A 144,179-nucleotide genomic window follows, 5' to 3' on the forward strand; every position below is an offset into this window, starting at 1 on the left:
GTATAAAAATGTAGACAAGGACCTTTAAGTTAATTACAATACAATTTATATAATTAACATGTCAAAAAATTAAAAAGACATTTCAAAATGCATTATGAAAATCAAACAATGATGAATATTATCACAGAATTATTTACTTGTTTCCAAGAGAAACAGCATGTAGAGTTCCTTGAAGGAAGTTTCACTGAATTGCATTTTAATTAAATCAGGAATGGAGTTCCACAATAAGGCGCCAGAATAAGAAAGACTTGATTTGTAAAGGTCAATTCTAGGGGTTGGGGTAATTAATTTGTTTAGTTTTCTTGAATTATTCAGTTTGAAATTTGAGGCAATGAATGTAGGTGCATTCCCTGACATAATTCTATGCATCATTGCACCTTTGTTATAGGTAAATCTTAATTTGATAGGAAGAATCTTTAATTTTTTATAATCAGACGTAGAGAGAGATGCATTTTTTAAAAGAATTAATTTAACAGCTCGTCTATGTAAAGAGCACAAGTGTTTCAAAGTGTTTGCACTTGCAGAGTCCCACACTGTGGACGCATAATCAATAGTTGATTGAATATATGCCTGAAAAAACAGTTTCCGTGTGCGTAGGTCTAGAAAGTGTTTAATTTTTGATAACTGATATATTTTTTTAGAAGTATTTTTACAAAGTGTATCTAAATGTTTTGACCAAGACAGATTATTATCAATGGTTATTCCCAAGACTTTATGGTTATCAACTTCAGTTACATCTTGATTTTGTATTTGTAGTTTAGGAAATTTTGATGATAGATTTTGTCGTTTTTGTCTAGTGGTTAGAAGCATGCATTTAGTTTTATTTGGGTTTTGAGAGAGAGAGAGAGAGAGAGAGAGAGAGAGAGAGAGAGAGAGAGAGAGAGAGAGAGAGAGAGAGAGAGAGAGAGAGAGAGAGAGAGAGAATTTGCACAAACACACAGTGACACACCCACACAACCACACACACACACACACACACACACACACACACACCAACAGACAGACAGACAGACAGTCAGTCACACTATCACTGTCTGTATCAGACCCACCCAGCAAAATATGCAGAAAGGACATGAGTATATTCACACAGATTATGATATCCTTCTAGAGAGAGAGAGAACGAACGAACCAACGAACGAACGAACTAACGAACGAACGGACGAGAGAGAAAGTGGCAGACAGCTGGAGGCAGACGGAGAAAGTGACAGACAGAGAAAATGGCCGACAGCTGAGACAGACAGAGTCTGCCCTTATGCGATTTTTGTTAAGCAAGAAGTACTTTGGACTGCATCTTTAACACACTGCCAAAAAAAAAGCACCAACGTTTTATAAATCCATCGCGCACATGCCCGCCCCTCACTTCAAACAGCTTGTTATCAGTGCGAGGGGATCTTCAAATCGACACGCGTTGCCTTTTAGGCGAGGCTTCATTACTTTTCTCAAATCTTTCCTCTTTTGGAGGGCTTTCCGTATCAGTCGTGTGTGGGTGTGTGCTTATGTCTGTGTCTTTGTAAGCAATAATTTTCCTCAGGCAACGAAAGGTTTCCGGCTGGAGGTCGTTTGAAGTTTTTGAATATTCGCACTAGAGTTAAACTCAATGTTCGATAACGTTGTAAGATGCTGAGGTCATAGTTTGGAAATTTATTAGAAGGATCCTTGAAGCAAGGTACTTAAAATTATTTTCTCGTGTCATTTTTCATTCTATTGTTTTGAGGTGAATTAGTGTTTTCTTAAACTGAGATCGTGGTTTTAAGTTCATCAGAAGGATCTTTGCAGATAGAGAGATAGAGATCTTTGCAGCGAACTACTTAGTACTTTCTAAAAATAAATTGTTTACCATGTCAATCTTTTCTGAAGTTTTTATTGTGGAGTAAAAGTGATCTTATTTCAAAGTGAATTTGATTTCCCAGTGATAAAGATTAATTTGTTCTTCACTTAGTGAACAATTCTGGGTGAGACTCAGCGAGTTGATATTCCGCTACATTTATTCTTGAGGTGTACCCGAGAACCAAATGATCTGACGAAAAATGTCAAACGCGCGGATGACGTCAAATGGAAAACAACTGACCGGTAGGTCCAGTAAATTTGTCAAAATCAAGTAGCTTTTTGGACAGTTTGCGAAACAAAATCAGCTTAGACAGAACTGCAATATCATAATGTTGGTAATGTTGAACCGCATTTTTGTGTCGACTTTTGACTTTTCCTCTGTGACTTCTTACCTTGATATTCCATTATGTGTTCCATGCATAGAGCAGAATATCATAATTATGTACAAACCACATTTGTGTGTCGTATTTTCCTCTGTGACGTCTTTCCTTGATATTTCATTCTGTGTTCTGTGTTCCATGCATAGAGCAGAATGGCGGGTTGCTCGGGATCAACTAAACGATGAACGACACGAAGAAGAAGAGGATCAAATAAACTGCATGGTACTCAGTCTGTAAGGTAAGAAACTGTTGAACCTCATACCGTATGTTTCTCAATGCTGCTTATATGTTACGAACACGCGAACTGTAATGTTACAAGGCTTTTGCAAATGTGCTCCCATGTCGTCTGCCAGCGCCAGGGGCCAGTTTCAAAAGATAGCAGTGAACCGACTGACAGCGACTGCCCAGTCGATCGACTGTGGTTGATCGCCGGGTCACCGAAAAGCGCGTTTCATGAGCGAATCACCGTCACCCGCGGACAACCACAGTCGACCGACTGAACAGTTATCCGAATGGCCAAGTCGAAGGCTAAATTTAGCAACATTACCACTTCCGTTTGCTCATTCGCACGTGGAAATGGCCGATTTTGAAGAAAAAACTAGTCTCGGCCCGCTCAAAATAACAATGATCTACCGAGACTTTCAGTAATTCCTTCGCGTGACGTCTAACCCTCTTACGCCATAATGTGACGTCTTCAAGACATAATCCTGACTTGTCTCCTGGATTACTGCGTCATGATAGATACATTTCGAAGAACAATCACAAGGTTTGGCTCACAATCCAAAAAAGTGTGAGCATTCTGCCATTGACTGTGCGGATAATTACATTTATTTTCGGTTTACCGCAGTAAGCCGAACACAGTGTTGGGCATTTAGGAACCTACGCTAACATGATGGCGCGAGCTTCCATTCAAATTTAGCTTAGGCAACCGAAGGTTCGATGACGTCATCCAATAGTCACATCACAGAAGGAAATGTACAAAGGCTGAACGTATAGTAGCCCATTTTAGCTCGACTTATTAGACAGATAGGCTTGAGGAGAATGATAATAACAAAGTTATTACCAGAGTGCAGACCTCAATGATCGTAAGAACGCACAATTTATTGTTTCCTGATGGTTATAACCGGAAGTATCTTTCGATAATGGGGCAGACAACTCCCGTAAACTCTTCTTTGTTGTTGTTAGTTTAATGGCAGCGTAGAGACTTACCATTTTGCTCTTCGGCCATGCCATATGCTGCTCTTCAGACAAATCTGCTTCAGTTGTTTGTCTCCATCTAAATAACTATGCCACTTGAATTTAGCGGAGAAACATTTCATTTTGGCTAAGTGACGGCAGGCTGACGTCCGCTCGATAGCTGCATGTAAACGTAAGTAACAGCTGTTCGTCAGCCATGAAACTAACGACAATAGAAGGGAAGTAAGCCTCGAAGAGTTTACGGGAGTTGTCTGCCCCATTATCGAAAGCAGCTTCCGGTTATAACCATCAGAAAACAATAAATTGTGCGTTCTCACGATCATTGAGGTCTGCACTCTGGTAATAACTTTGTTATTATCATTCTCCTCAAGCCTATTATATCTGTCTAATAAGTCGAGCTAAAATGGGCTACGTTCAGCCTTTGTACATTTCCTTCTGTGATGTGACTATTGGATGACGTCATCGAACCTTCGTTGCCTAAGCTAAATTTGAATGGAAGCTCGCGCCATCATGTTAGCGTAGGTTCCTAAATGAGTGTTGGGGGGAGAGCATCACCGTGTTTGGCCGACTTCCGGTGAGACGACCCGCAGTCGGCCGACTGAAATTTTGTTCGTGAAACCCGATAACGTCGGATTACTGTGGTTTTCTCGGACAACTGCAGTTGGTCGACTGTGTTTCTGGCTTATGACACTGGTCCCTTGTCACACGAAATCGCTTGAGAATGTGCCAGTGTAATCTCATGTTGTGCTTTAAAATTTCTCTGTTGCAAGTGCTGGCACAAAAAACTCTGCCCGTCTGTATCTTTATCCCTAACAGCACCTCTCCCATTCCCCCTCTCTCAAGATTCCAGGCATGGGAATTCCAAAATAGAAAAAACTCTGAAAATAGGCCGAGGTCCAGGGGCCGTGAAGGCCCCGGCAGGGTAGAGGGGCAGAGCCCCGTTGGGAGGAAAACGAATTTTAGCATTATAGACCAATATTTTGATGGTTCTCGTGTAAGCAAATAATGGATTCAAGTAAAGAGATGCTCCTAGACCACATGAAACCCTGGTCAGATCTATGGTGGTGACCAATAATCATTTACACGAGAAAGTACTTTTTTTAAACGCAAGATTGCAATTATGTGTGCTTTCATACTTATTACAGCCTTTGCATTATTTGTAATTGTACCAGTCATGCCTTCTGACGTTCAGATTTGGCTAGCACAAGCAAGGTAAGCCAGGACTAAGCCCATACAATCCTGTGAGAACTTTGCCGTATTAAAGATGTACGGTTCTTGTTGATGTCTCCAATTTCAGAAGCACACTCAAACGCTGCACCAAAGATGGAACCTGATCATTTCGTCCCACGGATAAAAAAAGGTTAGACCCACACCTGCCTGAAGTCGCAGGAACCCCGGCAAATTATGTCTTCCATGCCAGAACCAGCGGAGGCTGTTTCGCAACCAGAACAGACCGAGCAAAGCCTCACTTCTGCACAGCCGGAAGTGGCATCAGGTGGCGCATGGGCGGAAGTGAATGCGGAACCCGATACCGAAAACTTCGCCGGCGCAGACCCGGAAAGCTGGCCAGAGGCTGCACCGGACTGGAACGAGGCCAAGTCGGAATGGGACGAAGCCTGGCCGGTGCACGTGTACTTTTTCGCCTCGGCGTACCTGGTCGTGTCTGTGGTGGCGGGGTACTTCGTGCTGATCTCCCTCGCCCAGCGGGGAGGATCTCGGACTTCTATGAACAAGACCACCATAGGTCTCAACGCTATGATCATCACCTTCGCCGCCACTCGAGCCTTGGTGCTATTCATCGACCCTTACTTCTCAGACGGTGTGTTCCCCTTTGTCGTCGCCCGTCTTCTTTGGTCTCTGGGAATCCCCGGTTTTACCGCCTCCTTCAGTATCATGCTGCTCATCCTTCTCGACACCACCAAGCTGTCCCTAGCGCCACCGCGGTTCCAGAAGGTCGGAACCATAGGAGTTATCTGGCTCGTGCACGTCGTGGTGGTGGCGACGACGGATTTGTTGATGATGTACGTTGATGAGGGCGACGTGCTACCGCTGCTGGTGATTTGCCAGATGCTCTTCGTGCTGTATGGGGCGCTGGTGTCTCTTGGATACGGATACGTCGGCGTCAAGATGAGAGGCAACCTGAAAGCGTCCTCACAAGGGCACCACGAAGGTGAGTTTGGTTGGCTGGATTGTGTAAGTGTTGAACATATTGAGTACATGCTTTTCACGTGCTTGTTGGCTGGATTGGGTTAGTGTTGAAAATATTGAGTACATGCTTTTCACGTGCTTGTTGGCTGGATTGGGTAAGCGTTGAAAAGATCGAGTAGCCTACATGCTTTTCACGTGCTTGTTGGCTAGATTGGGTAAGCGTTGAAAAGATCGATTACATGCTTTTCACGTGCTGGTTGGCTGGATTGGGTTAGTGTTGAACAGATTGAGTGCACGCTTTTCACGTGCTGGTTGGCTGGATTGGGTTAGTGTTGAAAAGATCGATTACATGCTTTCCAAGTGCTAAAATTGTGTTTGGTTGGCCGGATTGTGTTAGCGTTGAACAGATTGAGTACATGCTTTTCACGTGCTGGTTGGCTGGATTGGGTTAGTGTTGAAAAGATCGATTACATGCTTTCCAAGTGCTAAAATTGAGTTTGGTTGGCTGGATTGTGTTAGCGTTGAAAAGATTGTGTACGTATGCTTTTTAAGTGTTGAAATTGAGTTTGGTAGGCTGGGTTGTGTAAGTGTTGTAAAGATTGACACTCGTTGCTTTTTCAAATATTGAAAAGCTCGCTTTCGTTCGCATTTCAATGCATTTCAATATCTAAAAATCCAACTCCAATCTGATATGACACAGCAAGCCATGCAGTATTCTCAATTTCAAGTGCTGAAATTGAGTTTGGTTGGCTGAATTGCGTTAGTGTTAAAAAGATTGTGTACATGCCTTTCAAATGCTGGATGCTTTTCATTCACGCATACTTCAAAGGTTTATGGTTCTGTTAAAGGAATGGGAGGGGTTGGGAGAGGCAGGTGTCATTTAAAGGGCCTGACGGGGTGATATAGCTGCACGGCAGTCCTTCATTCCTGTGGTGAACTGTCTCCTAGAGTGATGACTTGCTGGGGCCCATCCATTCTTTGACACTGAACATCCAGTTCTTTCTCCGCCCACACCAGCTACGACTTTTATGCAAAGGGAAAGTTGAACAACACAGGTTAAAGTTTTTCTTTTAAGGCGGGGAAAAGAAACTCATGTGTAAATTTCAGTGTCTCGTTGACCTTCCGTTTTCAGGGAAGAGTGTCCATAAAGCGTTAAGATATATATATGTCCAAAATGAAATTCTGGCTCTTTTTCCCGGCCATATCTCAGTTTCTTTTGTAAAAGCTAATTTTGTATCTGTTACATTTTCTTCTCCCCCCTGCATGTTTCTATGTCTCAGGGACAGAAAAGAGGGTAATATTTCAATTAAGATAGACGTAAAATACCTCTAAAATGACTGCTTAAGTTACTGCTGAACAGTGTTCTGCATGAAAGTCTGCATGAAATATATTGTTTATTCGAACCCAAAGCGGCTGAAAGCCCTGAAACACGGAAGTAGGAAGTAGAACAGATTTTTCGGCCAGGACTGCATTAAAGTCTGCATGAAATATATTGTTTATTCCTGCCCAAAGTGGTTAAAAGCCCTGACACACGGAAGTAGGAACTAGAACAGATTTTTCGGCCCGGAGCTGGAGGAAAAGTGTCTTATCTGTCACACAATCCAGGTCACCTGAAAATAATTATGGAGGAAAACAATATTTCGCGAATAATGTTTACAGGAAAACTGGGGAGGAAAACTGTATGCACGGGTGTTACAAAAATGAAACGAGGTAAAACATGACAGTTAGTATGTTGGGCACAGAGACACTAAGTGTTTACACAGTTTGGGGGTTTCCTGTTGAAATGCGTGCGGCTTTAATAAAGGAGTTTTGAACTATAAAGACAAGTACTGATTTTGTAATGAGATGCAATTGCTTCCTCACAAGGTGTCCATCTAAGCACTCACGTATACAAACGGACTGTTAGACACTGCAGAGAGAGAGAGAGAGAGAGAGAGAGAGAGAGAGAGAGAGAGAGAGAGAGAGAGAGAGAGAGAGAGAGAGAGAGAGAGAGAGAGAGAGAGAGAGAATTGAAACTGATCTTTATTGCAAAAGGATAAAGGTTTCAGGAAAGCCTAATCTTCCATTCTGTCCTTTCTACAATGTATCGCTTCAAATACATGTATGTATAGGCTACAACCCTTGTTGCGTGTTTGAAGTGTGATTGCAAATATTTGGGAACATCGTCATTTAGATTTAACTCAGAATAAACAACTCTGAAACAGCGAGAGAGAGAGAGAGAGAGAGAGAGAGAGAGAGAGAGAGAGAGAGAGAGAGAGAGAGAGAGAGAGAGAGAGAGAGAGAGAGAGAGAGAGAGAGAGAGAGAGAGAGAGAGAGAGGGGGGCATCTTGCACCTTGTATAGATAGACAGACAGAGACAGGCAAAGAGAAAGACAAAGAATTCTTATTTTGTCGCATACATGACATTATTCCATTTCTTGCACAAAGGAAATTATTCAATTTCTTTCCTAAAGAAACGTTGGTCACGCATGTTTTAATTCGATTAGTTCCCCCCAACAAAAACTAAAGCAACAACAACAGCACTTGTGAGTTCAAGTTTTCTTCGTTGGCCTTTTTGCTTTTCTTTCATTAACTGCCGCCTATTTACATGCGTATTTACGGCCGTTCAAGTTGGCTTCACGTTTTTGCATCCACCAAAGTAAATCTCAACATTATTTCCATTATTTCGTTTTGGAAATGAAATTGCCGACAAAGGCGCAAAGACACAAAATGCGACTGAAGAAGATTGATCTTGTATTGCTGAAATAAGGTTTTGATCTTTATTAAATGATTGCCCTGAGGCTTAAGCTTACTTCATTACACTGCTGCCGATGTAACACGAGAAAATTACTCCCACGAAATTTTTACTCCGGAGTAAAAAATTCGTACGAAAATGTTACTCCCTTTACAAAAAAAGCTCTCCCCCATAACACGAGAAAATTACTCCCCACGACAGGTGAGTTCCGAGTAAACATTTCGTACACAAATGTTACTCCCCTGACGAATAAAAAACGAATAAATTACTTCACCCTAAACACGAGCAATTTAACTTCCCATGCCAGGTGTACGAAATTTATACCCCCTTGTCCCCTGTTAGTCTTGGTTGTGGAAGGGGTGGAGGGAGGGTAGCGCGACATTCCTTTGCGCGAGATCACACTGGAAGTAAAAACAAGTCGCGTAAGGCGAAAATACAACATTTAGTCAAGCTGTCGAACTCACAGAATGAAACTGAACGCAATGCAATTTTTCAGCAAGACCGTATACTCGTAGCATCGTCAGTCCACCGCTCGTGGCAAAGGCAGTGAAATTGACAAGACGAGCGGGGTAGTAGTTGCGCTGAGAAGGATAGCACGCTTTTCTGTACCTCTCTTCGTTTTAACTTTCTGAGCGTGTTTTTAATCCAAACATATCATATCTATATGTTTTTGGAATCAGGAACCGACAAGGAATAAGATGAAAGTGTTTTTAAATTGATTTCGAAAATTTGATTTTGATCATAATTTTTATATTTTTAATTTTCAGAGCTTGTTTTTAATCCAAATATAACATATTTATATGTTTTTGGAATTAGAAAATAATGAAGAATAAGATGAACGTAAATTTGGATCGTTTTATCAAAAAAACTATTTTTTTTTTTTACAATTTTCAGATTTTTAATGACCAAAGTCATTAATTAATTTTTAAGCCACCAAGCTGAAATGCAATACCGAAGTCCGGCCTTTGTCGAAGATTGCCTGGCCAAAATTTCAATCTATTTGATTGAAAAATGAGGGTGTGACAGTGCCGCCTCAACTTTTACAAAAAGCCGGATATGACGTCATCAAAGGTATTTATCGAAAAAAGAAAAAAACCGTCCGGGGATATCATTCCCAGGAACTCTCATATAAAATTTCATAAAGATCGGTCCAGTAGTTTGGTCTGAATCGCTCTACACACACACACGCACAGACACACAGACACAGACACACAGACACAGACACAGACACACACACACACACACACACACACACACACACACACACACACACCACGACCCTCGTCTCGATTCCCCCTCTATGTTAAAACATTTAGTCAAAACTTGACTAAATGTAAAAATGGGGAGTAAAAATTTCGTGGAGGGAGTAATTTTTTCGTGCCTTGGGGAGTTCTTTTCTCGTACGAAAAATTTACTCGGAGTAAGAATTTCGTACGAAATTTTTTACGTCAGTCTGAAAGACAAACCCGTCCTTTCCTTCGTCTGTTAACCTTTCTTTGACATTTTTTCAAAACTCTTTGAAACTGTCACGGAAACGGAATTCCAAATTTGGCATCGCAGACAAACGATCAACAATATTTACTTGTTGGAATTATTTTTCTGTCCCATTGTATGCTACGTTGTCCTGAACAATCACGTCATTTTAGCTGCACGGACTAGTTTACAAACAGAAAATAAAGATGGATAAAAGTGAACAATTGTGTGCACAAAGAAACATATTGATCCTTTACAATCTAGGGTGAAATGAAAAGCGAGTGTCCGCGGAATGAAAATTGAAGAGCAGACTCTAAACTATTGTTGCATGAAATGTTCGTTCACATTACACGAAAAATAAACACTGTTCTGTACTCAAGCAATTTCGTGTTACAGCAGAATATTAAGATGGCGTTGATCCGGTTGTTCGTGTTCTAAGTATTCGACCATGACTAGAAATCAAGCATGGTAAATACTTTTGAATAACAAGGCTGATAACGCTGCATCAAGTTACCCGTAGTGTTAGGTGTAGTTGTGGACGAGCTGCACGCGCAGAGCTCCAGCCAGTCATGACAGTGTAGAGTTTCACTTTAGTAGCAATGCGAATCTTGTAATGCTCACATGGCCGATGTGCCGCTCACCCTTTTGTGTTTGTGATCATGTGCCCGGTTTGGGATAACAAGGTAAAAATTGAAACTGTTTTAAGATGATTGATTTAATACAACGAACATTTGCAGGGACCGAAGAATATCCCAACCAACCAACCAACCAACCACCCACCCAACCAAAATAAAACAAACACCGCAAACCAAACAACAAACAGACAGACAGACAGACGGACAGGCGGACGAACGGACGGGCAGGCAGAAACAGAGACAGACAGAAAGACAGACAGTCGGACAGAGCGATCGATCAACCAAACAACCACCCAAACAAACAACAAACAAGTGTCTGTGTGAACAATAACACCCCATTAATACGGAACATTCACACAGTATCGGGATCAGTAGAGAACACAGTCAACGAACCCAAAGAATGGTCGATGAATCCATTCATTTCACGGTGATGAGTCTGCAGACCACTGAACCCATTGAGTGTTTGATCTTTGCACCCAGTAACATGTTCCAGCCAAATCAGTTGCTTAATGATTATGAACATTAAAAGCTTGTGGTGATCCACCTGAAAGTCACGCTGTCCCTTGGCACACATATTAACTTGAAGACAAAGACACGCGTGCACACTCACGCTGAGAGAGAGAGAGAGAGAGAGAGAGAGAGAGAGAGAGAGAGAGAGAGAGAGAGAGAGAGAGAGAGAGAGAGAGAGAGAGAGAGAGAGAGAGAGAGAGATTCGTTTTCTAATAAATACTATTAAACACGTTTTCCTTTGACACGTTGTTAGTGCCAATTGACTTCAAAGACGATTTGTGTATGTACCCATTGAAAAGGCTTTGATTTTTAACTCTTATGGCTCAAAAAGCAAGTGTGAGGGAATTCCGCCCAGACCGCTAGGCTTGTTCTGCTATACAACTGCTTGAATTACTGACTTATGAAAGGAATACTATTGATCTGACCCTTTTTGTTTTGTTTTTATGGTGTGTGTGTGGTTTTTTTTTTTTTTTTTTTGGGGGGGGGGGGGGGGGGGGGTTCTAGCGAATTTGACGAATCTAAAGGATCTGGGGAATCCACTGTACCTTATAATTAGAAACATAAACGAGTACTTACGTAGGAAGTCGAAGTTTGTGTAGAATTCCACGATGCAGTTTACCGGAACGGAGGAATATACGAGATACGCGCATGCGTGGACGGTCATAATTTAAAGTACAGGTCTACCAAGACCTGTCAAATTTATCTTGAGAATACCCAATATCATGGTATTCCTAAAGATAAAATAATTTGTTACAACTGATAACATAAACCAATACATGTAATCATAGTAATGTTTCAAACAGATGACAATATCGTCATCTTCCGAAGTCAAGCAAGGGAGGGAACTAATAAGGGAGGGCGTATATTCCTCCGTTCCGGTAAACTGCATCGTGGAATTCTACACAAACTTCGACTTCCTACGTAAGTACTCGTTTATGTTTCTAATTCCACTTCACGCAGTTTCCCGAAAACTGCGTCATATACGAGACTTTAAAGTCGGTTGAACAAATTCCAATCACACCGATTCATCACAAAGCAACACATTGGTAATACGAGAAGTAATCATGGAACATTTATTCACCTTCGGAACTCAATATTTCGTCAATCTTTGCATTTTCGCTGTGTAAATGATTTGCTAATATAGCAACTTAGAAGCATACAGTTTCAAATAATACCCAGATCCTTCACTGACCAAGTGCTTCATTTGAAAAGATTTGAACTTAATAAAGCAGTACACAATTGATGAAAAACTTTTCATCACATTCGTCCATTAAAAAGTGTTCAGTCCTGCAGAGTCCACAGGCCCTGCATCTGGTCTTCATGGTAAAACCAGTTTGACATAATTCAACTTTCAAAAAAGATTCCTTCTTTCAATAATGTCACTCATACAACACAGAAAGATTCCTTCTTTCAATGATGTCACAAAAAACAGCACCAGATATCTTGACATCCTTAAACGTGCTTAAAAAATCACCGGAAAAAACAGCATGTATCCATTCCACATTCCAGTTATTTCTTTGGTGCATAGTAATTCAATATAGAATTAGTTACTGATGATTTACATTTGCTTTCCTGAGGTTTATTGTAAAACTTATGGAAAGTGGATGCTTTAGACCAACCGGCCGTCTTCAAAATGTCTTCCAAAGAAACTCCAGATACAAGCATGGCAGATGAAGCAGCTCCCCTAAAACTATGGGAACCAAAGTTCTGAATTCCAGCACAACTTAACACTGTTTTCATCCATCTGGAAATTGAGTCTTTAGATGCTGGTCCATGAGGCCGTTGAAAACACAGTATGAGCTGATCAGAAGTCCTCAATTCAACAGTCCTAGAGATATACTCCTCCAGGCATTTCACAACACATAGTTTTTCATCAGAATACTTCAAAAGCTGTAACGCTGACTGATGATAACCAGGTCTCGTACTCTTTAACTTGTCAACAATATATATGGTACAACCTTTATCATGTATCTGTACACAGCTCAATTTTAACGCATGAATGGTTTGCAGTCTCTGTGCTGAAGAAAGTAACAGCAAAGCACACAACTTAATTGTCAGATTTTTCAATGTTAGCGCAGAGTTTTCTTCTTGGTCTCTGAAGTAAGATAACAAAATAGAGACATCCCAAGTCAGCTGATAACGTGGCATTGGAGTTCTTAACTCAAACACACCTTTAAGAAAACGAACAACAGCAGGATGTGAACCAATTGTTTTTTCATTCCTAGTCTGCACAACCGATGACAATGCACTTCTGGCAGTGTTAATAGCACTATAGCTTAGGCCTAGCTTGTACAGTTCTGTCAAAAATTCCAACACTTCAGTCACAGGCGCAAGAACGGGATTATAACCCCGTCTAGAACAGAAAGTGATCCACTTGCCGAGGTAAGATGCATACTGTTGTTTTGTTGACTGTCTCCATGAGGCGAACATGATTTCAAGAGTCTCTCCTTGAACACCCTGTTTTTCCAAGGCTGTCCGGATAAGCTGCATGCCATCAGCTGAAGTTGCCTGTGGAGTGGGTGGAGCGTGTTGCTGTGGGGCAGTTGAAGTAGTCGGGTCCGCTTCGGAAGAAGAACTGGTTCTCTGGTCAGCATCCTCATCATGAGTGGATACCAAGGTGCGGTTGGCCACAGCGGTGCGATCAACAGCCCATCTGCCTGATCCCTCTGCCATTTGCACAGGACTTTGTGCAACAGGCTGAAAGGAGGAAAAGCATATATTAGCCACTTTCCCCAGTTAACAGTGAAGGCATCTACAGCCCATGACTCTGGGTCAGGTCCCCATGAAATGAATGGTTTAATCTGGTAATTAAGGCGTGACGCAAACAGGTCAATTTCTGGGAAAAATAGTTTGCGAGTGATCAATTCAAAAACACCACTGTCCAGTTTCCATTCTGTCCTGTCATTAACATTTCGAGATTCTGCATCAGCCTCTTCATTATCTCTCCCAGGAATGTGACTGACAGTCAGCCATATGCTTCTTTGCTTAGCCCAGAGCCAAATGTTCTTGGCGACAGTGTTGCACTCTGCAGAATGAGAACCACCCATCTTTTTCAGGTAAGCGACAGCACAAGAATTATCAGATAGTACTTTAACATGCTTTCCAATCAGCAGACTCTGAAAACTCTTCAAAGCGTATTCTACTGCTAGTAGCTCAAGCACATTGATATGGAATTTTTGTTCCAGTTTTGACCACCTTCCGCCAGTCTTCAATGACTGACATACAGCTCCCCAGCCAACTGATGATGACGCATCAGTTTTTATCTCTAATTCAGGGTCTGTTTTCTGTAAAGGAAAAAAGCTGTTTTCCACATTATCAATCCACCAATGCAGTTCTTTTTCTGCTTCTGTCGAGATGCATGTAAAGGCTTCAAAATTTCCTTTATTTCTCTTCAGTGCTGAGGATTTATTTTCCTCCAGCTGTCTGTAAAACAGGGGACCCCATATTACTGCTGGAAAAGATGCCACAATTTGACCAATAACTTGAGCCAACTGTCTGATAGTTGTTTTCTTTTTAGTTATCAGATCTGCACACGCATTCTTTATTTTCAATGCTTTTTCAGATGACAGGGTAACTGACATATTTTCTGAGTCTAACAAGAAACCCAGATACTTCAATTTTCTGCAAGGGATCAAAACAGATTTTGTTTCATGGATGACAAAACCCAATGACTCAAACAGAGATACTGTTTTCTGAACATTTAGTTCACATTCTTCAAACGTATCACCTTGCAAAAAACAATCGTCAATGAATGACGCAGACAAAAAACCCTGTGATCTAAGGCTTGCATACACTGGCTTCAACAGTTTTGTGAAATAGCGAGGACAATTACACAGGCCATTGGCAAAGCAGGTATACTGAAAAAGTTGACCTCTCCATCTGAATTTGAGGTACTTTCTAAATTCTGATCTAATGGATACAGAATAATAAGCGTGACGCAGATCCACAGACGCCATAAAACAACCAGGTGTTATCATATCTGTTGCAGAAGTCAAACTTTCCATTTTGAAATGCTCATATGCAACCGATTCATTAAATCGCTTTAGATTCAGTATCAGTCTGAACGAACCATCTGGTTTCCTGACAAGAAAGATAGGAGAAATAACTTGGTGTTTTTCATTTACACTCTTTTCAATGACACCAAGATCAAGTAGCTTTAGAATTTCTGCATCCATGACTTTCTGCTGATTGCCTTGGACCTGATTTGAACTTGCAGAAATGTTTGACAACTGATCATAGTCAGTAATGGGTATTTCAGCACCCTGAACCATACCAAGTATGAATTCATCTGATGTAATTTTTTGCCATTCTTCAAGATATTCTGTCAATCTACCTGCTTTGAAATGTAGTGGTCTGTGTATTCCTTCACTCGGTGTACAATCATCACTTACCTTACTTTGTGGCTTTAATCTTGAGATCTTCTCAGAAAGTTGCGGCCCCTGCCTCGCTGGTAGCCTCGTGTCCTGCCTCTTTGCGGGTAGTACATAGCACTCCTGGCTCTGCCCCTCCCCCGAGGGTAGTACTGGCTGTCCCAGTTTTTTGCATGTGGAAAAAACTCTCTTCCTTTCACCGACTGGGTGAAATTTTGCCCAAGTTTAGACGTTGAGTCAATAGTCGCACACACATTTTTCAAGTCATCCCCGAAAAGCTTGTCGGTGACAGGAATTTCTGTCGATAACAGTTTTCTGTATTTTCTGTTAACTTGAGGAGCCGTGACAATCTGGGCTCTCCTGTCCACACTTATATCGCTACTGGCCTTCAACACCAATCCTATAGCGTCCATCAGGTCCTTAACCCGAGACTTGGCCACAGCATCTTTATCAGCCAGACACGTATCCGTCACACTCGCAAGTGCACATACAGCTCTCAGAAGTGTTTTCTGAATTGACTGTGCCCGTAGATCCTTGGACTTCGCAGAGTGGTCCATAATGTCCCAGATTTCAGAGTTAACACGTGGGACCATGATTTTGCAATTTTCCGGGCGCCTGTGTTTTGCGATTTTTTCTTTTAACTTTTCGTCACTCATTTTCCCTTTGAACATTGTGAGAATAACCTCACCGAGGTCTGTGTTAATTTTTGGGCCCACATCTTCTTCATTTTCATACTCTTGTGCAATGTCTTTCAAATCGAGATCATCGTTCTTACTCGTGTCGAGTGTGTTTTGATTCAGGTTTACAAGGCGATTTACCCTTTCATCCAAATCCAAGTCTTCGCTGTTCTTGAATCTTTTCTGAGTAAGCACCTGCTCTCCTTCATCATCATAGTCCGTTACTTCACCCTCTTCAGAGTCGGATTTATATCTAGCCTTTCGTGACATGTCCGTGTCGGAAGCACGTTTTGAACTTGATGGTTTTGCCCTCTTCGCTTCTGACGTGTCGTCAGGTTTCTTTGCGGTTTCAAAAAACCTGGTTAATTCGGCTAAAATACGCTCGTTTTGACGTTTCATAGCATCAAAATCAGACACAGGCATTGTCACTGTTTTTGTCACTGACGTGTCGTCCAGTAATGTTATTTCTGTTTCTTGATCCACATCACTAGATGCATCATGAAGTTCATCTTCGCCATGTGGCCGTTTTTTCCCCCGATCACGAAGCCGGTCAGAGTCAGACATATTGGCCTCAAAAGTATATGAAAACTATAACAAATACTCCAGACTTACTTGAAAGAACACACAATCAACTCTCAGCGCCAAAGAGAAACACAATAGCTTGCGATGAACTAAAACAAGTTCGGATTTACGTCGATTTTGTCAGAGCAAAAATCGACACACGTTCGACCGCCATTGAACGCGCGTGATATGACCGTCCACGCATGCGCGTATCTCGTATATGACGCAGTTTTCGGGAAACTGCGTGAAGTGGAATCTGGACGTACACGGCGCGATTTGCTCGGAAACACACGTGTATGGTAATTAATCCAATCAAAGTGGGGGAATGTGCTTCAGGGCGGTGCATCTTTCCGGTGTCGGAAACAAAAAGTAGTCAAAAGCGCCTCCTGGCGGCAAGACGACGGCCCTCATAGACGCGGCCGCCTAGTTAGACGAACAGCGTGCACAAACAAGGGAAGTAACTAAGTGGAAATTACTCAGCTTGATTTGAATACCTTTACGATGATTACGAATGGCTTGCGAATACTGAAGAATATGCATTCCTTGCGAATATTAGTGTAAGAGTAGCTTTACAGAACCAAATAACAAACAGAAAAGAAGAAAAAAACAGGAATACGTATCTTTGATCAGGAACAACCCATATCTATTCGGAAAGTTCATATCGGGATCAGCAGGGAAGATAATAGACGGATCCAAGGAAGAGTCGATGAGAGAGAGAGAGAGAGAGAGAGAGAGAGAGAGAGAGAGAGAGAGAGAGAGAGAGAGAGAGAGAGAGAGAGAGAGAGAGAGAGAGAGAGAGAGAGAGAGAGAGAGTAATTCGTTTTCCATTTAATACTATTATTATTAAACATTACTTCCTGTTGTCATTTGTTACTGACTTCGGACTTCAGAGACGAATTTGTATGCATACAGCTTTAACAATTTAACTCAGGAACCATGAGAGAATCCATTCCAGGCCAATAAACTTGCTTTGCTTGTTAGTTTGCTTGAATCGCTAGCAGATTAATTATATCACTAACTCAATGCGTCCCTGCCTGCCTACTAACTTACTAAACCATTCATTCAATCTATCTTAAGTTAGACATCTTTGATCTTCAACTAGCAAACCAACCAGTTAACACAAGAAAGAACTGTTCAGCCAACAAGCAACCAGCTTACTAGCAAACTCTCAAAACACAGCCATTGAACACGCCAAGTGAATAAACATCGCTTTTTTTCAAGTTCCCCAAATACAAATTTCGCCGTACTTTTTGTTTGAAGAGAACTCATTTTGATGCACTCTTCCATTTTCTATTCGATTCTGTGGTACTAATATGGAACTGCGTCGCCCATTACACTGGGTGCTTAAAAAGAAAAACACAACAGAAATGGCCGAATCGATAGATATCGATTCCACATTTTAAGGTAGGGCCTACATTCCTCATCGTTTTTTTGTTTTTTTTTGTTTTTTATCGCATCATAACCAATGTCCCTAATAGGCGCTAGTTTCCTGTGAGGACGTTAAGAATAAAGTTACCTTCCTTCCTTATCGTGTACGGCGTCTTAAATCTTCCAAGGATTTTGCTTGGGATGAGAGCATTTCTCCACTTTGACACTTAGACAAAATCACCAGGCTAGCTACTTTGTACGCAGAGTGGCCTATTTTTTAAATATTTTTATTATTATTATTGTTTTGTCATTGATTTCGCTAACAAAATAAATAATAAAAGTAAAATATCCCAATCAGCACAGAAAACAGACAGATTGTTGATTTTTGGTGTGTCCTCATGGGCGGATGCGAATTATCACATTATCCTAGACTTAGAGACGGCGAACATGTCCCCCCACACGAAAAGGGTGGTACCTTTAAAGCTCATTAACACAAAAGCGTAAAACTAATCGACCGTATCCGTGCCACACCCTCCGCAGAGTTATGTTATGACGTGGTTGTCACAGGCCATTGATTTTTGCTGAAAATGGTAACAAAATTAAGAACATTTGTTTTATCCTAATTTTCCCCCACTTTATTCTTTGTAATTGTCATCAGTGGATGTCGGTGCTGTGGAAAAACAACAACAAAAACCAACCAACTAAACGAAGAGACAGACAGACAGACAGACAGACAGACAAAAGAAAACTCAATCAATCAATCAATGACGCTTATATCGCGCATATTCCGTGGGTACAGTTCTAGGCGCTCTGCAGTGATGCCGTGTGAGATGAAATTTTATACGGCCAGTAGATTGCAGCCATTTCGGCGCATATTTACCTTTCACGGCCTATTATTCCAAGTCACACGGGTATAGGTAGACAATTATTAACTGTGCCTAAGCAATTTTGCCAGGAAAGACCCTTTTGTCAATCGTGGGATCTTTAACGTGCACACCCAATGTAGTGTACACGGGGGGAGGGTTCGGACACCGAAGAGAGTCTGCACACAAAGTTGACTCTGAAATAAATTTCCGCCGAACCTGGGATCGAACTCGCGCTGACAGCGGCCAACTGAATACAAATCCAGCGCGCTACCAACTGAGCTATATCCCCGCCCCCGCTATAAACTCACCCAAAACGTGATCTCTCTATCTAACCAGCTCTCTCTCTCTCTCTGTGTCTTACTCATCTCTCTCTTTCTATATGTATATCTCTGTCTCTCTTTTTCTCTGTCGCTGTCTCGCTGTCATTGTCTCTCTCTCTCTCTCTCTCTCTCTCTCTCTCTCTCTCTCTCTCTAGCTCTCTCTTTCTCTCATTTTTGTTTTCTTAGGTACAAGTACAGTATCTTCTGCTCATTTGTTTCCGTTATCGTGCTTCGTGTGAAATGATAATCACACACATTTCTGTCCACAGCTCATCCATTCTTTCTAGCAATAGCAGATTAATGCTGCACAACTCTGGCGCACTGTTCTCTGATATATTCTCTTATCTCCCTTGGTAAACTCAATGTCGCAGACGACCAAGACAAGAAGCTCCGTCGTCTGGTGGTAATGACCTTCCTGTCCAGCCTGGTGGCCATCAGTGTGTCCGTCATCAACGTCTACATGCTCTTCAGCCAGTTCGGAGCTTACGCCGACGTCAAGTTCGTCCAGCCCTGGCCCTACTGGGGGGTCCACACGTGTCTACGGTGAGTAGGTAGCGAGGTCCAGGTCTGAGGTGCACGAAGCGTACCTGGGCTGAGATGCACGAGAAAGCTATATCAACCGGATGGGAGCCAGCCGCGGTGTAGGATAGGTTGATATTGAGATTTGATGTGATTTCAACCAATCAGACCCCGCGGTTTGTTCTCACCCGTTTGGGTGGCACCCGCTTTCGCTTCGTGCACCTCAGCCCCGGGTACCACCCAAGTAGGTGGGGTCTCTCTCTGTGTTATCGTATTTGATTACATAAGCAGCGTATAAGTAATGATTATTATCGTTTGTCTCGTATTTTATATGTTAACCAATTACTGCCTTCCATAACAAATTGTTACATTTACTTGAATTTACATGTGGCATGTCTTAGACTTGATGCTCTCTTCCTATGCGCTGCCGTCCTTGTCTCTCCTTGTGGTTGTTAGTACTTTCTTCCCCCTCCCTTTTCTTTTTTTCTCTTCTGTAGATTCTTTTGTTCCTATTTAGTTCCCCATCCCCATTCTTTCAATTTGTTCTTCTGGTTTATTGTTGTTATGTCCACCATTACGAAAATGTGTGTAATGTAGTATTTTTCTGGTCACGTGATATAAGCATTTGCTTGAGTGCGTGTCCTAGCTGTGTGTTTCGAACTGTTCATGCAAAGAAATTCTGAATAAAATGTTGTTTAAACCAAGTAGGTGGGGTCAAGCTGTTGGCTTTGATTGGTTGAAATCACAACCGATCCGATCCCGCGGCTGCGTACCTCCCATTTGGGTGGCACCCAGTTTCGCTTCATGCACCTCAGCCTCGGCTACCACCCAAGTAGGTGGGGTCAAGCTGTTGGCTTTGATTGGTTGAAATCACAACCGATCCGATCCCGCGGCTGCGTACCTCCCATTTGGGTGGCACCCAGTTTCGCTTCATGCACCTCAGCCCAGGGGTCGCGCTGACTTTGAGTGATTTGATGTGTGCAAGCTGACGCAAAAGAAGACCTATATAGGGCAGAAATATGGCTTAAATGCGTATGGCACCTGAAAAAAGAAGCAATATTCACCTGAACAAAATGCATTTGTGATGCAGAATTGTGCAGTAAGCGTGACCCCTGAGGGCACTTGCAGTGAGCGTGACCCCCGAGGGCTCTTAATTGTTCCTAAAGTTGTTTCCATTCGTCAACAATCTAGAGCTATTTGGTTGAGTAAGCTATCTACTAATGACGTCATGTAGGAAAACGTGTCAGTGTCAAATTGAATTCCAAACCTTTTTTTTCCCGTCAGAGTTTTCAATGATCTAGGCTACATGTGATTACTTGTGATTACGATCGGATTGACACCTTAGCTTCACGCCGCCTTCTTTCTACCCTTTTCGTTGTTACATTTAGTCAATATTGATTAATTGATGGGTAGACTCAAAGAAACAGTTTCTCTGCTATAAACCATATTCTTAAAGTTTTCCACAAACTGACCTCGATTAAAACTGAATGGAATTTACAAGATTGAAAACATGTACAATACGTACATAACACATGACATTGAACACTGACACTCTTTCAATTTCTCCCCAAGGTTCCTGGAAGTGTCAGCCTGCAGCCTCGTTCTGATGCTCTTCTTCCGGTCAGGCAAGGGAGGTTACCGCGAAAGTTTCTGCGATCGGTGTCGTTGGTGGAGAAGAAAAAGTTTTGTACATCCAAGCAGTGAGTCGGAGAAAGCAGTGGAACCACCGTACACCACTACGGTCGCTGGACTTACGTGGAAGCAACGCAAAGAAGCAGAAACACGCGACACAACGCCACAGTGAACGAGAATGCGACTAAATCGAAGGCTCCAATAACAGGGTTGGACACTTGTCGCATTTTTGCGACACAAAGCCACAGTGAACGAGAATATGCGACTTAATCGAAGCCGGAAGGCTCCAATAACAGGTTTGGACACTTGTCTCATTTTTGTGACACAATGCAGCAGTGAAAGAGTATGCGACTTGACTGAAGGCACCAATAACAGGGTTGTACACTTGTCGCATTTTTGCGACACAGCAGGTGGATTTTGTGACAAACTAAGACAGCACATTTGTTGACAGGCTGCCAGAAATATCATGATAGTGCTAGCGCTACTTTGCCTGCCGTGCGACACTCTATTCGCGACATTGCAACTGGAAGCGGATTTTGTGACAAGCTGGGACAAAGTGCGCGAGACCATGCTAATAGCTGCAACAGTAACCGCGCGCGCACAATACACAACAAGAGTTGCAATGTGGAAAGATATACTAATTCTGCTTGTCTTTCAGGAGAGACTCGTTCGAAGGACGATTTAGTTCTTTTCCTTTAGATTCTGCTAAAATGTCCGACATGTATGTAAATTATTGACATTTATTCATTTCTGAAGACATGCAAGAATCTCAGAAGAAGCCTTCTTTCAATACACAGCAGCAGCTATAGGGAGCAACAACACTACCGTCATTTTAAGCTGGACAGGGTTGCGTCCGTTTCTCAAAATGTTTTAACATAGAGGGGGAATCGAGACGAGGGTCGTGGTGTATGTGTGCGTGTGTGTGTGTAGAGCGATTCAGACCAAAGTACTGGACCGATCTTTATGAAATTTTACATGAGAGTTCCTGGGAATGATATCCCCGGTCTTTTTTCTCTTTTTTTCGAAAAATACCTTTGATGACGTCATATCCGGCTTTTTGTAAAAGTTGAGGCGGCACTGTCACACCCTCATTTTTCAATCAAATTGATTGAAATTTTTGCCAAGCAATCTTCGACGAAGGCCGGACTTCGGTATTTCATTTCAGCTTGGTGGCTTAAAAATTAATTAATGTCTTTGGTCATTCAAAATCTGAAAATTGTAAAAAAAAATTTTTTTTATAAAACGATCCAAATTTACGTTCATCTTATTCTTCATCATTTTCTGATTCCAAAAACATATAAATATGTTATATTTAGATTAAAAACAAGCTCTGAAAATTAAAAATATAAAAATTATGATCAAAATTAAATTTTCGAAATCAATTTAAAAACTTTCATCTTATTCCTTGTCGGTTCCTGATTCCAAAAACATATAGATATGATATGTTTGGATTAAAAACACGCTCAGAAAGTTAAAACGAAGAGAGGTACAGAAAAGCGTGCTAACCTTCTCAGCGCAACTACTACCCCGCTCTTCTTGTCAATTTCACTGCCTTTGCCACGAGCGGTGGACTGACGATGCTACGAGTATACGGTCTTGCTGAAAAATTGCATTGCGTTCAGTTTCATTCTGTGAGTTCGACAGCTTGACTAAATGTTGTATTTTCGCCTTACGCGACTTGTTTATTAAATGTCTTGAAAGGCTTACTACATTTATTTGGTTTTCATCGGTATATATTGTAACAGATGAGACAGCATAAGCGTTCGCCCAGATTTAAAAAGGATGCTAATGGAATCTGTTGCCACTTTGCGTTACTTCCGTCCAGCAGCCTCATAATCCATGAAATTAGAAATGATGTTTGTACATCTTTGACATTAATCATTTTCAGACCTCCAAGATTTGTCTCTTGGCACATTACTTTTCTATTAACTTTTTCATAAGCTCTTTTGTTTGAATATTTTTTCTTCCAGACAAATCGGAATAGAGATGAATTTAGTCTTGATGAAAAGTATAGGACTGAGGACAGCAGTGGAAAAAGTGGCCACATGGCAGGTACCTAACCTATTGCTTAGTGTCTGCAGTGCAAAAGACAGATAATCTGATGGTAGATTTGCAAATGAAACGTGTTTCTAATTTATAACTTCTAGCATTGTCTCTGGTTGCTACCAGATTTAGCTAAACTGTTTTGGAACATTTCTGATTTAGATAAGCTACCTGAGTGGTTATTCTTAGTTACATTTTGCTTTAATAAAAGATAAGTTAAAGCAACCTCTGTCTTCGGTGTCTTAATTGTATGCTCCTCTGCCTGTGCTATATATCCTTTTCCTTCCACCCGACCTTCCCACATGTATAAGAGGGAGAGAGAGAGAGAGAGAGAGAGAGAGAGAGAGAGAGAGAGAGAGAGAGAGAGTGGGTGGGTGGGTGTGTGTTTGTGCGTAAGTGTATGTGTGTGTATGTGTGTTTGTTTGTAAAGGTGTGTATGTCCGTCTGTCTATATGTGCGTATGGGGGTGTGTTTTGTGTGTATGAAGTGTGTGTGAGAGAGTGAGTGAGTGAGTGTGTACGTGTGTAGCTTGGGGTATGTGTGTGAGTGTGTGTGTGTGTTTGAGAGAGAGAGAGAGAGGTTTGTCTTTCGCTGGGGTATGCAGTGCCTTGGCGTTGCACATCTACTTAATTTTTTCTGTCTTCCAAGCTTTATATTAAGCTAATAAAATGAGTAAAAAAGTTTTTTTTCTTTCTGAATTCACCTGTTACATCACTATGTTGCATGTTCTATTTTGCTTCCCTATTTCTGTTCTTAAGTTTTGATCATCTGACTACCTTGCTTGTCTATTTGGAAGATAATATGCACTCTTTTCTGAAAAATGAGTAGGGGGTGGGGGTAGTAAAAGCATCACAGATCAAAATTTTGCGCGACAAGAGGTATATTTCTTTTAAAATTGGCAAAGAGGGATAACTCAACTTGTTATTTAACACTATTTCTGAACACTGTAACCACTTTAACACTTTTAATTTATGTTTGACTGTGTTCCATGCTTCAAATTGGGCTTCAAAAATGAAAACATAAGGGTTTTTTTCTCCAAATTCACCTATAAAATCACTATGTTTGATGTTCTATTTTGCTTCCCTATTTCTCTTCTTCAGTTTGTGATCATCCGATTGTTTTTTTGTTTACATATTCACAATACAATGTCACAAATTCTTCAGTAGGGTTTGCGTGAAAAATTCTCATACCTATGCTCAAACTTCAGTCGTTATCTCAAAATTTTGCGCGACAAGCTCTATTCATTTTGTTTTTTTCCTGATAAACAAAACACTGAACTAACATAAAAACAAACCTTTAAAACTGCCTAACCACTTTGAAATATGGCCTTAGGTGTATACTCCAGCCTTAACAAAACTCGCATAAGGGCAGACTCTGTCTGCCTCCAGCTGTCTGCCACTTTCTCTCCCGTCCGTTCGTTCGTTAGTTCGTTCGTTCGTTCGTTCTCTCTCTCTCTAGAAGGATATCATAATCTGTGTGAATATACTCATGTCCTTTCTGCATATTTTGCTGGGTGGGTCTGATACAGACAGTGATAGTGTGACTGACTGTCTGTCTGTCTGTCTGTTGGTGTGTGTGTGTGTGTGTGTGTGTGTGGTTGTGTGGGTGTGTCACTGTGTGTTTGTGCGAATTCTCTCTTGACTCTCTCTCTCTCTCTCTCTCTCTCTCTCTCTCTCTCTCTCTCTCTCTCTCTCTCTCTCTCTCTCTCTCTCTCTCTCTCTCTCTCTCTCTCTCTCTCTCTCTCAAATAAAACTAAATGCATGCTTCTAACCACTAGACAAAAACGACAAAATCTATCATCAAAATTTCCTAAACTACAAATACAAAATCAAGATGTAACTGAAGTTGATAACCATAAAGTCTTGGGAATAACCATTGATAATAATCTGTCTTTGTCAAAACATTTAGATACACTTTGTAAAAATACTTCTAAAAAAATATATCAGTTATCAAAAATTAAACACTTTCTAGACCTACGCACACGGAAACTGTTTTTTTCAGGCATATATTCAATCAACTATTGATTATGCGTCCACAGTGTGGGACTCTGCAAGTGCAAACACTTTGAAACACTTGTGCTCTTTACATAGACGAGCTGTTAAATTAATTCTTTTAAAAAATGCATCTCTCTCTACGTCTGATTATAAAAAATTAAAGATTCTTCCTATCAAATTAAGATTTACCTATAACAAAGGTGGAATGATGCATAGAATGATGTCAGGGAATGCACCTACATTCATTGCCTCAAATTTCAAACAGAATAATTCAAGAAAACTAAACAAATTAATTACCCCAACCCCTAGAATTGACCTTTACAAATCAAGTCTTTCTTATTCTGGCGCCTTATTGTGGAACTCCATTCCTGATTTAATTAAAATGCAATTCAGTGAAACTTCCTTCAAGGAACTCTACATGCTGGTTCTCTTGGAAACAAGTAAATAATTCTGTGATAATATTACATCATTGTTTGATTTTCATAATGCATTTTGAAATGTCTTTTTTATTTTTTTGACATGTTAATTATATAAATTGTATTGTAATTAACTTAACTTCTATTTCTTCTTGTTATTAATCGAGTTACCCTCAGTGGGCGAAGGCCGGATGAAAAAAAGCATGTATACATTGCTTATTCTGTTACCATCGATAAATAAATTCAGTTCAAAGTTCTCTCTCTCTCTCTCTCTCTCTCTCTCTCTCTCTCTCTCTCTCTCTCTCTCTCTCTCTCTCTCTCTCTCTGTCTCTCTCTCTCAGAATATTTAAGTGTGTCTGACGTTTTGTCTGATGGTCTTGGTCAGTGCGTGTGTGTTGTTTTGCGTTGATAGATATCTATTTTATCTATTGCAAAAGTAAGAAGCAGGATCTTTTCCGTTCGGTCAGAAACGGTCGGGCGCAGCCGAATGTGTGAAATTTCCTTTTTGTGAGGATTGCACCTTTAAAATGCACATTACTCGATTTTCTTTTTAATTTGTTACCTGTGTTGGTGCACCTAACCTCACAAACAGGAAACTACAGACCATAATGCAACCCTTACGAATCTCGACAGATAATAAAGGGTCGTATAACATCATTCAGTCAGAAACGTCACTCATGAACTGTCCATAATGATAACGCCGGTTTTTTCTCCACACAGATTCGATGGCAGTTCCCTCAAAAGCGTATAACCTTACATAGAAATCAATGTTACCTTTTTCGACAGCATGTTATAGCGACTTCAATAACCATAGATACTTGGCAAAGAAATAACAGATGCCTTGCCAAACAATAATAACTGGGAATTTGCCAGATTAAAAAGGATGGTTTTATTTTAGAAGGTGATACTGCTAACGCCGATATTTATATATAACCTCAGTGAAATCAATAGGTTTTCAACGATTTTTTGTTCTTTCAATTAGTGTAATGCGATTATTATGTCCTGACATTAACGCTGCAAATTATTTTTAGATGAATTTGCTTTTTCTGCAAACCATTTCGGCAGAGGGATAAAAAAAATACGTATATATTGTAACGAAAGCGGATTGCTCTCTTTGATTGTTGTGATGTGTGAAATAAATGTTAGTGATGATGATCAATAAAAGAAAACACATAGAGGTTACACGCCGAGTCTCAGTGATTATCAAAAATAATGGTCGAAGTTAGCGGATCATGAAAAATGCGAGCTTTAGCGAGCTTTTTCATGACCGCGAACTGAGACCATTATTTTTTATAATCACTGAGACGAGGTGTGTAACCTCTTTATTCCTCCTTTCTTCAGTTATTCAAAGAAAAGAGGAGTTTTTTTGCGAAAGTTTGATCGAATCCTATTCTCTCAACCAGTCAACCTGCGCAGGCGATCGATTAATGCGCGGTTGTATAGTTCCGTGCAAATTATTCCATTCTGTTAACACTTCTTGTCAGTTTTCCTATTTTGGGCTAAAATCAAGTACACAGATATGCTGTTATTCTGCCGTGGCGGCAAAGGCAGATATTGTGTGTTCTGTATATGTTTTAGTATCGCTTAGGATAATGTTTTTTCGTCAAATGGGACTAGCAGACGAACTTTTGCACCCGTGTTCCAACGTTAAAAACTGTATGAAGTTCAGTTTTCTGGGGAAAATAGTGTATGAAACCCCTTTATGTTGTTTAAATTGATGAGATGTGTGCATTTGGTTGCGTGTGATCTGTTTATTAAATGAAATATTGTTGAAAACTGACCGTCGGATTGCAGTCTGTTGTCGAAGGAACTGAGTGAAAAGAAGGGGAACTACTCTTGTCGCTAGACAAAGTATGAGTTACTTGCCTTGGGAAATTGCTTGTGATGAACGGCCGCTTGACGACACGGCAGATGAGATTCAGAAAACAACCGAACTCATGGATTTTATATGGAGATTCATGTGTTCAGGCCTGTAGTTGTTAATTTAAATGCGGTATGTTTGTATTGTTTGCTCCAGAGATGTATACTTCGTACATTAGAGCGTTCGGAACTTTTCAGTCGCAAAAAGTAGTACCGAAACAGAACAACCTCTCAACCCATTGCACTATCGAGGATTCAGGCTGTTGCTGGGTCGTTATTTGTTTGGTTGCTGGGTCATTATCGAAAAATAACTACCCCTACAAGTTTACAGAGGTAAAGAAGCAGAGGGGGGAATAAAAATTGTTGCAGGTTTCAAGACTCAGATTTAATTATCTGATTATCTCATGGCAATACTGCCAATAGTCATTCAAACACTCAGTTTAGAATGACAAATTTATATATATCTGGTAATGTACTAGTAATCCATTAACATCAAAACATCACTGGAACATCCAAACGATTAGAAGACTCTTCCAACCATCCTTTACATTAGACTGCTCTCAAAATCTTCTTGTTCCCATTAGACAACTTCGATTATTCCTCTTCTTCCATAACTTGTTCCAAATCCCCTTTTTCCCGTTAGACTGCTTCAGTTACTCCTCTTCGGTAACTTGCTCCAAATCCCCTTTTCCCGTTTGACCGCTCCAGTTACTCCTCCTCGGTAACTTGCTCCAAATCCCCTTTTCCCGTTAAACCGCTCCAGTTACTCCTCCTCGGTAACTTGCTCCAAATCCCCTTTTCCCGTTAGACCACTTTAGTTACTTCTCTTCGGTATCTTGCTCCAAATCCCCTTTTTCCTGTTAGTCTGCTCCGTACCCAGAAGAAGACGTAGTCAAAGACCATAAGCATAAAACAAACCAACTCCGCTAACTGTTTCGCCAACACGTTATGTATGACCCGGCCATTCTGCCTGTCCGTTCAATTCTAATTTAAAAAGAAACTAGAAACTGTACCAATCAAAACATCCTATGAACAACTTACATCAGAACAAAAAGAACTATGTGTAGTCGTATTTGCCTTTGAACACAGTCACGTCGTATTGTGGAAGCTGTGATTTTGATACATCCTTCACACTTACGACTAAACTGTGTACACAGAGTTGTTTACTTTAACTTGACAGACAAAATATCATTACTACTATCATTTCAACGCGTTCTTGGATACGAACCCGAAAACACTCATAAAAACATGGATTTTGCGGCCCGCAAAGAGCACACAAGGTTAGATGTTTGGGAGGAGAAGCCAGTTTGACCTTGACCTGACCTTCTTTTGAAATGATTACTTATATTTACCTATATCATTATTACTATCATGTGAAACCATTCTCGATGATAAACCCGAAAACATCCTTCAAAAACATGGATTTCGTGGCCTTTCAAAGATCACACAAGGTTGGATATGGTCGTGACAAAAGGTAAGCTGGACATGACCTACTTTTGAAACGCTACCTTGTATTTTCTTATATCATTATTACCTATTATTCTATCAAAGCATTCTTCAAAATAAATCCGAAAACATACTCGGAAAAAAAAGAGCCTACAAAGAGCGAATACGGCTGGATGTTCGGGAGAAAAGGTAAGCTTGACCTTGACCTGACCTAGTTTTGAAACGGTGACTTATACGTTCCTAGATCTTTTTTATATTATAGCGGTAACATAGAGCTATCAAAACAACTTCACAAAGCAAATCTTGCAATTATTCTCTGGTTCCTATGGTTATAGTCGTAGGATAGCTGGATTATTGTTGCAAGGTAAGACTTACTAAATAGTACAGACAAAACCATGACAGTGCATGTTTTGAATCTGAGGAAAAAATCGTGATCATTTTGACTTTGAGAACAGATTTATTCCGTTTCCTTATATCTGCATGTTCAAGTAAATGGTGGACAGTTTTTTTCGGGCAGAGTAAACTTAACTTGAGACTCTACTGCAAGTCTTGAAATTCACATAAATCGAACCACGAACAAAGACATCCAAACATTACAGGCACTTTAGATCAACTCATTTCACTAGAGGTGACTGCCTAGCACTGTGTTTGACATCCGTGTCTGCTGAAATAAAAAGAAATTAAAACAAAACGGATTAACAGCAGGTGACACGTTATCAGAGTGGGAGACACTAGATCTGTCTCTGTACTTACCGGGATACGGCTGCAAGATCGACTCTGCGCTTTCGACAGCTCTTCCTCGCGTGGACATTGGAAAAACGCTGTGCAGATCAAATTGTAGGAAATCTCCCTTTGGTATCTTCTTTATTTACTTTTCTGGAGCTTAGAAACCGAACAACATGAAATCGTCTTCCCCGGCGAATCGGCGAATGCAGAGGTGAGAACTGGACCACAATCCTTCGCGCGACCCCTGACCTGGTCTTGACACCTGACCTGCCGTCTACATACCACACACGACACAAACCAGTCAACTGCTTGTACCCCTTCAAAACCCCCCACCACCCGTTTTCTTTGGATACACGCTTTAACTACACACATGCCGACACAATGTTGATCATTGCTTCAATAATTTGAAGATGGTGCTTGAAATATAACCACGTGAAATAAGTATTTCGGTGTTTAGCCAAAAATGTTAAAGTTTCTACCACAGACATACACTGTACATACATACGCACGCACGCACGCACAGACAGACAAAGTTTAGCATCGCATAGGCTACACTTACGTGAGCCAAAAAAATGTTAAAGTTTCTACCACAGACATACATACATAGCCTACATACGCACGCACGCACGCACAGACAGACAAAGTTTAGCATCGCATAGGCTACACTTACGTGAGCCAAAAAAACCGGGGTGGGCGTTTACTAGGTAGTGACCCCTCTGCACAACTTTTGGCCAAAAGTGGGGGGTGGGCGTTTTCTAGATACTGGGCGTTTGCTAGGGATTTTACGGTAATATCTTTTTCAAGTTCATTACTTTATTATTGTACCATTGCTTGGACAATTCGGGTTGGAAGCTGGCAGCAACAGAGTCGTGCTACCCAAGTCAAGTGCAGTGTGCCTGTTTAGGTGTATTAATCCATTTGCACGCACTTCTGGCAGAACGACCGAGGTCGTTTACGTGCCACATGGATACCATCTCCAAATCTGCACATAAAGTTGACAGGTGTCCGCCCTGCCCCGGATTCGAACCCGAGACCCGCGACTCAGTCACAAGTCCTGTGCTCTAACTGAGCTAACGTGCCGCCGTTATAGAGAACTAACTCTATTCAGACAAGCGTCAGTTTTGAACCGTCATTTCGTCCAGTTTTAAAAACAAGAGTGAAAATCCTTTTTTTTTTCAGTAGTGAATTCATACCATACAGTATCAGTTACAAAACGAAGAAAAATCGTTTCAGATCGCTGATGTTCCTCCATTGACGTTATCCCTTTAAAGGCACGGTACTTCCCGGGAAAACGGTTTAGTGGACTCCGTCGCGATATAACCTTCGTGGTTGAAAACGACGTTAAACACCAAATAAAGTAAAAGAAAAGTTTAGTGGACTATGTCAGAACTTGCCAGGCTTTAACGTGAAATAAGAATATCACTCCACTGAAACACATACCAAAAGATCAACAAGCTTTCTACTTAGAGAGAGAATATCTTTCAATTTTTATTTTTTTTTTACAGATTTCCACTCGTGTCCGTTAAAGGCACAGTGCAGCTCACAGCCTTCGTTTTGCGTTTTTGTTGCAGCTGAGTGCATTTACAGTTCAAAAATCTTCCTATGGTAGTAAAACAAACCTAAAACTACCCAACGACGACATCTGTGAAGCTCGACAGTTTCTTGGTCACGCGAGTGCATAAATTAACCTAGTTATCATAGTGGTGTTTGGTCGGAGTTCGATTCAACTGAGTGATTGCGGCCTCCATTTTGTTTTACACAAACTCATGATGATGTCTGACATAGTTTGCTATAGTGACGTGTCTTTTTGTGCATGATGTGATCTACCTGATCTAAATTTAGATCCAAAAATAGGTCAAGACCAGCCTGGACAGAGTCCGAAATTAATTCGAAAAAAAATCGCAGTTCTTGACTCTTTGGGTGCAAGTCAATGAAACTTGGTAGTTCTTCAAACGGATAGCTGCCTGAGGTATGACTAAAAGCCCCAGGGGCTCCGTGCACCTGGATTTGACAAGTTCAGTACCTTTAAAATAAAGTCATACAAAAATCCCAAATGTGCACAGAGACTTCCCAGGCTGTTGATTTGTGTTATGCGTCCAAGTGGAGGGAGATTTAGAATTTTCTCTCCTGAGTTAGAATCTTGTGATGAATCAATTTGTCACTAAGGCCCCCCCCCCCCCCATAAAAAAGAAAAAAAGAATAGTCTGTTTACGGTAACATAGGCCCCAAAAATAGGGTCGGTAGGTCGGGAATTTTTTTTCCCCCCAAAAAATATTGTTAAGTTATTTTGCCAAAAAACAGATTTTTTTAAATTTTATTTTATTTCCCCCTCCCCCCCCCCCCCCCCCCCCCCAAATGCCAAAAAAAAGTCTAGGGTCGCACGAAAAAATAGGGTCGGTCGGTAATTCATCAAAGAATTCCCACAATGCACAGAGAGTACCCAGGCTGTTCATTGTTGGTAAGTGACCAGGTGGAAGGATAGTCTGATCCCATGTAAAAAGCCGGCCAGGCCAGATCTAACATAGTTCGTCGCATTGTTTAGATCTACACGTGAAGAAGTCTTCTTTTCAATATTACCCGTACTGTTGTGATATGGGTCTTGTTGTGTTGTCAATGCATGTGTCACTGTTAAAGTCTTGTTTTAAGTAGTGTTTATGCAGGTCTAATTAGTTTACATGTATCATTAGTGATTTCTTCTTAAATCATTCTTGATATGTTGACGGAGATCGATTTTCTGGTGAAATGTACGGCAGTGAAGTGCGGAGTTGTTTGATCTTTATTCACGTAGGGGTTCAGATTGTTTAGTTGGCTAACGTGCATGGATAATTAATGATTTTATGTGAAAACTTACAACTTTTCGAGTGACAGGAATCAATTAATTTCTGACCAGCCAACACACACACACGTACACACACACACACACACACCAAACAACCAAGAAGTTAACTCGACGCCACCCCCACCCCCCACACACATACATCTAATATCATGACAGAATAAGACAGACAATTCCTCATTATGATAAACGTTTCCAACACAAACACACTAAGTGACTAACGAATCCATTATTACTCAATTTCTTGCATTTGTTTTCGAGCGGACCTGATGACGTCTTCACTGACATGTGGCGTTGGATCTGGGGATAATCAAGAGTTCTTAACGAAAGAAGACAAGAAAAACAGATATCTAACATTTATTATAATTACTAGCGGAATACCCGCTTCGCCGGGTAGCCGGCTTCGCCGGGATGAAATACTTTACTTAGAGCCGTACGCCGGCTTTGCCGGGTCCGAACAATGGACCCGCCAAGCTTAGGTCCCTCCCAGATTCGTGGAATGGGAACAGCACGAAAATGATTCAGTGGCCATAATGCCATTCCTGACCATATCGAGTCCCATCCTTGTCGACGAATGTAACCGTGTTAATCACCTTTGGAGGCGAACTCCACTCAAACAGGATTGAGCAATTTAGAGCTTATCTGTAAGCCCTTTTGAACTGTTATGGCTTTTCAAAGGAAGGCCAGTACATACAAATACACAAAAGCCGCCAGACCACATCACAAACAGAACTAAACAATCCCCAGGTGTTGCTCACATAGAGAGACACACACACACACACACACACACACACACACACACACACACACACAAACACAGAGAAGCCGTATCTATAGAGAGATAGATGACAGTGTATTTTTCGCGTGGCTATAAATTGATTCGACCTTTGCACTTTTACAGTGAGGATAATTTACGGGTCCAATTTACGTTCTGGACACTGCGGTGACCTTCTAAAAATAGTAACAGAACGCCGGGAATATCCGAAGATGCCCCCCTCATACTATAGTGCACCATACGAAGGAAGGGAGGTAAACGCTGAAAACATGGAGAAGATAAGATAAGGAAGAGTTACTGGGAATGGTGAAATGAACACAAAAACCAAAATCGGTTCAGCGCTGCGCGCTGAGAGCACGTGTTAAAATATCTCATCGATGATATTGTGTCCGGGGTGTAGCTGAATACGGTGTCCAAATTTGAAAAAGATCCACCGAGAACTTTGGCTTTGGTGTGTCGGTATGGGGGCCCGGGTAGCTGAGGTGGAACCAAAATGTGTTCAGCGCGCACAAAATCGGTTCAGCGCTGCGCGCTGAGAGCACGTGTTGAAATATCTCATCGATCAGGTTGTGTCCGGGGTCTCTGTGAATAAGCCCACCAAATTTGAAGCAGATCCATCGAGAACTTTGGCCGTGCATCGCGAAGACACAGATAGACACACAGACACACAGACACACAGACACAAGTCGTATATATATATAGATAGATGCATCAAAGTACCAAGAGGCGCCTACCGGCAGAACACAATTTATTATCAATTTTCTTCAACAAACACATTTATATCCGAGAAAAAATCCCTGCTACTCTCATAAAAAAGGCATTTTGATTGTGTCCACAAGTTCAAACAGAGACGACCTCCATTCGACTTAATGGGTCAAATTCCCCCCCCCCCCCCCCCCCGTCTCTCTCTCTTTCTCTGAATCTCTCTCTCTCTCTTTTAACCCCATCCTCAAAAAAGATTACATAGTTACGGAGCATTTAAGGGTGTATCAGTTCAGTCGGATTACAGAACGGCGAATGACCCCTGGAGTTCTTAAAAGCACATTCCTTCATATTGTAACAGATGAGACTTTAACCTGAACATTTGCAGATCTAACTTTCGTAATGAGAAACATGTGATACAGATCTCGCAGTGTTCTTAGTCGACGCACGTGAAGGAACTCTAATTTCAAGGTCGACAATGACTGGGAGACTTGTGGACAAATGTCATGATATTAACTGTGTTAAAATGTACTTACCAGAAAACCACTGCACAGTTCGTAGCAGAATACTTTCGTTGACCAGTTCATTTGGTTTTTATTCGGAATCGCGTTTGTATCATGAGAACGCGATCGATACGAATACAATAGAACATAATCTTCTCTTCGATGACGCCATTTTAGATGACGTGTTACACGAGATCTCGTCGGGAAAGAACGATGAATGATTGTTGTTTTATACAATGTGCATGTAATTATTACTGTATGCATTTTAGAATTGATTCATTATTGATAAGATAATGATTGAGTGAAAGAAAACAGATTTAGTTTGGTAAGATAAATTGTTTGTACGTTGTTAGAGGTTACCTAGAGAAACGTAAACAAACACTTTCGATCGCCTTCTAGTGTCGGTTCGTTGCTAAAGCAAAGATACGAGACAAACAGCAGCAAAGAGAAGAAAGGTATGTTGTGTATGTTGTTGGGACATGTATTGGGGTAACGTAGATAAACAGGGGAGATCGTTAATCGAAACGTTAGTGGTAGCTAGCGGTAACAGGTAAACAAACAAGGAAGGGGATAAATAGAGAGGGGAAAGGAGAATTCGGGGTTGTTGTTATTCTGGTTCTAGTTCGGAAGCCATTTTGGGTTATGCTTATCTTTGACTACGGCTTCTTCTGGGTACGAAGCGGTCTAACGGGAAAAAGGGGATTTGGAGCAAGTTACCGAGGAAGAGTAACTGTTGGAGCGGTCTAACGGGAAAAGGGGATTTGGAGCAAGTTACCGAGGAGGAGTAACTGGAGCGGTTTAACGGGAAAAGGGGATTTGGAACAAGTTATGGAAGAAGAGGAATAATCGAAGTTGTCTAATGGGAACAAGAAGATTTTGAGAGCAGTCTAATGTAAAGGATGGTTGGAAGAGTCTTCTAATCGTTTGGATGTTCCAGTGATGTTTTGATGTTAATGGATTACTAGTACATTACCAGATATATATAAATTTGTCATTCTAAACTGAGTGTTTGAATGACTATTGGCAGTATTGCCATGAGATAATCAGATAATTAAATCTGAGTCTTGAAACCTGCAACAATTTGTGTTTTCTTTTATTGATCATCATCACTAACATTTATTTCACACATCACAACAATCAAAGAGAGCAATCCGCTTTCGTTACAATATATACGTATTTTTTTTATCCCTCTGCCGAAATGGTTTGCAGAAAAAGCAAATTCATCTAAAAATAATTTGCAGCGTTAATGTCAGGACATAATAATCGCATTACACTAATTGAAAGAACAAACAAGAAGAGCAAACGCTCGATCGAGTCACTTTCGCAGTTCTGAATATTATATGAGGCATCAGATGGACAGGAAGAAATTGCTATTCACAACACAATACAGATGTAAATAATTTGATGTAAAGAATAATCCTATAAAGTTTGAATCAAATCCGATGAATAGTTTCAGAGATATGATATTTCAATTTTTTTCCTTCAAGACATACCTGTGACCTTGAAAAAGGTCAAAGGTCACCAAAGCAGACGTCAAAGTGTAGAGGTCACTGGGAGTCACGTTCACATAAAATTTGAGCCCGGTCACTTTTATAGTTTCCGAGAAAAGCCCAACGTTAAGTTGTGTGTTGCCGAACAGAAAAGGCTAGTTATCTCCCTTGTTTTTCTGATAACGTTCGTAAAAGGCTACAGATGTAAATACTTTGATGTAAAGAATAATCCTACAAAGTTTCAATCACATCCGATGAACTTTGTCAAAGATATAAAATGTCTAATTTTTCCTTTGACGCTGACCTGTGACCTTGAAAAAGGTCAAAGGTCAACGAAACCATCGTTAAAGTGTAGAGGTCATTGGAGGTCACGACTAAACAAAATATGAGCCGGATCGCTTTGATAGTTTCCGAGAAAAGTCCAACGTTAAGGTGGTGTCTACGGACGGCCGGCCGGCCGGCCGGACAGACTAACACTGACCGATTACATAGAGTCACTTTTTCTCAAGTGACTCAAAAATCGTTGAAAACCTATTGATTTCACTGAGGTTATATATAAATATCGGCGTTAGCAGTATCACCTTCTAAAATAAAACCATCCTTTTTAATCTGGCAAATTCCCAGTTATTATTGTTTGGCAAGGCATCTGTTATTTCTTTGCCAAGTATCTATGGTTATTGAAGTCGGCTGTCGCTATATCATGCTGTCAAAAAAGGTAACATTGATTTCTATGTAAGCTACAGGGCCGGACCAAGCTCGTTTGAGGGGGGGGGGGGGGGGGGTTCCAACTGAAGGCAAGAGTCCAGGGCAAAGCCTCCCAGAAGCCGAGAACATTTTATATTCGTGAGGTCATTTTTTTTTATCTTTCCTTGCAACTGGGAATCAAAATTACACATTTTCATAATTTGAAATAGTTTTAGAAGACCAAATAAACTAAGGGAGTTGGGGGAAGAGCTTAAAAAGTCCACACATTTTTTTTTCTCTGAGAGGTACATCGGATGGCCAGGCAGGGGGGGGGGGGGGGTTGTTCCAAAACCCAGGACCCCCCCCCCCCCCCCAGATCCGGCCCTGAGCTAGGTTATACGCTTTTGAGGGAACTGCCATCGAATCTGTGTGGAGAAAAAAACCGGCGTTATCATTATGGACAGTTCATGAGTGACGTTTCTGACTGAATGATGTTATACGACCCTTTATTATCTGTCGAGATTCGTAAGGGTTGCATTATGGTCTGTAGTTTCCTGTTTGTGAGGTTAGGTGCACCAACACAGGTAACAACAAATTAAAAAAAATCGAGTAATGTGCATTTTAAAGGTGCATTCCTTACACAGGGTTCCTGCAGGGCAGAGCTGATACAATTCAATGAGTTTTCAAGGACATTTCCAGGACCAAAAAATGCTTTTCAAGGACATGATTTTCCCCAAATTAATGCAAAGCACCAAGCTTACCTTCAGTTTTTCAAGTCTGCAAACTATTAGTCATTCCGTAGTTGTTTCCCTTGCCAACTTCCGGGAAGGGAAGCAACTACGGGTGACTAGTAATAGTTAGTTCGTCTGCTTTCGTTTTCACTCGATCTTTTATTCTCCCAAAATGTGTGTACTGTATTTGAAGGAAAAAAAGGGGGTTGCATTTTGTTTTAAATAAGACAAGCTGCTGACGAAATGTATAGGCAACAATTTGGAAAAATCAAGTACTTTTCAATGACTATTTAACAAAACTCTATTTTCAAGCACTTTTCAAGGCCTGGAAAAGGTTTTCCAATTTTCAAGGAGTTTTCCAGGGTTCAAGGACTCTGTACGAACCCTGCTTACAAAAAGGAAATTTCACACATTCGGCTGCGCCCGACCGTTTCTGACCGAACCGAAAAGATCATGCTTCTTACTTTTGCAATAGTTTGTGTAACAAGCTGTCAATTTATTATTTAGATTTTAAAAGTTAGGTCTAGCGCAAAAACGAGGCGCCATTGTTCTTCAGGGCCAAGTCCACGAAAATAAATTCTTGGAAAATGTCTCACGCTCGACAGAAAGCAGCCAGGATGTTCCCGTTCGGTGAGCGTTCAAATGGAAGTATGCTTGTACTGTATTTAGACGCTCGGGGAGCTCTGTGATGGTTTACGGGAGGCTTACTGTGCCTTTAAGTAAGGGGGAACTTTGTTATGAACAATTTTATGAAATAATATTAATTTATGGCGTCTGCGTCGTTCAGAGAGTGTAGTAAAACCCGATTCGTGATATAATTTTCGGTGACTTGTTCCTCGAACTGTTCCAATAATAATTCGTATTGCCTCTAAGTGAAGACCTTCTAATTCATCTGCTAATCCGATAGTGCAATTATCCCATACAACGTCTGCGTAATCAATACTTGGCAATATAAATGATGTATACATGTTCTCTAGGGATTTTCTGCTTAATCTATATTTATATGAGCGCAGACAAGAAATCAATAAGCGGCATTTGGCTACGATAGATTTTGTTTGGGACTCCCATTTACAATTATTTTGAACGATTACACCTAGGTGCTTGTGCTTTTCTACATCTTGTAATGTGTTATCGCCAAACTTCAATTTAGTAAAATCCGGATTCTGATGTCTGCCTAAATTTAATAATTCTGTTTTTGATTGAAAAGAACTTTCCACTTTTTTGCCCATTTAAAAATTTTACTCAGGTCTGAATTTAAAATCTCGGCTCTGAGAACAGGATTTTCAATGGATAAATACATACTTGTGTCATCAGCGAATAATTTAATAACAGATTCAATATTTTTCACTATATCGTTAATATAAACGAGGAACAACGTAGGGCCTAATACTGATCCTTGTGGGACTCCTGCTGAGACGGGTAAATATATTGACTTATTTCCTTTTAGAACAACTGCCTGTTTACGCCCAGAGAGGTTCTTTCTTTCTTTCTTTATTTGGTGTTTAACGTCGTTTTCAACCACGAAGGTTATATCGCGACGAGGGAAAGGGGGGAGATGGGATAGGGGAAAGGGGGTAGATGGGATAGAGCCACTTGTTAAGTGTTTCTTGTTCACAAAAGCACTAATAAAAAAATTGCTCCTGGGGCTTGCAACGTAGTACAAAATATGACCTTACTGGGAGAATGCAAGTTTCCAGTACAAAGGACTAAACATTTCTTACATACTGCTTGACTCAAATCTTTACAAACATTGACTATATTCTATACAAGAACCACTTAACAAGGGTAAAAAGAGAAACAGAATCCGTCAGTCGCCTCTTACGACATGCGGGGTGCAGAGAAATAAGGATGTGGAAAAGAAGACTTTTGGTAAGTGAAATAAAGGTGATGGATCCAGTCAGGTAGAAATAAGACAACAAGAAAATAATTGGAAAACTGCAGGGAATAGTAGGGAGAGTTTTCATGGAAGGAAATATAGGTGAAAGGACTAGTAAGGCAGAAATAAGACAAAAGAAGAGAAGTAAAGGAGTGGGGTAGCTTAGTATAAACACTCCCGCCGCGTGAAGGCGAACCCATGGGAGCGCCCAGAGAGGTAATCTTGGAACCAGATTAAGAGCCGTCCACGTATTCCGATTGCTTCCAGTTTCCTAATGAGGCCCTTGTGCCATACTTTATCAAACGCTTTAGATATGTCAAAAAATACGGCTTGAGTAGGAATATTATTGTCTAGAGATTTACACAAGTCATTATACAAAGAAATGAACTGGTAGGTGGTGGAATCTTTTGGTATGAATCCAGATTGGTAAGGCGTAAGAATGCTGCTGAGAGTTAAGTATTCAAAAACTCGTGACTGGACACATTTTTCAAACACCTTTCCGATACAGCTTAGGAGAGAAATGGGTCGGTAATTTGAACAATCAGTTTTATATCCTTTTTTAACAATCGGTGTTACATGGGCTTTTTTCCATTCCATTGGAAACCTGCCTTCCTGGAGAGATCTGTTATACAAGAGGGTTAAAGCTTCCGAGATGTGCCTGGCACTGGATATCAATATTCTGTTGTGCAACTGGTCGGGACCAGCGGCTTTTGTTTTATTAAGGTTTTTTAAAACTGTTTCTACTTCCTGAGTACGTAGGATCACATCGTCCAAGACACTATCTAATCTGTCAACGTCAGGAACGTTGTCATCATCATCTGGTAATTTTGACTGTTCAACAAAGAAATTATTGAAGAGTGTTGCTTTTTATATTTAGTCAAGTTTTGACTAAATATTTTAACATCGAGGGGGAATCGAAACGAGGGTCGTGGTGTATGTGCGTGTGTGTGTGTGTGCGTGTGTGCGTGTGTGCGTGTGTGTGTGTGTGTAGAGCGATTCAGACTAAACTACTGGACCGATCTTTATGAAATTTGACATGAGAGTTCCTGGGTATGAAATCCCCATACGTTTTTTTCATTTTTTTGATAAATGTCTTTGATGACGTCATATCCGGCTTTTCGTGAAAGTTGAGGCGGCACTGTCACGCCCTCATTTTTCAACCAAATTGGTTGAAATTTTGGTCAAGTAATCTTCGACGAAGCCCGGGGTTCGGTATTGCATTTCAGCTTGGTGGCTTAAAAATTAATTAATGACTTTTGTCATTAAAAATCGGAAAATTGTAAAAAAAAATAAAAATGTATAAAACGATCCAAATTTACGTTTATCTTATTCTCCATCATTTGCTGATTCCAAAAACATATAAATATGTTATATTCGGATTAAAAACAAGCTCTGAAAATTAAATATATAAAAATTATTATCAAAATTAAATTGTCCAAATCAATTTAAAAACACTTTCATCTTATTCCTTGTCGGTTCCTGATTCCAAAAACATATAGATATGATATGTTTGGATTAAAAACACGCTCAGAAAGTTAAAACAAAGAGAGGTACAGAAAAGCGTGCTATCCTTCTTAGCGCAACTACTACCCCGCTCTTCTTGTCAATTTCACTGCCTTTGCCATGAGCGGTGGACTGACGATGCTACGAGTATACGGTCTTGCTGAAAAATGGCAGCTACTTGACTAAATATTGTATTTTCGCCTTACGCGACTTGTTCTTCATTTCCATAATGTGTTACACCATCAAATATTAAGGGTGGAATTGCGTCAGCGTTTGAACCTCTTTTCGCCAAGAACGATTTAACTAATTTCCACCAACCTTTTGTCCCGAAATTTTTCATTTCTGATACTCGACCGTCAATTTCTTTTAAATATTCTAATTTTCGGGTTCGTTTTTCGGGTTCGTATAGCATCTGTGTAATCGTTGCGGATATTGCGAAAGGTTTCCCAAGCATCGGGTGTATCCAAACGAGCTGCTATTGTATGAACAACTCTTTTCTTATTCCGTAATTTCAATATGTCTAATGTTAACCAGGGGGCATCGTTTTAAAGAACAGTTACTGTTTTAACAGGCATACATTTCTTTGCTAATAATAATAAATTTTCTGAAAACGTCTGTGTTGCCTTGTCAATACAATCTTGACTCGCGATCTCTATCCAGTCAACGTTCTATAATTCAATCGTTAGTGCATCAACGTTTAATTTATTATAATCAAAAATAACACGTTTAAATCTATTCTCTTTCGGAATGTGATTTTTCAACTTCAGTAATGGAACTGAGTGATCACTACAAACTGGTGGCAGGACCAAGACCTCATCAACAATGTCCGTACTTGCTGTTAGAATCAAATCGATACAAGTTTTGGAAATTTCGGTTATTCGGGTAGGGAGTTCAACCAATTGGTGTAAATTATTCAGAAAAATAATATCTAATAGGTGAGTGGAGGGATTATTACTGTAATCAGAATTAAAATCTCCAAGAACAAAATATTTGTGGGGTAAATTGCCAACCGTTCTAATTGACTGGTCGACCAACTTCCAATAATCTACGGTTGAATTTGGAGGTCTGTAAAAAGAACCAACAAGAATTGTCTCCTGATTCAATTTCGTTTCAATCCAGACTGCTTCTAAATCTTTAACATCTAAATCAGGTCTGTATTTGCAAACTAAATTATTCTTAACATAGACTGCAACCCCACCGTGTGGATCATTTTGTCGATCTTTTCGTACTGGTGAATGAAAATCTTGAATACAAATTTCATTATCACTGACTGCTTCTGATAACCAAGTCTCAGACATGGTAACAATATCAAAGTGCTTCATTTCAAATTCTAAAATATCCAATTTATGTCTTAGACTTCTCACGTTCATGTGTACGACGACCAATTCCCCCGAAAGCCTTGTGTCCCGAGGTCCAGGATTTAAATGCACATCACCAGCCAGCAATATTAAGTTCAATAATGCAATAAAACAAAAACTACAGAGATTGCCATAAAAATAAATACACGACTAAACCTGTCAGGGTTACTTGTTACAATAAAGTCTGTTTGGACAGGAGAACATGTGTTTGTTTTACAACGTGAAGTGGGAGTCAAGGAATTCAGGTAGAAAAACAGCATTAGTGCCATAGCACAACCGTCATCACCTTGAAAAAAGAGAACTAAAAATGCCGGGATCTGTTCCTTATTCAGGAAGGATAATTTTCGTGAAAGTCTGTTTGCAGTGGGGCAAAACCAGCTGATTCTAGCCCTGTGACTTTGAACATGTACTGGCATTACGTGATAGCATATTTGAAAAGTTTAGCATGTAGTCTGGGCCAGAAAGGCGGAATGCATGCCTGGGAAAATTCATTATTTAAGTAAGAAGTACAACATTCTCTGAAATACATGGTACAATATGAAATATCACATCTCTCTGAAAATTCAAAACTCTGGGAATATTTATGCAGACACATAGTATTAGACCAGGGACAGAAGAAAAAGAGAGAGTAAACAACACGATAGACAACTTAGCAATGAGATATAACTAAATTCTAAAAGTTCTAAAAAATATAAAGAACACAATTTGGGAAAACAAGACTTGGTTATTATTGCGAAACTTTGCCTGGTCAAGGAGACGGCTTTGTTTCGCAACATATAACGGGACATTGGGCATCAATATCTGGAGGAAAGACAGAAGAGCTAATTGGCTCACGTAAGTGTAGCCTATGCGATGATAAACTTTGTCTGTCTGTGCGTGTGTGTGTGTGTGTGTGTGTGATAGAAACTTTAACATTTCCGAGTCTATTGATAAAGCTCGCATAAGAAGATTACGTCTCGGTCAAAAGTGTTTGACGTGTGTGATAGAAACTATTTGAAGACGTCACATTATGACGTAAGAGGGTTAGACGTCACGCAAAGGAATTACTGAAAGTCTCGGTCATTGTTATTGTGAGCGGGCCGAGACTAGTTGGCAGATCCAGTGTCTCGCTTCCTTGCACAGTTTCACCTATTGAGCTTACTGTGTGTGTGTGTGTGTGTGTATGTGTGACGGAGTGATCGAGTTTGTGTTACTGTTTATCGATTTCTTACGTGAGCCTTGAAGGCTTCGCCTCTTGTTGTTTTTGTTTTGCTTTGCTGACATGTGTAAAATTCGGTTATCAGAAGGCCTAAATATAAACTATTCATGAACTTAGACGGCTGAGACTACATTTTCTGACACAAAGTGGAGCTGCGTATTTTCACATAGTTATGTGCAGCGTTACATTCCTTTCCACATGAAAAAGAGTGAGAAGGATGAAAGAATATATAATGGTTAGCCACTCGATTAGGGAATGAAAACTCCCATCGATACATTCTACATGAAACGCATAGCCCCGTACACTCAATACGTCAAGGACACATCATTCGCTGTTTGTCTCGCGACACGCCCTACAAAACACCAACGTATGGGCGGCACGCCGCACGAGGACTGAGTCGTACATTCCCCAGCAAGCTCAAGTGTGAACAAGTCGCGTAAGGCGAAAATACAACATTTAGTCAAGTAGCTGTCGAACTCACAGAATGAAACTGAACGCAATGCAACGCAGCAAGACCGTATACTCGTAGCATCGTCAGTCCACCGCTCATGGCAAAGGCAGTGAAATTGACAAGAAGAGCGGGGTAGTAGTTGCGCTTAGAAGGATAGCACGCTTTTCTGTACCTCTCTTCGTTTTAACTTTTTGAGCGTGTTTTCAATCCAAACATATCATATCTATATGTTTTTGGAATCAGAAACCGACAAGGAATAAGATGAAAGTGTTTTTAAATTGATATCGAAATTTTACGCCACGGTAGTCATCGGTTGTGCGCCGTGGAAGTAATTGAAAGTTTAAAAGGTTTACTTTAAGGCTGCAAAATCGCTTCTGAACATTGTACAACAAACATCATGCCATGTAATGGTGTACAGTGGCCAGCAAAAGTATCGCACCAAATGGGAAGAACGGAAATGACTAAAATTGCATTGAACGAATCGGGAAATTACCTCACATTTTAACGGTTATAATTAGATATGTAAGAACTCTTTATTTGCTAACAGATTTGGTATCACAAGAGAGAGGGGACTTTCGTCTTTACTATGTTAAAAATTCATGAGTGTAGTATACTTGATTGTATTAAAAAGACCGTTTGAAAAGTGTCTAAATTGTTAGACCTTTCCTCTCTTTCTATGTGGTGCAATACTTTTGCCGGCCACTGTGTTCTCCTGTGTTCTGTGAGACCAGAAGCATATTTGTAACTTTTGCCACACTCTTGACACAGATGACGCTTGCCTAAACTCCCAGACGGCTTTGATGGTGTTGATGTCCTTGTGGGTGGCCCTATGGTCTGAGCTTGACCTTGTGAAAGAACAGCGTCCACAGCTTCCACCACCTCTTCGCTAACATCAAGATAACTATCCGTCGTGATACCAGAGATCTCCATTCTGCAACCAAAGCCAGTCAGTGTTAACATTCCACTCTTGTTTGCATTTTCTCAAAACTCACAAGTTCGAAGTTAATATCGTTTTGAGATAGACAAAAAGCAGACACCATGGCATCTTTTGACATTTCACCCCTCCCCGTTGAACCCATTTAAACTCTTCCCTACTCCCTTATCCACAGTGAACACGGTCATTGAACGGTGCATGTCAAATGGCAACCAGAAACTTGGCCAGCGCAGATGCGGAAAGCTGGCCAGAGCCTCAACCGGACTGGGACAAGGCCAAGTCGGAATGGAACGAAGCCTGGCCGGTGCACGTGTACTTTTTCGCCTCGGCGTACCTGGTCGTATCTGTGGTGGCGGGGTACCTCCTGCTGACCTCCCTCGCCCGGCCGGGAGGATCTCGGACTTCTATGAACAAGACCACCATAGGTCTCAACGCTATGATCATCACCTTCGCCGCCACTCGAGCCTTGGTGCTATTCGTCGACCCCTACTTCTCAGAGGGTGCGTTCCCCTTTGTCGTCACCCGTCTTATTTGGTCTCTGGGAATCCCCGGTTTTACCGCCTCCTTCAGTATCATGCTGCTCATCCTTCTCGACACCACCAAGCTGTCCCTAGCACCACCGCGGTTCCAGAAGGTCGGAACCATAGTAGCTATCTGGATCGTGCACGTCGTGGTGGTGACGACGACGGATTTGTTTATGATGTACTTTGGTGAGGGCGACGTGCGACCGCTGCTGGTGTTTTGCCATATGCTCTTCGTGCTGTATGGGGCGCTGGTGTCTCTTGGATACGGATACGTCGGCGTCAAGATGAGAGGCAACCTGAAAGCGTCCACACAAGGGCACCACGAAAGTGAGTTTGGTTGGCTGGATTGTGTAAGCGTTGAACAGATTGAGAACATGCTTTTCACGTGCTTGTTGGCTGGATTGGGTTAGTGTTGAAAATATTGAGTACATGCTTTTCACGTGCTTGTTGGCTGGATTGGGTAAGCGTTGAAAAGATCGATTACATGTTTTTCACGTGCTTGTTGGCTGGATTGGGTAAGCGTTGAAAAGATCGATTACATGCTTTTCACGTGCTGGTTGGCTGGATTGGATTAGTGTTGAACAGATTGAGTGCATGCTTTTCACGTGCTGGTTGGCTGGATTGGGTTAGTGTTGAAAAGATCGATTACATGCTTTCCAAATGCTAAAATTGTGTTTGGTTGGCCGGATTGTGTTAGCGTTGAACAGATTGAGTACATGCTTTTCACGTGCTGGTTGGCTGGGTTGGGTTAGTGTTGAAAAGATCGATTACATGCTCTCCAAGTGCTAAAATTGAGTTTGGTTGGCTGGATTGTGTTAGCGTTGAAAAGATTGTGTACGTATGCTTTTTGGCTCACGAAGTGTAGCCTATGCGATCGTAACTTTGTCTGTCTGTGCGTGCGTGCGTATGTGCGTGCGTGCGTGCGTGCGTGCGTGTGTATGTCTGTGGTAGAAACTTTAACATTTCGTCATTTGAAGACGTCACATTATGGCGTAAGAGGGTTAGACGTCACGCGAAGGAATGTCTCGGTCATTGTTATTTTGAGCGGGCCGAGACTAGTACTGTTGGCAGTCGTGTCTGTAATAGCGTGGGGAGCCTGTCCAGAATTATGCTTAGACCCAAAACAAATGGTTACAGAAAGTTTTTTTGTTGCAACGCATTTAGATAGCCTGTCTCAACATTCCCAACGAGTTATACCGTTGGCAGCCTCTGCATAACTTTTTTATGACGGTTTGATTACGTCACATATAAAAACCCTTGTTTCTGCCAATAACGCCGCAAAATTCCACTCTACGGCGCTTCATTAGCCTACCATCATCTACAAGGAACACTTTATTAAGCCGGTGGACGGACAAGGGTCAACTGTATGTGCAGACTAAAAAAACGGTATCCATGTCCCACCCCCGTGTCACCACAGTAAAACGTAAAAGACCTTGGTCATTCTGCTATTAGTGCAGTTAGCTGATTACACCTTAACACGCGCACACCTGGTTAGCACCACTCTTGTTGCTGCAAGCTTTCATTTGGAGGAAGCTACCCGAATTTCCCAGCCCTGGGATAATAAAATAATGAAAATGAAATGAACAATAACGCATTGCAATGCGTTGTTCACGTACGGACGATAAAAGAAACACGCATTCTTTAATATGACTATACCTATTCCTATCCCTTTGTCTTCTTCAGCAGAATACTTCCTAGGACGGCTTTCATTCAAAGTCATCTACATGTGAAGAAAAGAGTGCATAACACAATAGCCCTACCGTTTGAGGAAAACATGATGGTTACGATGTTTCACTCTCGATTTCAAAAGACGGTAGAGGCGAGTTGCAGCAGCCAACACCGCGACATTCCCCACATCCAGATGTGCACTCTAGTCCGTGTTTCCTGCAACTACACCGCTTTGTGTCACAACCACTTTTGCATGTGCAGCGAATCACCTCAGTTTAACACATCGGCTGGTGCTGCCGGCAGATATGTTGTCACTGGAACAAGGATGCCATGCTCAAGTTTCCAGCCGTAGTCCGTGGGATCCATGGCCACTTTGAGTCCCATCCATTCTTGTACTTGCAAGAACACTCGCATGCTGTGGAATCGGGCAGCTGCTGAAGTGGGTGGCAGAGTGTGAATTTGCACAAACGTTGTTCCAATAGCTACCTTTGAACAGAAGAGTCGGTAGCGAAGTTCATCGAGACCCTCTCTGGAACTACCGTTGTAGAGCAGCACTAACGCATTTTCACCTGCTGATAGGATATTCTCTAAGGTCGCATTGTCTTGGAGGAACACTTCAGCAAGTGTTTGCAACTGTAGGTTGTTTCTGAGTTCCTTCATCGAGGCTGCTTCTAACTCTAGAACACCGTGAAGCTGCACAGCAGTGTCCTTATTGATGCTCAGTGCGTCAACTTGGTTCACATTAAGTTCAGACTCGTAAGGGGTCGAAAGTGTTCCTGTCTGCTCATCTTGCGTGTTTTTATCTTTGTTCTTTTCTGTGTCACTTTCGGGCAGTGGCACTGAGTGGCACACGGAATATGTCAGACAGCAACGGCAGCATACTTAGTGCTGCGTCAACAAGTATGTGTCCTCGAACGGCACGCAGCACAGCTTTCTCTTGAAGCATGTTGCTCGCTGCGTTTGGTGCGTACACAGTCACTTCATGAAGACCAGTTTCTTCCATCAGATGGCCAATACACGCCAGGAAACTCATTTCCAGATGGAAGGGTCCAAGGCGAAGGACAATGGCTTTACGGTCGCTACCATCTGGCTCACTGGAGATGATGCCAAGAGCTTTCCACTATAAGGGTTGGTCAAATGTCAACACAGGTGTCGTGTTGCTGCGCTTTGCCTGAGCACTGATGAAATGCAGGGTAGAAAATATGCACGTGGTGTCACTGGGATTCATGTCGATCATCGGCATAAATATTATGGATGACTGTCCTGGATATCTGCCCTTGTGGATGGCTTGCATGAAACCAGACCAAGATGGTCTGTCGGGTTGCAACAGCCAGCAAGCTTTCCACAGCAGATCCACCTTTGATGTTACATCTTCTTCAAACACGTTTTCAAGATGTTCAAATTTCAGCTTCAGCAGGCCATCACACGCTTGTCTGTTGTAGTACTGAATGTCAACTTTAGCTCTTTTCATTATTTCTTCTGGCTTGACGTCCGCAGTTCTTCTGATCCTGTCTGTTTTTCCGATGGTCGGAGTGACAGTGGCGATCATTCTCATTCCATGAAATGTGTTGCACCCGTCAAGTGTTGCTGTGTTGTGGTCGAGGTTGTCTGCGATATGATTGGGTAAAATGGCCATCAACTTGAAAGGCAACGTTGTTTTCTGAAACGGCAGCATTTATTTCATAGGTCAGAACCTCCTTGTACGATGAACAGAATCCCAGAGAATACCATGTGTCAATGAGGAACTTTGAATCAAAACAATGATGCATTTGCACAGCTAGTCCGATCTGTAGGGTACACAGCAACACTCGTGGGCGAGATGCCTGCATGATTGCCTGTCCAATCGATGAGACTTTCACGCTGGTTTCCTTTCCCCTGAAGATGTTTTCAAGAAGAATCTGTAAGGACTTTAGAACAAACTCTAAGTTGGCGCCATGCGATGAAATGTCATCATCACTGGGGTACATTGCACGGGATGTCGGCACTGCTCTTATGTCATTCTTTAGCAGTTCTGCAGCGGTTTTGAGAATCAGCTCTTTCTGTGCATCCTCACATTTGACCTTTTTTGCATAAAAGTTATGAAGAATTGAAGAGGCTGTCTTCCTGAATGTTACGACATTTGACTTGCCGTTGACTTCCGTGACGACGAGCTGCTCACCAAAATAATTTTGAAGTTCTTGTTTCATCGTCGGGTGGCTATAAGCATCATCTGTAAACTCCTTCATTTTGATAATCAGGTCGTTCACTGTTATCTGTTCGTTTTCATTTTGAACCAGGTAGGTAGCAACTTTCTCCAACGCTTCAGCTTTCCTCTCATCTTTCGGTCGACCAAGTTTCACCTGTTTGTTGCCTTGATGCGACTGAGTAAACTGTGGTGGTCTTTTCCTGCTCCGAAAGCAAAGACTACAGTTTTGATGGTAGACTGCATCAGCAGCTGGTTTGATGGTAGACTGCATCAGCAGCTGGCAAATCTGATACAAACTCCAGTCTGCTTCGTACAATGTCTGCCCATTCATCACAGCGCTGCGAACAAACTTGAAAAATTGTGCGTTCAAAGTCAAGTGTCCTAACAGGATACACTTTGGGACCAGAGCGCGAGTCAAGGTTTCCTTCCTTGCCGCAAAAAAGGCAACATTTAGCAAAGTCAAAACATTATTACTGTGAGCGCAAATTCTGTGCTAGACTGATTTGATAAAGCGTTCTCTCTTTCTGCTTTCTTCTTCAAAACGCTCTGAATGTTACGTGCATTCGTGTAATTGCGACGACAAACCTCGTGCACTGCTTCACCTTCTGATAGACAAACGGCATCACCACGTTCCAGACTAGCCTTGTTTATGGTATAGATCTCTTCCTCTGTCTGTTGGCACAACAGTCTTCTCTCCAAGGTTGAGCGGATCACCACACAAAACACACAGCGCCATGGTTTGTAATTGAAACAAAAGCTGAAAAATAAATTAAACTGAGTATGAGTCATTCTGTGTTATATCACCTTTAATCTGGCAGGGAATCACACACACACACACACACACACACACACACACACACACACACACACACACACACACACACACACACACACACACACACACACACACACACACACTCACACTCACACTGCATACACGCACGCACCGTCACACACACAAACGCACACGCACACAGACTCGCACGCCCAGTTCTCAACAAGGCAACGTTAGAATATATACATGTAGCTAAATTACCTCATTGTTTGATCATGAGAAGTACAATAATGTCTTTTTTCCGGTGAATCTATTTTATACACAACACTGTCTCAGCAGCTTTAGATCTGTTTCGCGAGCCATACTTGTGACCTAAAAAAACATTAGCGCCGGCGTGAAGGTGAAGGTCGGCTTAAACAATTCGGTCCTATTTACAGTAAAATACAGATATTTAGCTACTGCTGATTATCATCCTCTTGCGCATTCCAAGAAAAGTAGTCAACTAGATCATTTTCATAAAGAAAAAGACAAAAAAAGGAATTAAAAACATATATTCGAGCGAACACTGCAGCGTATCACATCGTCTGCTGCAGTATCAAATCGATCGCTTCCAATCGCTTCCGATCGTTTATATGTCCTATAACAAAGTAAAACCTCGGAAATATTGATTGATACTGCAAGTTTTTAGTGGCAACTTTTTAATTCAAACTATAAATCGCACAAAAAAGACGAAATACTTTACTTACCAAAGATTTGTTGACGTGCAGAGTTCTGCTTCAAATGCTCGCGCAAAACGAAGTTGTAGTTGTCTCCCATGGTAAACAAATCACCCAAGCTATGGCTGGCCAGTGAGGGCACATTAAATTCTACCGTTTTTCAACTTGAAAATTCTCCATTATGCAGAGGCGTACATAGGTATAACATGATGCAATTGTTAGATCTAAGTTCACTTTACCATTTCCATTCGATATCATTTCTGTAACCATTTATTTTACCCCTTTTGCCCCGTTCCCCAGGTTATAAGTAGGCTACATGCAGACAGACATATCTAGATCTAGTGTCTCGCTTTCTTGCACAGTGTCACCTATGCTTACTGTGTGTGTGTGTGTATGTGTGACGGAGTGATTGAGTTTGTGTTACTGTTTGTCGATTTCTTACGTGAGCCTTGAAGGCTTCGCCTCTTGTTAAGTGTTGACATTGAGTTTGGTAGGCTGGGTTGTGTGAGTGTTGAAAAGATTGACACTCGTTGCTTTTTCAAATATTGAAAAGCTCGCTTTCGTTCGCATTTCAATATCTAAAAATCCAACTCCAATCTGATATGACACAGCAAGCCATGCAGTATTCTCAATTTCAAGTGCTGAAATTGAGTTTGGTTGGCTGAATTGCGTTAGTGTTGAAAAGATTGTGTATTTTTTTTTTATTATTCTCTTTATTTATATAGCGCCTTATCCGAAGTTCAAAGCGCTTTATGCCGTGTGAGATGGAATTTTTTTTTTTACACAATATATCACGCATTCACATCGACCAGCAAACCTCAAGCCTGTTAGGCGAATGTTCACCTTTCGCGGCCTTTATTCCAAGTCACACGGGTATTTGATGGACATTTTTATCTATGCCTATACAATTTTGCCAGGAAAGACCCTTTTGTCAATCGTGGGATCTTTAACGTGCACACCCCAATATAGTGTACACGAAGGGACCTCGGTTTTTCGTCTCATCCGAAAGACTAGCACTTGAACCCACCATCTAGGTTAGGAAAGGGGGGAGAAAATAGCGGCCCGACCCAGGGTCGAACACGCAACCTCTCGATTCCGAGCGCAAGTGCGTTACCACTCGGCCACCCAGTACATGCCTTTCAAATGCTGGATGCTTTTCATTCACGCATACTTCAAAGGTTTATGGTTCTGTTAAAGGAATGGGAGGGGTTGGGAGAGGCAGGTGTCATTTAAAGGGCCTGACGGGGTGAATTAGCTGCACGGCAGTCCTTCATTCCTGTGGTGAGCTGTCTCCTAGAGTGTTGCCTTGCTGGGGCCCATCCATTCTTTGACACTGAACATCCAGTTCTTTCTCCGCCCACACCAGCTACGACTTTTATGCAAAGGAAAAGTTGAACAACACAGGTTAAAGTTTTTCTTTTAAGGCGGGGAAAAGAAACTCATGTGTAAATTTCAGTGTCTCGTTGACCTTCCGTTTTCAGAGAAGAGTGTCCATAAAGCGTTAAGATATAGGCTATATATATGTCCAAAATGAGATTCTGGCTCTTTTTCCCGGCCATATCTCAGTTTCTTTTGTAAAATCTAATTTTGTATCTGTTACATTCTCTTCTCCCCCCTGCATGTTTCTATGTCTCAGGGACAGAAAAGAGGGTAATATTTCAATTCAGATAGACGTAAAATACCTCTATCGCAGTTTGATTGAAAGCATACTGACTTTTAACATTGTGACATGGTATGGTACCACAAATGTTAAAAACAAAGCTAAACTCCACCGCATTGTTGCGACGGCTAGCAAGCTTGTTGGGCAACCCCAACGACAGCTGACCAGTCTCTACGAAGCTGCCATTAAGCGGAAAGCTCTCAAAATTGTCCGTGATCCGATCCATCCTCTCAACCCCTGTTTCGAAATTCTCCCTTCAGGTAAACGTTATAAGGTCCCTTTGGCACGCAAAAACCAGTTTAAAAAGTCATTCCTGCCTTCTGCAGTCACCATTTTAAATTCTTCTCGCATCACGTAGAGGCTGGTCGGCTGGGAAAAAACAAACAATGTGTACATGTGAAGGTGTGTGGGAAATATTTGTAATGTGATTACTCGGCTGTGAAACCCAACTCCTGTGATATGAGAGGGTAAATTTACATAGTGCAATATCATATTTGATTGTATCCCTTTTATGTTTTATGTTTTATGTGTGTCGTCCTATACAATTGTTGTTATAATCGTTTACAGGCAGACAGGGTGTGCCGAAGAAAAATTTCCATTTTTATGTAATATTTTAATGGACAATAAAGTGCTGTTATTGTTATTGTTATTGTTAAATTGACTGCTTAAGGGGTTACTTGTGTGTTCAAATCGCTCGACAGAAACATTACACATGTTGTGCACAGGTTCCTCTAAGCAATATGGACACATCTGTGCAAAGAAAAAAGGTGGTTGTCTTATTAACCTTTTTTTTAATAATTTTTTTACTGGGGGTTGTCAAGTACGATTTTGCGAAAAACACTGCGATTCTTAACATGATCCCAACTGACATATTTAGCTCTACAAATGATAAATGAAACATTAGTTTGTGTAGATAAATGAATGGAGAGTAGAACTTTATCATAAAACGGTACTTATCAACGTGCATTTTCAGAAAATGATCGAGGTTTCTCGAGGGCGTACACATAAAATTATCACTCCTTTAGTAGTAAAAACGTATTTAAAAAAAATTCGCTCGACAGAACATAACTAAACTTGAACACAGCTAAGTTCACTGTATACCGATACAATACCTGTAAACAAAATAAGTTGTTGCCTTATTGTCTGCTTCACAATTATTCCCGTACCAACCCCACCCCCATATCTTGACTGACAAAAACGATAAAAAGAAATAATTTGGGAGCGCTGTAGGTCAGTTGGTAGAGCGCTGGACTTGTGATACATGGGTTTGAATCAGGGTGAAGGGTTGGGGGTCGGAACATTTGTGTGCAAAGTTTCATGAAGATCTGTCCAGTAAATTTCTATGAATCGCACACCACACACACACACACACACACACACACACACACACACACACACACACACACACACACACACACACACACACACACACACACACACACACACACACATACAGTGAGTGATTTCCAAACACAATAAGGATTTATAGACGTACGTAACTCTTACACCGTCGAATTTAAAACTCATGCCTCATCAAAAAGAGAATTCAATTTAAAGGAGAAAGAAGAGCATTTAGAAGCTATGCCTTGGACACCGTCTTTTCTTAATTTTTCACTGTCTTTGGACTTTATGGTGATCATGTGGCATCAACATATATTTACAGAATGATATGGTGTAATACTCACCTGATTCATACCAATTGAAACTTGTAAAACAAAAATATATATATTGAAAAGAATTGAAGATTATTACCGGATGGCACAGGTTGTATTTGCACGAACCTAATTAGCAACACATGTACATGAGTGCTGCCAGGGAGGCACAGAATGAGAAAGTCACCAAAATCACGGACTCACGGACTGCTTCTTGGAGGGGATATATATCTTTTTGGTGAGTCCCCAGACCTAAAATGTTTTAAACACACAACAAACACATAGCCACAACCTTGGTTCCTGACTCCTGTTCCATCACTCACAAGGCCTGTGAGATAGGTATCGTCATGGTGAAACAAGAAGGGCAAAGCCCATACGACTCACATGCTTGACCTTGACCTTTACATGACCTTGACCTTCAGGGTCAAGGTCAAATAACTAAACCTAGCAATGACATCATACACTAAGAACTGCTTTACACATTTTCCCTACCAAAATACATGTGACCTTGACCCATCCAAGGTCATGCAACACAAAGCTGTTATTTCAAGACATAGGAAGTACAATGGTGCTTATTGGCTCTTTCTACCATGAGATATGGTCACTTTTAGTGGTTCACTACCTTATTTTGGTCACATTTCATAAGGGTCAAAGTGACCTTGACCTTGATCATATGTGACCAAATGTGTCTCATGATGAAAGCATAACATGTGCCCCACATAATTTTTAAGTTATCTTCCATAGTTCAGGGTCAAGGTCACTTCAAAATATGTATACAATCCAACTTTAAAGGACCCTTGCGACCTTGACCTTGAAGCAAGGTCAACCAAACTGGTGTCCAAAGATAGGGCTTACATTGCCCTGTATAGCATACATAGCTAAGGTTGCCATTCTCGATAACTTCAGAAACAAATGCGAAAATGTGAAAAATGGTCGTTTTTAAGACAACAATTACGGCCCCTGTGACCTTGAACTTGAAGTGAGGTCAAGTTGCCGCACATGTTTTTTGAGATCTTGTAACCAAACACCATCAGGCCACATCAGGTGTTGATAGACTTAATAGTGTCCAAGAAATATCCAACGTTAAAGTTTTCCGGACGGACGGACGCCGGGACGGACGGACGCCGGGACGGACGGACGGACGGACGGACGGACGGACGGACGGACGGACGACTCGGGTGAGTACATAGACTCACTTTTGCTTCGCATGTGAGTCAAAAAGGATGTGCTTCTTGCCAACAACGAGAACAGGCAGCGATTCCTTTATCTACTGTCTGTTGCCCTTACGGTAAACGTGTAGGACGGTGCGTCCTGACGGAGATCCGCACTGCATGGTAGCTGCTCAGGCTCTGGAGAGTTCAAAGACACATGTCACTGTTGTTGTAGGAGAAGGCACAGACTAACTGGATGTCCTCTGGCACCTAGGACAATCATCATAAAATCTTTCTTGAACCAAGCCAGAGAATAATTGCCAAGGCATTCAAATGTGATGAATGTCAGGCGGACCAGGAGATTTCTTGGCAGTGCACGCCAAGTATTATCAGCCATCCATGCGATCAGTGGCTGCGTCACAGCGCCAAGGCAGTTTGGAACGGGCAAGCGACCTTCAGATACCACAAGAACTGAGGAATCTGGCTACCCCGTTCCTACCAGAGAGCAGACCAAGCAACATCACTGAAGCCGGAGAGGAGATACTTGCTGCGTTATATGATCAGACAGTTGCTCACTTGAGGTACAAGATGTTCTGCACGAAAGTTGCAAGGGGGAGTTCCTGTTTATCATTGCACTGTCGTCCTCCACTCCCTGTTGCAGTCAATTACCACAGTCGTCGTGTATATCTCCAAGTGCAAGACTGGACATGAACCTCACGATTGTGACTGAAACTGAAAGACAGCTGGAAGACCCTGTACTGCTGATCTTTCCTCACCCAGCCCCTTCCAAGCTGCTGTCAGTCACGGCGAATCTCAAGAGTGACCCAAAGCGCTATAGTTGTAAAAAGCATGGTTTGGATTGCTCTTTTGTTTGTGGTGAATGCCATGGGCTTGAACTTTCTAACGCTTCTGACTTGTGTACAGACGAAAATGACATAAACAATTTAAAGGGATACAAGGACCAGGATATGCTTTATGTTTTGTCAGGCTATAAGAAATGTGGCAACATATTTTGAGTATCTTGAGCAGAACAAAATCAAGTTCAGAATTATACACACAGCAATCATAATGTGTGCATTGCATTATTGTTCACAACAGAAACATCAAACAGTGGTCTTATAGAAAATTGCAAGTCTCCAGGTGTACTTGTGTTTTGTGGAGACACGGACAACTTTCATAGACCGTTTCTAACCAACTCCAGGGCCGGACTACCGGGGGGGTTATGGGGGTTGCGCAACCCCCTCCCCCCTAGCCTAAACATGTACCTTACTTATTTAATTTTTTTTTATTATTGCTTATTTTATGCCGTTTCATGCAAGGAGCGACCATTTTCCTATCTCAGAATATGACCTACCCGTCAGCTTCAGGGGGCTTCGCCCCCTGACCCCCACAACGAGGGGGGTGGGGGGGTGGGGGGGTGGGGGGGTGTGTGGGTTCTAGGGTTTCCGGACCCCCCCCCGGCCAAAAAATAAAAATATTGAATGAGGTATGCATTTCTTTATTTTACATTGAGTTTCAATTTTTGGGGTATTAATCAGTGACAAAATGTGCTGCCTGAAACTGGTAATGATCATCCTCAGAATGCACAAGATTGCACCATTTTGCATCCTTTTTTTCAAAATTTTCCGGGGGGGCATGCCCCCGGACCCCCCTAGCAAGCTAGGCGCTTCGCGCCGTCGGCTCGGCGCTTCGCGCCTTCACACCCATATCTTCACAATATACTTTAAAAAAACAAACAGTCATAAAATGAACTGATCCGCCCCTGCCGCCAGGGGGGACATCCCCCCGGGCCACCACTGGCAACCCCCCCCCCCCCCTCTTCGCCTAGTCCGGCCCTGAACTCCGCTAACTGTTTCGCCAACACGTTATGTATGACCCGGCCATTCTGCCTGTCCGTTCAATTCTAATTTAAAAAGAAACTAGAAACTGTACCAATCAAAACATCCTATGAACAACTTACATCAGAACAAAAAGAACTATGTGTAGTCGTATTTGCCTTTGCACACAGTCACGTCGTATTGTGGAAGCTGTGATTTTGATACATCCTTCACACTTACGACTAAACTGTGTACACAGAGTTGTTTACTTTAACTTGACAGACAAAATATCATTACTACTATCATTTCAACGCGTTCTTGGATACGAACCCGAAAACACTCATAAAAACATGGATTTTGCGGCCCGCAAAGAGCACACAAGGTTAGATGTTTGGGAGGAGACGCCAGTTTGACCTTGACCTGACCTTCTTTTGAAATGATTACTTATATTTACCTATATCATTATTACTATCATGTGAAACCATTCTCGATGATAAACCCGAAAACATCCTTCAAAAACATGGATTTCGTGGCCTTTCAAAGATCACACAAGGTTGGATATGGTCGTGACAAAAGGTAAGCTGGACATGACCTACTTTTGAAACGCTACCTTGTATTTTCTTATATCATTATTACCTATTATTCTATCAAAGCATTTTTCAAAATAAATCCGAAAACATACTCGAAAAAAAGAGGATTACTTTGCCTACAAAGAGCGAATACGGCTGGATGTTCGGGAGAAAAGGTAAGCTTGACCTTGACCTGACCTAGTTTTGAAACGGTGACTTATACGTTCCTTGATCTTTTTTATATTATAGCGGTAACATAGAGCTATCAAAACAACTTCACAAAGCAAATCTTGCAATTATTCTCTGGTTCCTATGGTTATAGTCGTAGGATAGCTGGATTATTGTTGCAAGGTAAGACTTACTAAATTGTACAGACAAAACCATGACAGTGCATGTTTTGAATATGAGGAAAAAATCGTGATCATTTTGACTTTGAGAACAGATTCATTCCGTTTCCTTATAATATATATCTGCATGTTCAAGTAAATGATGGACAGTTTTTGTCGGGCAGAGTAAACTTAACTTGAGACTCTACTGCAAGTCTTGAAATTCACATAAATCGAACCACGAACAATTAAAGACATCTAAACATTACAGGCACTTTAGATCAACTCATTTCACTAGAGGTGACAGCCTAGCACTGTGTTTGACATCCGTGTCTGCTGAAATAAAAAGAAATTAAAACAGTAGGGGACACGTTAGGCCAAAAAAAAAAGGTCTGTTTACAGTAACCCGACCGACCCTATTTTTTTCGCGCGACCCTAAACTTTTTTTTGGCATTTGGGGGAAGAAAAAAAAATAAAAAAAAATAAAAAAATCTTGGTTTTTTTGCAAAATAACGTAAAAATATGGTTTTTTGGAGAAAAAAAAAATTTAAAAAATCCCGACCTACCGACCCTATTTTTTTGGCCTATGTTACCGTAAACAGACCTTTTTTTGTGGCCTTATCAGAGTGGGAGACACTAGATTTGTCTCTGTACTTACCGCGATACGGCTGCCAGATCGACACTGCGCTTTCGACAGCTCTTCCTCGCGTGGACATTGGAAAAACGCTGTGCAGATCAAATTGTAGGAAATCTCCCTTTGGTAGCTTCTTTATTTACTTTTCTGGAGCTTAGAAACCGAACAACATGAAGTCGTCTTCCCCGAATCGGCGAATGCAGAAGTGAGAACTGGAGAAGTGAATCTATACCACAATCCTTTGCGCGACCCCTGACCTGGTCTTGACACCTGACCTGGTCTACATGCCACACACAACAGAAACCAGCATACCTGTCAAGTCCTACGCATTCTGTGTAATTCTTACGGTTTTTCTGTGTTTTTTGGGTCCTACGTCGTATACCTCAAACCATACGCATTTTCAGCATTTAAAAAAAAAAAAAAAAAAAAATTTTTTTGTTTTTTTGTTGTTGGCTGGCATGGACTGCCGTTCATTCATTTCTGAGGAGGAGCTTGCACCAGCCACACAACAAAAGTTCTGGCATGATGTGCGCCAGTTCTACGTGGCCTGTGTGAGGAAAATGTTGAATAAATTTCCATTGGCAGTGAAACCCTGCAACACCTTCAAGTGCTGGATCACAGTCTGGGAGCTGACACACTGACTGCCTTCTTACAGGTCAAAATTAACTCTGATGCATGCTGCCATGATTTTAAGGTGACTGGCAGCATGATTGACAAAGCAAAGATTTGCACAGATGAATACAACAAAGAACACAAGTGACAAGTGAGAAAAAAAAATGAACGAACAAGAGTGCAGTGTAAATGTATTACATGTAGTGGTAAATAAAGAGCAGTTTGTGTAGAAAGGAATTTATGTGTTTTACTTTTAGTTTGCGAAAAACAATCTGATTGGTTTAGTGTGTATGCGTGAGAAGTTGAATTTGTGCGTTTAACCACATCCTGATCCACGCATTAACTATGGTTTTTGATCCCCAACTATGGTTTCTTATGCCATTTACTATGGTCAGAGGCCAAAAGTACTTGACAGGTATGAACCAGTCAACTGCTTGTACCCCTTCAAAACCCCCCACCACCCATTTTCTTTGGATACACGCTTTAACTACACACATGCCGACACAATGTTGATCATTGCTTCAATATTTTGAAGATGGTGCTTGAAAAATAACCAGGTGAAATGAGTATTTCGGTGTTTAGTCAAATGTTAAAGTTTCTACCACAGACATACACACGCACACACACACACACACACGCACACACACACGCACACGCACAGACAGACAAAGTTACGATCGCATAGGCTACACTTACGTGAGCCAAAAACCAACCAACTAAACTAACAGACAGACAGACAGTCAGACAGTCAGACTAAAAGAAAACTCACCCAAAACGTGATCTTTCTATCTAACCAGCTCTCTCTCTCTCTCTCTCTCTCTCTCTCTCTCTCTCTCTCTCTCTCTCTCTCTCTCTCTCTCTCTCTCTCTCTCTCTCTCTCTCTCTCTCTCTCTCTGTGTGTCTTACTTAAGAGTGTGTATTACCAATTGTTGATAAGGCTTTAATTAGCTAAAGACATTAAACTATCAAACCGTCAAACCGTCTCTGTCTTACTCATCTCTCTCTTTCTATATATATAAATCTGTCTCTTTTTTTCTCTGTCGCTGTCTCGCTGTCATTCTCTCACTATCTCCCTCTCTCTCTCTCTCTCTCTCTCTCTCTCTCTCTCTCTCTCTCTCTCTCTCTCTCTCTCTCTCTCTCTCTCTCTCTCTCTCTCTCATTTTTGTTTTCTTAGGTACAAGAATCTTCTGCTCATTTGTTTCCGTTGTCGTGCTTCGTGTGAAATGATAATCACACACATTTCTGTCCACAGCTCATCCATTCTTTCTAGCAATAGCAGATTAATGCTGCACAACTCTGGCGCACTGTTGTCTGATATTGTCTTCTATTATCTCCCTTGGTCACTCAATGTCGCAGAGAAGCAAGACAAGAAGCTCCGTCGTCTGGTGGTAATGACCTTCCTGTCCAGCCTGGTGGGCATCAGTGTGTCCGTCGTCAACGTCTACATGCTCTTCAGCCAGTTCGGAGCTTACGCCGACGTCAAGTTCATCCAGCCCTGGACCTTCTGGGGGGTCCACACGTGTCTACGGTGAGTAGGTAGCGAGGTCCAGGGGCCAGTTTCATAAGCCAGAAACACAGTCGACCAACTGCAGTTGTCCGAGAGAACCACAGTAATCCGACGTTATCGGGTTTCACGAACAAAATTTCAGTCGGTCGACTGCGGGTCGTCTCACCGGAAGTCGGCCAAACACGGTGATGCTCTCCCCCCAACACTGTGTTCGGCTTACTGCGGTAAACCGAAAATAAATGTAATTATCCGCACAGTCAATGGCAGAATGCTCACACTTTTTTGGATTGTGAGCCAAACCTTGTGATTGTTCTTCGAAATGTATCTATCATGACGCAGTAATCCAGGAGAGAAGTCAGGGTTATGTCTTGAAGACGTCACATTATGGCGTAAGAGGGTTTGACGTCACGCGAAGGAATTACTGAAAGTCTCGGTCATTGTTATTTTGAGCGGGCCGAGACTTGTTTTTTCTTCGAAATCGGCCATTTCCACGTGCGAATGAGCAAGCGGAAGTGGTAATGTTGCTAAATTTAGCCCTCGACTTGGCCATTCGGATTACTGTACAGTCAGTCGACTGCGGTTGTCCGCGGGTGACGGTGATTCGCTCATGAAACGCGCTTTTCGGTGACACGGCGATCAACCGCAGTCCATCGACTGGGCAGTCGATCGACTGTCAGTCGGTTCCCTGGTATCTTATGAAACTGGCCCCTGGTCTGAGCATAGGCGGAGGTATCGTCCACTGGACTACTACTATAGTGACAGAAAGACTTCTGTGATAGTAGTAGTCCAGTGGACGATACCTCCGCCTGTGGTCTGAGATGCACGAGAAAGCTATATCAACCGGATGGGAGCCAGCCGCGGTGTAGGATAGGTTGATATTGAGATTTGATGTGATTTCAACCAATCAGACCCCGTGGTTTGTTCTCACCCGTTTGGGTGGCACCCTCTTTCGCTTCGTGCACCTCAGCCCCGGGTACCACCCAAGTAGGTAGGGTCTCTCTCTGTGTTATCGTATTTGATTACATAAGCAGCGTAGGCTATAAGTAATGATTATTATCGTTTGTCTCGTATTTTATATGTTAACGAATTACTGCCTTCCATAAAAAATTGTTACATTTACTTGAATTTACATGTCTTAGACTTGATGCTCTCTGTAGTGTTTGAGAATCTGTTACCATCTAAGGGAAGCAACTGCTACTAATGTGTTTAGTAACTAACGAGAGTTAGTTCCCTTGTTACATACACTGATCATCTTCATGGCTGACAATAAACACAGCTTGTCCCCTCAAACCATCGTTTGTCGGCTTTATCGTTTACATGCATGGTGAACGTGTATCCACCTTCATCAGACCAGAGGAAGAAAGCGTTGCTGCTTACGTACGCTGGGAACGATCTGAATGACATTGTGGACTCTTTTCCAGCTGCTGATCTGACCCCTCGGGATGGTGAGACTCACTTCCAGAAACTTGTTGATCGTATCAATGAACATTTTAACCCACAGACCAACAGAGAGTATCAGGTTTTTACCTTCAGACAGCTCACGCAAACATCTGACAGTGTTGACATTTTTTATCAACAGCTGAAACGACATGCCTCTCTCTGTAACTTTGCCAACATTGAGTCTGAAATTAAATCGCAGCTGATAACCGGTTGCAAAGTGAACAAGGTGCGAGAGAAGGGCCTGAGCAACCCAGGAATAACACTGTCTGACCTCCTGCAGTATGCCCGCACATTAGAGTTGACTGTTTCTTACTCAAGAAAAATGCATGAAGACGTTGCAGTTAACCGACTCCATCGTTCAGCTACATCAAGCCAGCATCAGCCTGATCGACGTCATCACCAGCCCCGCCGTAGTCAAGCCTCACACCATCATAACCAGCCAACCGAGCCATGCAAGAACAGTGGTGGTACATGGCCGCATGAGAAGGGACAGCATTCGTGCCCTGCTTTCAACAAACAGTGCCGCTCCTGTGGAAAATTCAACCACTTCTCATCCGTCTGCCGTTCCAGTCCACGCAACACGGCAAGATCAGGGACAGGCAGTGGAAGGGGCAGTGCATCCTCTTCCTCCTCCTCCCAACAGCCTCGCTCTATTAAGCACAAGCCCAAACCTGTTCACCACGTTGAGCAACATGGTGAATGTGACAACAACGACGCTTCGTTCATCGACGACGGCAACGACGCAGACACCGAGTACGTCTACACTGCAAACGGCAACTCGGATCAACTACCACGCTTCAAGGTCTACCTCAACGGACAACAGACAACCTTCCTTGCTGATTCCGGAGCTACAGTCAATCTACTGTCACGGACAGATTATGAAAGTCTTACACCCAAGCCACCGCTCAGCCCGTCAAACGTGAGAATCTCTGCGTACGGCAATCAACACTCCATCCGTGCGTTTGGACAGTTTTGCGCTGAACTACACACTGACACAGCATCCTGCTCAGCCACGATATGTGTTGTTCCAGGCAATGAGAAACCCATCCTGAGCTGGTCAACCTCGCAAACACTCAAGCTGCTGACCACCGTCCACTGCATCGAGCACAAAACTCAGCAAGAGAACCAGCTTGGTAAACTCAATGATCGACAAATCAAACTCCACATCGACGAGACGGTACAGCCTGTCGCTCAGCACTACCGTCGTGTTCCCTTTCATGTCCGCAAGCATGTGGAAGAACAAATCCGAAAGGATGAAGAACTTGGTGTCATCGAGAAGGCAACTGGTCCAACACCATGGGTATCTCCTATAGTTGTGGTGCCTAAACCCAAGTCTCCAGGCAAGGTACGCGTGTGCGTCGACATGCGTTCTGCAAACAAGGCCATCAGGAGAGAACGTCATGCTACCCCAACACTTGATGAACTGAAAACCATGCTCGCAGGTGCTAAAGTTTTCAGCAAGCTTGACCTGAACCAAGGCTACAACCAGCTAGAACTAGCTGAGGAGTCACGCTACATCACGACGTTCTCCACACATCTTGGTCTCTACAGATACCGACGCCTCTTCTTTGGTGTGAACTCCGCAAGCGAGATCTTCCAAGAAACCATCAGGCAAGTACTGTCTGGCCTCAAGGGTGTCGTAAACATCAGTGACGACATTCTCTGCTACGGTACGTCACAGCAAGACCATGACAACAACCTACGCGCTCTCATGCAGCGTCTCCGTGAGAAAGACCTCACTCTCAACACTGACAAGTGTGAGTACAACAAGAAGTCGCTTGAGTTCCTTGGTCATATCTTCGGGGAAGACGGCATCACCCCAAGCCAAGACAAGCTCAAGACCATTCTTGAACTGCCAACACCAACCAACGCATCTGAAGTAAGAAGTCTTCTCGGCATGATGAACTTCTGTGGTGCACACTTCATTCCAAACTATGCAACACTCACCCATGAACTCCGTCTGCTGACAAAGAAGACAACACCATGGACGTGGAATGAAAAGCATGACGCAGCCCTCGGAACGCTGAAAGCAGAACTCAGCAAAGCAACGACTCTTGCTTACTTCAATCCAGGAAAACCGACAGAGATCTACACCGACGGCAGTCCTGTAGGCATCTCTGCAGTCCTGACCCAAGACAAGCGCATCATCCAGTTTGCAAGCCGAGCGCTCACTCCAACAGAACAAAGATATTCACAGACAGAACGTGAAGCACTCGCCATCACATGGGCCTGTGAATATTTCCACATCTACCTGTTTGGTGCTACATTCACTGTCTACACTGACCACAAGCCTTTGGTCAGCATGTTCAACAACCCTCGTGCTCAACTCTCTGCTCGTGTTGAACGCTGGGTACTGAGAACACAGCCCTACGAAATGACTGTTCAGTACCGACCTGGTTTCGACAACCCCGCCGACTATCTGAGTCGACATCCAGTCCAACAGCATCCCAGCAGCAGAGAAGAGAAGATCGCAGAAGAGTATCTTCACTACGTTGTCGACACGTCCACTCCAAAAGCCATGACGTTAGACACAGTCATCTCAGAAACAGCGAAAGATGTCACTCTTACGGCAGTGATCAACGCAATCCTTACCAGTGACTGGGAAGCCAAAGACGACGTTGACACAAAAACTTTCAGAACCCTCTACTTGTGTCGTTCAGAACTCTCACTCAGTCACAACGCATCAGTTCTACTCAAGGGTACACGCATCGTTCTCCCAGAGTCTCTTCATCTTCAAGCTGTGAAAGTCGCTCACACTGGACATCAAGGCATCGTCAAGACAGTCGCCCTGCTTCGAGAAAAGGTTTGGTTCAGAGGAATGCAAGCGACTGTTGAAAAAGCGGTGAAAAAACTGCTTAACCTGTCAAATCTCCACTCCCACACCAGCCAGAGAACCGCTGAAGATGTCTCCACTGCCCACAGCACCTTGGTCTGAACTGAGTGCTGATTTCGGAGACGCACCCAACGGAAACATTCTCCTTGTCATCACAGATGAATATTCCAGATTCACCGTTGTTGACATTTTGCAATCAACATCCAGCCGGAGTGTGATTCCACGTCTCGACAAGATCTTCGCAGAATACGGCATACCAGATGTTCTGAAGACAGACAATGGCCCACCATTCAACAGCCACGAGTTCGCGACATATGCAACACACACCGGGTTCAAGCACAGGAAGATCGCGCTTTCGTCCTAGTCTCTCCTTGTGGTTGTTAGTACTTTCTTCCCCCTCCCCCTCCCTTTTCTTTTTTTCTCTTCTGTAGATTCGTTTGTTCCTATTTAGTTCCCCATCCCCATTCTTTCAATTTGTTCTTCTGGTTTATTGTTGTTATGTCCACCATTACGAAAATGTGTGTACTTTAGTATTTTTCTGGTCACGTGATATAAGCCTTTGCTTGAGTGCGTGTCCTAGCTGTGTGTTTCGAACTGTTCATGCGAAGAAATTCTGAATAAAATTTTGTTTAAACCAAGTAGGTGGGGTCAAGCAGTTGGCTTTGAAATCACAACAGATCCGATCCCGCGGCTGCGTACCTCCCATTTGCGTGGCACCCAGTTTCGTTTCGTGCACCTCAGACCAGGGGTCGCGCTGACTTTGAGTGATTTGATGTGTGCAAGCTGACGCAAAAGAAGACCTATTTAGGGCAGAAATATGACTTAAATGCGTATGGCACCTGAAAAAGAAGCAATATTCACCTGAACAAAATGCATTTGTGATGCAGAATTGTGCAGTGAGCGTGACCCCTGAGGGCACTTACAGTGAGCGTGACCCCCGAGGGCTCTTGATTGTTCCTGAAGTTTACATTTACACTATTTCTACCAAAAGAGGTGTTTCCATTCGTCAACAATCTAGAGCTATTTGGTTGAGTAAGCTATCTACTCATGACGTCATGTAGGAAAACGTGTCGGTGTCAAATTGAATTCCAAACCTTTTTTTTCCGTCAGCGTTTTCAATGATCTACATGTGATTACTTGTGATTACGATCGGATTGACACCTTAGCTTCACGCCGCCTTCTTTCTACCCTTTTCGTTTTTACATTTACAATTTTGATTAATTGATGGGTAGTCTCCAAGAAACAGTTTCTCTGCTATAAACCATATTCTTAAAGTTTTCCACAAACTGACCTCGATTAAAACTGAATGGAATTTACAAGATTGAAAACATGTACAATGTGTACAATACGTACAGAACACATGACATTGAACACTGACACTCTTTCAATTTCTCCCCAAGGTTCCTGGAAGTGTCAGCCTGCAGCCTCGTTCTGATGCTCTTCTTCCGGTCAGGCAAGGAAGGTTTCTGCGATCGGTGTCGTTGGTGGAGAAGAAACATCAGTGAGTCGGAGAAAGCAGTGGAACCATCGTACACTACTACGGTCGCTACGATCGGGGAGCGTCGGTCCACTGTTGGTGCTTTGCAGACATAGAACTTGTACAAAAATGAGCAAGGGAGGGAACTTGTGAAGGGATTGGTGTGACCTCTTCTTTCCCCTTATGATTCAACTTGCACTTCATGTAATCAACAGGAAAATGAGAAATATGGATGTTTTGAGAAATATGGATGTTGTATTTGAATATGTTGTAAATTTTGATGGTGATGGTAAATGTATTTTTTTATTTTTTATGTGAGAAAAAATTTCTGACTGTTTTGATGTGACAGCTACTTTCTATTGTAATTTAAGGTATTGCCATACTTCGAAGTACAATGACATTATATAATCTGCAAATGTTTTCACTCCCGTGAAATAGCAGATTACAGCTTGTGCAAAGCAAAGTTTTTGATCCCTGACAGGAGTTGAACCTGCCTCTTCAATCCCGAAGGATTAACGTTTACCACTAAACTACAGGGATTGTAGATTTTTTTTGCACAAGCTCATCTTTTGTAATGGGAACACAACAAATACATGTAAAGCATACACCATTTGTTAGCATCACAATGAAAGCATCAAGCAACAACAAAACACTGTACTTCAAGAAATGGCACTTGGCATCATAAAAAATATAATATGCCACTATAGAAAGCCAAAGGAAAAAGGCTAATAATGTTTATTATCATTATGCACCCAGCCTCACACACGTTTAAAGCACTACTTAGCAGCTGAAGCAAACAGCAATGTAATGATTTTACAAAGGAAGGCATTAAAGCAAAGCACTATGGTAGCACCATTTAAAAGAATAAGCCAATAGAAATTACAATGATGTTACACTGTTGGTATGTATCCAAAGGAGGGGGATTCAAAGCACATGGAACATGTAAAGCACAATACCAGCACATTTCAAAAAAAAGCAATGCAAAATACTGTTGGTTCCTTTTGAAGTTTTGTTTTGCACCGCGTCTAAGACCGTTTGATCGGTGATGGTAGAAGGATGCTGGAAGGGTTTGAGTGTCGGAAAACGACCTTGTATGAAAGTGTGAATGTGGGTGTTTTGTTTTCTGTCTGCGTACCATTCACGCTCCCATTTTTCAACGACAGTCACACCCACATCTTCTCGCAAGTATTCGGTCATGTTGGCTGTGTGCTCTCTGAGTTCAACTAGCGTCTTTCCGGAGACAGGGTTAGTCGTTTTACCGGCGGTCACAGAACAGTCGTGACCGTGAAACAAACACCCGTGAAACTGATAACAAATTTGATTTGTTGCATCCCAACCATCAATTCTAATCTTTTTTCGTCCAAGGGCCTTCTCTTTCGCGTTAAACTTATGTTGAAGATGGATTCGTTCTGATTCCATGACCCTATGGTAGCAAGTGATCGGCTGACGGCTCAAACCACTATGGTAGCAAGTGATCGGCTGACGGCTCAAACCACTATGGTAGCAAGTGATCGGCTGACGGCTCAAACCACTATGGTAGCAAGTGATCGGCTGATGGCTCAAACCACTATGGTAGCAAGTGATCGACTGACGGCTCAAACCACTATGGTAGCAAGTGATCGGCTGACGGCTCAAACCACTATGGTAGCAAGTGATCGGCTGACGGCTCAAACCACTATGGTAGCAAGTGATCGGCTGACGGCTCAAACCACTATGGTAGCAAGTGATCGGCTGACGGCTCAAACCACTATGGTAGCAAGTGATCGGCTGACGGCTCAAACCACTATGGTAGCAAGTGATCGGCTGATGGCTCAAACCACTATGGTAGCAAGTGATCGACTGACGGCTCAAACCACTATGGTAGCAAGTGATCGGCTGACGGCTCAAACCATTATGGTAGCAAGTGATATTTTATCGGCACGTTTAAGACAAAAGTAAATAATAAGAATTCAATCAAGACTGTTCACATGAATGATGATATCAAAGTGAGTGCATGTATTGTTATTCGTCGCGATATAACCTTCGTGGTTGAAAACGACGTTAAACACCAAATAAAGAAAGAAAGATGTATTGTTATGTTGCCAGACGCCAAGACTCGTGGTTTTAAAGTAAAATGGGACTTACTACTTCACGTATCCCACGTCATTTTCCAGCATCCACTGGAAGGTCTTGCAGCTGTACTGCCCGAATATCAGTCTCAGCTGTCCCAAGTATTGGACTTCGGAGGGTGTCGCAGTCCATTGGTGGCACTGCCGTAAAGCTGAAAATAACAAAGCAAAAGCTTTTAAAAGTTTGAAGTTTTTGTGTTGCTGTGGTTTTATTGAGAAACTTTTAAAACATTTATTATGTACTAATTATACCCAGAGCACTGTTTGTTTGGTATGCTGTCTTGGAGAAATGAGACTGCTATTTATAAGAATTAAGCTAATATAATCACACTATAAAACTGACAAAGAGCAAGCGTGCATACCTCTCTCAATGGCAGTCTCCTCTATGCATTCACAATTTGGAGCAGTCGGTGGCCTCTTTGCGTTTTTGGCCCTACTTCCTTCAATGCTTCTAGTCATCCTGCACTGCTGCCTATCAGCTAGCAGGGTGCTGTTATGGATGCTTAGGGAAGGTAGCAGCGGGTCTGTACGGTCACTGTAACATTAACACAACCAAATACATGAATAAATAATGCTCCCATGGGGTCGCCTTCACGCGGCGGGAGTGTTTTTACCAAGCTACCCCACCCCTTTACTTCTCTTCTTTTGTCTTATTTCTGCCTTACCAGTCCTTTCACCTATATTTCCTTCCAAGAAAACTCTCCCTACTATTCCCTGCAGTTTTCCAATTCTTTTCTTGTTGTCTTATTTCTACCTGACTGGATCCATCACCTTTATTTCACTTACCAAAAGTCTTCTTTTCCATATCCTTATTTCTCTGCACCCCGCATGTCGTAAGAGGCGACTAACAGATTCTGTTCCTCCTTTTGCCCTTGTTAAGTGGTTCTTGATAGAATGTGGTCAATGTTTGTAAGGATTTTGGTCAAGCAGTGTGTAAGAGATGTTTGGTCCTTTGTACTGGAAACTTGCATTCTCCCGGTGAGGTCATATATATTGTACTACGTTGCAGGCCCCTGGAGCAATTTTTTGATTGGTGCTTTTGTGAACAAGAAACACTTAACAGGTGGCTCTATCCCATCTCCCCCCTTTCCCCTATCCCATCTCCCCCCTTTCCCCCGTCGCGATATAACCTTCGTGGTTGAAAACGACGTTAAACACCAAATAAAGAAAGAAAGAAAAGAATAAATAATGGAATATAGGATGAAGGTAATTTAAACCAGTAGTACCAACAACAAACTTTATTCAGACATCTGTGTGAACAAGTACACACAAGTCCCCAAACATTTATTCCCAAATAAACAGTAATTGAAACACTAAGTTTTACCAAAAGAAGCACTGCAGTGGGGAGTGGGGGGGGGGGGGGGGGTCGCGGTTGAATGATGTGCCCCCCACTTCCCAGATCTTTTCCTAGTTCAGTGGTTGTGACTTGTTCTGAGTTATCATTGTATGTACACATGCATTATAATTGTATCCGTCGCGATATGACCTTCGCGGTAGAAAACGACGTTAAACACCAAATAAAGAAAGATATAATTGTATTTATTAACATACCTCATGTCTGCATTGGATGTGTTGACATTCTGTCCACGTCACTGGAACACACAAACTGTGACAAAGCAAAATACATATGATATTAACATGTATTCTTCAATCAGTTGGCTTCATTCACCCACATTTTAAGCCAAAAGAGTCATATTTAAAGAATGTAAACAAAAAAACCCTCTCCTTTCAAATGTGTACTTTCTGGGGTTTTTCCTCTGCATATTTCAGGATCAAGAAAGAAAACCAGTAATACTTGATATTTGACCTAATGTATGGCCCTACACAGTGTCTAAAAAATATCCCTCATCCTCATATAATGTCAATAATTAAGTGCCCATAAATCCTTCAAAGAGAACATCGAATTGGTAGCATTTCAATGAGTGAATAACACGGTTCTGACAACATCACCAACTACTATGAATACCAGACTTAAGCTACTATGCACCCTCATGTGACAATACTTCGATAAGTGCCCATATATCCGTCAAAAACAACTTCGACTTAGTCGCATTTCAATCAAAACAATGAACAAAACCGAGTCGGTTGTCGAGTGCACCTGACCTCAATTCACCAGTGTGAGAGTTAATACACACTGATCATGACGATATCAACAACTACCAGAGACTGTTGGGAAGCTATCCCTCACTTAGATAGAACAATCCTTCGATTTGATTAACTGTAAGTGTGGCAGGCAGTATATTTTGACATAACTTTATTTATTTGTGTCCTTTAAAAGAATAATCTTTTCATGTGCCTGTGCAGGAATCAGTTGCCTGCTTCTTATTTGTTAAAATATGCTTCATTGAAGTGCCTATTGTTTGTATGGCAAGTTTTCATTGGCTTATGAGAACTGTGCTCTCATTGGCAGTTTAGTTGCCAATGTTGGCTTGGAAGACCACTTTTTTTATGAGTGAACTAAGCTCACTGCATTTTTTGGTATGCTGTCACCTGTGAGTGTCACTGTTACCACCTGAAGTCAACTGACAAGGCTCCTTTTGCTGTTTTGGTAAGTGAGATCGTGCTAGTATGAATGCTTTAGTTTAGTAAATAGATTGACTTAAAATGAATGAATGCTTTAGTTTAGTAAATAGATTGACTTAAAATGAATTGAATGACAGGACTGTTGAATGAAATTGTCTTATTATAATTGTATGCCAGTTTAGTTAGTTCAGTTTGAATGCTTTGGAATTCAGTTGGAAAGAAGGAATGTGAACATAAACTAGTTTGGAGCCAGCTTCTTTATTTTTGATGGCGTTTGTGTTGCTCATAAGTTACTTTCTATTTGAATAATGTGTCTAGGGAAATGTCAGTCTCAATTGCTACTGAAAGAAGGCACATGATGTATTTTTATTATTGGAAACAAAGAGTTGGCTTGTGTAATACCTGAGTTTGATATTTATTTTCATTGTCTACATATATGATGTGCACATAGTAATAATTGATGTAATACTTGTAGATTATACCCTGGCCAGACTGAGGAGTGAGAAACCCTCATAACTACAACTACAGTATTTTTGAGGTATGCAATATTTATTATTGCGGTGTGACATTCTTTATTCAAGAATAGACTTCATGTTAAATTATTCTCAGCATGTCAGATTCACATGTTGATGTTGTAAATTGGTTGCATTGTATACATATAATATTTACGTGTATGCCGTTTTGTATCGATGTCTCAGTGAAGCAATGTTGCTGAACTAAATGGAATATTTGATGTATATGTATACTTGTGAGAGCCGTAATTTGTTTTAATGTTTATGTGAATCAAATGAGGTAAACTATGTGTAGCTCACGAAGTGTAGCCTATGCGATCGTAACTTTGTCTGTCTGTGCGTGCGTGCGTATGTGCGTGTGTATGTCTGTGGTAGAAACTTTAACATTTCGTCATTTGAAGACGCCACATTATGGCGTAAGAGGGTTAGACGTCACGCGAAGGAATTACTGAAAGTCTCGGTCATTGTTATTTTGAGCGGGCCGAGACTAGTTGGCAGTCGTGTCCCTGTAAGTAGGCTACATGCAGACAGACAGATCTAGATCTAGTGTCTCGCTTTCTTGCACAGTTTCACCTATGCTTACTGTGTGTGTGTGTGTGTGTGTGTGTGTGTGTGTGTGTGTGTGTGTGTGTGTGTGTGTGTGTGTGTGTGTGTGTGTGTGTGTGTGTGTGTGACGGAGTGATTGAGTTTGTGTTACTGTTTGTCGATTTCTTACGTGAGCCTTGAAGGCTTCGCCTCTTGTTATTGATTTACAATCTTAGAACTTTATTGTACTGGAACACCACGTTTTCATTATTTTATTTACATGTGTTTCAGTTTTTTTTCCATGCGACTCTTTATGCCTTATGGTGAATAAAAAAAGCGAAGTCGGACTATCACACCGCCTTGTCTGAGTGCGAGACGGTTACATAAGCACTAAAACCAACTGGAATGTGTTCGATTTTGAGCAGACACTTTTAAGGTCCGCCATTTTAGATAGGCATGCATTCGACATGAATGAGAGTGAATACACACTGATTGTGACGATACCAACAACTAACAAGTCGCGTAAGGCGAAAATACCACATTTAGTCAAGTAGCTGTCGAACTCACAGAATGAAACTGAACGCAAGGCCATTTTTCAGCAAGACCGTATACTCGTAGCATCGTCAGTCCACCGCTCATGGCAAAGGCAGTGAAATTGACAAGAAGAGCGGGGTAGTAGTTGCGCTAAGAAGGATAGCACGCGTTTCTGTACCTCTCTTTGTTTTAACTTTCTGAGCGTGTTTTTAATCCAAACATATCATATCTATATGTTTGTGGAATCAGGAACCGACAAGGAATAAGATGAAAGTGTTTTTAAATTGATTTCGACAATTTAATTTTGATAATAATTTTTATATATTTAATTTTCAGAGCTTGTTTTTAATCCAAATATAACATATTTATATGTTTTTGGAATCAGAAAATGATGGAGAATAAGATGAACGTAAATTGGGATCGTTTTATAAATTTTTATTTTTTTTGACAATTTTCAGATTTTTAATGACCAAAGTCATTAATTAATTTTTAAGCCACCAAGCTGAAATGCAATACCGAAGTCCGGGCTTCGTCGAAGATTACTTGACCAAAATTTCAACCAATTTGGTTGAAAAATGAGGGCGTGACAGTGCCGCCTCAACTTTCACGAAAAGCCGGATATGACGTCATCAAAGACATTTATCAAAACAATGAAAAAAACGTTCGGGGATTTCATACCCAGGAACTCTCATGTCAAATTTCATAAAGATCGGTCCAGTAGTTTAGTCTGAATCGCTCTACACACACACACAGACACACGCACATACACCACGACCCTCGTCTCGATTCCCCCCTCGATGTTAAAACATTTAGTCATAACTTGACTAAATGTAAAAAGCATACCTGAGACTTTGGTTGAAAGCTATCACTCAGCTTGATGTGAATATCCATCGAATTGATTGAATCTTTAAGCATTAAAACCAACTGGAATGAGTTTCATTTCTAGCAGACACTACTTTGGCAGCCATCTTGAGAGACACTCGCCATGAGTGGAAAGTAAGCTGCGTTGTGATTGGTCAGGATTCTACAAGTTGTAGAAAGATATGCAATCAGAACGCAGGGCTGAAAAAGACATTGTAGAAAAGCAAGAGCTGTCATTGGTCAGAATTCTACAACTTGTAGAAACATTGCACTTTCTACGAGCCGACGTCTGCGATCCACGTGGAAGCAACGCAAAGAAGCAGAAACACGCTAAGAGGAGGGGGGGGGGGAGTTGCCAGTGGTGGTCCAGGGGGATGTTCCCCCTGGCGGGGTCAAGGGGCAGAGCCCCTTGTGGGGGTCAGGGGGCAAAGCCCCCTGAAGCTGATGGGTAGGTCATATTCTTAGATAGGAAAATGGTCGCTCCTTGCATGAAACGGCATAAAATAAATAGAACTTAAACAATGACCACGAGTTGATTACTGGAAAATAAACCACGAGACATATCGCGCGTATTCCGTGGGTACAGTTCTAAGCGCAGGGATTTATTTTTTATTTTTTTAATATTTATTTTTTTAATATTTATTTTTATGCAATTTATATTGCGCACATATTCAAGGCGCATGGATTTGTTTATACCCATGAGGTTAGGCGACATGCCGAGTCTCAGTGATTATTAAAAATAATGGTCGAAGTTAGCGGATCATGAAAAATGCGAGCTTTAGCGAGCTTTTTCATGACCGCGAACCGGCTGAGACCATTATTTTTTATAATCACTGAGACGAGGTGTGTAACCTCTTTATTCCTCCTTTCTTCAGTTATTCAAAGAAAAGAGGAGTTTTTTTGCGAAAGTTTGATGGAATCCTAATCACTCAACCAGTCAACCTGCGCAGGCGATCGGTTATTGCGCGGTTGTATAGTTCCGTGCAAATCATTCCATTCTGTTAACACATCTTGTCAGTTTTCCTATTTTGGACTAAAATCAAGTACACAGATATGCTGTTATTCTACTGTGGCGGCAAAGGCAGATATTGTGTGTTCTGTATATGTTTTGGTATCGCTTAGGATAATGTTCTTTCGTCAAATGGGACTAGCAGACGAACTGTTGCACCCGTGTTCCAACGTTAAAAACTGTATGAAGTTCAGTTTTCTGGGGAAAATAGTGTATGAAACCGCTTTATGTTGTTTAAATTGATGAGATGTGTGCATTTGGTTGCGTGTGATCTGTTTATTAAATGAAATATTGTTGAAAACTGACCGTCGGATTGCAGTCTGTTGTCGAAGAAACTGAGTGAAAAGAAATTTGAAAGGGGAACTACTCTTGTCGCTAGACAAAGTATGAGAGTTACTTGCCTTGGGAATTTGCTTGTGATGAACGTTTGTGCACAGCAGATCTAGATTCAGAAAACAACCAAACTCATGGATTTTACATGGAGATTCATGTGTTCAAGCCTGTAGTTGTTAATTTAAATGCGGTATGTTTGTATTGTTTGCTCCATAGATGTATACTTCGTACATTAGAGCGTTCGGAACTTTTCAGTCGCAAAAGTAGTACCGACGCAGAACAGCTTCTCAACCCATTGCGCTATCGAGGATTCAGGCTGTTGCTGGGTCGTTATTTGTTTGGTTGCTGGGTGTTTATCGAAAAATAACTAGCTCTACAAGTTTACAGAGGTAAAGAAGCAGAGGGTGGAATAAAAGCCTCATATTGATTGATTGATTGATTCTCAGGCCAGATATTGGATCACTCCGACGTATCCTCTACCCTTTACTTACATGGGTTTTTACGTGACTGAGACCGTTACAATGAAGAAACACGCATTCTTGTGTGACATAAGTTATGTGAGCTTTACCTACTGTGAAGGTCAAACCACACACGATACTGCAATTCCAAATTTCACAGTAAGTTGGAACTACAGTAAACTTTTTATGTAAAATGTTAAATTTTAATGCCTAATGTAAAGCGCCATGAGACTGCCATTCGGCGGTGAACAACGCTATAAAAGAATGTTTTATTATTATTATTATTATTATTATTATTATTATTATTATTATTATTATTATTATTATTATTATTACATTATTAATTTGTCTTTTCACGGTACAATAACAGAAAGACATAATATAACTGTAAACTAAAATTCAGAATGTCGCTGTCCCTTGCTTGTTAACGAACTTAACTTATACAACGTCGGTCTTTTAATGTTACCACAGAGGTTTTAGTTTTACATACGCGATGTTTTACGCAAAATAACAACAACAAACAAACAAACAAACAACAAGACGAAAAGCCCTGGATCGTATAACACGCCATGAGATCGAAAATCTCTTCAGACGTGAAAGTGTAAAGGCACAGTAAGCCTCCCGTAAACCATCACAGATACTGTCAGGCTTTTACACAATACAAACACCCTTTTATTTGAACACTCGCTTCTTGAGAACATCCTAGGTGCCCTCCGTAAAGAGCGAGCAATTTTCAAAGAATTTATTTTTGCGTGGTTTATTTTACCCCTGAGCCATCGTGAACCCGTGTGATCCAGTTTCCTGTTTTTCACAATGCAGTCGTCAGTTAGTAATTTGAATGCGACTCGCTGTGAGCTTTGTAGGGCACCTAGGATATTCCCGTTTGGTGAGCGTTCAAATGGAAGGGTGTTTGTACTGTGTGTAAAAGCCTGACAGTATCTGTGATGGCCCCTTTACGAGAGGCGCACTGTGCCTTTAATCCATTGCTGAGCAGAAGAGATATCTCTATCTATTTATTATGTTAGTTTCATTGTGATTCAGTGCTCTTGACCTGTGTTCGCGAAAAGCAAACAAACAAATCCGAAGTAAAATTTAAATGAGTATTAATACTCTGTGCGTGCGTGTGTGTGTGTGTGTGTGTGTGTGTGTGTGTGCGTGCGTGCGTGCGTGCGTGCGTGCGTGCGTGCGTGTGTATGTGCGTGCTGAGTGCGCGCGCGTGTGTGTAAGTGTGAGCGTGCGTGAGTGTGGTTGGTCGTGAATGCGTGCCTGCCCGCTTGTGGTTGTATCTGGTCTGTGGGTTTACATGCTGGGAATGGAGATAGTTCTGATAAGAAGCATCAGACGAAGAAGTTCCCGCAAGAGGAATCCGGGTGTATGAACAAACTCACGCATCACAAAAGTTATAGAGAGGAATTTTATTTGATGTCATGTATTATTATCCCCTTGCTGAGACTTTCGTTCCGCTTCCTCGCAATGGAAACCTAGTCGCAACAACAGTCGCGCTACCCAGCACTTTTGACAAAATGACCGAGGTCTTTACGTGACACGGCGTTGGAATATATCTTTATAATATAGATACCGTCTCTCATAAAGTTGACCCGTGTCAACCGGTACCCGACGTGAATTTGAACCTTTGACCCGAGAATCACAAGTCCAGTCCTACAAGTGTCATAGAAAAAAATGTTAATTCACCAATGCCCTTGAAAAACAGAGTGGCTTTACGATTGAAAGCAAAAGCGAAGAGTAAACAGCATGGGCCTTTATATCCTGTTGCGGTGAACCAATGAGCGACTATGGTTTACTTTTACCGTTTTCACTTGTTGACGGATGTACTCGGTAACTGATACCACAGGTATTTGAATTTCCATTGGTGAAATATTTGCCTTGCAGTTTCGTTCGCAGTGGCCTAATGGATACGACGTCGGCATCCCAATCAGAAGGTCGTAAGTTCAAATCCCGGCCGCTACCGCCTGGTGGGTTAAGGGTTTAGATTTCGCCGATCTCCCAGGTCAACTCATGTTCAGACCTGTACACGCAGGCACAAGAACAAGTGCGCAAGGAAAAGATCCTGTAATCCATGTAAGAGTTCGGTGAGTTATAGAAACACGAAAATACCCAGCATGCTTCCCCTGAAAGCGGCGTAAGGCTGTCTGAATGGTGGGGTAAAACCGGTCATACATATAAAAACCCACTCGTGCAAAAACATGAGTGAACGTTGGAGTTTCAGCCCATGAACGAAGAAGAAGAAGAAGAAGAGAAGTTCTTCGGTCTGCTAAATGCAAAAGAGCAGTATTTGGTGCTGAACTGTAAACTAACTCTACTCCTCTTAACCTCACTGAAGCTATATGGGTAAAGTGCTGTTCACATTGCAGACTTTCTACCAACTTCCCCCCAACTTACAAGCGATTTTAGTCGGCGCCAAGTCAAATCAAAGTCGCTGCCTATGTGAACAGTACAAACGCTCAAACTCGTTTTAAGCAGCGATTCTCGGCCAGTTCAGCTGTCGGAGCTGCCTCCTAATGCGAGAAGAGCAGGTGTGATAGCTAATAATTATTATAACTCAGCGGATAGAGCTAACCAATCCGGCAGTAAGCGCGATAAGGAAAGTCTGCGCAAAATCTTCGCCAAGTCAGTCACGGCAGAGTCGAGCAGCGCTCAACTGAGTTTTCGAGTCGCTGCTAAATCTGGCCGAAGTCGAACCTAAATCGTCAGGGCCGTTCACACGGCAGACTTTTCGCCGACTTGACCGCGCCAACTCGGGAGCGATTTAAACCCGACAAAAGTTGGGGAAAAGTTGGTTGAAAATCTGCGATGTGAACAGCACTTAAATCCCCAGAACAACAATGCCAAGAGTTTCTGTTATACCCACATTAACATGTCGTGTGTTTTAACATGCACAAATATGACCACTTCAGCATCATTATAAACAGAGAAGCGGCTGATATTATGAGAGTTTGCTTTTATTGGGATAACACACGGGTTGTTTTACCGCTACTTGGTACAAGATAATTATATTTCCGCTCAAAGAACAATAAACCAAAGTCAACTCTCAAGTAGGCACACAAACAAAGACTCACGCAGAAAAGGAGACTAAATGCACATGAATATATGTATACGTACGTATAAGAACGTATTTAGAAAAACCCGTCATCAACATTTTTTTTTTAATGAATGTGAAATCTTTTATGTTGTCGAAGTTTCGCCACCACGGGGTGATTCTTTAGGGCGATCGATGGAGGAGGAAATGATGGTGTAGGAGAATGAATGGAGTCATTGAAGAAGAAAACAAAATATATTAAAGAAGTAAAAAAACAACCTCGTATCACAAAAAAAAGAGTTTTAACACAAGCAGATCATCATAAATGATATTCCTGTGGTTTTAAAGAATGCTCTCTTCTGTACAAAAGCCTGTGCACACGCAGCGCATGATGTCTCATGCACAACCAGTTTGGGCAAACATTTGCTTACCCTTTTGTCAAATCCACACAAAGGAAATGCCCCATTAAAGCTTGGTGAAACCTCAGACTGAACTGTACATGGTACAAAGATCCGAGCATTCAATGCCGAACTTCATGAATGCTGTGTTCCATGTACAAACAGTATAGTAAGGCAGATTATGTGTGTGTACATGTATGTGAGTTTTCATTGTGTGTGTGTGTGTGTGTGTGCGTGTGTGTCTGTCTGGGTGTGTATTTCACACACACACCCCTCTCTCTCTCTCTCTCTGTGAGTTTTCATTGTGTGTGTGTGTGTGTGTGTGTGTGTGTGTGTGTGTGTGTGTGTGACAGTGTGAATCACGGACAAAAGGAAACGCTGTTTCATCTGTTTGTAACCAGTCATTTTACCCTGCCCGGTTTGCCATCTCGAGCGTTTCAGGATTGTCGCAATAGAGTGAATCACTTGCTTGGGGACTTTTTTCGAGCCACACTGCATACACACTGAATGAGAAAGGATTGAGCATTGGCGGATGTAAAAGCGGCCACGACTGGCTGAACACCAAAGATCCGGGTTTGAAACTTCATACTCTATTTTCGGCGTGAGCCTTCTTATCTGCAACGGGCAATGCTATATGTACTGTTTACAGTGAGTATATATATATATGCGTGGTGCTACTGTCTCTTGACACACTTGAAGCGGTGTCTGAATAATTATGTTGATCGTGCGCCAAGGGCCTTGAGCGTCTACAGTACTGGCGGGTTTATATCAGAAGTCCTGCAAATACTACATAGATTTTACGTGAGTATAATTTGATGCTACCAACGTTTGAATACTATGTTTTTTCATATATTCTATATGTACTATATATTTTCATATATAAATATTTAATACTTTGGCGTTTTCAAGTGTTTTTAGTGGAGCAAAACTTTTTGCTGTCAGGTTTATACAGGGTGACCCAAAACAAATGCAACCCACACACATGCTAATAACATCTACATCTGTTGACCGAATTATTTTAAATTTGGTATACATTAACTTCAGCTTATGCACGACCCTTCCACAAAGTGGCAACGTTTTCGATTTGATGGTCGATCTTTTCTGCAATTTCAAAGAAAGTTTCCAAATTCGGGGATCAACTTAACAGAGCGAGGTTTTACATTGAGCGGTAAACAACATTTACCTGATTTAAACCGTCCAGACTTTTACCCTTTGGATTATCTAAATGTAAAAGAACACCTCCCTTACCCACTAGTTCATCGGTTACTAGAAGAAAGCAGTTACAGCTAGGTTCAGGGCAATCCCTAGACAGGAAAGCGTTCTTGTCATTAACAATTTCGGAGATGTAATTTGGATTTTTTTTTATGACTCGGACCATTTTACCAACAGACAGGAAACTTTGTGGAATGGTCGTGAACAAACTGAAGTTTATGCACAACAATGAATATTTTCGCTGAACTCAAATGACTGTAAAAATGACCCCTTTCGTCGTAAAGTCACACTTGCGCAATGTCGCGCAAAATTCATCAATGACATAAACGCATTCCTCCATGGAAAATGCCCTGATCCTTCCTGTAATTACTCTATTCAAATCACTGATTGTATAATGTTGATAACGGTATACTAGGTCCTTCAAATAACACCTAAGATAACAATCTGGAGGGCTTTAATCGTGTAAGTTTGGCTTCCACTCATTTTCAAACCTCGTACTGTTGAGTCGATCCCCGAATTTGGAAACCTTTTTTAAAATTGTCCAAAATCCAAATCATTTAATCTACAAACTTGCCACTTTTTGGAAGGATCATGCGATAGCTGAAGTTAATATCCCCCAAATATTAAGTTATTCAGCAAACAGATGTTGATGTAATTAGCATTTTGGGGGGTTGCATTTGTTTTGGGTCACCCTGTACCAGGAATAATGTTTATACTATGCAGTGAGTTTAATTTGGTGTTACTCTCGTGTGAATACTGTAATACTACATTGATATTACATACAGAGAGTATAGGCCTAAGTGGGGCCCGGTAGCTCAGTTGGTAGAGCACTGGACTTGTGATCGGAAGGTCGCATGTTCGAATTCGGGCCGGGACGGACACGGGTCAACTCTATGTGCAGACCCAGAGACGGTCATTTTGCCATAAGTGCAGGTGGCTGAATACACCTAAACACGCAGACACCTGGGTAGCGCGACTCCGTTGCTGCTAGCTTTCCACTGGGAGGAAGCGACCCGAATTTCCCAGCGATGGGACAATAAAGAAATGAAATGAAAAATGAAAATGAAATGGTGTTACTCTCCCATAACAAAGTGTTAGCGCAAGGAGGTCGTTTGCAGACCAGCTGTGACCAGTTTTGAGCGGCGGCGCAGTAAATCTTGTCTGGAGTATTGCATTAATATACTGCATAGATTTTACAGTGAGTAAAGTGGGAGCTACTCTTTTTATTTGTTAATCAAGTTTCAACGGAGTCTACATTTGGAGGTCGTTTGCAAGCTAGGTGTTGTGCGTCGTGTACAGCTGTTATTGTGATATGAAGGTTGCACTCACTATTGGCACTGTGACAGTGTGGATTTGATACAAGTTTAAGTGTACCGATGTCTTGCTTCGGTTTTTAAATTGCCGGGTTTTTTCTTATCGTCTGTCTATCTGTCCTTGTTTCAGTCTCTGTCTGCCTGTCTGTCTGTCTGTTAGCCTTTCTGTCTGTTTTTGTGTCTGTCTGTCTCTCTCTGTCTCTCCCCCTATCTCTGTCTCTCTCTGTCTCGCCGTCTCCCTCTCCGCCTCTCTCTGCCTCTCTCTGTCTGTCTGTCTGTCTGTCTGTGTGTCTGTGTGTCTGTCTCAGTGTCTGTGTGTGTGTCTGTGTGTGTGTGTGTCTCTCTCTCTCTCTCTCTCTCTCTCTCTCTCTCTCTCTCTCTCTCTCTCTGGAATATACTGATATCATGCACATGTCTTCGTTTTTTCTTATGTTTTGTTCTCGTCTTTGTGTTTGTCTGTCTGTGCGTCTCTCTGTGTCTGTCTTTCGCTCATTCTTACCGAATCAATATTGACACACACAATGACGTTTATCCGGAGTATGCGCGATCTCTTGCTGATACTGTTTGACATATGTAGCCTACAAAGTGTGACCTCATTTAAGTCTGACTGAAAATTAAGGATCGACTGTTAGGTCAGACATATTCTTCGTTGCTTTGCACATTTTTCGTTTGCAATTCTATCTTTGTCAGACATTTACACAATCCCTTAACGTTATAAATCTAAGCTAACCCATTAACAAGTCGCGTAAGGCGAAAATACAATATTTAGTCAAGTAGCTGCCCTTTTTCAGCAAGACCGTATACTCGTAGCATCGTCAGTCCACCGCTCATGGCAAAGGCAGTGAAATTGACAAGAAGAGCGGGGTAGTAGTTGCGCTAAGAAGGATAGCACGCTTTTCTGTACCTCTCTTTGTTTTAACTTTCTGAGCGTGTTTTTAATCCAAACATATCATATCTATATGTTTTTGGAATCAGGAACCGACAAGGAATAAGATGAAAGTGTTTTTAAATTGATTTCGAAAAAAAAATTTTGATAATAATTTTTATATATTTAATTTTCAGAGCTTGTTTTTAATCCGAATATAACATATTTATATGTTTTTGGAATCAGCAAATGATGGAGAATAAGATAAACGTAAATTTGGATCGTTTTATAAATTTTTAATTTTTTTTACAATTTTCCGATTTTTGAGTCACTTGAGAAAAAGTGACTCTATGTAATCGGTCAGTGTTAGTCTGTCCGGCCGGCCGTCCGGCCGGCTGTCCGGCCGGCCGTCCGGCCGGCCGTCCGGCCGGCCGTCCGTAGACACCACCTTAACGTTGGACTTTTCTCGGAAACTATCAAAGCGATCGGGCTCATATTTTGTTTAGTCGTGACCTCCAATGACCTCTACACTTTAACGATGGTTTCGTTGACCTTTGACCTTTTTCAAGGTCACAGGTCAGCGTCAAAGGAAAAATTAGACATTTTATATCTTTGACAAAGTTCATCGGATGTGATTGAAACTTTGTAGGATTATTCTTTACATCAAAGTATTTACATCTGTAGCCTTTTACGAACGTTATCAGAAAAACAAGGGAGATAACTAGCCTTTTCTGTTCGGCAACACACAACTTAACGTTGGGCTTTTCTCGGAAACTATAAAAGTGACCGGGCTCAAATTTTATGTGAACGTGACTCATTGTGTTGTGAATAGCAATTTCTTCCTGTCCATCTGATGCCTCATATAATATTCAGAACTGCGAAAGTGACTCGATCGAGCGTTTGCTCTTCTTGTTAATGACCAAAGTCATCAATTAATTTTTAAGCCACCAAGCTGAAATGCAATACCGAACCCCGGGCTTCGTCGAAGATTACTTGACCAAAATTTCAACCAATTTGGTTGAAAAATGAGGGCGTGACAGTGCCGCCTCAACTTTCACGAAAAGCCGGATATGACGTCATCAAAGACATTTATCAAAAAAATGAAAAAAACGTTCGGGGATTTCATACCCAGGAACTCTCATGTCAAATTTCATAAAGATCGGTCCAGTAGTTTAGTCTGAATCGCTCTACACACACACACAGACACACACACAGACACACACACAGACACACGCACATACACCATACCCTCGTTTCGATTCCCCCTCGATGTTAAAATATTTAGTCAAAACTTGACTAAATATAAAAATGAACCGAACATAACTTTTTCCAGCAACTTCCAGTTAGACCAGCTAGAATGGACCGTTCAGCGCTTCTGGTCTTCTCCCTTGGAATCTTCTTTCTTTCCTTCGCCTCCGCTTCAACTTCGTCATCATCATCTGACTTTTGGACCAGCCTTTCTCCAGCTTGGCAGAGCAGCTGTGACGTACAATATGACGTGGATAATGACGTCAATGCTACCCTTAACTGTCACGTGACCAGACAGGATCGTGGCCTCTTGCGATTGGCTGATCTAAGAACTGCTCTTGGGAGTGGGGCGAACTCAACTGGGCTGAAGGTATGTGGAATTGCTGCTTCCGGAAATGGGAGTAAAGTGTGGTTAAAAATCGTTACGCTTGAATACCTGGCAGGAATACAACACTTAATCGTGATGAAAACATTTATAAATAACACAAGAGAGAGAAAGAGAGAGAGAGAGAGAGGAGGGCAGAGAGAGAGAGGTATAGAGAGAGTGCGAGAGGGATAGAGAGAGGAGGGCAGAGAGAGAGGGAGAGAGAGAGAAAGAGGGAGAGAGAGAAAAAAGGAGGAGAGAGAGAGGAGGGCAGAGATAGAGAGAGAGAGGAGGAGGAGGGCACTACAGTAAGCATACGAGAGAGAGAGAGAGAGGGGGGGGGCAGAGAGAGAGAGAGAGAGAGAGAGAGAGGGGGGGAGGAGGGCAGAGAGAGACGGGGAAGTGGGGGGGCACTACAGTAAACGTAAAAGAGAGAGCGCAGGGCCGGACTACCGGGGGGGTTATGGGGGTTGCGCAACCCCCCCGCCCCCCCCTAGCCTAAACATGTACCTTACTTATTTAATTTTTTTTTATTATTGCTTATTTTATGCCGTTTCATGCAAGGAGCGACCATTTTCCTATCTCAGAATATGACCTACCCGTCAGCTTCAGGGGGCTTCGCCCCCTGACCCCCACAACGAGGGGGGGGGGGGGGTGGGGGGGGGGTGGGTTCTAGGGTTTCCGGACCCCCCCCAGCCAAAAAATAAAAATATTGAATGAGGTATGCATTTCTTTATTTTACATTGAGTTTCAATTTTTGGGGTATTAATCAGTGACAAAATCTGCTGCCTGAAACTGGTAATGATCATCCTCAGAATGCACCAGATTGCACCATTTTGCATCCTTTTTTTCAACATTTTCCGGGGGGGCATGCCCCCGGACCCCCCTAGCAAGCTAGGCGCTTCGCTTCGCGCCTTCACACCCATATCTTCACAATATACTTTTGAAATATACCAGTCATAAAATGAACTGATCCGCCCCTGCCGCCAGGGGGGACATCCCCCTGGGCCACCACTGGCAACACCCCCCCCCCCCTCCTCTTCGCCTAGTCCGGCCCTGGAGCGAGAACGAGAGAGTGAGAGAGAGAGAATAAGCGAAAAAGGAAAGAAAAACCCAAAATTGGATTTTAAGCATCTTATCTCTAAGAAAAGAAAAACAAAACTTGACTAATATAACAAAACAAACGACGATTTAATCGACAACAATCTATATGCAGTGGTCTTCCTTCTTTGAATGATCATGAGCAGTTCTTAGCTCATATCACGTACGAGAACTGTTATGGAGGTGAAATATATTCTCAGTTATGCATTGTACTAACTTGACATTTTAGAGTAACGGCACGAACAATAACGCCCCTTCTCTGCTCAGATTAATAGAAACGAGGCCATTCCGTCATTTCAACCTCATTAATAATCGTGGAAATAGACACCCGACCCTTTCAAGAGGAGATGATGCTGAAGGCATCGAGGGTGATACATGTATGATGACATGATCCCGAGAGAACTTCAGACCTTTAACATCTCCCTGCCGACAGAAGGGTTAGAAAAAGAACAAGATAGCATTCCTTTATATGGCATAAAACTCAGTTGATACACGGAAACACACTGGACTGCCTTTTATCCTTCATACCTGAGAGAGATCACTCATGAGATAACAATATTGTTCAAACCACACGTGTGTATATCATGTTAATAAGGTCTTGTCAAACTGGTCTGGCAGAGACCTGCTTTTTATATTTAGTCAAGTTTTGACTAAATATTTTAACATCGAGGGGGAATCGAAACGAGGGTATGGTGTATGTGCGTGTGTCTGTGTGTGTGTCTGTGTGTGTGTGTAGAGCGATTCAGACTAAACTACTGGACCGATCTTTATGAAATTTGACATGAGAGTTCCTGGGTATGAAATCCCCGAACGTTTTTTTCATTTTTTTGATAAATGTCTTTGATGACGTCATATCCGGCTTTTCGTGAAAGTTGAGGCGGCACTGTCACGCCCTCATTTTTCAACCAAATTGGTTGAAATTTTGGTCAAGTAATCTTCGACGAAGCCCGGGGTTCGGTATTGCATTTCAGCTTGGTGGCTTAAAAATTAATTTATGACTTTGGTCATTAAAAATCGGAAAATTGTAAAAAAAATAAAAATTTATAAAACGATCCAAATTTACGTTTATCTTATTCTCCATCATTTGCTGATTCCAAAAACATATAAATATGTTATATTCGGATTAAAAACAAGCTCTGAAAATTAAATATATAAAAATTATTATCAAAATTTTTTTTTCGAAATCAATTTAAAAACACTTTCATCTTATTCCTTGTCGGTTCCTGATTCCAAAAACATATAGATATGATATGTTTGGATTAAAAACACGCTCAGAAAGTTAAAACAAAGAGAGGTACAGAAAAGCGTGCTATCCTTCTTAGCGCAACTACTACCCCGCTCTTCTTGTCAATTTCACTGCCTTTGCCATGAGCGGTGGACTGACGATGCTACGAGTATACGGTCTTGCTGAAAAAGGGCAGCTACTTGACTAAATATTGTATTTTCGCCTTACGCGACTTGTTCATTGCTTATGATGCCATAGTCACCGAGACAAACGTCATGATGGAAACACTTTTGCCCCTGCTGTTTGCCCTGGAAGAGTTTTTAGAACTAAGACGTCACGCTACACTTTCTAAAGTGACGTTTCTTTTCTTTGACGTGAAAGATTGCATGAGGCTTTGGAAAGATCGAGGTTCCAAAAGAAGTGTCTTCATTTTGTACGCCTCGACTGCGGGACGTTTTGAGTAAAATACACGTAAGTACAGTAACTAGGTAGGATAAACAGAATACGTTATGGCTTGCTGTGTCGTGCCAGATTTACACTCGTTCATTTGTCAAATATTGAAAAGCTTTCGCTCGCAGTTCAGTATTTAAAACAGCAACTAAATCTGGTACGACACAGAAAGCCATGTAGGATTCTCTATCTATCTTTTAAAGAACTTTTTTTAGGTTTTTTGTTTTTCTTTGTTTGTGTAGATAGCTCTCAACCTGACCTGCGACACGGGAGGCATGGTCAGCCTGCCTTGGCCCATGAGAGCCCCTGGACTGGTCAAGCTGACCGTGGTCAACTGCGGGATGCTGGACAAGTACGCCGACTTCAACACCTCAGCGGAACAGATCCCAGACTCTCTGCGCGTGCTGGACGTGCGTGACTGCACATGGCTGAACAAGGCCGAGGCAGTCGACCGTGTCATCCGGAACTCAGAAATCGTCACGGGCGAGTACGAATGCGGCCAGGACAGCACCGTCCAGTTCCACCTCTATCGCAACGTGTCGGACATGGATTTAGACCTCAAGTGTTTCTCCGTGTTCGCCGACGCTTCGAAGAAGGGAAAATTTCAAGGACACTTGTCCGGCGACGTTGGTCAAATTCTCAGCATGAAGGAAACAGAGTTCAGCGATTTCATCAATTTCACTAAAACGTTGGGGGTGGAGTTCTCCGTCTGTGCTGACCGTCTGGTTGAGGTCAGACGCCGGAAAAACGAGGGTTCGAATTCGTCGAGGATTGATCCCATGGAGGATATGAGGTGGTCTAGGATCCAGCTGGACAAGATCAAAGTCAGCTGCAACTACGAACGTTTAGAGGTGAGGGTTGTTAGGTTGTGTTGGTCTGGTTGTGTGGTTTGATTGGGTGGTCTGTTGTTTTGGTTTGTTGGGCTGTTTTTTTTTAATGGTTGTTTGTTTACTCGGTTGGTTTATGTATAAACATTCTCTCTCTGTCAGGAGTGCCGGTGGTGTAGTGATCATGCGAGTGGATATTGTACTCTTGGCAAGCAAACAGGCACACACGCATTAACAACCAACAACGTCAAAAAAGGTCGATAAGGACTCAAACGAGAAGTTTAGAGAAACAAGTTTATGCACAGGAAGTTGAACATATAAAAGTTAAATCACACCAAGTCAAACAGATCACATGTGAGAATCGGTACAACGACAATCGACGTGAGCTGAACCCTTCGATCACACCTAAAATTAGAAGGGGGTACGGCGTACGAGTTCAAAGGAATGTCAACTCAACTAAATTCCCCGGATCATTCGGGTGCCTTCAAAGAACGAGTCCATCAGTCCGGCCCGTGGCTAGGTCTGTAATCATGCAGCTTGATTGGATGACGGTTCCGCCGCTGACGTAGCAACGAATGGTGGACCTCAGTTGATCTTTGACTGGTTCTTCTCTCTCTCTCTCTCACTCTCTCTCTCTCTCTCTCTCTCTCTCTCTCTCTCTCTCTTTTTCACACACACTCACACACACACACACACACACACACACACACACACACACACACACACACACACACACACACACACACACACACACACACACACACACACACACACACACACACACACACATATATATATATATTATAGTGTATTCAAACTCATACATTTCACAACCGACCTTTTAACAAGCGTTCTCCCTTGTGCTTGCAGGTAATGGACGAAAGCTACGCCTCAACTCTACACAGAAAGCACTTCGAGTACATGGTCAAAGACTCGAAGTACCCAAAGCTCAGAGTCCTCAACTACAGCCACATAGGCATCGATGAAGTCCCCGAAGAAATACGCGAGTGGAGAATTTTTTTCCACGAATCCAACCTTTCTGTCGTGGACCTGTCTCACAACAGAATCAAAGAGGTGGGCAGTATCCCTCCCTTCGCCAACCCCTTGGGAAACCAAACCACCAAGATCGACCTCCGCTTCAACGACATCAGGTGCATCTCAAAGACGATGTTCACAGACTGGGCCACCGTGCCAGGACTTTTCGTGGACATCAAAAACAACCCCATCGACTGCTGCTGCGGCGTTTCAGCTTTCAAAGAGCTCCTCGTGGTTATGCAGAACAGCTCCAAGTGGCCCGGACAGCCGCTGTTGACCTACTGGAAGGACCTCTCCACCATGCGGTGTGCGTATCCTCAGCACCTCGCTGGTCGCCTGATTGCTTCGTTAAACGTCAAAGAAGACCTGCATTGCAGTGAGGTATCTGTTGGACAAACGAAAGACGTTGATGTTGGGAGCGTTTCGCGTTCGCCGTTGGTGGCGGCGGTTGTCGTCCTGGCGGTTCTGGTGGTCGTCCTTGCCCTCGTCTTAGTGGTTCTGGCTGTCCGGAATCGCCGGAAGTTGTGTCACGGAGCCTCGACGTGGGATAAAAGTGCAAGCCTCCACAGCATCTCCGGCAAGAGCGCGGAGTAAAGCCTGTCCTTAACTGGGCGGAGTCGACTACGCGAAGTATACTTCGCGAAGCTGGTCGCACGGAGCTGTAATACTAAGTTTTCGGTAAAAAGACTTTGCGTAGTCTTCGCGAAGCTGGTCGCACGGAGCTGTAATACTAAGTTTTCGGTAAAAAGACTTTGCGAAGCTGGCCGCACGGAGCTGTAATACTAAGTTTTCGGTAAAAAGACTTCGCGAAGCTGGCCGCACGGAGCTGTAATACTAAGTTTTCGGTAAAAAGACTTCGCGAAGCTGGTCGCACGGAGCTGTAATACTAAGTTTTCGGTAAAAAGACTTTGCGTAGTCTTCGCGAAGCTGGTCGCACGGAGCTGTAATACTAAGTTTTCGGTAAAAAGACTTTGCGTAGTCTTCGCGAAGCTGGCCGCACGGAGCTGTAATACTAAGTTTTCGGTAAAAAAGACTTTGCGTAGTCTTCGCGAAGTCGACTTGGGGCTGAATGAAGGACCGCCTTAACGGACAGTACAGTAGGCGCTCCCTTTTACAACTTCCCAACAGATTGAGAGAAAAAAAAATCTTACAAGAAGAGAAATGTTGAATTGAAGATCGTTTTTTCTTTTGCTTAACAATGGGCTCACTTGTATTTGTGTGTACCTTTTTGTTTTTATAGCAATGTTCGAATATGGCGTCACGATCTTTGACAGTATGGTTTTCTTTGATCTGTCCAATTACTCAATTAGGCATGACATGGAGATGCAACTATTAGGGTTTGTTAAGCGACTGTGACTGCATGACCCATTGATGGATTAGCTGGCAAAGCTGTTCTCTCATGTTACCATACGCTTTTTTTTGTTTGTTTGTTTGCTTACCGCCCAGCCGACCACGAAGGGCCATATCAGGGCGGTGCTGCTTTGACATATAACGTGCGCCACACACAAGACAGAAGTCGCAGCACAGGCTTCATGTCTCACCCAGTCACATTATTCTGACACCGGACTAACCCCATAATGCCGGACGCCAGGCGGAGCAGCCACTAGATTGCCAATTTTAAAGTCTTAGGTATGACCCGGCCGGGGTTCGAACCGACAACCTCCCGATCACGGGGCGGACGCCTTGCCACTAGGCCACCCGTGCCGGTTACCATAAGCTACCAGCAGTTGTTTAAACATTGACTAGAAATAATGGCTACATTAGATGCCCTGAAACTCTTTCGCTGCATATAAGCTGGCAAGACATAATCCCAGGAAGGATTAAAATAAAGCTTTTCGTGGCCTCAAGGGCCAGTTAACCATTGTTAGGTTTCAGGGAACCCCACGGACGCTTTACCTACAGGGTCCCGGGACCCCCACTTGGAATTTTGACAGGGTCCACGGACTCCCTCAGCCGAGTTTTATAGGGTCCCAAGTGTCCACGGGCCCCTAAGCCCCCGAGTACTTAGTAAACATTATGATCACGCATATAGTGATATTAAGTGTCCTTTTTTGTTGCAATAGTCCAGGAGGACATTAAAAAAATTCCTTGTTGAATGTAACACACACGCGCACGCACACGCGCGCACACACACACACACACACACACACACACACACACACGCTTGCACACACACACACACACACACACACACACACACACACAAACACACACACACACACACACAAACACACACACACACACACACTGTACGATCAAACACACCGGGTGTCAGTCGACGTCATCCACACGTTTTAAATGGAAGCAAAGACAAAGTATCTTAGTAAAGTCCTCAGACTGTCAATGTTGTTTTTGATGTTATTGTAACTGTTTATTTCTCTGTTGTTACTGCTATGGTTGTCGTTGTTGGCGCTGTTGTTGTTTGTTGTTGCTGTTGTTTTTGTTTGTTGTTGTTGTTGTTGATATTGGTGTTGTTGTCTTAGTGTAGGCACAGAACGTTTCACCGACACGTCGTTGTATTGTGCGTATGTAGGTGAATATAATATATATATTTTGAAATCGCTGCTAACTAGGACTTATGTAATTATATATTTTGGATGATACACACAGAATGTGTGTGTGTGTGTGTGTGTGTGTGTGTGTGTGTGTGTGTGTGTGTGTGTGTGTGTGTGTGTGTGTGTGTGTGTGTGTGTGTGTGTGTGTGTGAATACACTCTTCGGAATGACACGCAGTTCCTCGTTCAAACGAAAGCTTGCCCGCACGGACATTTACGCGAAACCACACACAAGCTATTGCAAACACACACATATACTCCCATACAGCCACACACGTTCACACACACACACAAACGCACACGCATACACACACACGTTCGCACACGCACACACACACACACACACAGTCACAAAAAACGCAAGCACACACACACACACACACAAACACACGCACACACACGCACGCACACACACACATACACACAAACACACACGCACCCACGCACGAACACACGAACACACACAAACAAACTAACAAACACAAGTTTTATTGCCATTTTGTGTTTGCAAGAAGCTGAATGGAGTTGTCAACATTTACATCAGATTCATATTTAGCAACCTTACCCCCTTCCCGAAGAACCAAGCTTACACACATTCCCAAAAGAACGCAAGCACACACACACACACACACACACACACACACACACACACACACACACGCAAGCACGCACGAACACACGAACACACACAAACAAACTAACAAACACAAGTTTTATTTGCAAGAAGGTGAATGAAGTTATCAGCATTTACATTAGATTCATATTATTTTAGCAACCTTACCCCCTTCCCGAAGAAGCCAAGCAAATCGAAAAAGAAGAAAGGAAAATGTATCGAGAGGCAGAAAAATCTGTCATAATCATATCTTAGAAGGCAGTAATTAACAGGTCTACCTTCGTTCTACTCTATTGGTTAACTTCCATCCATATAAGTTTTTCCTCTGCTCCCTGTTAAAAAAAAGGCATGAAAATAAAGAAAGAAGCAACAAAAAAACAAAACAAAAAAACCACCAACAAGCAAACACACAAACAAATAAACAAACAAACAAACAAACAAGTACACTCACATAAGACAATTGACGATAACTAACGATGCGTTATATTTTTATATACAGTGGCACCCCTTTGATAACAGTTGTCAGTATCTAGAAATACCTTATTCATTGGCAATCATTCAAATGATAGTATTGAAAGGTTGGGTTTTGTGTGGATATGAGTGAAAAACACACTCAAAAGGTACTTTGTTTACAAGTTCTGATACACACAACTTCTTTTTCTTCTGATACAGTAACAAAATTCGAAGAAATGGTGAAAACTGTCACTATATGTGAAGGAGGGACAATGTACTCAGCATGTTTTTGTGCAAAAAGGCGGTAACATTTCCCAATTTGAAAGTCCAATTCAAACTTAAAGGCATATGTACGCGCTCCCGTGTTTACAAAGTGTAGTTTGCCCATAATCGATGTCAAACGCACCATAAGACCATGTAATGACGATATGTCGCCATGCGCGGACCATATATACATGCATTACAGCTTGTTTTAGAGTCTCAAAAACTTTGGATGTAAACAAAGACGCGGAGTTATTTCCCTTGCGTCAACGCTACCTCTGTCGGCAAATCTATAAATAGGACGATCCAGATCAAAATGAAAATTAACATATCTCAACATTGAAGGGGTCCTAGACCACAATATTTTGCAGGGAACTTAATTTAGCATGTCTCCAGCTGTTGGTAAAGCAATTAGCGTGTATAGTCATCGAGTACATATGGCTTTAAGCTACATTATATTGACTCCGCAGTGTTCTTCTCGTAAGTTTAGGGCTAAGTAAACCCACGTGTGTGTTTGTTATTGGATGGTTGTCTGATCTTCGACACAACTTTTTCTTTCTTGTTTGTTCACATCCCGGACATTCTTTCTTGAGAAAAGAGAACGCAGCTTCACGAATAAAAACAAAACCCCACAAGTAAGTTTTTGAAAAATCTTGTTATAGACGAAACGGAACATGCACTTGAACTTCGACCTATCGGTTTCCAATTTGGACGAACAAGATATACAACAAACAGATGATAAGGACAGGTGATCACTAAGCTGTTTTTTCTTAAAAGCCAAGAATCAAAATGAAATGTCAAAACGGCTCTACAAGAGCTAGGAATCAAAAAGAAAAAAAAAGTATGATTATCATCCGATTTATAATGTCGAAGACGTCAGTTTTCCACGATTTCATTGCCGCCGCTGTCACCACAAGCAGGAACCGTCGCGAGCACATACGTTCCGTCCTCGTTAATGACGTGTGCCTGACAGATTTGTGCGTCTCTATTTTCTCCCACGTCGAAGCAAACGCAACCGCTGTCAACCTGCCGGGGGACAGCAACATCATTAGGATCCGAGTCTCTTTTGACTGTTAGTGTCACCATCGGTGAAGCACCACGCCGAAACTTATCAGTGTCGAGCTGTTGGCCGTTGGCAGAGTACTCTGCAAGTTTGTGAGGGGCAGCACCACTAATGGAATCAGAGTCTCTCTTGTCAGTTGGGGCAACAATCGGCGAAGTATCGCGCCGAGGCTTATCAGTGTCGAGCTGCTGGTCGCTGTCAGGGTGGTCAAGACTGACCACTGGGATGACCGCTGCCTGAACTGCAGACTTGACCAGGCCGTGATCTGCGATGAGGAGGGTCGCCAGCAAGAGGAGCGAAAGTAGCATACCCGGGTGTTCTGGGAAACATGATGAGAAAACTGACGGCAATAATCATAATCAAGAACAACGAAATTCACACGCGTACAAAACGAAAGCGGTATTGTCTGGTAAAGTTGGAAGAGAAAAGCTGTTCTGGAAGCAATTGGAAAAAAACCCGGTCTTTGTTCGTCAAGAGAGAAGCAAAATGCTATTCTTGACTGATCAATTGGGAAGGCTACGACAGTGTATTGTCAAGAGAGAAACATGGGGGTGTTCTGGAAAGCATGAAGAGAAAACAGTAATGTCTTGTCAAGAGAGAAGAATGGGCGTGTTATGCAACTTATGGAAAGCATTTTGAGAAAACGTAAATGTCTTGTCAAGAGCGAAGCATAGGGGTGTTATGGAAAGCATGATAAGAAAACGGAAATGTCTTGACAAGAGAAAACAAATCGCGTAAGGCGAAATAACAACATTTAGTCAAGCTGTCGAACTCACAGAATGAAACTGAACGCACTGCATTTTTTCACCAAGACCGCATACTCGTAGTTTCGTCAGTCCACCGCTCGTGGCAAAGGCAGTGAAATCGACAAGCCAGAATTGTGCGGTAATGGTCGCGCTGAGCAGGATAACACGCTTTTCTGTATCTCTATTCTTTTTGGCGTACTGAGTTTGTTTTTAATCCAAACATATCTTATCTATATGTTTTTTGAATCAGGGACCGATAAGGAATAAGATGAAATTGTTTTTAAATCGATTTCGGAAAATTAATTTTAATCATAATTTTCATATTTTTAATTTTCAGAGCTTGTTTGTAATCCAAATATAACATATGTATATGTTTTTGGAATAAAAAAATGACGAAGAATAAGATGAAATTGTTTTTGGATCGTTTAATAAAAAAGCAATTTTAATGACAAGTTTCCGATTTTTAATGACCAAATTTATTAATTATTTTTTAAGCCACCAAGCTGAAATGCAATACCAAAGTCCGGCCGTCGTCGAAGATTGCTTTGCCAAAATTTCAATCAATTTGATTGAACAATGAGGGTGTGACAGTGCCGCCTCAACTTTTACAAAAAACCGGATATGACGTCATCAAAGGTATTTATCGAAAAAATACAAAAAAACGTCCGGGGATATCATACCCAGAAACTCTCATGTCAAAGTTCATAAAGATCGGTCCAGTCGTTTAGTCTGAATCGCTCTACACACACACACACACACACACACACACACACACACACACACACACAGACACATACACCACGACCCTCGTCTCGATTCCCCCTCTATGTTAAAACATTTAGTCAAAACTTGACTAAATGTAAAAATGGGGGTGTTATGGAAAGCAGGATGAGAAAAGAGAAATGTCTTGTCAAGAAGCAGACAACAGGAAGAATACGGTATTTCTTAGCAGAGAGAAGCAAACATATGATTTTGAAAAAAATATTTCTCTTTTAGTTAAATTGTCTGGCTAGTTATTTCCAATGCATGTCTTTTGCGATAAAGAGCAAACTTTAGAGTTTTTCTTTTCATTTACCTGCCGGACATCAACCAGCAAAATAACTGTTTAAAATCTGTTCGGATACATAAATGTATTATAGAACGATGTGGTTTCAAGGTTTCCTAAAACACAACATTTAAATCGACTTTGGCATTGAGGATACAATATAACAAGTCGCGTAAGGCGAAATTACAACATTTAGTCAAGCTGTCGAACTAACAGAATGAAACTGAACTCACTGCATTTTTACAGCAAGAGCGTATACTCGTGGCATCGTCAGTCCACCGCTCGATGCAAAGGCAGTGAAATTGACAAGAAGAGCGGGGTAGTAGTTGCACTGAGAAGGATAGCACGCTTTTCTTTATCTCTATTCTTTTTAACTTTCTGAGCGTGTTTTTAATCCAAACATATCACATCTATATGTTTTTGGAATCAGGAACCCACAAGGAATAAGATGAAATTGTTTCTAAATCGATTTTGGAAATTTTATTCTAATAATAATTTTTATATTTTTAATTTTCAGAGCTTGTTTTTAATCCGAATATAACATATTTATATGTTTTTGAAATCAGAAAATGATGAAGAATAAAATGAACGTAAATTTGGATCGTTTTAAAAACAAATTTTGTTTTTACAATTTTCAGATTTTTAATGACCAAAGTCATTAATTAATTTTTAAGGCCACCAAGCTGAAATGCAATACCGAAGTCCGGCCTTCGTCGAAGATTGCTTGGCCAAAATTTAAATCAATTTGATTGAAAAATGAGGGTGTGACAGTGCCGCCTCAACTTTTACAAAAAGCCGGATATGACGTCATCAAAGGTATTTATCGAAAAAAAGAAACAAGTCGCGTAAGGCGAAATTACTACATTTAGTCAAGCTGTGGAACTCACAGAATGAAATTGAACGCACTGCATTTTTTCACAATCACCGTAGTCCGCCGCTAGTGCAAAAGGCAGTGAAAGTGACGAGCCTGTTCAACGCTGTAGCGGTTGCGCAGCGCTGCATAGCACGCTTTACTGTACCTCTCTTCGTTTGAACTTTCTGAGCGTGTTTTTAATCCAAACATATCATATCTATATGTTTTTGGAATCAGGAACCGACAAGGAATAAGATGAAATTGTTTTTAAAACGATTTCGGAAATTTAATTTTAATCCTAATTTTTATATTTTTAATTTTTAGAGCTTGTTTTTAATCCGAATATAACATATCTATATGTTTTTGGAATCAGAACATGATAAAGAATAAAATAAAAGTAATTTTGGATCGTTTTATAAAAAAATAATTTTAATTACAATTTTCAGATTTTTAATGACCAAAGTCATTAATGAATTTTTAAGCCACCATGCTGAAATACCGAAGTCCGGCCTTCGTCGAAGATTGCTTGGCCAAAATTTAAATCAATTTGATTGAAAAATGAAGGTGTGACAGTGCCGCCTCAACTTTTCCAAAAAACCGGATATGACGTCATAAAAGACACTTGTTGAAAAAAAGAAAAAATTTCTGGGGATATCATACCTAGAAACTCTCATGTAAAATTTCATAAAAATCGGTCCAGTAGTTTACTCTGAATCGCTCTACACACACACACGCACAGACAGACAGACAGACACACACACAGACACACACACACGCATACACCACGACCCTCGTCTCGATTCCCCCTCTATGTTAAAACATTTAGTCAAAACTTGACTAAATGTAAAAAAACGTCCGGGGATATCATTCCCAGGAACTCTCATGTCAAATTTCATAAAGATCGGTCCAGTAGTTTGGTCTGAATCGCTCTACACACACACACGCACATACAGACAGACAGACAGACAGACAGACAGACAGACACACACACACACAGACAGACACACACACACACACACACACACACACACACACACATACACCACGACCCTCGTCTCGATTCCCCCTCTACGTTAAAACATTTAGTCAAAACTTGACTAAATGTAATTAAAAGGACAGCATTTCGAGAAATAAATCTCTTAAAGAACGGGAGACAGCGAAGAACTGGTGCACACTTGGCACAGAGAAAGATGTATGTACTCACCATCTTTTTCGTGGAAAATATCGTCGAAGTGTTTCTCTCCGAACGTCCAAGTACAGAATATTCAAAGTACGACGTCGGATTCAGTGCTTTCTATTGTAAATATGTGTGCTCGTGTACTATGATGGTGATGGTGATGGCGGTGGTGCGTGTACATTTTATTTCATTTGACCGTAGAGCCATAGTGTTAGTTTAAATCACCATGGTTCCCAATTTTGTTTTTAATGTAGTCATTAACCAACCACCTTCAAATATACCAGTTCGTAGATTTATTGATACAATCAAATATAGCACATACAACTGCACATACAAGCACATAGAACGCCTGAAACTAATGAATGTCATTTTTCACAGAAGTCATTGAACCGCGAATCGAGCTGTCGAGTAGGACCGAATATGTTGCTGATGGAGTGTGAAATAGTTCAATTTTTTTTTACATTTCTAGGGCCTCATTAGTGTTTGTGTACCTTTTTGATTCAGCTTTCACTGCTCTGGCTGAACGAAGACATTCTATTATTTTTTTTATTTACCTACACAACCTTGACAATTTCTAAAAACTTCCACTTGTGACTAATCGTCCCAGAAGCATTCGACATCGAAATGCTTGTTGACTTTTTAAATTATTTTTTTTACATTTACATGTCTCATGCCTCTTACCATTGGACAATGAACTCCTTCGGCACTGTTTTCTGTATTTGTGTTCTTCCTCTTCTATTTTTATTTTCTTATTCTGTCTTCTTTCTTTCCTGATTTTAGTCTTTGTTTCGCGCTGACGATGCAATATAAATTTATTTGTAACTGAAATATCTAACAATACGTTCAAATCTAGTGGCGATTAGCCTCAAGAAAAGCCATTTAAAGTTTTAGAAAACGTCTTGTTTTCAGATAAAAGTTTGTGACTGCCTTCGTCCCTTGCTTCCACAGTGGGTCAACCGTCGCTTGAGTTGAACGTTGTCGGCTGGGAACGCAGAAAAAGAAGGAGAACGTTGTCGGTGGGTCTACACGGTACACTCGCAGGGTTTGGATTCTCCATTGACGGGCGTGGTGGCGGGGTGGTAAGACATCGGCCTAGCCTCTTAATCGGAAGGTCGAGGGTTCGAATCCCGTCCGCGGCCGCCTGGTGGGTTAAGTGTGGAGATTTTTCCGATCTCCCAGGTCAACTTATGTGCAGACCTGCTAGTGGCTTATCCCCCTTCGTGTGTACACGCAAGCACAAGACCAAGTGCGCACGAAAAAGATCCTGTAATCCATGTCAGAGTTCGGTGGGTTATAGATACACGAAAATATACCCAGCATGCTTCCTCCGAAAGCGGCGTATGGCTGCCTAAATGGCGGGGTAAAAACGGTCATACACGTAAAATTCTACTCGTGCAAAAACACGAGTGTACGTGGGAGTTTCAGCCCAGGAACGCAGAAGAAGAAGAAGATTCTCCATGCAGCACTGCAGATCCTAGCGTGTGTGCGTGTCTCGAACTATGTCGGTTTTGTTTTTGTTTTTGTTTTCTTAGATGATGCTTTACGTCGTCACAACCACAGCGACATATTCGGGGATTTGGTGAAGATACATGCAGCTGTTTTCACCGTTTTCAATCAAATTTAAACTCAAAGAAGATTGATATTGTACTTTGAGCTGTACTCTTCAGTCAAGCTTGCATGTCTGCCAGAGAACTCTGTCCTCTCCTCACTTTCAACGATTCTGTTTTCAACTAAATCTGAGCAAAAAAGAGATTGATACTGTGAGCTGTCCTTTTCAGTCCAGCTTGTCTGAGTGTCAGAGAACTCGGTCTTCTGCTCGGTCTTAACGACAGCCTTGGCGTTACGAGCAGCGCAGCACGTTTCTACAGGGCAGCATCTGCAGCAAGGTCTTCCTGTAGTTTGAGCTCATTGAAGTCTATCGCCATGCTGAGGATGGTCATGTTGAAGGCAAGGTCAAAAGAAGATTGCTACTGAACTTTGAGCTGTACTCTCACGTCTAGTTTTTCTCTGTCAGAGAACTCTGTCCTCTGCTCCGTCTAAACGAAACCGTTTTCAACTAAATTAAAGCTAAAAGAAAATTGAGAACTCTGTCCTCTGCTCTGTCTCAACGACAGCCTTGGCATTACGAGCAGGGTGTGTTGCAGGGCAGCATCAGTCTAGCTTGTCTGTGTGTCCGAGAACTCGGTCCTCTGCTCAGACGCCACGACAGCCTTGGTGCTACGAGCAGCGCAGCACGTTTTACAGGGCAGCAACAGTCTAGCTTGTCTGTGTGTAAGAGAACTCGGTCAGGACTCTGCTCAGACGCCACGACAGCCTTGGTGTTACGAGCAGCGCAGCACGTTCTACAGGGCAGCAACAGTCTAGCTTGTCTGTGTGTCAAAGAACTCGGTCCTTTGCTCAGACGCCACGACAGCCTTGGTGCTACGAGCAGCGCAGCACGTTCTACAGGGCAGCAACAGTCTAGCTTGTCTGTGTGTCAAAGAACTCGGTCCTCTGCTCAGACGCTACGACAGCCTTGGTGCTACGATCAGCGCAGCACGTTCTACAGGGCAGCAACAGTCTAGCTTGTCTGTGTGTCAGAGAACTCGGTCCTCTGCTCAGACGCCACGACAACCTTGGTGCTACGAGCAGCGCAGCACGTGCTACAGGGAAGCAACAGTCTAGCTTGTCTGTGTGTCAGAGAACTCGGTCCTCCGCTCAGATTCAACAACAGCCTTGGTGCTACGAGCAGCGCAGCACGTGCTACAGGGCAGCATCAGTCTAGTGTATCTGTGTGTCAGAGAATTGTGTCCTCTGCTCAGTTACAACTACACTGTTTTCATCTAAATTTAAGCTTAGAGAAGATTGATACTTTGAGCTGTCCTTTCCAGTCTAGCGTGTCTGAGTGTCAGAGAACTCGATCTTCTGCTCTGTCTGAACAACAACAGCCTTGGCGTTACGAGCAGCGCAGCACGTTCTGCAGGGCAGCATCAGTCTAGCGTGTCTGAGTGTCAGAGAACTCGGTCTTCTGCTCTGTCTCAACAACAACAGCCTTGGCATTACGAGCAGCGCAGCAAGTTTTGCAGGGCAGCATCTGCAGCAAGGTCTTCCTGTAGTTGGCGCTCATGGAGAAGAAGCAGAGGAAGTCAATGGCCATGCTGAGGATGTTGAGGTTGAAGGAGAGGTCGATCAAGATCGAATAGATGTTGCGGTGCTTACCCGCCTCGTAGAAGGTGGGGTAGACGGTGGACAGGATGCTCAATAGCACTGACAGAAAGGACAGCGTGACGTAACTGATGGTGGCGGCCAGGATGGTCACGGTCAGCTGCCTCTCGCGCTGCTTCTTGCTGTCGTCACTGGCCGTGGACTTGACCATATTGGACTTGACGTTGTGACGCTTCAGCGCCCAGATCGTCAACAGGTTCAGGACCATCTGACGACGAGAATGAGATTAAAACTGAATCACCTTTCTGGTACAGTGGAACCCTTTTTTAAGACTTCCACACATCTGAGAAAATCGGGTCATAAAAAGGAGGGAGTCTTAAAGATGGGTTAATTGACAGAGGTTATGAACAAAATATGCGAAAAGACAAGGTCTTAAAATGGAGGAAGTCTTCAATTGGGGGGTCTTACAAGGAAAGTGCCACTGTAGCTGGACAGACCGGTGTAACACAAGAAAATTACTCCCACGAAATTTTTACTCCGGAGTAAACATTTCGTACAAAAAAGTTACTCCCTTTACGAAAAAAGCACTCCCCCATTGCACGAGAAAATTACTCCTCAAGACAGGTGAGTTCCGAGTAAACATTTCGTACAAAAATGTTACTCCCCTGACGAATAAATAACGAATAAATTACTTCACCCCAATACGAGCAATTTAACTTCCCATGCCAGGTGTACGAAATTTTTACTCCCTTGTCCCCTGTTAGTCTTGGTGGTGGAAGGGGTGGAAGGAGGGTAGCGCGACATTCGTGTGCGCGAGATCACTTATTGGCATTACCCCTTCGCCCGCATCCCATTTTTGCGTACAAGATTTTTACTGGAAGTAAAATAATTGGGGAGTAAAAATTTCGTGGAGGGAGTAATTTTTTCGTGCCTTGGGGAGTTCTTTTCTCGTACGAAAAGTGTACTCGGAGTAAGAATTTCGTACGAAATATTTACTCCGGAGTAAATTTTTCGTGGAGTAAAAATGTCGTGTTACACCGGTGTAAATAGTGATATTCTTTTCTCCACCAGGTCGTCATCAAAGATATGATTAGGTATGAAAGTTGACTTATCAGGAGTTGAAATAACCTTCTGAGCTACTTTGACTTGCAAAGAAATGATAACATAGAAGTTGGACAGAGCGTTGACAGATTAACACCCCCCCCCCACCCCCTTTCCCCGTCTGCCACTAATAAAAGACATCGTGCAAACAAAGATCGAGAGGTTTGAAAATCAAAAGGTATGTGTCACAGTAACATACCTTGTTTTTATTTTTGTGTTTATTTCCTTTGTTTGTATTGTTTGTTTGTTTTGTTGTTGTTGCTTTGTTTGTTTGTTTGTTTGTGTAGTTGGTTGATTGCTTCTTTAATTGGTTGGTAGGTGCTGTGTATTTGATTGTGTTTATGTTTTTGGGTTGGGATAAGGTGTGTGTGTGTGTGTGTGTGTGGGGGGGGGGGGGGGGGGGGGGGGGGGGCAAGACGCTTACATTTGAAAACAAACTTCACTTTTCCAAAATAATTGCACCGACACAATTCATTATGGGGTTTATTAAATTACAAGTTAAACCATGGAAAAGACTGCATAGTGTATTGCACACACACACACACACACACACACACACACACACACACACACACACACACACACACACACACACACACACACACACACACACACACACACACACACACACACACACACACACACACACACAATACAGACCTGACCAAAGAGAGCCCCGTAGCTGAGAACGATCTTAGCAGACAGACTGAAGAAGTCGTTTACGGCCGTAGTTTTCAGGTACAGCTCCGTCCTCTGGAACTTGCAGTAGACGCCAATGACGGGATGAAAGGCTTCTTCCACAGTTGTTCTCAACGGTATGTACAGGTGCCACAGGGCGGACAGAGCGTAGGCCAAGCAGATGCAGAGCACCGGGAACTTGGACAAGAAGAACTCCTTGATGTGCAGAGGCTTGACCACGGCGTAGAGCCTCTCCAAGGACAAGAGGCACATCACCACGTACGACCCTCTCTTGGCCACGATCCCGACATAGATGGACACGTAGATGTAGTACATGCAGAACTCGATCTTGGTGAACGGGTTCGCCACCAGCTCGCTGACGATGTTCACGATGATGTTGCAGACGATGAAGATGAGCTGAGCGAAGCTGAGGAAGACAACATAGATGCTGGTGGAGCTTCTCATGCTCTTCTGGAGGAACACCACCACGTTGCAGATGGTCAGAGGAATGGCGAAGACGACGATGATGTAGCGGATGACCATTTGGACGTTCTTGGACACCTCGACCATGTCGTCTGACAAGAGGAATGGGTCGTCATCGTCCTCGTCTTGGAGAGAGTTTTGGAGGTGGTTTGGGGCTGATGTTGAAAGTTCCGTGACGTTGCTGAAGAGGGTTTGTAGTGCTATTGTTGAGGTATCTGTGAGGATGAAGATAGAGGGGAGATTTTTTTTCTACAAAATGTTTTTACTGAGCGGAGAAGAACACTTTAATAGTGTATGTGCGTGTTTAAATAATTATGCATTTACAAATACTTGTGTGCTTTCACATTCGCAAACTCACAGGAAAACGGCAAAGAGACGTCTAGCATTACCGACAACAAAAATATTCACAGGAGCGCATATGGAGAGGAACCGACAGACAGACAGACACAGACAAACAGTCATGTAGACAAACAGACTGACAGATAGATACAGACAAACAAACACACACACACACACACACGCCTCATCGGTACTTACCATTTAAAATGCCCCAGGTCTCAGATGTATTCCATTGCCGTGTCATTTTGGTGAACGAGCTGTCAAGACAAGAGTTTGTTTGGCATGATCAAAATGTTTAATGTGTCATGCGTTATGCTCTTCGCACTCAGGGTATGTGCTGGGATTTTTATCTCTAAGGCAAATTTGCCCAAATGGCTGAAAAACAGTTTCGGAAATGTTTTGAAGTTTTCGGTGGTCTAAGCCTCACCGTTCTCCCTGAAACACTGTAGCACTACCCGTGTAGGAAGACAAAGCAAACTTGGTCAGCTAGTTCCTCGGTTCGGTTCTGTTTGTTTGCATGTCTGTTTGGTTTTGCGCGCGTGTGATTGTGTGTCTGCTTGTACAGGGTGACACGAAAAAAACAGATCCCACCAAAAGTTTAATATTTTCTGAAATAATCAGCCGATTCTTTTATTTTTTCAGGTGAGCCAAGCTGAAATGATGTTCTAACAGCCCACCAAGTTTGAGCTTCAAGATGTCATGGACAACGGAGCATAAGACATTTATAGTCGAGGCCTATTTTCGGTCGAATTCTATCCACGCTGCTCAACTGGAATTCAAAAGACAGTTTGGACGTAGAGACTTTCCTGTTAAATCAGTTATCTATGGATGGAGGGATAAGTTCAGAGACCATGGGACTGTCAATAACCTCAATAGTAAAAACCCTAACAGGGGATCCCACTCTGGTCGACCTAAATCAGCAAGGACACCGAGGAATATTGATTCAGTCAGAGAGTCTGTTGTGCGCAGCCCGAGCAAATCTGTTCGCCGGCGAAAATAGGCCTCGACTATAAATGTCTTATGCTCCGTTGTCCATGACATCTTGAAGCTCAAACTTGGTGGGCTGTTAGAACATCATTTCAGCTTGGCTCACCTGAAAAAATAAAAGAATCGGCTGATTATTTCAGAAAATATTAAACTTTTGGTGGGATCTGTTTTTTTCGTGTCACCCTGCGAGTTTTTTTTTTTTTTTTTTTTACAAAAAAAGCAAAAAACAAAACACAAATAAACAAACAAAACAAACAAACAAAAAACAAACAAGAAAGAAAGATAGAAACAAACAAACAATGAAACAAACAAACAAACAAACAAATAAACAAACAACCAAACAAAAAAACGAACAAACAAACAAATAAACAAACAAACAACCAAACAAACAAAAGAACGAAAAAAAAAACCAACCAAAAAAACAAAAGAACGAACAAACAAACAAACAAACAAACAAACAAACAAACAAACAAATAAACCAACAACCAAACAAACGAACAAACAAAGAAAAAAAAAAGCAGCTCAAACGGACGCACAGTTCTGAAGCAGTGTGAACTGAAAAAACATTGTCCTTGATGTTCATAGATAAACAGCTAACGTGTTTTCAGCATATACCCTACTGTTTTCGACTTTCAAATGCATTTTAAACATGTATTCTAACATACTTTCTTTTCATAGCAACTCTTACCAGTCAAAACCAAGTCAAGCAAAAACCATAACCTTGAAATACTAGTGAAAGCCCAGGTGTCCTTGGTAAAATGAAGGCAATGATGGGGTTCTGCCTTTTTATACCACACCCAATTATCTGGACCCAGTGTCGACATATCGGCTAATTTTTTTTATTTTTTATTTTTTAATTTTTTTTAAGGAGCTTATTGTCCGTCAGGTCTTAATTGCCTATATTGGACATGAATTGGTTTATACGATTCGAGTTTTACGCCCTCACGGCTTTTTGATGTATGCGTGTTTAGGTGGTATCAGCCATCTGCACTTATGGTAGAATGACCAAGATCTTTAAGGTGCCATTGTGGTGACACGGGGGTGGGAGATGGATACCGTCTCTGGGTCTGCACATAAAGTTGACCCGTGTCCGTCCCGGCCCGGATTCGAACCAGCGACCTCTCGATCACAAGTCCAGTGCTCTACCACCTGAGCTACCCGGGCCCCCATATCGGCTAATTTTGTGGAATTTAGTATTTATATATTGATTGTGTGTGTGGTGGTGGTGGGGGTGTGTGGGTGTGTGTTTCTATGTGTGTTTGTGTGTGTGTGTTTGTGTGTGTGTGTTAGGTGTGTGTGTGTGAGTGTGTGTGTGTTGGGTGTGTGTGTGTGTTTCTGTGTGTGTTTGTGTGTATGTATGTATGTGTGTGTGTGTATATATATATGTGTGTGCGTGTGTGTGTGTGGTGTGTATATATATATATACATGTATATATATATATATATATATATATATATATATATATATATATATATATATATATATATATATATATATATATATATATATATATATATATATATATATATACTAGATGAATACCCGCTTCGCCTGGTACGGCTTCGCCGGGAAGGAGTCGAGCCGAATACCCGGCTGCGCCGGGGACCCGCCGGCTTTGCCGGCGCACCGCACGAAGTAAGGGAGATAAACGCGCAAAACACTGGAGAAGAGTAAAAATAGTATAACGGGAATATGGATTGAGCGTTGTCAACAGTAACCTTCTAAAAATAGAAACGGGAATATGGATTGACGCCACACGAAGGAAGGGAGATAAACGCTGAAAACACTGGAGAAGATAAGGAAGAGTTACTGGGAATGGATGCAGAGAAAAACCAAAATCGGTTCAGCGCTGCGCGCTGAGAGCACGTGTTGAAATATCTCATCGAGCAGGTTGTGTCCGGGGTCTACCTGAATATGCCCACTAAATTTGAAACAGATCCATCAAGAACCTTGGGCGTGCATCGCGGACACACACACACACACACACACACACACACACACACACACACACACACACACACACTCACACACTCACACACACAGACAGACACAAGTCGTATATTTATATATAGATGGATAGATGTGTGTGTGTGTGTGTGTGTGTGTGTGTGTGTGTGTGTGTGTGTGTGTGTGTGTGTGTGTGTGTGTGTGTGTGAGTGTCTGTGTGTGTCGATGTGTGTTGGTTTATGCTTGTATATGTGAGTATGCGTGCGTGTGCGCGCGTCTGTGTCCGTATATGCAAGTGAGTGCGTATCAAATGATCTTTCTTGCGTTAGAGACTGAACAGTGATTAGTACGCTTATCGAACATTGCACGGACAGTGCGTACAAATGATCTGCGCGCTAAAACACTCCACCATTGATCATCCGTGACCACACCCGCCAAATTGTAGGCTATGTACCTTAGCGCAACAAGTAATCGAACGCTGAGTACATTTGCTTTGATTGAGGCAATCTTCTCTTCCCGTCATTACCTGTGATCGGGTCTTAAACTACCATGATTAGGAATTCACTTCAAACTTCAAGGAAGAAAATCCTTCGTCATTAACAGCGCGTTTTTGTATTTGCACGCTTGTTCAAGAAAGTTTACTTTGGACCAAGAAAGCGAAGTGGTTTTGGAAATGTGGACGAGAGACCATCAAATACGCGTGAAAAAAATGTCAAGAGTTTTTCATGAAACACTTTGCTTTTACCACACCCCTCTTAGCCTTTGTAGTTGAGTGTCTAAACAAATTCAGTTTTGTTATATTTACGAAGGTGTACCGCAGACTAATTTTCCTCTCGACTTGTTCGTCTCTGTTTTTCACACTTCAGAAACGTTTCACCTACTTTTTTTCTTACTCCATTCTTTGGGACTGTTTCTGTTATTGGCTAATTATTATTAATTTGTTTGTCTCTCAACTTTCGTTCGATATTAACCTACATAGATCGGCATCGTAGATGAAATGTTGTCGTGCAAAAAGGTCTAATATCTGAAATAGAACAAACACACAAACAAGAAAACAAGCTGCAAACAAACAAACACACCATCAAACCAACAAATAAACAAACAAACCATCAAACATACAAATCCAAAAACAAAGAGACTGCCAACGTTCCAATATGTGTTTCATCAAACACACAAATAAACAAACACACCATCAAACACACAAATAAACAAACACATCATCAAACACACAAATAAACAAACACACCATCAAACACACAAATAAACAAACACACCATCAAACACACAAATAAACAAACACACCATCAAACACACAAATAAACAAACACACCATCAAACACACAAATAAACAAACACACCATCAAACACACAAATAAACAAACACACCATCAAACACACAAATAAACAAACACACCATCAAACACACAAATAAACAAACACACCATCAAACACACAAATAAACAAACAAACCATCAAATAAATAAACAAACAAACAAAAACAAACAAAAATCCCAAAACAAATCAACTACCAACGTCCCAAAATTCAGAATTAAAAAAAAACAAGAAAGTTTTGTTGTTGGAACGTTTAATCATGGACAGAACTAAACGTTACGTCAGTTTACAGATATATCGACCCAGCGGTCATTTAAGACCACAGACAAACACTAATTAGACAAAACTTATCTTACAATATGTCCAGACGCTTGCAGGGAAGACACAAGCGCGGCTTGTATCTTCCCTTCAAGCGACTGAACATTTTGTCAGATAAGGTTTGTTTAATAAGGACTGGGTGGCCGAGTGGTAACGCACTTGCGCTCGGAAGCGAGAGGTTGCGAGTTCGACCCTGGGTCAGGGCGTTAGCAATTTTCTCCCCCCTTTCCTAACCTAGGTGGTGGGTTCAAGTGCTAGTCTTTCGGATGAAACGAAAAACCGAGGTCCCTTCGTGTACACTACATTGGGGTGTGCACGTTAAAGATCCCACGATTGACAAATGGGTCTTTCCTGGTAAAATTGTATAGGCATAGATAAAAATGTCCACCAAACTTCGCGTGTGACTTGGAATAATAGGCCGTGAAAAGTAGGATATGCGCCGAAATGGCTGCGATCTGCTGGCCGATGTGAATGCGTGATGTATTGTGTAAAACAAATTCCATCTCACACGGCATAAATAAATCCCTGCGCCTTGAATATGTGCGCGATATAAATTGCACTAAAATAAAATCCCTGCGCTTAGAACTGTACCCACGGAATACGCGCGATATAAGCCTCATATTGATTGATTGATTGATTGATTGATTGATTGATTGATTGATTGATTAATAAGTGTTTGTCTGTATCTGTGCACTTTGAAGACCGCTGGGTCGATCTATCTGTGAACGTAACGTTTTAAACGTTCCAACAACATACCTTTTTGTTTTTTGAAACAAACCAACAAACCAACAAGCACACAAACAATCAAGCAAGCAAGCAAACAAACAAACAAACGAGCAACCGACCTACCGAACAAAGCTGGAAAGAAAGAACAAAATTAAACAAACCAAACACAAACTGTCGCTCGATCTTGTGACGGTGCAGAATGTCCATCCTGTTTGGCAAGGGAAGCAATGTCGTATTCGTAATGGTAGATATTATTCCTCAGTTACGTCCCATGGCAGACGCGCTTTGTTGACCGCATTCTCACATGCGGTCATAGCAAGTGTTTTCCCATTTTGAACTCAAAGCCATGACGTTCTCTACACAAGGCTTTGATAACGAACGGATAAGGGGCGTAACTCCTTAGTCATATTACAGTTGAAAATTCAAAGCGGGTCGGCTTCACTCAATTTCTTGGCATCAGAGGCTTGACATAAATTAGGAAAACAAATGGTTGGACCCATCATGGACCAACTAAAACGCTGTGGGGCAGAATTAATATTTTGATGGTATTTTTCAACGTTCTCAGCGTCACTGCAGGAAGTGGCGTTCTCAGCGTGCAGAAAGTGAGAGTCAAGTCCCTTTGTATCAACAACGAAAATCTTTGCATCTTTGAATGAATCGAAACTTCATGGGAACGTCATGGCTTTGAGTTCAAAATGGTGTTCTCCAGCAACTTATATGTCAACTTGCTCACACCGGTGACACTGTGACGGTTCCCCTACGCTTTGTGTCCGGTGCCCTGACCCTTTGTGTTCGGTTCCCACTCGGTTCCCACACGCCAAAATTCGCGGACAAAACATCCATTTATGGTAGTATTAGGCAATGTTGCTCTCTGAGAATGGTCTTGTTAGATCTGTGAGTGTTTACACTACATGCCTAGGTGCTGTTGGATTGAAGGTTTTTGATATTTTAGCCGTTATTAGGTAGAATGCCTTCCACTTTACTGCAAAACTGCATAATTCGTAGCATCGGCAAGAAATATCCTACCAAAAAATGCCTGCTTGGAACTGTCGTTGGTCCAGCAAAAAGTTCAACATGTCTGTAGCAGACAGCCCAAGTTTCAAGATTGTAGGGCCATCCAAACAGCCGTAATAATAAAAACAACAAAAGTAGTCAGTGAAATTGGCTGTGTTCGGTCCCCACACACTTTTGTGACGTAGGCGTGACGGTTCCCATAATTCATTGTGTCGGTCCCCACTTTCTGTGTCGGACCCCACTTTCGACCTAATTCTCTGTGACGGACCCCACAACCAGCCTATTTTGTGTCGGTCCCCACACCTTCTTGGATTTATGACTTGCCGGTTACTTGTATCATTGTATTCATTGAATCTAATTGTCTCGGAGTTATTTTTCAGCAAAAACCGGCAAGGCAGCACCTTTTGTGATACCAAGTAAGTCAGATGACATCAGTATGTGTGTGTATGTGTGTGTGAGAGAGAGAGAGAGAGAGAGAGAGAGAGAGAGAGAGAGAGAGAGAGAGAGAGAGAGAGAGAGAGAGAGAGAGAGAGAGAGAGAGAGAGAGAGAGACTAACTTTATTAGTTTATGCCACAAATAATATATAACATTATTTATCTCTGGGACGGTTCCCAGTATACCAGCAAATTATGTGTTGATCCACCCACACCTTCTTGAACTGGCCTTCCCAATATCTACTCTTAGTCTTAAGGCCTTGGAGATATGCAATTTGGCACATTTTTAAAATAAAAGATCCACCTGTCGTATGTGAGATTCAGTTTTCAGAGCAAAATGCTGCCCAGGGACTTCTAGTGGTGATTGGAAAAAAAAAAAGAGTACTTGCCTGTGTCAAGTATGTGTCTTTATCCACGCTTGTTGTAAGAGGCAACTTTTCCCAGCTCCTTGTGTTCATGACTGCTTTCTCTTAAAATTAATTACTTTATGACAGTCAGAATACAATGGAACAAGGCTACATAAACCCTGACAGCCTACGACAACGGCCCGACTAAGGCTCAACACCGCGCCAATAAATTCAGCATTGGGCCAATGTTGGGCCATGATTGCTCCGTTTTCGTAGGCTATCAGGGTCAAAGATACATATTGGTAAACTAGTAAAATACATGTTCAGCATCATCAGCAATACCACAAAAGGATTAAAACAAGAAATTCCTCCGATAGGAACTACACCCCCGTCAAAGGGAAATAACCTTCTCAGTTGGTGGCAGTGAGAATGGTTATTTCCCTTTGACCAACGGGGGTGTCCGTCTATACCAGGCCTTGTATAATTTTAATCCACCAATAACTCCCTAACCGTGTGTTTGACTGGTCCCAATTTTTGTAAGGACCGTCTCAGGAATGTATAGAACCTGTTCACCAAGTTTGGTGACGATCGGTCCGTTCATTCTTGAGATCTACTTGCGAACACAAACACATCGAGTGAAACCTATACACACCCATAGGGGGTGTAAAAATCCTATTAGCTGTATGTCAGCGGCACAATGCAACCAGAACCAGCGTTTATGTGGAGTGATCGGGTGCTGGTCACTACCGCGAGCGTCACTACCGCGAGTACCACTACCGCGTCTCACACTAAAGTTGTGTTTCCGTACCCGCGATAGCGTTTTTCCAGCGGTGCGACGAAAATCAAGCACATAGAAAATGACCAGGAGTGTTTCCACACGCGCGACGCGTTAGCGGCGCGACAAGCGGCAAGCGACGCGATTTTTTTGAAAGGGTCCTGGAGCGATTTTTTCGCGTTGTCGCGCGGCAACGCGGGAGTTTACAGATTTTACCGCATGTTTAAAACGCAAGTACGGAAACACGTCACGCGTTTGCGCGCGTTTTCTTTTGTCGCTGCCGCTGTCGCGGGTACGGAAACAGAACTTACCGCGAGTACGACACTACCGCGAGTACGACACTACCGCGAGTATAACACTACCGCGTGTCACACTACCGCGAGTATAACATTACCGCGTGTCATTTTATGACTTCCATGGCTGAAGGCAAAGGTTGAAATGTTTCCTTGAAATATAAAACAACAAGAAGGGCAAAGCCCATACGACTCACATGCTTTACACATTTTTCCTACCAAAATACATGTGACCTTGACCCAAGGTCAAGGTCATCCAAGGTCATGCAACACAAAGCTGTTAATTCAAGACATAGGAAGTACAATGGTGCTTATTGGCTCTTTCTACCATGAGATATGGTCACTTTTAGTGGTTCACTACCTTATTTTGGTCACATTTCATAAGGGTCAAAGTGACCTTGACCTTGATCATATGTGACCGAATGTGTCTCATGATGAAAGCATAACATGTGCCCCACATAATTTTTAAGTTTGAAACAGTTATCTTCCATAGTTCAGGGTCAAGGTCACTTCAAAATATGTATACAATCCAACTTTGAAGAGCTCCTGTGACCTTGACCTTGAAGCAAGGTAAACCAAACTGGTATCAAAAGATGGGGCTTACTTTGCCCTATATATCATATATAGGTGAGGTATTGAATCTCAAAAACTTCAGAGAAAATGGGAAAAATATGAAAAATAGCTGTTTTTTAGGCAACATTTATGGCCCCTGCGACCTTGACCTTGAAGCAAGGTCAAGATGCTATGTATGTTTTTTGGGGCCTTGTCATCATACACCATCTTGCCAAATTTGGTACTGATAGACTGAATAGTGTCCAAGAAATATCCAACGTTAAAGTTTTCCGGACGGACGGACGGACGTCCGGACGTCCGGACGGACGGACGGACGGACGGACGACTCGGGTGAGTACATAGACTCACTTTTGCTTCGCATGTGAGTCAAAAAGGCCTGGTCTGTTCTCTGAACACTAATTCAATGTTTGTCATGCTAACCAAGAACTCAAAACGATCAGAACACACTATCAGAATACATATAGAATGGGTTGCTTCCAATCAAAGCCGTTAGAACACAAACTCACAAGAAGTAAGTTTGCATGCGTTCTCTCTACGGTTATGGTACTCGCGGTTGTGGTACGCGCGGTAGTGTGACACGCGGCAGTGTTATACTCGCGGTAGTGTCGTACTCGTGGTAGTGTGACACGCGGTAGTGTTACACGCGGTAGTGTCGTACTCGCCGTAGTGTGACACGCGGTAGTGACGCTCGCGGTAGTGTCGCATAACCGGAGTGATCTGGAAAGGTGTCAATCTCTCTCTCTCTCTCTCTCACTCTCTCTCTCTCTCTCTCTCTCTCTCTCTCTCTCTCTCTCACACATACACACACACACACACACACACACACACACACACACACACATACTGATGTCATCTGACTTACTTGGTATCACAAAAGGTGCTGCCTTGCCGGTTTTTGCTGAAAAATAACTCCGAGACAATTAGATTCAATGAATACAATGATACAAGTAACCGGCAAGTCATAAATCCAAGAAGGTGTGGGGACCGACACAAAATAGGCTGGTTGTGGGGTCCGTCACAGAGAATTAGGTCGAAAGTGGGGTCCGACACAGAAAGTGGGGACCGACACAATGAATTATGGGAACCGTCACGCCTACGTCACAAAAGTGTGTGGGGACCGAACACAGCCAATTTCACTGACTACTTTTGTTGTTTTTATTATTACGGCTGTTTGGATGGCCCTACAATCTTGAAACTTGGGCTGTCTGCTACAGACATGTTGAACTTTTTGCTGGACCAACGACAGTTCCAAGCAGGCATTTTTTGGTAGGATATTTCTTGCCGATGCTACGAATTATGCAGTTTTGCAGTAAAGTGGAAGGCATTCTACCTAATAACGGCTAAAATATCAAAAACCTTCAATCCAACAGCACCTAGGCATGTAGTGTAAACACTCACAGATCTAACAAGACCATTCTCAGAGAGCAACATTGCCTAATACTACCATAAATGGATGTTTTGTCCGCGAATTTTGGCGTGTGGGAACCGAGTGGGAACCGAACACAAAGGGTCAGGGCACCGGACACAAAGCGTAGGGGAACCGTCACAGTGTCACCGGTGTGTTGCTGATTTATTGTGCTGGTTTATGTTGAGTACTCACGTATCATTCTGATAAGCATCGCTCCACGGCTATTGCTAGTTGTCTCTCTGACCGGACGCAACAGTCCTACTCGAATCTATCAAAACGAATACAGAGTTATCTCCCATATGTTTTTCGCGAGCACTGATAACTAAATTTGAGATCAGTGTTCGCGAGACGAAAATGATTGCAGATTGGCCGACTTCGACAGTGATCTCCGTTCTGTTCTTTACAGTTATGATAAAGACATCGTTCTACGGTCAAAACAAGTCGAAAATCTGGGACTGCTGCCGGAAGGAGACCGTAATATATTATGGTTTCATCACTGTCAACTGGTTACAAAAAAAAATTGTCTGCTCCAGTGAGCGCCCAAACCAAACGGTTGATTATCACGTGACACTTTTGCCATATTTAGAGTTGTTTGCACAGTAAATACAGCCGCGAAAAATAGCTCGCTTGAAACTGTCTTACGTATCAATTCCTTTGTATTAATTTAAAAATTACACAACACCATGACAAATCATTATCGACGATCGCGAATCTGCTTACATCCATAACACATTACGAAAAGATCTAAATATGAAAAAAATCGATTTCCTCGCCAGACAAGGAAAACCAAGGCATCCTGTCAGGGAGAGAATGAGCCGAACTCATTTTGACCTGAGTTCAGGATGGAGTACGTGTATGACATACATCATAATTATGCTTTAATTGTTTCAGAGAGAGAGAAATGGAGAGGGAGATAAAGAGATAGATATAGAGCGGGAGAGAGAGAGAGAGAGAGAGAGAGAGAGAGAGAGAGAGAGAGAGAGAGAGAGAGAGAGAGAGAGAGAGAGAGAGAGAGAGTGAGACGCTTTGATCAGGGACCTATATTTAGACGTTTTGATGTTTAACTGGCTTAAAGGCACAGTAAGCCTCCCGTGAACCATCACAGATACTGTCCGGCTTTTACACACAGTACACACACCCTTCCATTTGAACGCTCACCAAACGGGAACATCCTAGGTGCCCTACGTAAAGAGCGAGCAATTTTTAAAGAATTAATTTTGCAGATTGTCTCCTGCACTTTTTGTATCCATCCTGAACTCAGGTCAAAAATGAGTTACTTCCCGTCGGGTCTCATTCTAAACTGGCGTCAGCCGTGGACCGATGATTATCAGAATGGTTTTGGACCGTGGTGCGTTTTTGCGCTAGACCTAACTTTCAAAATCTAAATAATAAATTGACAGCTTGTTACACAAACATTATTTAATCATAAAAAAATTCTTTTTTCATCAAGACAAGATCAGTACAATTCGAAGTTGTGAAAGTTTAAAAAAAGAAAAGCCCGGAAGCAGGGTCACGCAAGGGTCGTAGCAGACGACGGTTTATGCATATCGCCAGTTCCTCTCAACAGTCAAAAGCCATCGCTAGAGTTCTTGTGAACCACAGCCGTTTGATTCGTGCATAAAAACGTGCTATTGCAAATAAGCTCACATCGAGTCGCATTCAAATTACTCACTGACGACTATATTGTGAAAAAGGGAAACTGGATCACACGGGTTCACGATGGCTCAGGGGTAAGATAAACCACGCAAAAATAAATTCTTCGAAAATTTTTCGCTCTTAACGGAGGGCACCAAGGATGTTCTCAATCGGTGAGTGTTTAAATGAAAGGGTGTTTGTACTGTGTGTAAACAAGCCTGACCGTATATCTGATGGTTTACGGGAGGCTTACTGGGCCTTTAACAAGCCATATCGACAATGAAAAGCTACGAAACACCAAGAAACAAAACACCAAGAAACAAAAACAAAAAGAATAAAGATAAACAAAAAACTTAACAACAATGCCAAAAAATAACCCACGCACACACACACACGCACGCACGCAGGCACGCACTCACGGACGCACGGACTCACGCGCACACACACACACACACACACACACACACACACACACATACACATACACATATACACACACGTACTATATACAAGGCTAATGGGCAAAACAGGCAGGATGAGAGAGAGAGAGAGAGAGAGAGAGAGAGAGAGAGAGAGAGAGAGAGAGAGAGAGAGAGAGAGAGAGAGAGAGAAAGAGAGAGAGAGCATAGTATTTTGTGTGTGCGCATGTGTACGTGTATTGGTGTGTGTGTGTGTGTGTGTGTGTGTGTGTGTGTGCACGGTGTGTGTGCGTGAGTGTGTGTGTGTGTGAGTATATGTATGTGTATGTCAGTGTATGCGTGTGTGTGTGTGTGTGTGTGTGTGTGTGTGTGCGTGTGTGCGTGTGTGTGTGCCTTAGTGTGTGTGTGTGCATGCGTGCGTGCGTGCACGCGTGCGTACGTGCGAGCGTGCGTACGTACGTTCGTGCGGGCCTGCGTCATCGTATGTTTATGTGAATATGTGTGTTTGTGTGCTTTATTTTCACTTACTTCGCCTACTCTACCTCCTTCATTATAGTATTATCTCCTTCGTCAATGTTTTGTACATTACCGCTGGTGTCAATGATCAGCGATTCAGGCTATTGTCATCAATTATTCGACATCAATTAAACAGACTTTGTATATTAGCGCAAGTGGTAATAGGAGGAAGGATTTCTTTACAGTATTTTAATAAGAGTGTAGATGATACACACTGTGCCACACAATATTCATCATCATCATCATCATCATCATCATCATCATCATCATCATCATCATCATCATCATCATCATCATCATCATCATCATCATCATCATCATCATCATCATCATCCTAACCAACACCACACCACCACCACCACCACCACCAAACAGACGAGGATGCATGCAATTTAAGAAGTCAATATTGCTGTGATCGTCTTTTTGAAGCAGAGAACATCACATTGCAGCCTATAGCCTACCATTGTTCAGACACACTTAAAAACATTTAGACACATCTGTGCTTTCCGCTATTTTTTGCCGCTACGAAACTATGCACAGCTGGCAACACCAAAACGTCGATCCTAATCGCAGGCACATGCAGTTAGTCATGATGGCTTTAAAGTGACAAGAACCGTTTAGAGCACCACTTCAGTCGTCAGGTAAAAGCGTCAGACAGACAGACGAGGGCCCCAAGGGGGGGGGGGGGGGGGGGGGGGGGAGAGGGAAATGTTAGCTTTCGCGATCACAGTTACCTTGATTTTTGTTTTCACGATCACAAACACCTTGACGAATAGAGGATCATAGAGTGGTACAGCTGTGAAAAATGTACGTTGAAAATATAATGCTTTGCAAGAATGCCCATCACGATCACAAAAACAAATGACGATCATGATCACGAGACTTGATTTTTGTGTCATCACGGATCACGGGCAAAGTCCCATCACGATCACAGAAATGGAAATTTTGGCAATCACGGTCACAGAAAGGTAAATCAAAACTTGACTAAATATAAAAAACGCGAATCACGATCACGATTTGAAACCCTTTGGGGCCCTGACAGACAGACTGACCGGCTAACCGGCATATTGTTACCCACACTGATTTGTTCTATTTTATTTCTTGTTGATCTCATTGTTGGGATATTCAGGTCGCTTCCGCATAATAGAAAGCTAGCAGCAACAAAGTCGCGCTACCCAGGTGCGTGCGTATTTAGGTGTAATCGACCAACTGCACTTATGGCAGAATGACCCAGGTCTTTTACGTGCCACTGTGGTGACACGGGGCTGGGACATGGATCGCGGCCTGGATTCAAACCCGTGACCTTTGGATCACAAGTCCAGTGCGGCTCCATAGACTGATACACAGGTACACAGACACAGATACGGCGACAGACAACCAAGCAGACAGCCAGACGGACAGACAACCAAGCAGACAGCCAGACGGACAGACAAGCAGTTGGGCAGGCAGGTAGTCGGGAGGACAGAAAGACAGGGAGACTGCAGAACGGCCAAGCACGCACATTTACAGACAGTAGTTTGTACAGACAGACGAACAAGAGCGACCATAGACGAACGGACGGACAGACAACCCACAGATTATCACAGATACATTGAAGTCCCAACCCCCCCAAAAAAACCTCCCTTACCCCAAAGATTCCGTTTTCTTTCTGGCCAATCAAAACATATTTACTTGTATCATGTGCCTGTGATTATTGGCTATACCTATTTGGAAGTTGTGATATACGTGGGCCTGTCATCGCAACACATGTCTGACTTTCGCCCATTTGCGGATGCCACAAGCTGTTTCAAACGGGCACAGAACGTGTGTAATCGAAGACCCGCTTCTGTTTTGAATGAAAATCTGATTTTTATGCATGATCTGCACGGACAGAATGGAGTGCAATGCTAGAAGAGCATACCTCTGAATTTCTTCTCCTTCTTCTCGTTCGTGGATTGTGAAGTTGAAACAATTAGTGTTTTCCTGTGGTGGCTGTGTTCTGTCCTCGGTTATGAAGACACCATAATTGTTATGTTGTTATTATCAGACACAGACAGTGAATGATGTACGCCTGGAGCGGTTTTAATTGTGAAATTAATACACGCCGTGCTGGTCTTTGCCTGAGGTGTTGATGATGAGCTTTGATTATGTATGAGGACAGTTAAATGCCGTTGTTTTATTTGTTTTTACTCCAGATCTAAGGAATCTCCAGATAGCTTTCAGATAGTTTCGACCCAATTTCTCTGAAAATTGACAATGCTTTGTAGGCTCTGAGTGAATCTTCAAATATAAACACTGGAACTTACTGAAGGTAAGTGGATCGATTTTTGTACGTAACTATTACGAGTCTGTGTGTGTGTGTGTGTGTGTGTGTGTGTGTGTGTGTGTGTGTGTGTGTGTGTGTGTATGTGTGTGTGTATGTGTGCGTGTGTGTGTGTGTGTGTGTGCGTGTATATATACATATATATATATATGTGTGTGTGTGTGTGTGTGTGTGTGTGTGTGTGACGGTGTGTGTGTGTGTGTGTGTGAGAGAGAGAGAGAGAAAGTGTGTGTGTGTGTGTGTGTGTGTGTATATATGTGTAAATGTGTGTGTGTGTGTGTGTGTGTGTGTGTGTTTGTGTGTGTGTCACGGTGTGTGTGTGTCACGGTGTGTGTGTGTGTGTGTGAGAGAGAGAGAGAGAGAGAGAGAGAGAGAGTGTGAGTGTGTGTGTGTGTGTTTTTGTGTGTGTGTGTGTGTGTGTGTGTATGTGTGTATATAAATGTGTGTGTCAGTACGTGTGCGTGTGTGTGCGCGTCTCTGTATATATAATGTCCCTGTGGTTCTAGCCGTATGTTTCTCTGCCAGTACGACGTGGGTCTGCATCTCTGTGTGTTCGAGAAATTATTTTTGATTGAGCGCTAAAACTGAAACTATTCCATCGCATATGTATTCTGGTTTGTTAAACTGACTATTGAACAGAATGCTTCCGTCCCATATTAATGCGACTCCTCCTTCTTCTTATCGTAGCATCTACATTCTCCCTAAAGACACTACTACAAATGACCCCCCCCCCCCACCCCCCCCCCCCCCGCCCCCACACCTTCTCCCGATGTAAGACTTCCTCCCTTTAAAGCTTTATTTTGTGTGTACATTATGTCTGTTAAAAACAAACGACCGCGATTGACCCCCCAAAATCGACTTTGCTGATATAATGCTAATATTTTGTCTGTGATATTTTTAGAATGTGCCGAACGAAACCAGTGTGAACAAAATAGAGAAATGTCAGTTCCAGAATGACTTTATGATACAGAATTTTGAATATGATAAAGTCTGTGAAATTAATGTCTCAATTTGTCAACACACTCTGAAAATATCGCAGGCAAAATATTAGCGAAATCTATTATTTTGGTCAATCGGTGTCCGATGTCTTAAAATGTACCTCGATTAATTGTAAGATTCCCTTCCTAATTTCTGATTTTTTAAGATGCTTGTGTTTAGGTCCAATGTAGAATCATGTTCATCACTGTGAGAAACCAGGACAATAGTGTGTGATCTTCAGCCGAAACACTGTGCAGTCGGCTCATTTGAGTACAGTGTTGTGGGTAGCAGATGTTCCCAACACACATATTTCAGACAAAAGGTGTCATGTGTACTTCTTCAGTCACAGCTGCTGTTGTATCACCTGGACTACAAGCGCAAACACCGTGTGTCCAATATTCTCATAGTTGAATGACAGTTCTAGCTGTTGTGATTGTGAAAATAATAAAATGTGTGCCTGTTTCCGGAGAGAGAGAGAGAGAGAGAGAGAGAGAGAGAGAGAGAGAGAGAGAGAGAGAGAGAGAGAGAGAGAGAGAGAGAGAGAGAGAACATAGTTTGTGTGCGTGTATCGGTGTGTGTATGTGTGTGTGTGTGTGCATGTGTGTGCGTGTATGTGTGTTTCAGTGTGTGTGCGTGTGTGTGTGTGTGTGTGCGCTCGTGTGTGTGTGTGTGTGTGTGTGTGTTTCAGTGCGTGTGTGTGTGTGTGTGCGTGTGTGTGTGTGTGTGTGTGTATGCGCGGAGTGTGTATATGTGTGCGGGTGTGTACGTGTGTGTATGCGCGGCGTGTGTATATATATATATATATATGTATGTGCGTGTGTGTGTGTATGTGTGTGTGTGTGTGTGTATGTGTGTGTGTGCGTGTGTGCGTGCGTGCGAGTATGTGTGTGCGAGCGTGCGCAGCGTGTGTGTGTGTGTGCGAGCGTGCGCAGCGTGTGTGTGTGTGTGTGTGTGTGTGTGTGTGTGTGTGTGCGAGCGTGCGCAGCGTGTGTGTGTGTGTGTGTGTGTGTGTGTGTGTGTGTGTGTGTGTGTGTGTGTGTGTGTGTGTGTGTGTGTGTGTGTGTGTGTGTGTGTGTGTGTGTGCGTGTGCGTGTGTGTGTATGTGTGTACCCCGCACCACCTCTCCCCTCTTCCTTGTCCTTCCACTCCACTACTCCAATGGACGCACCATGAAACGTAAAAACAACAATCAATTAATAAATTGAATGATTCTGAATTTTGGAACGTTGGCAGTCTCTTTGTTACATTTAGTCAAGTTTTGACTAAATGTTTTAACATAGAGGGGGAATCGAGACGAGGGTCGTGGTGTATGTGTGTGTGTGTGGTGTGTGTGTGAGTGTGTGTGTGTCTGTGTGTGTCTGTGTGTGTCTGTGTGTCTGTGCGTGTGTGTGTAGAGCGATTCAGACTAAACTACTGGACCGATCTTTATGAAATTTGACATGAGAGTTCCTGGGATTGATATCCCCGGACGTTTTTTTCATTTTTTTGATAAATACCTTTGATGACGTCATATCCGGCTTTTTGTAAAAGTTGAGGCGGCACTGTCACTCCCTCATTTTTCAATCAAATTGATTGAAATTTTGGCAAAGCAATCTTCGACGAAGCACGGACTTCGGTATTGCATTTCAGCTTGGTGGCTTAAAAACTAATGAATGAGTTTGGTCCTTAAAAATCGGAAACTTGTAATTAAAATTATTTTTTTATTAAACGATCCAAAAATAATTTCATCTTATTCTTCGTTGTAACATTTGTTGGGTACGTGTAACGGTATACCGGTATAACGCATGACACTTTGGTTTCTAGATAGGAAACTCGGTGTAACAACTGCTGAGGACGTTTAGCGGTATAACGCGTCCCGACTGTGGTATCTGAATACGAAACTCGGTGTAACAATTGCCAGGTACGTTTAGCGGTATAACGTGTCGCGACTGTGGTATCTGAATACGAAACTCGGTGTAACAATCCATGGGTACGTGTAGCGACGGCATATAACGCACCAACGCCGTAGCTTTTGGACAGGGAACTCCGTTTAATAATTACTGGGTTCGGGTATAGCGGTTTAAAGCGTCGACACTTTGGTTTCCGGATACGAAATTCTGTGTATAAACGATTCAGTCCTGGGAAGGTGCAGCGGTATAACGCGTCACGATGGCGGTTTCTGGATAGGGAACTGTGTGTAAACATTTCTGGGTAGGGATTGCTGCATAACGCGTCACAACTTTAGTTTCTGAATGTAACAAAATGCTGGGCACATATTCAGAGGTGTTGTGCGTCAACACTGCGACCACTGAATTAGCCTGACCGGCACGGTTGGCCTAGTGGTAAGGCGTCCGCCGTGATCGGGAGGTCGTGGGTTCGAACCCCGGCCGGGTCATACCTAAGACTTTAAAATTGGCAATCTAGTGGCTGCTCCGCCTGGCGTCTGGCATTATGGGGTTAGTGCTAGGACTGGTTGGTCCGGTGTCAGAATAATGTGACTGGGTGAGACATGAAGCCTGTGCTGCGACGTCTGTCTTGTGTGTGGCGCACATTATATGTCAAAGCAGCACCACCCTGATATGGCCCTTCGTGGTCGGCTGGGCGTTAAGCAAGCAAACAAACAAACTGAATTAGCCTGCAGACAAATTGTAGGCCCTATCGATCTGTGAAACTTGCATTTTATTTTAGCCTGCCTGCTGTGAAGAAACTGTGACGTAACTACAGTCTGCTGCGTCTGACCTAAATATTCATTTTGTTCTGTCATAACACGTGCAGCACGTACTGTATAGCTCTGTAGCTTATTGACGAGCCGCAGGAGCGGCGAGTCATATGGTCTCGGCTCGGGAGCTGTCTGTGGAGGCTGCGTGCTATAATTAGCTGACCTGGTGCGCGAGCAGTCACTGCAGAGTTTTGAGATAACTTTGTAACACGTTTTATTTTATGCTCCTCAAGAATACAACTTTGAGCAACGTGCCACGTAAAACTACACGCAACAAGGATTCAGTAGGTACCAAACATGCCTTGGTCAGAAGTAGAATGCAAATGAATCTTTATAAAGAAGTAGGCTACTTCAAACGACAGCCACAGCCACGGTTGGGTTCACTGCATCAAACCGATGCGACTCTCCGTCATATCATACACGTAATCAATCACATAGATGACTAATAAACATGTAAACTACATGTATACGTCTATGGTCGGACATAAGAAAGGAGAGCTTCCCCCGGGCCTGTGCATGTGTTGTTCGTTGTGCGTGTGTAAATGTACAACAACAAACTGACCACAAAACTGAGACAGACCTCTTTCGCTTCAGTCTTGCAGAATTTAAAGACAAATACAGGTAGAGCGTGCATTATACTAACTGTTTGGTAAAAGTATCAAACGTTTCTTTTTATAAATAAGTAGCAGGCTTACAGGAATTACTTTGCTTTCAACTTTTGACTCGAACAGCAGACGATGAATACCTGCATCAAACAGTTGTTCAGCAAATGATCTTAATGTTCACCAACGCTTTCAATTTGTGAAACTATCTGAAGCCCATAGTAACATTTCAAGTCAAAAGTCTGAGACAAATTCTAAAAAACGCAAACACGGTTTGATTTCTAAAAAACACAGCTATTTTTCTGTTCAGCAAAGACGTACAAAGAGGCGCAAGTTGAAAGTAATGGATATATCTCTGGAAGATGCCATATCAGTCCAAGTTGTCAAATGAAATCAAAGATGACAGAAACAGAAGTTTTCCATACAAATGTTGGTGTTTCAAAGGAAGTTTGCATTCTTTCAGATAATGATATAGACGAGGTGGCTGTTTGTTATGAAGTTTCAACAAGCCAACATTCAAATGATTTTACTTCATCTACAGATTTTCTAAATTCAGCACTTCATAACTGTCATTATGAACTTGGAATCAGAGAGAGACCGTCTTTCCATTGTCATTCATGCCATAGATTTTTGTTTCAGAATCAATGTTTCATATGGCGTTCACAAGAGAGCATGAGAAGTTTCCGACAGTCTTTAGGATTTGTAGAAAAGGCCGTGTTTTGCTGTACATGCAAAAACTACCTGTCAAAAGGGAAAGTGCCTGCTAGTTTTCATGGAAATGATTTACAACTTCATCCTATTCCAGAAGTTCTCAGATGTTTGACATTTTCTGAAAGAAAATTAATTTGTAAGCTTCAGATTTTTCTTACTCTTTGTGTATTGCCTGGTGGTCAGTTTTGTGAGCGTGGAAATGTTCTGCATTTGCCTGTTAATGTCTCTGATATTCTTAATCAACTTCCTCTTGATCCACAAGAAAGTGATCAAATATCTGGTTGTTATGAAAATGAACATACTAAGGTTATGGCCAAACACAAAGTCTCACCATTTAAACAGAGCATTACAATGGTTAAAGCTAAACAGTGCAACATACAGAGACTTGGACTTGGACTTGGCTGGTAGTAGACTGAACACGTTACATGATGGTAGTCATGATACCGATTTTGAAAACAACTTTGAAGAAACACAGCATGAAGTCATGGTTCCTGTTGATAACTCAGCATTTCAGTCAAACTCAAAGTCTAATCAAGATGAAGATGTATTGTCAACATTGCATGTTCACAGATCTAAACATTCTCCTGTGAGTATATAATATGAAATTGAACTGGGAGAGGAAATGGCTTTTCCCTGGTTATTTCCGAAAGGAAACAATGGTTTTAATCATCCAAGACAAACTAAAATAATGTTATCTATGTACCAACGAAATAGAGTGTACAACAAAGACAACCGATTCAGAACAGACATGATGTATCTTCTTCAATCAACTTTTTCTTCTCTTCGTCGTATTTGATCTTTCTATTTCATAAGTCGAGTGCATATGATTTCGGCTCGTGTTCATCGTGAGATGGACTTAGTTTCTTGTTTAATTAGTCTGGTTCGTGGTTCTGTACAACGCGAGTAATGCATGCACCATAATTATGTCTTCTCTGTCTCTTAAACAAATCTCAGAAGAAAGTCTCTTCTGACTTTCAATTGTTTCTTTCACAACTTCTGATATTTTATATATACTCATAGGAAAAAGTTAGGGACCACTTACTCAAACAAACACAGCTTCCAAACCACCAAACACAATTGAATCAAATTTGTAACATGTTTAATTCATTATCTCTGCGATCCTTTTCCAAAATATGGTGACATTTCATTCACGCATTACGTGTCAACAAGCTCTGAAACAACATGGGGGTCGAAAACAAAATTTGCAAGTTCCGAACAGTTCAGTAATGGGTGTGTCCGCCGCGTTTTGCGATGCCTTCTGCAGTCCTGTTCCGCATCGAGTTTACCAGCTTCCTGCAGAATGCCTGAGGAATGGCCTGCCATTCGGTTTGCAGGAACTGAAGCAGTTGCTGCAGGTTCCTCGGGGGTGGGTGGTTGTTCCTCACTCGCCTGTCCAGCTCATCCCACAGGTGCTCGATGGGGTTGAAATCAGGGCTGCAGGCCGGCCAGTTCATCCTGGTGACACCAGCCTGCTGGATGAAGTTGTTGACCAGCCTCGCTCTGTGAGGTGTCGCGTTATCGTCCTGGAACACAGCCTGCACACCAATCTGGTGTAGAGCGGGTAGAACCAAAGGGGCGACAATCTCATCTCTTAGTGGCCGTACAGCTGGACGACGTGATCGCAGGCCAACTTCGTGCAGGCGTTTGCGGATGGTTTTCGTGCTGACGTTGGTGTTTGTTGCCACCCTCAGCTGGCCCCTGATGATGTTTGCAGTGGTGCCTCGCTGCTGCAGAGCTTGTCTTCTGATGAAGCGATCTTCACGCTGTGTTGTCTTCTTAGGCCGTCCTGACCTGGGCCTCTCCAGAACGCTGTTGGAGGCCTGGAACTTCTGATGCAGCCTGACCACGACAGAATGGGACACTCCAAGTCGTCTGCCCACTTCTCGCTTGCTTACGCGGTCGTCTTCAGCATGCGATGGCCCGGGCTTTGTTGAAGGTAGGTCACCTTTCGTCTGGGAGGCATAGTGAGAAGATGGTGGCTGGCGGAAAATCGCGGGACTATAAAGCCTAACTGGTGACAACAGTTCACTCTCAACACATCTCCCCTGCACGTGCATAACGAATTTTTCATCTTTCCCGCCCAGGCTTGCCCACGCGCCAGCGTAAAAATGGTCCACTTTGTGCAGTTTGGCAGTTTCTGTCTCGTGCTCTAGCCAGACCTCCGTGGATCCCGAGCAAGTTTCCTGCTAACACAGCATTGCTCACCCACTGGTGTGTACGGCCTGACAGCCATTTGGTTTTATAAACTTAGGAACAAGGAGTTTGGCACAGATGAAGTCAGCTGGTTTTTTCAAGGGCGGTCCCTTACTTTTTCCTTTGAGTGTATATATATATATACAAACAAATATGGAAAAAATAACCAAAACAAGCCTTCACGTTTTCACCAATATTTCACCAAAATTTGGGCCTCGTGGCCTTCGTCAGGGTGTTCTATCTATCTATAAATATATATACGACTTGTGTCTGTCTGTCTGTGTGTGTGTGTGTCCGCGATTCACGGCCAAAGTTCTCGATGGATCTCTTTCAAATTTGGTGGCCATATTCAGGTACACCCCGGACACAACCTGCTCGATGAGATATTTCAACACGTGCTCTCAGCGCGCAGCGCTGAACCGATTTTGGTTTTTCTGTACATCCACTACATTCATTCCCAGTAACTCTTCCTTATCTTCTCCAGTGTTTGGTTTTGCGCGTTTATCTCCCTTCTTTCGTGTGGCATCAATCCATATTCCCGTTACTACGTTACTATTTCTAGAAGGTCACTGCACGTTACTATTTTTAGATCTTCCTTCCTTCGTGCGCCGGCGAAGCCGGCGTACACCCGGCAAAGCCGGGTCCCAGGCGCAGCCTGGTATTCGGCTCTACTTCTTCCCGGCGAAGCCGGTACCCGGCGAAGCGGGTAATCATCTAGTATATATATATATATATATATATATATATATATATATATATATATCACCCATTGCACCTCGGTATAAGCAGACATAACGTATGTATGTGTTCTCGCTGAACAGTAGGGGAACGTATACTGTGTGTACTGTCAGCGTATACGGTAGTGTGGTTCGAAGCGATGTCTCCGATGAGGAGTGACAGTCAGTATAAAACTGTTATCGGAAACAGATAAATTACTGTAGTTCATGTATTGTTTTTTTTAAAGACATGTATACTTATACTGATGAATAATCTGGTTGCTACTTTCGCGACGAAATTTGTTTTTGAAATATGCGACTTTTTTCTTTTACTGCCAGTTTCCGTTCTTGACTTTTTTTTTTAATAGCGTGCCTATTGTTTCAACATGGCGTATCGACAGAAAAGGGGTCGGCGAACTTGGCAACCCATCAACACCGATTTTGAAATGCTTGACTGTTCAAAAAAGGGGAAACCCAAAAAAATGTCTTTGCCATGGAAACCGGGGAGGCCTACACTGGATGACCTTGATTTTCCCGAACAAACAGAGAGTTTTAAAGATGCCATCCCCACACTCTCAGTCGGCACAGAACCAACGCCAGGGTCATCTCTTCAATCCGATGAATCAGGTAGACACTCTGCTGTTCTTTAATTAATTTCTTGTTTCTGAAGCAGCGCTGATTACATTTGTCAATAGCAAAAGGGGTAAAGAGGGAAATTTAATGGAAACTTTGAGCACTTCAGCCATACCATAACGGGCCATAGCCGGAGTGACTCGGGGAGTGAGATGAATTTTGCTTTTTGAATCAAATTAAGCTTACTAATACTGTAAGTAGATCTACTGTTTACGGTGTAAGGAACTTTTGGTAATCTTGAACTTTAGTGTGTTCATTAAATTCACAGCTGAGAATCCATTGGCATTCTTTACTTATTTTAACGCATGATCTTGTTATTGTTTAAAATAGGGAGTGGTTTTGGAGCCTCCAGTCTAGGGAACCCGCAGTCACCAGTATCTCACAATATATTTAAATAGACTTTCATTTTTCACCCATCAGTCACCTTGCCTTCTTCGCTCAGTCGTTAGTGAAATGGGCTGGAGAATATGAGGTCACCGGTTCAAGTCTTGCCATTGTCGGTCCATTTTTATTTTTTATTTCAAAATGATCATCTGTTTAATTTTAAACTTGTTCCCCCCTCTCTGACAACTGCGAATAAACTGCATCTCTTTGAGCCTTCAGGCTCGACGGACCTCTAGCCACGGCCTTTAAAGTATTGTGGTGCCAGTGTGAAATTTGACATGACAAATTTAACTTGTGTCGCTTATAACTCTTAATCCTCACTTGATAAGCTAAGGGTATGCGTTTTTGAGTTTCCTGACATAAGTTTAACTTTAGAAATTGCATTTTCATTTTCAGGGATCCAGGGTTTTATGGAGATTGACAGCAAAGAGGTCACCTTATCAGCCCATAGCCAGAGAAAAGCAGTTGAGGAAGACAGGTGGTGCGAACTCCGAGGATCCTTGTTGCAGACCAGGCTTGAATCTCTGTGCCCCGTGCAAATATGTAGCCATTGTCAGAAAAGGCAGACGGATATAATACGCTGCTGGGACTGTGGGCCTATGGTCTTCTTGTGTCATAACTGCTCCTCTAATATCCACCGGACAGTTATGTTCCACAAACCATATATTTGGAAGGTTAGAAACACTTACACTTAGTTAGAGTTAATATATTAATATCATCTATGTATTTTGCTATCTCTTAAATATTTATTTTCCCCACTCCTTGGTTTGATATTGATTTTGAGTGTTTCGCTTTTCATAGGCAAGTAATCTAATAAGGGAGAGTGTATTTTTCTTCATCCGGAGTCACGTATGCTGCTTTTACCATGTGGATCTAGCTCTTCGAGAGAAAAACAAACGTAATCACAGACACAGAGAAAATGATAACGTGATTTTTAAGTCAGACCAGAGACATACATTGAAGAGATGCGAAGCGAGGCCGGGAGGCGTGTAACTCTTGGGGTACCGCGTTCGGTCTGCGTGACCTCGCGCGATTGTCAGCCACTCATCCCGTACTACGCTGTTGTTCCTTGCCTTACATTGTGCGCGGAGGCAATGTTTGGGAGCTATTATTATCTTTTGTGCGCAACTTTACTTTCCCTTAACTAGCAAATGCATTACTGGTGTGTACATTAATCTGTTTGTATAATTTTTGACGCACTGTAATTAAATTTGATGCTTTTATGTCTCACTCAAAAGTGGTTCTCGCACTCACACTGGCGTGTGGATACAAAGTTACAAGTTCATAAAGGAGAAATGAGCGAAATTGCTTTCTTTATCATTCATCTTCTAATCACCAAATGATGCAATAATTTTCTTCTTGTGATTTTCTGTTTCTCTTGAGTGCAAATAATGAACAGTTTGCATGTTTTATTATCTATGATTTTCTATGAAACAGTTATAATTCTTTAAAAACACAACAATTATCAACGTTTACCTTTAAATGGTTATTTTTCTCTAAATTATGGATGCAAAAACGTTTTATTCAACTGTCCATGTTTTTTTGTGGTAAAGTAGACACTTGCACAATTATGCATTCTTCCCATACATTAACATTATGTCACTTTTATTGTCAATTTATTATTTATATTTTATTTTGGAGTGCAAAGTTTGGTAAATGATAGCTCAGTTCGCAGCCGGCCGGTGCTAGACAGAGGATTACTTGCCCCTGCCGTAGGCAAAGATAACGCGAGCGGGAAGACAGCGCTTTGCATCTCTTCTATCTATGTCTCTGGTCAGACTAACAAAATTAATTATGTATTTTTTGTTAATTTCCATTGTGACTGTGAGTCAGATATGTTTCATAAACACGTTTGATTTTCAGTAAGATTTTACTTCATATATTTCCCACTTATTGTTTTCACAGAGGTTTGGTTTAGAACGTTGGCAATCTGGGTTTTTTTTAACAGTACGTCATGTTATCTGTTTTTGGTATAATTGATTAGTTCATTATATTACATGAGACCATATGTTTTTACAATAAAGCAATTTGGTCTTTGACACACTTTGTATAATTCAGGAGGACAAGATGTATTGGCCAGTCCAGGAGGTACCTCACCTGAAACAGCTGCCCAGACACATTTGTGACAATGTCAGCACCATTGACATAGTTGTTTTTGATGCACATGGTAAGTACAAAAGTGTTTCATATTGTTCCCTTTCTCTGATGGTTGTGTGATAATCTTTCTTATTTATTTATCTTCTTCTTCTTCTGCGTTCGTGGGCTAAAACTCCCACGTACACTCGTGTCTTTGCACGAGTGGAAATTTACGTGTATGACCGTTTTTACCCCGCCATTAAGGCAGCCATATGCTGCTTTCGGAGGAAGCATGCTGGGTATTTTCGTGTTTCTATAACCCACCGAACTCTGACATGGATTACAGGATCTTTTTCGTGCGCACTTGGTCTTGTGTTTACACGAAGGGGGATAAGCCACTAGCAGGTCTGCACATAAGTTGACCTGGGAGATCGGAAAAATCTCCACACTTAACCCACCAGGATTCGAACCCTCGACCTTCCGATTAAGAGGCTGACGTCTTACCACCCCGCCACAGCGCCCGTCTTTTATTCATTTATGAACCAATGGATAATGAACTTACAGTTTTTCATTTGTTTACATTTAGTCAAGCATTGACGTTCTGTTTATATCCATCCAGGTGTATCACAAGATGTCAGGATGGACATTTGTCCCGATGAAGGTGTTGCTGTGACGATGCTCCAGTATGGTTTGTGGCCAGCAACCCCTTGTAACCCAAGGACGGCATTCAGCTTGCAACTGCTGGAACTCTGTGTTTGTATGCAGCTGCATGGATCTTTGTCTGTGCAAGCATTTGCAAACTCCATCCAGGAGCTGGACCTCCTCATGGGCATAAAAACAGCGGCCAAGACCAAGCCGGATTTGTACCGCAATCTCATTGGTGCAATCAATGAGTATCGGTATCATCGCACACAGGTGACAAGAGAAGGCAGACTGGCTGATGTTGATGTCCATTCCTGTGGAGTTTGCGAGGAGGTAATATTTATAACTTTTTTTTTTTTATCTAGAGGACTTGTTTTAGTTTTGGTAATTAATTTATCACCAAGAGGGGTAATTTATTTTGTGTTTGGGATATATAGATGCAGGGTTGTACCTTAGCACTTGCCCGCCGGGGGTGGTTTCAAATTGCTCTGTGCGAATTTAAAATTCCTCTTCACTGCCTGTCTGGCACGACAAAGGTGTAAATGCAACACAGTCAAATGGAAGAGCAAAGAGCTCTCGCATTCGGTGTGCTACAAGACACCATCTTCGTTCAATGCGTTTGCTAGCGTGATGCTGTCTCTTACCTCTCACTCGTGTCCAAGCTTCGAACTTGCACTTAACCACACGTTTCAGTAACAATGTAGAGATTTCTTGATTCTTGAAGTGTTCACTCCACTGCTGTTATGGTATTGAACACACGCAAACAGGAGATCTCGAGAGGCAGCGAAAATCAGCGTTTGTGGTAGGATCAAACAGATTCAAGGTTAAAAACATCCAGGACCACGAATGGTCTGTTCTTCACGCTACATTGTCTAAGATAATGCTGCTCAGAAAAATCTGTTGAACAGGTTTTCATGCTGTTCAGTGTTTTTGTTAGTGTTAATGGTTAGTTTTTGTTTTCTGAGTGCGATTTCATGTGTGACTGGGTGACAAGGGGGTATGTGTGATTGTGTGGTAACTTTCTTAGTTACTGCTCTTGTTAGTTCAGTATTTTGGCCCCCGCTATTCTGGTTAGCATCCAAAATAGGTTAACCCTTAGGCTGATAGTTGCAACATATGTTGCGCTACTGGCTCAGTCTGTTTGGTCGGTTCCGATTACCTCCATTGGATGTGAAAACCTATATGACCGTTTTTCTTTATTTTTCTCTGTTAATTCACTAGTGGCTATGTAACGTGTGTTACAGAATTGCACCAGTGTAAGGGTTAAGGTACACCCCTGTAGATGTTTAGCTATGTATAGGCTATAGCTACTTAAAGTTATAAACTGATTTCATGCAAATTGAACTGTTTCAACCCATCATTAGCATGTTTAGAGATTAAATACCTGGCTTGTTTTAATTTGTAACAGGACAGAAGTCGCTCCGTGCTGTCTTTGGATGGTAACTTTGCCTTGGTCCACAAACAACGCAGCGGTAATTACCAGACACCACGTCACAAGGACGGCTTCTTTGTTAAGGATGATGAAGTCAGTGAGTTTGTCAAGCAGTGGACAGCCAACGCATCATCCAAGGATTGTTCGGTATGTTTCCAGTCTACCTCTCTAGAAGTCTTATAATTGAGAAACTGGATCAAGTACATAGTAACAAGTTTTACAAGCATTTTGAGCAGTTTGACTTTAAAATTAACACATGGATACATTAATTTTCTGTACACTGCTGCTATCAGAACTGCCAACTCTTTCAGCGTAGCTTGCTTTACTTCTTGAAAGCCAGAAAACAATTACATGCATAGTGTCCCTGTTTGTTGGGAGTCCTGGTACTCATTTCAGCTTCTCATTATGTATCACAATGTAAATATAGGTCAGGGTAGGTGATGCCGACACTGGAAAGTGCAGCCCTGAAAGTGGCGAGTAGAAACATGTAACTGGCGAATAGAAATGTTCATCTACTCACCAAATGCAAGTAAAGTTGCTGAAAGAAATTGTTGGTTTGGCTAGTAAAGTTTGCTCTCTGGCTAGTCAATTTCCAGAATCACTAGCTAAAGGCTATTGCACTAGTTTTGGGACTTTCAGGTCTGAAATGCCGTTTAAGATACTCCATAATGAACGTGTATATATATATATATTATTATTAAGTAATATGAGACTGAGAGTGCTAAATATATGTTGTGTGCAGCTGCACACAGCTGTGCATAGTGACAAAATCTACTGCGCTCAGCTGCATACCGTGAATTTAACTGCGCATGATTTGCTAGAAAGGGGTGTCCCGCTTATGTGAAATGAGTTGCGGATGCCGTTCCTTTTTGAGATATGACTAAACGCTACATGTACTATGTATCGTCATGGAAAGTACATTAAGAAGCAAACACTGAACGCAGGACAGCTGTTAATAATCTTCTTTGGTTTTGTACTATTAGGTTCTATTTATCAAGTATAATACCTATGTTTTCAGGATTGCTCACAGTTCCAGGCTGGTGATGCTATCCGATCCAAAAACAAAACCAAAAAGCTGGATGTCACTGGTGTATTTGGTTCTGTGTGCCAACATGAATTCCCAGGCTTGATGCTCAACATGAAACAAGGGGAAATGTGAGTTTTTTGCAAAAAAGAAAGTGTGATGTGCTTATGAAGAAAAAAGCAGCTACGAAGCCGGAATGTAATGGGAGTGTTCCCGCTCCTAGATGTCTTCTTTTATGCCCTCACATTGAATTCATTAGGGCATGTCTCCTTTTCCAAGCAAGCTGCTTTAGTGAACCACCAATATGACAAGTAGGCACACACTAACACAAACATCAATAAATATACACTCAAAAATCTCTTATTCACAAATCACCTAAGAACAGTAAGCTTACAACAAGAAGAAGAAGACAACATTATCTTAAAATTTTTTAATTTTTTTTTAATTTTGAGCAATATGTTTCTTTTTTCTCTTATTTGTAGCATGGCATATCCATCTCTGCTGCTTTCAAAGTTGCCACAAAGAACCAGCGACTTGAGGGAGAAACAGCAACTGATAATGTATGATGTTGGGTGCAAGCTGCACAAGCATTTGAAAAACCGCATGAGCAACTTGGTGGAGCAGTTCCGATTCTCAGTGCCTGCCTTCCATCGTTTTGCACACAACATGCCTTGCCAGGTAAGCAAATGATATATGATATATGTATTTCATTTTATGCCTCATGAATCTTCTGAATGAATTTAAAACTCTTTGGTGAGAAAAAAAGCCTTGAGAGTTACAGAACTGTTCTGTGATGCTGGTGTTAATAATTAATTGATTGTCCCTGCTCTGCACATTTCTCTGCTCTGCACACTTTGCCTGCTCTGCGCATTTCCCTATTGTGTGTGTGTGAGTGTACTCTCACATACTTTTCCTTTTTGATGTGTCACGGACATGAAGATAAGATGCTAGAATTATGTTTTAAAATGATATCTTTGGTACATTATGAATTTTGTTTAGGTTTGTTCAAAACTATAACAGATTTAAATGTTTTTGATGTACAGTGGTATGTCTATCTAACGTCTTTGAAAATGTAACCGAAATTCGGTTATATGGAGGGAACGTAACATAGAGGATTGTTTTGTTATGTCCGGGTCTGTCAATGATCCGGAATGACATTGGTGTTTTGATTGATGCCGCCCACAAAGTAATGTTATTCTTTCCTTAAACGATTATGGTAACCTGTTTTCTATTCAATTAATTACCAACACAGTTTTCTTGCTTGTTTAATGAAGCCCCGTAACTACTCATGGGTTAAAGGTTTGAAATAGACAAACTGAGGTTGAACGAAAGCATGCGGTCCTAGCATGCACATCAATGTCGATACCACACACGATACCCAGCAACGATTTCGTTAAAAACAAAGAAAAGTGTCCCAAAGGCAAGGAACAAAGCGAATAAGAACCGCGGCAGTGTGTTGAAACTGATGTAAAATTGTAGCCAAAAGCGTCAGTTTTCACGATGAAACTTGACTCACTCATTCAAGGGACAACTGCACTACTGTGTGTCCACAGAGTTGAGTAATTTAGGACACTCCACTACTCACCTTCAAACTTCACTGACGGGATTCTGAGGATAATCTATTGTATGTCGCGTCATTCGGTCATGGATCGGGAAAAACCAAGAACAGTTCCAGATTTCAAAACCCATATTCGTCGGCCGCCATTGTTAGCTAGACCAAAAATGTTTACACACGCTTTGCATACTTACATCGCAAAATTTCATGACATCACCAGAACTTTCGATTTTGGTTCGATGTTCGGATTGCTTTCATAACGTTTCTGTAACTTTGCGTGTTTAAAAGGTAGTAGTTCCTGCACAGTTCTTTGCAAAATGAAGCAGACATCTGGTGAATGACCTTTATCTATTCAAAATAAAGTAATGACCTGAAATAGAAATGAAAAACCATGGCTTCAGCCGTTAAGGTGCCGCAGGATTTCAGCACGTGTTTGTGTCCGTAACGCTTACTCGCTCGACTGGAGATATAAGTTAGAGTAAATCAAACCCGTGATAATTTTGGGAAAAGTTGTAGTCCATGTATGGACGGCCCTATGTCGTATTAGAGAGGGGGGACGTAATATGGAGGTGAGAAATACTAAGACGAAGAAGGAGAACAAATTCGTCAGAGAAAAGTCGGTCGTAATATTGAAGGCCCTAGCTGTAAAAGAGAGGGGTGGTAAAGGGAGGTACCACTGTATATCTGTAATGATCCTGATAATACATAATTCTGCTCTAAAATCTTTGCGATAAAAATTACAAGTTCAGTGGCAGAGATGTTTGAAGCAGTTCAACTTTACATTGTTAGAACCCATTTGTTTCTGCAAGATGAAAGTTAGATTGACAAGATGGAGATGGAGCCTGAAACTGTATCCTGAATGCTTGAGACGCTCAGTCATTAGCTCTATCAGGTACACTGATCCTCCTTCTCATTTAGTCAAGTTTCTCGTGACAAACATTGGGTATTTAATGTCTTGTAATTGTTATTCCTGTTTCAGCTTACCTATGGTCAGAGGTGCACTGTTGGAGCTGGTCTCTGTGATGGTGAGGGAATGGAGCGTGTTTGGAGCTACTTGCGAAAATTTGCACCAGCTTCCAAACAGATGGCCATGGGCAGCAGAGAAGATCTGCTGAATGACGCTCTTTTTGCATACTCTAGAAAAAGCTTTTCAAGGCTAGGTTTGTGTAACTCTTAATAGTTAATGTTCATGGTATTAGTATTTGTGTTTTTATTTGTTTCCTCTGCTTTTTTTGTTGTTGTTGGTGGTGGTTTTTGATACAAAAGCACCATTAAACTGGAAGAAATTATTTGTACAGTTAAGAACAGTAACTGCAGATACCATCACAAATGTAACTAATTTCCAAGTGGAATTTTTTAATGGTCAAAGTGACAATGTCTCTTTATCATTGGGAATGGTATCAAGGCATGTGTCACATTAAATACCATTCTCTACAAAAAAGGCTATTTGACTCAAGCAATTCATAGCGCCCTGGCTTTGTTATTAGTTTTTTGTTATCAGGCTGGTTTCACTTTCAAACCAATTGCGCGGGGATTTCTGTATTTCCCAGTCATCATTCAGTACAGGCACTAGGCATTTCAAATTGTACCACCTGTGTGTGCAAATGCATGCACAAGGATCCTTCTAGTTTTACTTTCATGGGCTGAAACTCACACATAAACTCATATTTTGTGCATGAGTGGATTTTTACATATATGACTGATTTTTACCCTGCTATTCAAGCAGCCATAGGCTGATTTCAGCGGATACATTCTTGTTATTTTCTATTTCTATAACGCACCAAACTCTGACATGGATTTCAAGATCTTTTCTGTGTGTACTTGGTCTTGTGCTTATGTGTACACATAAAAGGAGTATGCATTCAAAGGTCTGCTTAATATTTGACTTGGGAGATCTGAAAAATAACAACCTTCAACCAATTAGACGCAGTAGGGATTTGAAGCTTCTGCGTGAGAGGTCAGGGTCTTATCCACTAGGCCTCTGTGTCTGGCACACATTGAGTAACCAATGTCGGCATTACAGATCCAAAGTTTAGAGCAAATGTTCAGGGGTTGAGGAACACTTGAGAAGCTTGCACCAATACTTTTGATTGCAGCAGCCCTCATGGCAGGATTACAAAGCATGTAGGGGATATATTGTCTGATTGCATGAACAAAATGTCTTGGTGTGTTTGTTTCCATCTTATTTTTGGTTCTCTTGCCGTTTTAGTGTTGTTATTTTTGTTTTGTTTACTTTACACTTCAATATTTGCTTATTACTTTTGTTTGCTTTGTTCTAATTGCTTAGGAAAAAAGCTGTTGAGGCAGATGGAAACTGCAGCCAGAATGAAGCAAAGGTCACAGTCTGACTTCCAGGGCATTGAGCAGGAACTGAAGGGCCACTCAGACATAGGTAGGTGCTGTCAGCTCCAATGCTTTCATTCAAAAGTAAGGTCGTTATTTGGTCTTGATGGTTATAAAAATATGTTCAGTTCTGTTAGGGTGTTCTGGCTTGATATGGGCTTTTTTCATCTGCAAGCTGTACAGGCCTTTACTTGTTGATAATTGACTCAGTATTGAGAAGCGTGTTGTTCTCTTGTAATTTGACTTGTCATTTTGATTCCAAGATAATTGCAAAGTAGTTTGACAATAATTTTTTTATTTTATTTATTTTGTTGTTGTTGCTTTCAGCTGGTACTTCAAAGGACTGGTTGACAGCTTTGCAAAAGGATTGTACCTCACAACCCAGCGTCAGAGGTGAGCATGTAAGAAACCATAAATAAGTGAATGGTTCAAGAACTGTTGTGGTCTTTCTGGATGATTTTTAGAAACATTGTGAATTAAAATTTAAAAGGCATTACTGCAAAGAACTTTATGTTTTATTGTAATTCAATCAAGTTTGCGTTTTAATGAAACAGATTTTGTGATTGGTCAAAATGCCCAAACTCATGAAAAATTACCGGTCATTAATTGTCGATAACCACTCGCTAAAAAATCCATTAACAACCTGCTGGCGAGGCGCATTGATACAGCCTCAACTAGTCTCGGTTAGCTTTGAGGGTCATTTTACAAGGAAATATGAAGGCCAGCGAAATACCAAGACCATTTATATGCGAAGTGATGACGTCGAATACGTGACGTAAGTTGATGCATGAATTCTTCCGGATTACGTCAGTCAATTCCAAAGATCGCTTTTGTGATGAAAAGAATGTGTTTTGAGTTTGCTGTCAAAAAACCTGTCAAAAAAGAAGGGAAAATGTATGTGAAAGAAAACAAAACAGGAGCAGAGTGATAATATAGGAATACAGAGACATATTTCTTGGGACTTGACCCTGGCAGGTAGGTGGACTGAAAGTAGTGTGTGAACAGAACGGAACCAATTCTGTCTGTTTACCATCGCATGAAAGCAGGAAAGAGATCGTCGTCAGATTGAATTACAATAACATTAACATGCTTCCATTTGAAACTTCTCAGTCTTCATCTTCATCCATCGGGCTTCAATTAGCTTTGGTCAGGCGTCAATATGACGACCTCGAAGTTTCAAATGGAAGCATGTTTGTGTGTAATTAAAGTGCCTTTTTTAGAAAAGATGTTGTGTTAATGATAAAAGGGAAATTTGTCACAGAAGAATTTGTGAAAGTTTATCAATATCTTTGCATTCTTTGTCCATTTTAGTTGATATATAAATAGAGAATACTACATAGCTTGCTGTGTCGTACCAGATTTACACGAGTTGTTTTTTTAAAATATTGAACTGCGAGTGAAAGCGAGCTGTTCACTATTTGAAAAAGCAACGAGTGTAAATCTGGTACGAAACGGCCAGCCATCTAGTATTCTGTTTATCTTGCATACTGTACTTACGTGTATTTGACTGAAAATATCCTGCAGTCGAGGCAGCTAAATTGAAGATGCTTGTTTTGCAACCTTGATCTCTTCTAAAGCCTCGTGCAGTCTATTACGTCAAAGCAAAGAAACGTCACTGTGAAAGTGTGGCGTGATGTGTTCTAAAAATTCATTGAGGGTAATTAGCGAGCGCAAATTCTTTAGTTCTATAATGACGTTTGTCTCGGTGACTTTGAAATCATAAGCAGTCGAAATACAGGTCCCTGCCAGACTTGCTTGACATGACCTCATTTTCATGATATACACACGTGTGATTTCAACGATTATTATCTCACGGGTGTCTCTCTCAGGAATGTAGGATAAAAAAAATATTTAAAAAATGTATATGTTGTCATTTGTAGGTGATGCAAAGCTGACATTGAGGGAGGAGTATGCATACACCATTGTGCAAGTTGCAGAAAAACGGTAAGTATGTAGAGACGGTGAAGAAAAAGTACAAATAAGTTTTGAAGAAAAAGATTACAACTGAAAAAATCGTCTGGGCCCTTGTGTGTCAATTTTACTGAACACCAGTGATTGACACACATTTTTGTTTAAGCTAGTCCTTTATTTCTGTGATAATAACATAGTAATGTAATTAAATACATTTAAGAACACAAAGATAAATCTACTTGTTAATTTGTTCTTTGTTGCAGAGCTGAACTGCAAACAAGTGAATCAGAGAACACAAAAGAGAAACTTTCTGCAGACATTGAAAGGTGGGTCGAATGTGTTGCAAACCTTTTTTAACAATTTTTTTTTAGGGTTCAAGGCATTTTTAGAACTTGTATTGACACGGACAGTGGGCTAGTGGATAAGATGTCTACCCCCCAAGTAGAAGGTCTTGGGTTCGACAAAGTATGTACAGACCTGCTAGTGCCTTATACTCCTTCGTGTGTACACACAAGCACAACACCAAGGGCGCATTGAAAAGATCATATAACCTATGTCGGAGTTGTGTGGATTATAGAAACGTGAAACTTCCAGCATGCATCCCCTGAAAGAGGCGTATGGCTGCCTAAATGGCATACAGGGAAAGGCCCACGCATGCAAAAAAAAACAAACAAGTGTTTCAGCACATGAATTCAGAAGAAGAAGAATCTTTTATTGGAACTAATATACCCAACCAACCACCCAACCCCTTCTTTCAAACTTGAAACAAAATCAAAATTTGTAGGTTCATTTTGTGATTACGGTGATTTGTGAATAAGAGATTTTTGGCTCACGAAGTGTAGCCTATGCGATCGTAACTTTGTCTGTCTGTGCGTTTGTGCGTGCGTGCGTGTGTGTGTGTGTATGTCTGTGGTAGAAACTTTAACATTTCCGAGTCTATGTGTGAGTGGTTATCCAAGACTATGGATAAAGCTCGCATAAGATTACGTCACGGTCAAAAGTGTTTGACGTCAATTAATGCATCATGACGGCATGCCTCCCTGTAGTCTTTCTCTCTCGCGTGGTGTGTGTGGTCTCGGTCATTGTTATTTTGAGCGGGCCGAGACTATTTGGCAGTCGTGTCCCTGTAAGTAGGCTACATGCAGACACAGACAGATCTAGATCAAGTGTCTCTCTTTCTTGCACAGTGTCACCTAAGCTTACTGTGTGTGTGGGTGTGTATGTGTGACGGACTGATTGAGTTTGTGTTACTGTTTGTCTATTTCTTACGTGAGCCTTGAAGGCTTCGCCTCTTGTTGAATGTATATTTATTGATGTTTGTGTTAGAGTGTGCCTTTTTGTCATATTGGTGGTTCATTAGAGCAGCTTGCTTGGAAAAGGAGACATGCCCTAATGAATTCACTGTGAGGGCATAAAAGAAGACATCTAGGAGCGGGGACAACCCATTACATTCTGGCTTCGTAGCTGCTTTTCTTTCATAAGCACATCACATTTTCTTTTTAGCCTGTTGTGTGGCTCACTTAATTTGTGCCTAATTTTGTTTCAGGCTTCTCATTCAGGCACATAAGCTTCAGAGACGCTGCAGACTGGACAGACCACTGGATGCAAAAGATGCCAGCACTAAGAATGCAGCAGTGGAAGCCAAGGCAAAATTTGTGCGCACCAGCCTTTCCACTGCACTGACTTTGTCAAAAGAGAGGCAGTTCTTGAACCACCTCCGTGCAAAATATGCAGGTGATTTGTAAATGTCTTGTCTGGGGGAAAAAGACAGTTGACTGTGTCTAACAGATAATCAGGGATCGCGCTAGCTTTTTAAAAAACGCGTAAGTCATACGCAACGAAACGAAAAAAACGCGTCACGGACCAATATTTTTGCGTACTACGAAAACACGTACAGACACAAACAAAACACGCACGAAAGACTTAAAGACACTCCTTACCTAAATACGGCGAGTTTTCCTGTCGAACTCCGCGCACGCCTGTCGAATAACACCCCTGCTGTCTCCAACCTTCGGGCCTTGCGAGTTTGTTTCCCGCTCTAATACGACTAGACACACTTTCCGCCTTTTGGAAGCGCGAGATGGGAGAGCAGCTAATGTCTGTTTCATTATCCGACAAGACATTATCTGGAAATACCCTCGTTACGTTCGTTTGCGATACTTCGATGCAAAAAGAAACGGACTTTAGTTTTGACGCGCAGATTTCATGTGTGTCGTCACTTCTCGAGCCCTATAGTCAGTTTCAGGATCGGGTGATTATTAAGTCAGAGCAAAAGCGCTGCGTGAAGACAAGAAAAAGTTACAATATTTTTGCGTATGGCTTACGCGGCGCGGCGAAAAAAACGCGTCAGCGACTTTTAAAATGCGTGAAATACGCAAAAATCGTGCGTAAACGCGATCCCTGGATAATGCAGACTATATTTATTTTATATAAGATAAACTTTTGTTTGGCAAACTAGGGGTTGCTGGTACTGGTAGCAGCACTCAGGCAAAACTGTACTTTTTGAGACTGTGAGATTAAAGTATCTCTTGTGTTCCCATTGTTATTCACGTAGCAAAATCACTTGAAGGCCTATCTAAAAGATTTGATGAGTGTTAACACATTTCTGCACTAATGAAAACAAATTGATTAGCAAGATTAACGATTGAAGTTATGTGCCTGTAAAGATCAAATTGGATCTCAAATGGCAATGACGCTTTTAAGTTTAATTTATCTTTGTTATGCGTTTTTTCCTCTTAATTTAATTTGAGAGCAAAATTGTTCCCATGATGGCATAAATAATTTTCAAAAGATATATAAGTTCAAATATTTGCTCTGGTCTGATGCAAATATATTTTCTTTGTAATAAAAAAAAAAGTAGGTTTTTTTTTTAGAAGTTTGCTCCAGTGTCCGCAGTTATTTATTTTATACAACTCGTAGACAAGCTTTATCTCACAGCTAGCACTCTTTGTTACGTTTGTGTGTGTGATCTAACAGATGGACAGTCGGTGGCCTCCAGGATTGGCAAGCAGCTGAAGATCAACAGCCAAAACTTGGCCAAAGCTTCGGACAACTTGGCGAGTTATGGCTGTGAGGTGAGCAGCAAGGACCTGAAGGACCTGGACCACCCTGTGTATGTCCAGCTCCAGGCATCAGGACTCAACCACCTGCAACAGAAGGCAGCCCTGGCCTATGCTGACTTTGAACGTGCATGTGAGGGGGAGGAAGCAACCAAAAAGGATATGGGCCTTTTTTTAACATGTTTAGCGAAAAAGGAAAAGAAGCTGGACATGCTCATCTGTGACGTTCCGTTAAGTTCCGATCAGTACGGGGAACTTCACATTTTGTGTGCTCGGAGAATTGCACTCGAGCAACTCCATGAAACTTGTGCAACGGACTTTGCCAAGCACATTGCCATTAACAGTTGGGTTTATTCCAAAAGCCATCTGCTTGAGACGCTTTCAGCAAGTTCACTAGAACCAACATTTGACCTCCAAGAATGTGATTTGGTAGAATGTGACGAGGTGGAGGATTCCAGTGATGATGACATGTGAAGAAAGACCAGGCAACTGACAACAGTGTTGGCTAACTTGAAATGTCAATAGGTCATAGTGTTATGCAATGTTCATCTTTATAGTTGGGTAGAAGCAGACATTGTTTGCCATTGTCATTTCAATAGCGCTATTTCTCATGATGAACTGAACATGCAAAGGGTACATTACCATTAAACGCTAATTGCTACTTCTGAGTAAATGGATTCATAACCTTGGTGGGTGCTTACAAGGTCCTTGATATGCTGTTTTTGCAAGGAGTATAATCTGCACATACTGTACACGGTAATCAGAACTATTCTTAGGGGGTAATTTACAGTGCATTTGTGACTACAAAGTTTATGCTTTGAACTAGACTTTCTTCTGTTAATTGAGTTAATCTCCAATTTGGAGCATGCATATTTTTTGTTTTTGTTGTGTGGGTGGTATTGATGTTATTTACATATTGACATACTCACTGGAATCCTCCTCCTCCTCACAGTCTACCAAATCAAATTCTTGGAGGTCCAATGTTTGTTCTAGTGAACCACTAAGTTGCATAAATATTTGTAAGTTTGCGGACAATACAACTCTTAATTTGGATGGGAGTAAGGAATCGTTTGTTGAATGTGTTAAAACTTACTAGAGATCTTTTTGAATTCTCTGGATTAAAGATAAATAATGAAAAAACTCAAATTGTCTGGATCGGAAGAAAGTAAAATTCATAAGAAAGATATATGAGGGACGTGAACTGGGATTGTTAAAGTATTGGGAGTCGATTTTTCAACAAACACCAACAACATTTTGGAAATTAATTACAATAAAAAGAGATTAAAATAGTTTTGAATGATTGATGCCGAAGACAGTTAACTCCATTCGTTAAAATTATAATTTTGAAAACCATGGTCTTGTCCAAATTGGATTATTTATTAACTGTACCATTGCCAGACCTATCCGAAGCTTTTTTACGAGAAGTTAATGCAGCCTTTTGTTCCTTCCTGTGGAATGGTAAATGTGCAAAGATTCGGGGAAATGTCGTCTGCAGACCTTATTGCCATGATGGTTTAAATATGTATGACATTTATACTTCTGTGGCATGAGTAAAGATAAATTGGATTCGCAGGTTCAAGATGTTGGAATTTCATGTAAAAAGTAGTTTAATTTTTATATGACACCTGGATTGAAAGATATTTAAAGTTGGTGCTGGGTATGGAAATGTGTTACTGAAGCATTATAATAAATGCTGTTCCTTATTTAAGGTAATTGATACCAATGATTGTGTTTCCGAATGTATACATTACAATGTGAACATCACACGAGATCAGGGACTATTGTAAATAAGGCATTGATTGAAAATGATGCACTGTTTGTCCATCAGTTGTTACATTTCAATGGAGATTTGTTACTTTTGAAGTCAAAATTTTTATTTTATTTTATGGAAGTGTGCTTCAGTCCTTAAGAAAATATGAGAGAAAAGTGAAAATTGATTCGTTAAAAGGTTTTCAGATTTGGGATAATAAACCTTGGCAGATTATTTGTAGAGGCAAACAGACCATTAAAGGAGTTTTTTTGAAAATAAAATTTGATAATAACCCTGCTGGCATGACTAGATGAAACATATATTTTTTGCAACATGAACTGGAAACAGATTCATGATATGTGTTTTAAAACAACTTAGGACACACAGTAAAAATGGTTCAAGACCAGATTGCTTCGTGGCATTCTTGATGTTGCCAGCCGGTTATTTGTTCAAAAGATTTTTGACGGTCCACTTATGTCTTTTGTATAAATGGAAATGAAATAATATCCCATATATTTTGGTATTGCCGGCTTGGTCAAACATTTCGGACTGAATTGGAAGATTTGTTAAATAAAAGTTTTATAGACAGTCCAAATGTTCTTTTTACATTTGACTTTGCAGACCTTATCAATTTGCCCAGATTTTGTTGTTGTTGATTTTTTTTGAAAGTCACCATGTGACTCTTCAATACAAAATGTCTTACCACATGTTTGATTTGCCTCATATCTGTGTGTGTGGGTGCGTGTGTATGTGTGTGTGTATGTTCATTAAAAACTGGAATCGGACATGAACCTAGACAGATGATTAATGATTACACTCAAAGTACAACACTTCATACATTTACATTAACCCTGCAACCAAAGAACAAAAAAGACAGTGTTTCAGAGCAGGTAGTTGACATGACATTTTTAGTGTTGCAAGGAAAGTTTAGAATTCCAGGAGGCGATTCACCTTGCATTCAGTTGGCTCCTAGTGCGTATAGGACTCAGGGACCGCACTTCAGTTTGGGAGCCCTGTAATTGTACCACGGACACGAATAGAGACCCCACCTCCTCCCCATTACTCTACGCTCGCCTCCTTAACCCCATCCAATGTAATTTGTGATTCGACAAAATTTTGAGGACGTTTTTGTCATTTAAATAATAATAATGCATGATATGTATAAAGTGCATGTGTCCAGGGTTTAATCCTACTCAAAGCGCTGTACAGTCATTGGAAAAATACAACATAACATTATTTACAGTGCAGTCACACGACATATCAATGAATAACACAATACAGCACTATAAAACATCACACGCACGGAAACACATCATGTACACGCACTATAAAATACACATTGCACAATCAAAAACATTCGCGGCACTCACGCGGTGAAGAACTATGTACAGTTCATTGAGTCAAAATTGAGCATCAGGAACGGACCTGACTTGAAAGTGTATTTTATGGTTTGTGGAAAAGGTGGTTTTGTTATATTTAGTCAAGTTTTGACTAAATATTTTAACATCGAGGGGGAATCGAAACGAGGGTCGTGGTGTATGTGCGTGTGTGTGTGTGTCTGTGTGTGTGTGTAGAGCGATTCAGACTAAACTACTGGACCGATCTTTATGAAATTTGACATGAGAGTTCCTGGGTATGAAATCCCCGAACGTTTTTTTCAGTTTTTTGATAAATGTCTTTGATGACGTCATATCCGGCTTTTCGTGA

The 144,179-nt window shown here is 41.8% G+C and overlaps 8 protein-coding genes across 13 annotated transcripts; 5 read left to right on the forward strand and 3 right to left on the reverse strand.

The window, feature by feature from the left end:
• The first annotated feature begins 1,084 nt into the window (after positions 1 to 1,084).
• On the forward strand, positions 1,085 to 23,487 carry LOC138963700 (proline-rich transmembrane protein 3-like). 2 transcript variants are annotated; one of them, XM_070335557.1, is made up of 6 exons: positions 1,085 to 1,486; positions 1,940 to 2,070; positions 2,354 to 2,445; positions 4,702 to 5,574; positions 19,438 to 19,609; positions 21,158 to 23,487. In XM_070335557.1, exons 4-6 carry the CDS (start codon positions 4,809 to 4,811, stop codon positions 21,387 to 21,389), a joined length of 1,170 nt encoding a protein of 389 aa, XP_070191658.1. In that variant the 5' UTR covers positions 1,085 to 1,486; positions 1,940 to 2,070; positions 2,354 to 2,445; positions 4,702 to 4,808; the 3' UTR covers positions 21,390 to 23,487. The 2 variants fall into 2 exon arrangements, with proteins under 2 accessions (XP_070191658.1, XP_070191651.1); XM_070335550.1 differs by lacking the exon at positions 1,940 to 2,070 and having other exon boundaries at positions 1,085 to 1,666.
• LOC138963689 (uncharacterized) lies at positions 11,951 to 16,761 on the reverse strand. The gene is made up of 2 exons (XM_070335539.1): positions 15,296 to 16,761; positions 11,951 to 13,601 (listed from the first exon to the last, which is right to left on the reverse strand). The coding sequence occupies exon 1, from the start codon at positions 16,513 to 16,515 to the stop codon at positions 15,310 to 15,312; it is 1,206 nt and encodes a 401-aa protein (XP_070191640.1). The 5' UTR covers positions 16,516 to 16,761; the 3' UTR covers positions 11,951 to 13,601; positions 15,296 to 15,309.
• Positions 23,488 to 34,893: 11,406 nt separating the features above from the next.
• On the forward strand, positions 34,894 to 66,695 carry LOC138963743 (proline-rich transmembrane protein 3-like). 2 transcript variants are annotated; one of them, XM_070335602.1, is made up of 5 exons: positions 34,894 to 34,973; positions 44,578 to 44,755; positions 44,919 to 45,594; positions 60,389 to 60,560; positions 66,213 to 66,695. In XM_070335602.1, the coding sequence occupies exons 3-5, from the start codon at positions 44,949 to 44,951 to the stop codon at positions 66,403 to 66,405; spliced, it is 1,011 nt and encodes a 336-aa protein (XP_070191703.1). In that variant the 5' UTR covers positions 34,894 to 34,973; positions 44,578 to 44,755; positions 44,919 to 44,948; the 3' UTR covers positions 66,406 to 66,695. The 2 variants fall into 2 exon arrangements, with proteins under 2 accessions (XP_070191703.1, XP_070191696.1); XM_070335595.1 differs by having other exon boundaries at positions 44,578 to 45,594.
• Positions 38,919 to 90,790, forward strand: LOC138963716 (uncharacterized). Of its 4 annotated transcripts, XM_070335578.1 has the most exons (5): positions 38,919 to 38,964; positions 79,347 to 79,388; positions 83,311 to 83,595; positions 86,608 to 87,216; positions 88,063 to 90,790. In XM_070335578.1, exons 3-5 carry the CDS (start codon positions 83,335 to 83,337, stop codon positions 88,819 to 88,821), a joined length of 1,629 nt encoding a protein of 542 aa, XP_070191679.1. In that variant the 5' UTR covers positions 38,919 to 38,964; positions 79,347 to 79,388; positions 83,311 to 83,334; the 3' UTR covers positions 88,822 to 90,790. The 4 variants fall into 4 exon arrangements, with proteins under 4 accessions (XP_070191679.1, XP_070191668.1, XP_070191685.1 ...); XM_070335567.1 differs by lacking the exon at positions 38,919 to 38,964 and having other exon boundaries at positions 79,234 to 79,388; XM_070335584.1 differs by lacking the exons at positions 38,919 to 38,964; positions 79,347 to 79,388 and adding an exon at positions 80,865 to 80,997.
• LOC138967086 (mucin-20-like) lies at positions 67,751 to 68,547 on the forward strand. Its single transcript, XM_070339600.1, has 2 exons — positions 67,751 to 68,185; positions 68,443 to 68,547. Exons 1-2 carry the CDS (start codon positions 67,751 to 67,753, stop codon positions 68,545 to 68,547), a joined length of 540 nt encoding a protein of 179 aa, XP_070195701.1.
• A 9,176-nt stretch (positions 90,791 to 99,966) lies between the features above and the next one.
• LOC138967170 (FMRFamide peptide receptor frpr-18-like) lies at positions 99,967 to 102,485 on the reverse strand. Its single transcript, XM_070339719.1, has 2 exons — positions 101,898 to 102,485; positions 99,967 to 100,404 (listed from the first exon to the last, which is right to left on the reverse strand). The coding sequence occupies exons 1-2, from the start codon at positions 102,483 to 102,485 to the stop codon at positions 99,967 to 99,969; spliced, it is 1,026 nt and encodes a 341-aa protein (XP_070195820.1).
• Positions 102,486 to 123,974: 21,489 nt separating this feature from the next.
• Positions 123,975 to 124,811, reverse strand: LOC138967262 (uncharacterized). The gene has a single exon (XM_070339818.1). It carries the CDS (start codon positions 124,809 to 124,811, stop codon positions 123,975 to 123,977), a length of 837 nt encoding a protein of 278 aa, XP_070195919.1.
• A 713-nt stretch (positions 124,812 to 125,524) lies between these two features.
• LOC138963759 (uncharacterized) lies at positions 125,525 to 143,179 on the forward strand. Its single transcript, XM_070335613.1, has 14 exons — positions 125,525 to 126,290; positions 127,077 to 127,354; positions 128,739 to 128,847; positions 129,376 to 129,731; positions 130,807 to 130,977; positions 131,849 to 131,985; positions 132,337 to 132,532; positions 134,389 to 134,569; positions 135,697 to 135,801; positions 136,080 to 136,145; positions 137,633 to 137,696; positions 137,927 to 137,989; positions 139,210 to 139,397; positions 140,640 to 143,179. The coding sequence occupies exons 1-14, from the start codon at positions 126,050 to 126,052 to the stop codon at positions 141,194 to 141,196; spliced, it is 2,712 nt and encodes a 903-aa protein (XP_070191714.1). The 5' UTR covers positions 125,525 to 126,049; the 3' UTR covers positions 141,197 to 143,179.
• The last annotated feature ends 1,000 nt before the right edge of the window (positions 143,180 to 144,179 follow it).

The sequence above is a fragment of the Littorina saxatilis genome, linkage group LG1 (genome assembly GCF_037325665.1).
Source record: "Littorina saxatilis isolate snail1 linkage group LG1, US_GU_Lsax_2.0, whole genome shotgun sequence".
Lineage (NCBI taxonomy): Eukaryota > Metazoa > Mollusca > Gastropoda > Littorinimorpha > Littorinidae > Littorina > Littorina saxatilis.

What these genes read in the sequence shown, in the direction of transcription:
- LOC138963700 (XM_070335550.1), top strand. Translation starts at nt 4,809, where the DNA reads ATGTCTTCCATGCCAGAACCAGCGGAGGCTGTTTCGCAACCAGAACAG. An exon ending in CTCACAAGGGCACCACGAAG is followed by an intron (nt 5,575 to 19,437) that starts GTGAGTTTGGTT and finishes TCAATGTCGCAG; the next exon opens with ACGACCAAGACAAGAAGCTC. An exon ending in GGGGTCCACACGTGTCTACG is followed by an intron (nt 19,610 to 21,157) that starts GTGAGTAGGTAG and finishes TTTCTCCCCAAG; the next exon opens with GTTCCTGGAAGTGTCAGCCT.
- LOC138963689 (XM_070335539.1), bottom strand. Translation starts at nt 16,515, where the DNA reads ATGTCTGACTCTGACCGGCTTCGTGATCGGGGGAAAAAACGGCCACAT.
- LOC138963743 (XM_070335595.1), top strand. Translation starts at nt 44,949, where the DNA reads ATGGCAACCAGAAACTTGGCCAGCGCAGATGCGGAAAGCTGGCCAGAG. An exon ending in CACACAAGGGCACCACGAAA is followed by an intron (nt 45,595 to 60,388) that starts GTGAGTTTGGTT and finishes TCAATGTCGCAG; the next exon opens with AGAAGCAAGACAAGAAGCTC. An exon ending in GGGGTCCACACGTGTCTACG is followed by an intron (nt 60,561 to 66,212) that starts GTGAGTAGGTAG and finishes TTTCTCCCCAAG; the next exon opens with GTTCCTGGAAGTGTCAGCCT.
- LOC138967086 (XM_070339600.1), top strand. Translation starts at nt 67,751, where the DNA reads ATGGTAGCAAGTGATCGGCTGACGGCTCAAACCACTATGGTAGCAAGT. An exon ending in TGACGGCTCAAACCATTATG is followed by an intron (nt 68,186 to 68,442) that starts GTAGCAAGTGAT and finishes GTCATTTTCCAG; the next exon opens with CATCCACTGGAAGGTCTTGC.
- LOC138963716 (XM_070335572.1), top strand. An exon ending in CGAACTCAACTGGGCTGAAG is followed by an intron (nt 83,596 to 86,607) that starts GTATGTGGAATT and finishes TTGTTTGTGTAG; the next exon opens with ATAGCTCTCAACCTGACCTG. An exon ending in GCAACTACGAACGTTTAGAG is followed by an intron (nt 87,217 to 88,062) that starts GTGAGGGTTGTT and finishes TTGTGCTTGCAG; the next exon opens with GTAATGGACGAAAGCTACGC.
- LOC138967170 (XM_070339719.1), bottom strand. Translation starts at nt 102,485, where the DNA reads ATGGTCGAGGTGTCCAAGAACGTCCAAATGGTCATCCGCTACATCATC. An exon ending in ACGGGGCTCTCTTTGGTCAG is followed by an intron (nt 100,405 to 101,897) that starts GTCTGTATTGTG and finishes TCTCGTCGTCAG; the next exon opens with ATGGTCCTGAACCTGTTGAC.
- LOC138967262 (XM_070339818.1), bottom strand. Translation starts at nt 124,811, where the DNA reads ATGCACGTGCAGGGGAGATGTGTTGAGAGTGAACTGTTGTCACCAGTT.
- LOC138963759 (XM_070335613.1), top strand. Translation starts at nt 126,050, where the DNA reads ATGGCGTATCGACAGAAAAGGGGTCGGCGAACTTGGCAACCCATCAAC. An exon ending in GAAGGGCCACTCAGACATAG is followed by an intron (nt 135,802 to 136,079) that starts GTAGGTGCTGTC and finishes TGTTGCTTTCAG; the next exon opens with CTGGTACTTCAAAGGACTGG. An exon ending in CTCACAACCCAGCGTCAGAG is followed by an intron (nt 136,146 to 137,632) that starts GTGAGCATGTAA and finishes TGTCATTTGTAG; the next exon opens with GTGATGCAAAGCTGACATTG.